The sequence below is a fragment of the Prunus dulcis genome, chromosome 6 (assembly GCF_902201215.1).
Source record: "Prunus dulcis chromosome 6, ALMONDv2, whole genome shotgun sequence".
Lineage (NCBI taxonomy): Eukaryota > Viridiplantae > Streptophyta > Magnoliopsida > Rosales > Rosaceae > Prunus > Prunus dulcis.
In genome coordinates this window covers 18,454,040-18,558,041 of record NC_047655.1, presented here as the reverse complement: position 1 = coordinate 18,558,041, position 104,002 = coordinate 18,454,040, and the positions used below count along the sequence as shown (strand labels likewise).

At 37.5% G+C, this 104,002-nt stretch overlaps 7 protein-coding genes and 2 long non-coding RNA genes across 10 annotated transcripts; 6 read left to right on the top strand and 3 right to left on the bottom strand.

Moving 5' to 3' along the window:
- Window positions 1-25,568: 25,568 nt before the first annotated feature.
- Window positions 25,569-26,042, top strand: LOC117633246. The gene is made up of 3 exons (XR_004586585.1): window positions 25,569-25,780; window positions 25,867-25,921; window positions 26,001-26,042. It is a non-coding gene; the product is annotated as an uncharacterized LOC117633246 (long non-coding RNA).
- A 3,501-nt stretch (window positions 26,043-29,543) lies between these two features.
- Window positions 29,544-32,866, bottom strand: LOC117631692. The gene is made up of 3 exons (XR_004586348.1): window positions 32,459-32,866; window positions 30,618-30,660; window positions 29,544-29,616 (listed from the first exon to the last, which is right to left on the bottom strand). It is a non-coding gene; the product is annotated as an uncharacterized LOC117631692 (long non-coding RNA).
- Window positions 32,867-33,736: 870 nt separating this feature from the next.
- Window positions 33,737-40,733, top strand: LOC117629536. Its single transcript, XM_034362045.1, has 14 exons — window positions 33,737-33,909; window positions 34,150-34,215; window positions 34,305-34,353; window positions 35,206-35,351; window positions 36,150-36,251; window positions 36,662-36,736; window positions 36,825-36,925; window positions 37,018-37,099; window positions 37,705-37,797; window positions 38,516-38,580; window positions 38,919-38,931; window positions 39,027-39,104; window positions 40,338-40,446; window positions 40,538-40,733. The coding sequence occupies exons 1-14, from the start codon at window positions 33,784-33,786 to the stop codon at window positions 40,642-40,644; spliced, it is 1,212 nt and encodes a 403-aa protein (XP_034217936.1). The 5' UTR covers window positions 33,737-33,783; the 3' UTR covers window positions 40,645-40,733.
- Window positions 40,734-41,266: 533 nt separating this feature from the next.
- LOC117631833 (F-box protein FBW2-like) lies at window positions 41,267-44,550 on the bottom strand. Of its 2 annotated transcripts, none has more exons than XM_034365152.1 (3): window positions 44,321-44,550; window positions 43,644-43,962; window positions 41,267-42,152 (listed from the first exon to the last, which is right to left on the bottom strand). In XM_034365152.1, exons 2-3 carry the CDS (start codon window positions 43,949-43,951, stop codon window positions 41,510-41,512), a joined length of 951 nt encoding a protein of 316 aa, XP_034221043.1. In that variant the 5' UTR covers window positions 43,952-43,962; window positions 44,321-44,550; the 3' UTR covers window positions 41,267-41,509. The 2 variants fall into 2 exon arrangements, with proteins under 2 accessions (XP_034221043.1, XP_034221042.1); XM_034365151.1 differs by having other exon boundaries at window positions 43,644-43,959; window positions 44,321-44,547.
- Window positions 44,551-51,422: 6,872 nt separating this feature from the next.
- Window positions 51,423-52,399, top strand: LOC117632000 (EPIDERMAL PATTERNING FACTOR-like protein 1). Its single transcript, XM_034365359.1, has 2 exons — window positions 51,423-51,799; window positions 51,920-52,399. Exons 1-2 carry the CDS (start codon window positions 51,677-51,679, stop codon window positions 52,172-52,174), a joined length of 378 nt encoding a protein of 125 aa, XP_034221250.1. The 5' UTR covers window positions 51,423-51,676; the 3' UTR covers window positions 52,175-52,399.
- Window positions 52,400-56,790: 4,391 nt separating this feature from the next.
- On the top strand, window positions 56,791-59,843 carry LOC117631543 (haloacid dehalogenase-like hydrolase domain-containing protein At4g39970). Its single transcript, XM_034364771.1, has 11 exons — window positions 56,791-57,249; window positions 57,356-57,449; window positions 57,742-57,786; window positions 57,884-57,934; window positions 58,164-58,238; window positions 58,339-58,372; window positions 58,759-58,814; window positions 58,899-58,958; window positions 59,221-59,280; window positions 59,413-59,459; window positions 59,543-59,843. Exons 1-11 carry the CDS (start codon window positions 56,900-56,902, stop codon window positions 59,589-59,591), a joined length of 921 nt encoding a protein of 306 aa, XP_034220662.1. The 5' UTR covers window positions 56,791-56,899; the 3' UTR covers window positions 59,592-59,843.
- Window positions 59,844-61,756: 1,913 nt separating this feature from the next.
- Window positions 61,757-63,633, bottom strand: LOC117631824 (linamarin synthase 2-like). Its single transcript, XM_034365139.1, has 2 exons — window positions 63,095-63,633; window positions 61,757-62,833 (listed from the first exon to the last, which is right to left on the bottom strand). The coding sequence occupies exons 1-2, from the start codon at window positions 63,609-63,611 to the stop codon at window positions 61,902-61,904; spliced, it is 1,449 nt and encodes a 482-aa protein (XP_034221030.1). The 5' UTR covers window positions 63,612-63,633; the 3' UTR covers window positions 61,757-61,901.
- A 2,335-nt stretch (window positions 63,634-65,968) lies between these two features.
- LOC117631485 (SNW/SKI-interacting protein A) lies at window positions 65,969-68,774 on the top strand. Its single transcript, XM_034364675.1, has 2 exons — window positions 65,969-66,145; window positions 66,708-68,774. Exon 2 carries the CDS (start codon window positions 66,723-66,725, stop codon window positions 68,547-68,549), a length of 1,827 nt encoding a protein of 608 aa, XP_034220566.1. The 5' UTR covers window positions 65,969-66,145; window positions 66,708-66,722; the 3' UTR covers window positions 68,550-68,774.
- An 11,698-nt stretch (window positions 68,775-80,472) lies between these two features.
- Window positions 80,473-84,723, top strand: LOC117631885 (linamarin synthase 2-like). The gene is made up of 2 exons (XM_034365219.1): window positions 80,473-80,986; window positions 83,792-84,723. The coding sequence occupies exons 1-2, from the start codon at window positions 80,473-80,475 to the stop codon at window positions 84,718-84,720; spliced, it is 1,443 nt and encodes a 480-aa protein (XP_034221110.1). The 3' UTR covers window positions 84,721-84,723.
- Window positions 84,724-104,002: the final 19,279 nt, after the last annotated feature.

The window sequence follows — 104,002 nt, the reverse complement described above, 5'->3', positions numbered from 1 at the left end:
AGTTAGTGTAGACTTGAAATCCTTCCATTTCTTGGCAGCTGAAGCTAAAACAGATTTCTTGCCCCCTTGACCTACGACAAAAGCCATGTCAACTGCCTCCCATATCTGCTCCTTAACATCCTTGGGGATTTGGGACCATTTCTTGTCCACAAGGGGAACTCTGGAGCGAGCCAAGACACCAATGTACGACTGCATTTCAATATGTGCTTGGCCAATACCTTTCCCCATTTTATTGTACTCAACAATTGGCCTCACTTTCTGAAGCTTTTTCTTCACAACACGAGGCATTGTGCTCATACCTCGACCAGTCTTTGAATCATCAGAGATTGTTGTCTGGCTGGTTGGTTCTGTCTCAGCAGATGATGAAGCAAACTTCATCTTCTTCGAAGACTTCATCTCCTTCGAAGACTTGTCTTGAGGAGCTACAATTCCAAGCTTCTTGGAGCCAGAATCTTTAGTTTGTTGTTGAGAAACCATTTTAACTGACAAAACTGCAAGTGAAAATATTTCAGGAAAAGATTAAGAACACAAACGACGGTTATTAATAAAATACGACGTATGATATGATTTTAAACGACGCAATGAAATAATCTCAGACGTAATAAATGTTTAAAACCATTATTTATATAACGTCGTGGTATTTATGTTCACACGACGTAAATAGTAATACACCGTCGTGGTAAAACCATTATTTATATAACGTCGTGGTATTGATTTTCATACGACGTCAATAGTAATAAACCGTCGTGGTATTAACATTCACACGACGTAAAACAATAAGACAGACTGTCGTCTATATTAGATACCAACCCTAGTTTCTTTTTCTTTATATTTTATCAAATAAGGGAAAAACAAAAACCATTGTTCGGAGAAATCAAACCTGCAATTAAACAAGCAAATAAAAAAAGACTTTATTTTAAAAACAACTTTGTCAATTTTCAGACGACGGTAGAACGACTGACGAACCGTCGTGGTCTACATATTTAACCACGTAAATAAGAACTACCGTCGTCTTATTTAGTTGAGGTAGTTGTCTTCAAAGTTGGAAACTTTCCCTCTTTGTCTGTATATTTTATCAAACTTGGAAAGAAGTAAAATGATTTTGGCCAGAAAAAAGGTAAAAAGATTTTTCAAACAAAAAACGTATGAGCATGCAAAACAGTAACCAAAATAGTGAAAATGAAAGCTTACCTTTTGCGTGCAATGAAAGCAAGAGGAAAAAGATCGATCTTTTGCGTTCAGAGACGACGAAGAAGACGAGAGGAAGACGATGAGATACTCTGACAGTGCTCTGACAAGGAAAAAAGACGAAAAGTTTTCTCTGGGAGATTGAAATTTTTAATCGGGTTTGGAAACAGTGCATGTGTAAGTCAGGTAGACGAAAAGTTGCTTACATATAAAACCATTTCAAAAAAATAATACGGCGGTTACATATAACTACGTCGTTTTTAACTAAAACGACGCAATTTTTGTTTTGCGACGTGGAATCATTAATTTAACGTCGTTAGGTTTAATATAACCGACGTTGTTTTCAAGTAGACGAAAAGTTTTTTAAATTAAAAAAATAATGAAGTTTTTTTTCCCGTGACTTTTCAGTTTATTTTTCAATTACAGTGCGTTATAAATAGAGTTTTTTTTCCGGAGGAAATTTAAAATGAAGGAAATTAATATTCAGGAATATGTAAAGTTTCTTTTTTGGATGACAGATTTAAATAAAATAAGAATATAAAAACAACGACTGTTTTTGTTTTTATGTCGTCGTTTTTAGTCGTCTTAAGTAAGACTAAGACGACGTAATATATTTGTTGAGCGACGTTGATTGTACAATTTAAACGGCGGTTTTTGGTTCGGACCGCCGTTGATTTTAAAAATTTATTCTATAAATTTGTCGCTTTCATTCATTTTCGCGGTTAAAATTTAGGGTTCCAAGTTCTTCCTCTCTCAGAGACACTGTCTCTCACATCTCAAAGACAATAATTTGGATGTCTTTCTCAAAGAGAAATTGAGCTTACTCGCATCAAATCTATGTCCACAAGAAGAAGCTTGTCAACTAGCCTTCTCACTTCTTGATCAAGCCTGATAGGACACTTAGTGCTTCTGAATACTCCTTGCTTTCCATCAAAAGAGATGCAAGCCTGGCCTCCACTCGCTGTCGAAGGAAAGTTCGCTTCTCAGGGAAATCTGAAGATCAGATGTGCCTGATCCTCTGCTTGATTTTCTTTACTAAGAAGATCCGTCAGATTTGTGATAGCCTCTTCCTTTATCCGTAGAGCTTCAGAAGAAGAAGATGGGTTTCAAGAATGCGATAAAGAATAGAAATGGCTTCAGATGGCCTCTAAAGCATGAGCAATCGAATCAGTAGTTGCTGGGAGATATGATGAAGACATTGTCAATGCTTTTCTCGTCGTTTATATTAAGGTAGATTTATAATTACCGACGTAGATTATTTTGTTAAACGTCGTTAAGTTTAATACAACCGACGTGGATTTTATCAACTTCGAAATAATTGTCTCTCTGATTTCAAATCTGTGTCATCTGTTAAGATTATGATGTGGAACAGAGTTCCGTCTGGTAAGATTTCGTAACCCTTGGGATCCCAGAAAAATCTGATTATGTCGGCGGTTTTCTATATAAACCGTCGTGGTTATTTCAATTCTTGTCATTAAGTAGATCTACCGACGTAGGATAAGAAAATCAAAGAAAAAAATTGTAAACAAAAATTCTTATTAAGACGACGGTTTAAATTAAAGTTACGACGTATAAAATGAATAAATACGACGTTAAATATTTAAAGATAACGTCGTAGAACTATACGAGAATGACGTCGATATATTTATATTTTCCGTCGTTGTAAATTAATTTAATACGGCGATATTTTGTATTTTAAAGCCGTGGATTTGTTTGTAATTATACGGCGTCTTATACGAAAACCTCGTCGTGTTATTTTATGAGTAAAAACGGCGGCTTTTATTGAAATCGTCGTCTTTACTTTCTACGTCGGTCGATTCATAACTTCTGCCGTCCTTTGTTGGCTTTGATTTTACACTGCTGAAATCTGTTTCAAATAGACGTCGGTTGTTTAATTAGGTACGTCGTTGTTTTTGAACAGCCATTTGAATCTCCATTTTTAGTTGTCTAAGGTGGTATAACACGACGGTGTTTTTAGAACCGTCGTCTTTTTAAAAACGACGACGGTTTTCACTTGGACCGTCGTTGTTTTCTGGTCGTCTTTTTCACTTTTTGTAGTAGTGTGCATCAAAACTACAACAGTTTATAGTGCAAATCTAGCCAAAATTGCTTTGTATGCATGAGTTTTTAATTGACTAAACTGTTATGGCTTGTTTAATCAATACAAAAGCTCATGTAAATTGGCCTTTGATCTTTATAAAACATGCATGTGAAAAGAACTTGAAACACAGCACAAATATGAATGTGATCTAACTCCTAGTCTTTGTACAATTGATTTTAGATATAGAATTTTTGGTATTTGGTTGCTTTTAGATTCTAGATTATGCAGACATCGCTCAGATACCACATGTTAACTAGGTTGACTGCATACATAAAAAATACAAACTCCTACATACATGGATTGGCAATAAGAATTATCCGGGAAAACTAGTCCGACATTTAATAGAAACCTTCTACTCAATTCGATCCCTTCATCACTGTAATTCCAGATGGGGTATGAATGCTATGTTTGTGATGGATTGATCGAATGAGCAGGGGGCTCTATTTATATGCATCGGCTAGAGAGTTTTGCACATCAAGAAAATCTCTAGCTCTCACAACTGTATTAGCTTTAGGTCGCCCAATCCAGAATGAGATAGGATATCTTCTAACTCTAATGATTAACTTTAAACACATTTCCTTATTAGAGTAGAAGGTATGATCGGTTCCAAAACTCTTAATCCATGTCAAACTCTAAAACTTCAATCTGATCATCAGACCACACTTTGTGAGTTAAGACACAACCGAGTCTTACATAGCCAAGTGTGGTGGTTCAATGTTTGAGCAATTCGACGTGGTTCCCAGCGGTTATATTGGTTTTTAGGTTCCTAAAGGCAGCATTTAGAAGCAGTTCCCAACTGTGTAAAAAATAATAAATAAATACAAATACAAATACAAATGTTCTACAGGTCACTCAGGGAGTGGTTTCTTATTTTTCTTCCTTAATTGTTTTTTCTGCCATTATCTTTCCTTACGTTATTTTTCTACTTCCTATTCATGTTTTGTGATTAATGTTTTTTTTTCAGTGTTTCCTTGTTGGTGTTCTAGGTTAGGAAGCTTTTCTCCGTTAATCTGAGTTCAGTAGGTTTTAACTTGTGCTTGCCCATGTTTTCCACCAGTTGGAGTAGTTTTGACATTGTGGAGTGCTGCACTTTGGATGGATGGTCCTTTTGTAGATGAACTTGCCAAGGAATTAGAGTGGCAGTTTAAGACTTGTGTTTTAGTTGGTTGTGATAGTTGTACTTTTTTTACTTGGCCGGATTTTCCTTTATTTGGGGTTTTTTAAGGCAAGGTTTTTATAAGACCACACTTGTTGGATCACCGAGTTCTAATTTATGTTGAATTGTATTCTGACATTGCGTAGCTCCAGTTTGTTTTTTCTTGTTTCGTCATGATTGGTTCAGGCCACAAGTCTTTTTTACAATCACACTCTTGTTCCTGACTCTTCGGATATTTTCATCCTATCATTTGTACATTAATATGATGTTTCTATAATAAAGCATCTTTCCAACAAAAATTTAAATAAATTTGAGTACCAAAAAATGTGGGTCATTTAATATTAACCAGCATGACTTGATTAGCTAAAAAAATCCTCAAATTTTTCTTTAATTAATATTAATATAAAATAACATAGTGTTAACCTAAATTTCAAAAGTCACAAAATTTATCCCGCATCACTGCCACTGTATAACACTACCATATTGGCCGTCTTACAACGCTGCCATGTGGCGACACATTCGGTGATACTCGAGGCATATGCTTGATTTTGGTTACGGATTTGAATTCATGTATGCCCAGAAATTTGTACAACATTAATTTGTTGGAATTGACCATGAATATGGTTGATTTGGCCTTGGCTTTGAGTTTGAGCGAATGGAACTAGTCTGAAACAAGAAAATATGTTTTGGGAAGAGAGAATTGAGTTTGGGCATGGAGGCAGGTATGATTATTCTAGTTTTCTGGTGGTGCGGGTTTTGTCTGGATATATAAGTCATGTTCTCTTCCTAAGATTGTTAATCCATAGGTTTTCATATCTCTTTATACGGGTTTAGAAAACTAAAGGACTGTGATTTCTTGAGTCACTAAATTAAAGTATGTATCAAAGTATGAAAGCATGAATCCTGAACATGAACATGTTAGAGAACAAAATTATAAACATATAACAGTAAAAAATGAGATCGATGGTTGTATGGTGGAACATCTAGCGAAGCCAAGCGATGGCAGTGCTCTGGAAAGGCCAAGGGATAATGTTGTACAGTGGTGGAGTGAGATTGGTAGGGATGGTGTAGTGGTGTGAAATTAGTGGCGTTAGGGTTGGGTAAACCCTTTACTATTATTTTTTCTTTTGAAAAAAATAGTTAATAATTTTTTAATTAATTAAATCCATGTGGCACATGCCACGTCATTTGGCACTCAAATTTGATGTCCCTTGCATTGCCCCTAGTTTTTATGCCATACAGAGATGAATAACCACGGGTTACACGTATGAGGAATATCTAGTCAGTGATCGGGAGATAAAATTGATACAACAAGCAACATGTGCTATCCATGGAAAGAGAACCAATTACACGTTAGATATATAGGAAATATCTGGTTGTTAAAATATTTAGAGTTAAAGTTGAGAAGTGCTAGCTACAGCGGCTTGCCATGTAAAGACAATCAACCACAGGTTGCACACACGAGGAATATTTAATTTTATTGGCATTGGGAGTTAAAGTTGGTGAAAGTTAGGAACAGTTATAACTAGCCATGCAAAGACAGCTAACTATGTGTTACATATTTGAGGAGAAATATCTTGCTTTGAAGGCATTGAGTTAAGATTTTTATCTCAAAACGTCCCTAAAGTTCACAAAACTACCATATTGTGTCCTTTATATATACATACATACATATAAATATATATTGTCATTTGCGGTCCCCAAGGTCCATATGTGTGCTCAGTAGTCTTTGCCGTCATGTTCTGTGCAAAAGTCTGTTATGTTGATAATGTAGCACATGTGCGCCTCACATATCTAATGATATGATGTTATGTGGATTTAAATAAAAATATATATGTAAAAAATGATAAATCATTTAAAAAAAGAAAAAAGAAAAACCAAAAAAATTCACCACCTCCTCTATCGCAAGCCAAACTCTCACCCTCTTCCTCCTCCAACTCCCTAGCTGCCTCCCCCTCCATAGCTAAACCCCTCACCCAAGTCAACCGTCTCCCCTTCCAAACCCAAACTCACCATCTCACTTGACCAACCACTCATTCCAGCCACAATCCACCTCCCATGTGCCCCAGCCTACACTACCCACCTTAACCCCTCTACCCAAGCCCTTAACCAACTCAAAAATCTCCCCTTCTAGATCCAAACTTACCATTCACCTTTGTATGTACTTCTCCCAATATTCGGAATAATGGTTGAGGAATCTTGCATTAGTTTTATTTTGCTGTTGTTGATAATGTTAAATTGATAATGATTAATGAAGATTGGAGATATCTGTTTATTTTTTTCTTATTTAAAGTTTGCTATAGAAGTGGATGGGGCTGCAAATTGTTCGGTGAAGTGGGGAGTTTAGCCAGGGAAGAGGGTTGCAATGTGAATGGAGATAATAACCATATTTGATATGGACATTTCTAACATTTTCTTTGGATTTTTGACAACTCAGTGATGTGAGATGATAAGTTTGTGTTTGGAAGGGAAGAAATTCGAGTTGGGTGATGGGGGATGAAGTTTGGCAAAGGAGGAGGAGGAACCAAGGGTGGCAAAGATGAGCAGTGGGAAGAGGAGAAGAAGTTGCAAGAGGATGATGTTGTTGCAGGCCACAGGTCGCCGTTGGCCAAGCGACCAATTGCTTTTGGCCGAGAGCTCGGGATGATTTTTTTCCTCCAAAGCGACCGATCGTCACTTGACTAGGGTCGAGCGTTGTTTTGGCGGTTTGGCATATCATTATTTCATATTTTATTGGGGTTTCATAGTTCAATTTAATAGGGTTGGGTTTCATATTCCTGTTTAACTTGTAACCCAGGTCCTATGAGTTATAAATAGGATTTTAGGGCTAGGTTAAAAGTAAGAGAAAGAAACATAAGACATAATTCAAGACGAATGAATTCTTGAGCGTTTACAAGGGCATCAAAGGATTTTAGTAAGGGTGTGAGAGAAATTAAGACCCAGATTTGTAGAGGATAGAGATCTAAGGGGGTTCTTGTTGTAACTAAAGTTGTTCCTATTCTTCTAATGAAATTTCTCGAGGGGATCACCAAAGAGGATGTAGGCATGAGGCCGAACCTCTATAAATCGTTGTGTTCTTGTGTGATTGTTTTACTCTCTTCATGGTGTTTGTGTTTTATTCTCAAAGGGTTTGTGTGTGTGCCATTGCATAGTCCATCAATAACAAAGTCTTGGAGTATTTCCACACAACAAGTGGTATTAGAGCCGAGGTTCGTGGTAGGCTCTTATAGTTTTAAGAGTGTTTGTAAGTACTAATGATGACATACAACAAGCAGGCGGTGGGAAAAGGGTCCCAAACAACTACACCACAAATGGACAACATGAAGCTCGAGATGAATGCATTTATAAGGATGAAGAACTTCACGCTATGGCAAAGGAGAATGAAATATGACGTTGCCTAGCAAGGTCTAACCGTTATCTTAGTAGGTGAAGATGATAACAGACGAGAGACGTGCTTAGCGAGTTTGCTAGGAGGTCCATCAAGGTTAAGGAAGACACTGCAGAGCAAACATGGGAAAAGCTCAAATGGATGTTTGTAGGGAAGTTCCCATCAAACAAACTCTTCATGAAAGAGGAGCTGCTAAATATTCAATTGGAGGATGCTAAAAATATCACAGAGTATCTTAACACCTTTAATAGGTGAATTGTGGCCTTGCACAAGGTGGACATTGTTTATAGCACAGAGGATGAGGCATTGATGTTGTTGACATCATTGCGTCTATCCTATGACCACTTACAAAAGATGCTGATAATTGGCAAGAGTACTCTCAATTTTGAGGAAGTGGTGCAAGACTTGGTGCATCATGGATTGGCTCAAAATTTTGGAGATAGCTCTCAAGATGGGGGTCTAGTAACATGAACCATAGACTGAGGTCATACAAGCCAGTGTCAGGGCAAGAAAGGCAATATGAGGAATTCTAAATTCAAGGACAATGAAGAGTGCTTCAAGTGTGGATCTACAGACCATTGGAAGCAGGTTGATCCGATATGGAAGGAGAAGGGGAACAAGATAAAGATTGCCAGAAGTTCAAACGCATCCTATGATAAACCTTTTACTGTTATGAATGAGGAATGTAATGGGCAAGTCATTGCAAATTCTTTAGGTAAGGGTTCTACTTCAGTTTGGATTTTAGATTCCAGATGCTCTTATCATATGTGTTCAAATATGAGTGCATTTGATACATATGAGGAAATGAAGGTTAGAAAGATTTTGTTGGCAGACGAAACAAGTTGTGGGGTTTTGGGCAGGGGAATAGTGAAGATCAAGATGCAAGACGATGTTGTTTGGAGCTTTAGTGAGGTAAGGCATGTACCGGCAAGAAAAAGAGTCTGATTTCCCTTGGAGTTCTAGATACAGAATGGTATTCGTACAAGGCCGGAGAAAGAAAGCTCTTTGTCACACAAGGTTCAGTGGTGATTATGATGAAGAAGATTCAACCTAACAACTTTTATTAGCTTTTCGGGGATACAATAGCAGGTGGAGTAGAAAATTCTATCAATGAGGCATTTTGCACAACAAAAATGGCAAGAAATCTTACTGTCAAGAAGCTAGTGCAATAGAATCAAGCTATAAGTGTGCTCAAGACTAGTTGAGAAAAGTAGGTTAGTCAAGGTTGTATGACTAACAGTTTATTATCAAAGGTGTAGAAGTGGCGGTGTTGGAGGATAAGGTCCACAAGGGTGAAGTCAAGCCATGGGATGATGTGGAGAATATTTTTAGGTCGGTGGCAACCAAAAAGACACTTCTTACTAAGGTGATCATAGAAGGGACTCCAAGATGGGTGGAGCTTAGCACAAAGGTCGAATAGGACGAGCATCAACAAAAAACTTATAAAGGGCATCTACTTGAGGTGGAGCCTTCATTACAAGTGAAAGGACCCGCCCCGAATTTTTCCAAAATCCTGGGACGAACCCTTTGAAATTTCTGACATCACCCAGATGCCGGGCCCACTTACTAAAGACCGAGACTTTCTGCCGAAATTTCGGTAGAGTCTCCCCTATAAATTGGACATTTCCCAAAATTTATACCTGCATAAAAACACAATTTATATTCCCAACTGGCAGCATGCACAATATAAATTCATGCAATTTACATAAATGGCCTTCGGCCTTCCAAAAATTCTTAACCAACTACCAAACGATTCAAATACAAATTAAGACTAACATTTAGTCTGCGGCTGCACCTAATAACCTTAGGCTGCCTACGTACCCTCTTTGAGGGATCAAGCCACAAGTAGTTCTCCCATACAACCCAATTCCACACTTAGGCGATACCTCATTTCCTTTCTCTGTATTCCACATAATCTCCCCATACGCCGGTACAACCAACGCCACGTATGGGGTCTGTCAACACGCCGGATAACCTACGCCACGTGCGACCATGCCATACTATCACATATCTCCCCATACGCCGGTACAACCAACGCCACGTATGGGGTCTGTCTCAACGCCGGATAACCTACGCCACGTGAGACCTACACGTCATATCACATAACTCCCCATACGCCGGTACAACCAACGCCACGTATGGGGCCTGTCCCAACGCCGGATAACCTACGCCACCCGGGACCTCAACATTATATCACAAATCTCCCCATATGCCGGTACAACCAACGCCACGTATGGGGTCTGTCGACACGCTGGATAACCTACGCCACGTGCGACCTCAACACAATATCACAATATCTCCCCATACGCTGGTACAACCAACGCCACGTATGGGGCCTGTCTCAACGCCGGATAACCTACGCCACGTGAGACCTGACTTTCACTTGGTGGTGCTTGTAGTGAATCCAAAATCCAGGGAGGTACCTAAGGTAGTGCGTATAGCACTCCAACTAACATTCTAGACTCTGTTGTACCCTTGTACAACCATATAATTATAAGTCTATAAATATACAAATATTCTATTATTTCATAAACCCCAACAAGAGTCTAGCACCAGATAATCCCCTTAGGAAGGTGAGATTACTCCGGAAGACTCACGGTCAACCAAGGGTCAAACTACCCTAACCCTGGTCAAATGGGCCCACGGGACCTACGACCTCCAAATTCCGATCCGGAAGTTCCTATGGGTTCTAAAAAGTATAGCACACTCGTCCCGCAAGTTTGGTTCAGATCGGACGGTCGGATCGCTCACGATCGCACGATCTAACGGTTACTATAAAATATAAATTTTAAATTATTAAATCGGAACATCCGGGGCTTCGATTCACGATCCGTGAATTCCTACACGATCCTAGAATTACCCAGATTAACATATATTAAATTTGGGACCATCCGACGGTCCCAACCTATTGAACCCGAATAACGCTCAATATGCGATCGTCCGTTCGATAGTCAAACGACGTCCGAATTGAGATCCGCGAAATCCTACGCGCTCGTGACAACCTAAGGATCTCAGCGGAACGTAGCGCCACTTTTCTACAGTGCCCACGCGCCGCCGCACGCGCCGGCAGCGCGTGGGTGCCCAAAGCGATATCGCATCGCCGGAAAACCTCAACACCACGGCTCCAAATTCCTACCCTAGGTATAACACCCTATTTGGAGCCACTTTTGTTCTTGGATAACCCCCAAAAAGTGGCCGGAAGTGGCCGATTACGGCGGCCGAAGTTCGGCCGATTTTCAATTCGAAAATCGAATTGCCTACGCTACGAATCGATCAATTCCTACCCAACCATCAGCTAGAACATGCAGACCATACCTTGATCGCCAGAAATGGCGGCCGGAGGAGGGAGATCGGAGCCGGCGAAGTTTCGGGCGAAAATCACCATTTTCCGGCGGCTGGAGCGGCGGCCGATCTCGGGGGAGGGCTGGGTCGTAACGCCGAGGCCGAGCCGGTCCTTTTGGCATCGGTCCCGACCGCAGCCACGGCCGGTGGCCGGAGATACGAGGAGAGAGAGAGAGAGAGGGCCGACGGGAGAGAGAGAGAAGTCGCGAGAGAGAGAGAGAGAGAGAGAGAGAGAGAGAGAGAGAACCAGATTTTTATAAAAAATCCCATTTTGAAATATTTACGGTTGTGCCACTGGGTTTCTTTTGACCATATCTCTCTCGTTACAACTCCGATTCGAGCCCACTACGTGTCTATGAACTCGTCTCAGCACGACCTATCCAAAAATACAAGTCACGGTCCCAAACTCTCTCCGATTAAAAATATGACTAAAATACCCTTAAATAATTAAATAATTAAATACGGGTTAAATTTGGGGAAATTTGGGGTCGGGGTGTTACAACAAGCAAGGTCCGGGCCTAAGGAATCCATCAAATTGTCCCAAAAATTTAGATGGAATGACAAGGTAGATTCAACTGCATTTCAGATTGCTTTTGGGAGCATGAAATGGGATGGGTGCTTGGATGAGAATGAAGAGGTTAGTTTATGAATCCAATAGCACAGTTGGTGGCTATTAGAGATTTATAGAACAAGGGTTGGTCTGCATTTTGCGTATGGAGGCACGTGAAGAATTCAAGGTTCCAAGAAAGTAAGGAGCTTGGAGTTTGGCATAGGGGATCTTTCTTCTACAAAAAAGGTCCGAGTGGCCCAACTTTGGCATGGGTAGAGCATCACCTCACTTGAGGTGTGTTGAGGCAAAGGGTTTCTTGCCTTGGTGGAGCTCTTGGAAATTACTAGAATGGTTTCCAAGAGGTTGAAGAAGTTCTAGAGGTCAAAAATTATTCACGGCCATTTGATGGTTCGCCAAGGTAGAGATTGTTGAAGTTTGGCTCACCATATAATTCAAGAAGGAGAAAAAGGAACCAGGGGTTGCAAGGAAGAGCAACATGAAAAGGAGAAGAAGTCAAAAGAGGAAGCTGTTGTTGCAGGCGACAGTTCGCCATTGGCCAAGCAACATGTCTCTTTTGGCCGACAGATCATGATGATTTTGCTTCTCCAAAGTGATTGGTCGTCATGTGAACAATGTCATGCGTTGTTTTGGCAATTTGGCGTGTTTTGACATGATTTCCTATTGATAAGCCTATATTTTATATATATTTTATGCCTCATTTACTTATTTATTTGTTAATTTCCTTGGGTTAAATTGGTTGTTTAATTGGTTTTGTGAGATTTGTGAAGGAATTGTGGAAATAGGAGAAAGTGTGCTAAAAAGGGCAAGAAGATGAAGATTGAAGATTAATCAAGTCAAGAAGCCAAGTCATTCCTTTTGTTGCAAGGAATGTTGTCAAATTTCCTTGTTCAAGATGGTTCAAGTCTTATCAAGTCAAATAAGGAGAAATAAAGAAGACCCTATATTAGAAGGAATCCTACTTTTATAATAATTGTAATTATACCTTAGGTAGGTAGGATTTCTAGGAGTATTATAAATAGGGAGTTTCAATCATTGATCAAATGCTCCATCCCCTATAATCTACCATCAAATTCCTACATATTCATACTCATGGCCAAAATATCCAAAGGAGAATACGAAGAGAGCTTGCACAACCTTGGCATTCTACTCGGAGAATTCGGTGCCTACCATGTCTTCATCAACCATCATGATTCTCAAAAAGTCCTTCATGAACTAATTTCTTTTAATAGGGCTACGATGTAGCCTAGCTATGAATACTCAAATTCTTTGATATTGTTAATTTTATTTATCTATACATGTTGAGTGCTTGTTACCGTTCTTAATGCTTTCAAGTAATTGGCCACTAATTTTATGATTGGAAGAATTAGGTTGAGACCGGAAGGAGATTCCTAAGAAAAAGCTTCTAGTAACAAGTACCATAAATTACATAGCCGACTCGAAAGACTAGGTTATGGTTTGTGTAATTTTATTGTTTTCCACAAATATTAATGGGTTCTTAGCTATCTAAATTCATAACTAAGAATAGAGTGGGTTGATGGTAAGGAATACAACTAATATATCTCGGAAGAGAGTATTGGTGAGGTAAGGGAAAATGATTATCAACATGTTAGGTAATTAGGATTGACAATCTAGAAGGATTTGGGTGGGAATAGCTAGGTTAAATAGGTGCCCTAGTGCTTTATCATCGTTGTTTCATCTTTTACATTAGTTCCTTAATCTCAATTTATTTTACTTGCTTAATTAGATTTTAATCATCATAATTCTCTTATTGTTTAATTCAAATATAATTAGAATTAAATCACTCTAATATTTAATAAATTAACTTGATCCTTGTTGGAACAATACTCTACTTACTACTATATTAATTTGAGTGATATTGTCCACTTGCAATCAATCAAATCACTATTTTATTGGGGTTTTAGTTTCCTATTTCTAGTTAACTTGTAACCCAAGTCCTATGAGTTAATAGGACTTTTAGGGCTAGGTTAAAAGTAAGAGAAAGAGACAGAGAGAGAGATACACAAGACAAAATTCAAGACATGTGAATTCTTGAGGGCTTACAATGGCATCAAGGGCTTTGAGCAAGGGTACGAAAGAAATTAAGACTAGGGTTGGAGAAGATAGAGAGCTAAGGGAGTTCTTATTGTAACAAAAGTTGTTCATATTCTTTTAGTGAAATTTTTCGAGGAGATCACTAAAGATGACGTAGGCACAAGGCCAAACCTCTATAAATCTTTGTGTTATTTTGTGTTTGCTTTACTCTCTTCGTGGTATGTGCAACGATAAGGTCTTAGAGTATTTTTGCACGACAAGTTATTGCTGTGCCAACTGACCCAATAAAAGTCCACTACCTATCCAAACCATGCACCGATATTGTTCCTACCTTAACCGTCTAGGTCCAATGCTTAGGTTGGGTTAGACCCAATGGACCTCTAGGTGTGGGTTTTAATGTAAAAGGCCTCAGTGCATTAGGATTGGACCACCTATATTTAAATTGTAGATTATTGTTGTATTCTCCGATGTTGGACTTACATATCATGGAGCCACTTACACCAACAATCTTCACCTTGGCGAGATCCAAGCCAAGGTAACATGCCCGTTCACAACACCCACACCTTTTAGGATTGAGCCCCTACAACTCCACCTCTTCCAACAAGGATTTTCTTGAGCCTCGCTAGGGGCCCTTACTTTAGCTATGCCTAGGATTTTCTTCAGCCTTGCTCCACTATCCTACTCCACCTTTCTTCGCATGTCCATAATTTTTACTTGAGTCACGTCCTTGAACATGTCAATGGCTCCACCTTGAATCAAGTGCATATTAGATGAACCATGCTCTAATACTAATTTTGTACCAACGTGCCCAATTGGAGTCGATTACCTGTCTAAACCATGCATTGATATTGTCCCCACCTTAACCACCTAAGTCCAATCCTTGGGTTAGGTTAGGCCCAATGGACCTCTAGGTGAGGGGTTTTAACTTAAAAGCCTTAATGCAATTAGGGGTGGTCCACCTATATTGTTGTATTCTCTAATGTGAGACTTACAAACCACACCTTGTATCAAGCCGCACCTACACCAAAATTTTCATGCGTCATTTTAAATATATATACAATGAGCTTCTATTGAGGGATCCCTCAAATAAGCTTATTTGAGAGACACCCTTGTAGGGCCCGTTCCATATTGTATTTCACTAATCCATGCCATCTATTTTATAGATATTCATTCAAAGATCATCTCTACAAAAAATCACTTGAATCCAATATCATTTGACCACTCAATTAGATTATTGAAATTTTAGTACTTTCTTGAAGCACCGTGTTCATTGATTTTGTAGGACACCATTAGTATTGAAACGGTTTCCGATTAGTCTAATTTTTTGTAAGGATGATCTATGAATGTAGGCTTAAAAAATATATTGTTTGGATTGTTGAAAAAAAAAATCGTAGGACACCCTAAAGGGTGTCCCTCAAATAATTTTATTTGAGGAATCCCTCAATAGAAGGAGACTGTGTTTATATATGCATGAGGCCCACATGGTGACATGTCATCAATTTAACAGACTTTTAGACGGAATAAGATGACAATGAATACTTGTGAGCATGTACATTAACCTTGAGGACTGCGAATGACATAGAAAACATAAAAGATGCAACCTGATAATTTTGTTAACCTCAAGGTCTTTTTGTGATAAAAAGCCTTGAGTTATAGTTAAAGAGTGCTACTAGCAACACTTGCTAATAGTACAAGAAACACATGTCTTCTGTGACAAAATTATATTTTGTCACATTTATGTAAGATAACTGAGGAAAATTTTTAAATCGTCACTTAAAGGTCTTCATGGGACGTAAAAACAATTTCGCAGTCACTAACTTTCCCTGGTAGCACAGTACAAACCTAATATAAATAAGAGTGGTGCTAAACAAACACTAAAATTAATTGAGTACACCCTATCATCTAAGTACACTCTAATATTTTAATCAAAACATAAAATTAGCTATGCACATCCTATTTAACTACCAAAAATACCCCTGGTACACCCTAATACACTCTATCACACAACCCTAATACTTTGTATAAATCTTCGACATCACACATATCTATAATTAATTTCCCAATAAGCACCCATGTTCATGTTATAATTCTAAATATCGTAATAAATATTTCTCCAAGGGATCTCTACTATGACCTACCATTTTTAAGGACATAAAATTATGGATTTTTAATTCCCAGCAAAATATCTTGCTTGTCTAAAGTAGATAAACAAATTCTATGTAAAATCACTATAAAAGAACAGCTGATAGTTCCATGGCACTCGCCGCTAGTCCGAGAAAGTTACAAATTTACTAGGACCAGTTACTTCACATTTTGATGTTTCTTGGCTTCATCGACAACGTATTTTAGGATTTGAAAATATGCAATTGAGCCTCCGTCAGTGCTCGCTGGGTTGTTCGTTGTATGAAAACTTCTCTACGTTTGATTAGGATTGAATATGGTGAGTATGGTGTACTTATTAAAATTATATTTGTTTCACAATTCAATGTATCCTTTTTTGTCATTTTATATTAGGATAAATTAGTAATTCAATAAGTAGTTTGGTAATAGAGTGCACTTAGTTAATTTTAGGGTTTATTTAGTAGCACTCTATAAACAAAGCCCATGCTCATCTGCTTTTTTCTGTACATTTTGGTGGGGTTTCCTTTTTTAATGCCACGAATAAAAATTAAGCAAATATTTCATCAACCAAACAATAATGTTTTCTTTAAGTAACTTGAAAATTTGTAAGCATCAAATACTGCCTCCAAGACCCGCGGTCATAACCTTTTTTTTTTCAAGTAAACATAAAAATACAAACGACAGTCTAAATTAAAACGAGTGCTGCTATTTCCACCCACCTGTCCTATTTTCCCACCACCTTATCTTTAAACTTTTAAAGACAAATTTAACCCTATTGTAAAATGATTTAAAAGGACTCAAGGAAGAAGAAAGAAAGGAAAAAAAAAAAAAAACGCAGACTTCTCGATTCTCAAGTAACCCTATCGTTTTAAAGAGAGAAAAAAAAAAATACAAGAATACGACTCCTTGCTCATGAGAAGGTGAAGAAGGCGTTTCAGTGCTCAGAACTCAATTCTCAAATAATTTTCTTCTCTTTTCTATTCATTCAATCAAATTGTTTATGAAGAAGAAAACAACAGAACGGATGTTGAAGAAAGATTGTGGCGAAAAGGTAAGTTAATCCTATTTGAACAGAATTTTTAAGATTGCTAGGATTACTTAAAGCATTGGGAGATGAGTATTTCTTGGACTCTGATTTTTTTTAATTAAGCAAATTAAAAATCTGAAAACTTGGGGATGAATAAACAATTCGACGATTTGGTGAAGAAGGCTTTGGGGGTTAATGGGTCGTTGGTGGGGGATATTTTGAATGAAGATGTGATGAGCAAGTTTTGGTTTCAAGGGCTGGTCGACAACCTCTTTGCCCACCTTCCAACCTTTCTGGTATGCTGACCAGAAAGTTTGAAAACAATCAAACACAATTTTATAACGGTTTTGAATCATATTTCAGTAAAATAGGTTGAACTAATATTTGAGAAAGAGGGAGACTTACAGCTATTGAGAAGCGTGAGCCAAAGCAGATTGGAAGGTGGGCAAAGAGTTTGCTGGGTATGTTCAAAAATTGGAGAATGTGAGCCAACTTTTGGTTTCAAGGGCTGGTCATCTTTTGCTTGCTGAGCAGCCTTTGTCATTAAATTTAGTGATATTTTACTGCTGTATTACTACGATTTAGGCCCTGTTCTAGGGAGATATATTCTTACTATTGTTTCTTGTTTTCTTTTTTCAGGGAGATGAATATTCTAGTTGTAGTAACATGGACTTTGAACAAATAGTGGATTGTACTAGTGAATTTACCACGAAAGAGGTTAGTGTAAACACAAGAATTCAAATTTTGGTGTCTACAGTTAGGTTTGATTGAAATAAGTAATTTTTTTTTTCTTTTACACTCTTGTAAATTGATGTATAATGTGAAATTGGTGATATGCAGATATTTAACAGTAGAGAAGAATTAATACGATGGGCTCGTGAAGTTGGAAGGGCGAATGGTTTTGTTATTGTGACCTTAAGATCTGATCAAGGTGGAAAAGGAAATAAGAAGCCTAGAGTTACTTTGGGTTGTGAGAGGTATGAAGAATATAGAAAGCGAATTCCCAAAAAAGATATAAAGGATGAGGATAGAAGACATGCAGGATCGAAAAGGTGTGGATGCCCTTTTGAATTAAAGAGTAAAAAGCTAAAAGCAGATGATCATTGGTTGCTGATAGTGGTCACTGGAGTGCATAATCATATAGCAGCTGCTCATTTGGAGGGTAATTCATTTGCTGGTAGATTATCGTTTGAGGAGACATCATTGTTACTTGATATGTCAAAAAGTTTCGTGCGACCAAAGGAAATTTTGATACGCTAAAGCGAAGAGATTATCATAATTCATCCACACTTAGAATGATATATAATGCACGTCAACGTTGGAGGCTGTTGGAGAAAGCTGGAAGATCCCAAATGCAACAATTGATGAGTAAGTTATTTGAGCATAATAACATTGAGTGGCATAGGAGTTGCCCAAACACAAATATTATTTTGGACTTGTTTTGGACACACCTTACTTGTTTGGACTTGTTACGTGCATTTCCACGTATTTTGATAATGGATTGTACCTATAAGACCAATAGATATTGCATGCCATTGTTAGAAATTGTTGGAGTTATGTCTACCAATATGACATTTTGTGTTGATTTCATCTATCTTTCTTTGGAACGAGAAGATAATTATGTATGGGCCTTAAGTGTACTACGGGGATTGATGGATGATATAGCTATGCCCGATGTTATTGTCACAGATAGAGAATTGGCTTTAATGAAAGCCATTGACGCAGTGTTTGGTACAGCTAAGCATATGTTATGTAAATGACATATTAATAAGAATGTGCTAGCCAAATGCAAAGTTGAATGTGAAAGTAAGGATGATTGTAATAGGTTTTTAGTTAAATGGAATTCAATGGTTGCATCACCAACTGAAGTCGATTTCAAAAGGGAGGCGAGAAAACTACTCAATGAGTTTAGTAAGGACAGGTTTGTTGCTGCATGGATAGATAAATGCATGCATTTTGGGAATACAACTTCAAATAGGTAATGCTAATTGTATTTATTACTTTATTTGATTTATAGATTTCAATTATATTTTTTTTACTTTATTTGAATCATATTACTATATATACAAATTGTTTTAATATTACTATACTTTTACTTCAATAGGGCTGAAATTGCACATGCAAGATTAAAAAGACAACTTGGAATAAGCCAAGGAACATTTGCCACAACATGGGAAAATATACACGCTTTACTTGAGTTGCAACACACTGAAATTAAGGCTTCGTTCAAGAAAAGTTTGATAGCGGTGCCTCATGATTTTAGAAGTTCAGATTTTAAGGAACTTCGTGGTTTTGTCTCAATAAGTGCACTATATATGGTACTTGTTGAGGCTCAAAAAATCCAAAGGGCTAAGCCCAGATTAATTCTTGGCCCAACTCGGATAAGTGAACGCAAAAGAAGCTCAATCGGGATAAAAGAGAATTTGCAGGACACACCAATACAAGCTACGGGCCACGTGTCCTGCCAAGTAAGCACACGCAAAAGGGCCAAGAGCATGCCAACCCTACATAAATTCGTTCACATACTGTTAATGTATGCACTTTGTATTTTTCTTTTGGCTTCCCTTGTCAACTTTGTAATAGGATTGCTATTGTTATCAAGCTCAAGTTTAGATTGAGAATAGCTTCTCTAGGTGTTCTTAACTAACAACAATCATATGGAGGATCATGCAACTTGACAAAGGTAAACATTGTGCATTGCATAACACTGCATTACATTTTTTTCATAAGATGATGACTAGTCATCTGTTTCCTGGATGACTAGTCATCCTTGCTCTCCAGCTGGATAACAAACCTTTTTGTCCTATTCCTTTCTCTCTCTGCTGCCAGATGGGTCTCTGACATAAGGGAATATTTTGAGCTGTATAGGTCTGGCTATTTTCCCTTTTGGGCAGCCGTCTTTTGTGGTAAGAATTGTAGGAAAGAAAACTCCCTTTTTCTCTTCCGTTTTTCTTCTCTAGAAAGAACAAGATTTTTCATCTATGAGTTTTTCCATATTGATTTCATTATGAAAAAACTGCATTTGAAATATAATCTGCATCTAGCTTAAGAATAACATTCTCCCATTTATATCTAGATCAGATTCTCTACTGATTTCTTCAAGAGTATGGTTTCTTGAAGAAATTGGTTATTCTCCTTTGAATCCAAAGTTTAGTTTCTGTTTGAGTTGAGCTTGCAAGCTGGTGCCATGGGATGAATGAGCTGAAGAAGAAGCTGCCATTGCCATGAAGAACTGGGTTTCAAGCTGCACTAAGTTGGAGAAGAAGATTGCACAAAGGAGGTATAGCTCATCTTCCTAAATAGATCTAGGTTTTGCTTGAGCTTGCTTGTATTCCTTTGTAAGAATCTTTTTCTACTTAGTGGATTGCCTGGTCGGTTGATGACCCCCAGTTTTTCCCAATGGTGGGTTTCTGGGTGAACAATTTCTGATTGCATTCTTGTATTTTTCTGGGTTTGTGTTCTTGGTGGTTGACTAGTCATCGTATGAATTGTGGTTGACTAGTCATCATTATCTGCTGTCTGGTGCTTGCTTGATTATGCTGTCTTCACACACCTTCACCGTAGTTGTTGCTAGCACAGGGGATGCCTAGATTGATGGGTCCTTCTGAATGCCTAGGTTGTCACTAGTAATTCTCTAGGGCTGCAGGTACATCATGGTATGCTTTATGTGTGTGTGAAGTTTGTTGCATCCTTTTGGCTGAATATCTTTTAAGTTTACCCATTGTCACCTAAGTACCAATTTCACATACCTATTCGGAATTACTTGGCTGGATTATAGCCTATTACAGCATAATAAAACTCAAGCACAAGCGAAGGTGTCATGCAAGAAGAGCTATTATTCAAACATTAAGCTATGCCACAAGCTTAAGTGGGCCCGGGCCACAAAATTACTCGGAGCTTGCTGAGAAGGTTGTGGTGTGGATGGGTACAAGCATTCACTAGGCCCAATTAAGGGATCAAGGAATGAGAATTTTGGGCTACTTGGGAGCTCCAAAACTTGAGCCCATTCTTGGCCCAAAAACATGGGCTTGCATGAGAGAGAGAGAGAACATGACCCAACGTCTTGGGAAGAATACAGTAGCTTAGAAAAAACCAATGTTAATTAGAATGCCCAAATACTTTATTAAAAAACGCAACAGGCCAACTGCTTCCAGCAGCTTGACGAAAACAAGCTAACCAATCACTGAACAGTAGAATAACACCAACCCATGGCCTTGGAAAAAGCCCAGCCCAACATTCTATAAAATATCTAGCAGACACGTTCAGCCTTTGCCCAAAATTGTCACGGAAGCCAACACAAAAACCAAAGGAAATCGAGGCGAGCAAGAGGTTTACCCGTTGGGTAAACAACATGTCCATTCTCACCTTTTCCTTTGTTAGCTCCCATAGGAAAATCAAGAAGAAAGTTAGTGGCGCTTCACCCCCATGGAGAAAGGCCAGCCATGCCAAAACCTTGGAACCACAAAGAACTCCTTACCTATCCGTCTCGGATGAGAAAATTTCACTAAAGAAGATAAAGTGGAAAGAAGTAATGAAAGAGGAAGGAAAAGGTTAGATGAAATTAGGGCTCTTTGTGGCTATAAAAGAAGGCTTTTGATACCCAGAAAATCCATCATCCAGAGCCTGACCAAGCTTTGTCAAGTATCTGGGAATTTACTCAAGCCACCCAATCTTCTTCGTCGTTTGTTTTTCTCCTTCCCTTAAGGTAGAAATCGTTCTAATTTTCCTATGTCTTACTGCAAACTTTTGTTCTCTGTAAGAAACCCATGCTTCTCTCTCTCTCAAATTGCTAAACTTGTGAAGGCTTAGCTCCCATGCCACAAGCTCCTCAAGCTAAGCCATTAATCGATTTATCATGTTCATTTGGCTATTAGTGAAAAGAATCTAACAGTGTTTTTCTAAAGTTTCATCAGACTTTTCAAAAACTCTTTTGGGGGCTTGGTTCTTGAACTCAGGCATTTGGGGAATTTCTGTTCGTTTTCTTCCTATGGCAGCCCAAGCCCATTCGTCAGGCTGCTGGAACAAAAGACCCCTATAGTACTCAAGGAGACCAACCTAGCTAACAATTATGGTATTGACTCTGAGGCATGTGGCTGTGAGTTACGACTAACTCATGGGTTACCATGTGCTCATGAGATTGTAAAGTACAAGAAAGACGGTAAACCTATTCCACTTGAGTGCATTGACCCTCATTGGAGGCAACTTGACATGACATGTGCACTTAAAAGAAAAACTTCGGAGTGTTCCTATGATGCAGAGATGAAGTTATTTCATAGGAGTTGGATTAGTAGCGCCACAAACTACTTCACTTGTGGAACCATTTGTGAATACCAAGACTCGAGGTAGGCCAGGTAAGAAGATGGATAAATCTACTCGTCGTGATCCATCCTTATTTGAGGTTGTAGATACCTAGGTTGGATGGATGTAGTCTTAGTGGTCTTCCTCCTAAAGTGAGTGCAAAACAAAAGAGGCGACCGAAGGAGAGGGTGGGTATAATATATTTATATATTTATCATAGCAAGATGATATAATCTGCACGTCTATACTAATTTTATAACTAACTATATACATGTGTGCAGGTGTATCGCACCCCACTACATAAGCCAGTTGAGTTTGTTGATGCATTTCCACAACCATTGAGGTCGTACATCCATCATGTAAAAGATGTGGCAGCAGATGGACATTGTGGGTACAGAGCTATTGCAGCATTATTACGTTATGGTGAGGATGGATGGGTACAAGCAAGAAGAGATTTATTGAATGAGCTTGAGTCTTATTCCGTTCACTATTCAGCACTTTATGGGTCTGAAAATAGGGTCTATGAGCTAAAGCACTCATTGGCGTACTTTGGACCTGATGCAAATTTTGATCGGTGGATGACTATGCCTGACATGGGCCATATTATTGCATCATGTTATGATGTTGTACTTGTGCACCTATCTAATGTACAATGTCTAATGTTCTTACTCTTAGATCAAGACCATTGCCACTATCAGATCGTAGAGAGATCGCTATCGGATTCATCAATCGTCATTTTGTGCAGGTATTTTATAATCTGAATATAAGTTGTTTATTTTATAAATATGTCCTCATCTATATATATTTACACCTTTGTGCTGGTATTCTTGAAGCCAAGTCATCCAATTCCCCCTATAGCAACAAACTGGGACAGATACCGAGAACCATGGACTACAGAATGGGCCACCCCATACATCACTCGCATACAACAATTCATATATATTACAAGGTCTACTACTATAACTAGAGAAATAATTGCATCTGATGATGGTTGAACTTGGTCTTTTAATAAATTCAAGGGTGACACATGTGAATTGGGCGAGGACTGTTGTTTTTCCCTTATCTCTCTCATTTTCGGGCAACTCTAGTTTTCCATACTCGTTGACATTCCCATGTCTTAAGAATGGGCGTTTTATATTTTTTTATTGCAAAGTTCAATAGATTTCTGGTCCTTGGATAACTCTGGAGAAAAAGTTTATTTACAATAGTAGAAAGCTAAGAGCATAAATGTGATTTTATTTACAGAATCCATATTTACAAAAATAAAAATAAAAATTACAGCAAAAAACTGTTTTAGTTCAGTAAACATATAAGAGATAGATACAAAGATGGAGTGTGGGAGATGGAAAATAAGATAGAGCAAAAATGAGAGAGAGATGAATGGGATGTCCAAACTTGCTCTTTGATTTGCAATATTGACAACTGTATTATTCCAGATATGAAAAATAATCAAAGATCATACGTAGGTTCAATAGGGACATGAACTCCAGGTATGCCATACTGTTTTGAATTTCACAGACCGTTCCAAGCCCAAACAAAAGGTGATTAACAGCCATTTTAAGACTTTGTTACATCCCAAAAGCATGCATCCAGTGGAGTAGAGAAAGAAATCATACAATGTATGTGTGTAATGCTCTTGTTGTTGTAGAGGTGTTAAGATTGTCCGTGTAACAGGTGTGCTGTGACCCTGAGTCTCTTTTTACTTATCCCTAGTTGGATGTTTGATGGTCATCTATTTCATTACTGTACAGTGGTTAAGGCAGTTGCTACTCCAAATTCAGCAGTCGAGTTGTCACTGACTGCAGAGAATGTTGAAAGTGTATTGGATGAAATCCGACCATATCTAATTTCCGATGGGGGAAATGTTGCATTACATGAAATTGAAGGAAATGTAGTGCGCTTGAAGCTACAGGGAGCATGTAGCTCCTGTTCAAGCTCTGTTATGACAATGAGATAGAGCAAAAATGAGAGAGAGATGAATGGGATGTCAGAGAGAGAGAAGACACGAGCAGAGAGAATTAAGGAGAGAGGAAATGAGGTAAAATTAAAAAGGTATTTTAGGAATATTGCTGGGTTTTTTAAAATTTATATGGTGGGTGAAAAGATAAGGTGGGTGGAAAAATAAGACATATGGATGGAAATAACAGCACTCATTAAAAGGGGAACAAGTTATTCAAAACACAAGTCTCCCAACAATTTTTACTTGGGCATACCAATCTTTTCTAATAAGACCAAACCAATAATCTCTTATTTGTACATAAATCTTCGAATTTTGTACGGATGTGAATTGTGGTCAGAGTCTGTCTGTGGTGCATCAGCTGTACCGGTACATCTGATCACGTGAGGGGTTTTAAAAAACAAGGGAAACCTGCTGACCTGGTCAGCAGGTAAATGTTTCACGCGCTGCTCCTAATATGCACTCAGTCGATGTCTTCTTCCTCAAAGTGGAGGGGGTTCAACTTGAAATTGATAATCTTCATTACATCAAAGTCATCTTCTTCAACTCCTCTTATGTAGAAAGTTTCTTCCTTGTCTCTGCAACCTCTCTCTCTTCTTTGTCATCATTGTAGAAAACCCATATTCTAGGGTTTGGATTTTGGGGAAATTTTTTGGGTTAGCATTTTGGGTTGATAATAGGAATTGGAATTCAGTTTTTCCAGTCGCTGGTAGGTTGTTGGCACTCCTCTCATCTGCAATCGAGCCCTTGTGAAAGCATTTGGTATTAGTTCCTTGTGAAGGTAAGTTAACACTATGTTTTATGTTATTGTTAATTGAATTTCTGTGGTGATGAATTGGGGCAAGAGGGGAAGTAGGTTTCTCACATTCATGAGATGAAGTGGGTTTCTCAGTCTGAAAAGTGTCGTGAGGTGAAGTGGGTATCTCACATTCATGGTTGTTATGTTCATGCAATTGCATATCTCTATATGCAATTACTAATCGCCTGTATGCAAATCCAAGTAACTGAATGCAATTACAGGATATAGTTTTGTTTTGAAATTATGCACGTGAGGTGATTTCGTGGTAGGTAGGTAGGTTTGACTGTGTTTTTGAATTTTTTTTATGGGGAGTAAAGTGTTCCGAAAGTGTAATGTTAGGATTGGTTAAGATTTGGATTGGGATTTGAAATGAGTAAGAATGTCGGCCCAATATAGAAATGCATTGGTGGGTTGTGTGCATTATCTGTGCAATGTTATAATCGAGGGCTGATGCACTTGCAAGTAGTGTCTTGCAATTGCATATCAGTATATGCAATTACTAAGCAACTGTGTGCAAATCCAGGTCCCCGTATTTTTTTAATTAAGCAATGTGATGTTGTGGTGTTTACTGGGTTTACGGGGTTTACGGGGTTTAGGGTGTATTAGGCTTTGGATTAGTATTCAAATTCTCGGCGCTAGAGAGAATTGCATGATAGTGTTTTGTACTTGATTTGTGCAAGTTATGGAAGCTCAAAAAAGGGGATCAGCGAAAGGAAAGCGCAAGGCCGAGAGTACTGTGCAACAAACAAGAGTTGGCCGAGATGCATTTTTTAATTTCATGTAAGTTACACGTACATCTACAAATTGGAAATGTGGTTGCTTAATATTATAATGGTTTTTTTTAAAAATAAATAAATGATTTACAGGAAAAAAGAACGACATGAAATGGGGAAAGTGGCCAATGCAAAGTTGGACCATAAGGTGAGAGATGACAATGATTTGGTCAGTTTATTAATTATTTTATTAAGAAGGGTATATTAATGAGAATTTTTTATTTCAGGTACAAGAAGAGATTAGTAATAAGTGGAGGAAATTGAACACTACAGAGAAGGCAACATATGGTTCTGCCTTAGAAGGTTCAAGCGGGCAAGTAAACGGCTCAGTGAATGAGATGAGTTGTATAACTAGATGCAGCCCGGACCGATTCCATCGTACGGTGGAAAAATTGTCAAATGAGAAGCGGTTAGCAATTAATGCTATTGGGTTCGGTAATGTGTCATCTTTGTCGTGCACTCGTTTACACCGCCAATTATGCCATTTTTTGATTCAAAAGTTCAATCAATTTCTTCACCTCACAGAGGGAAGGCCAAGGATTAAAATATCAGCCATGCAAATAATATTGGGCCTTCAATTTACGGATATTTTGGGGGATATATTGTTATCGTCTTAGGTATCGAAAAAAGAAGAAGACAGATATAGGCATTGAAACACATAATTTTGGTATAAAACTTTCATAAATGTTATGTACATTATCAATGAATGTATTGAACAAATAAAACTCAAAATTTACTAATAATAAGATATACATATGATGAAATATAAGTGTTATGTAATGCGTGTTAATGAAAAGTTTGAAAATAAAATGTTGATTAGAATGAATAAACTATGCATAAATCCATAGTTTGTTTTAACATTGGATTACAATTTAGATAAGTGTCCATCTACATAAATGAAGAGCTCCAATGAGGTTCAAACAATGAGGAACAACCATCTAGATTCATACAATAGTCATACCAAGTCACGTAACCCGAGCAGTTTGTAAGCCATGTTTGAACATGGTGCCTATAGGTCTCTCTTGAGCTCCCTACTATCTCCCCATATATGAGATAGTTAAGATTAACCCAACTAGTAGGAAAAGGGCGGTCCTGAAATAGTGCAAGTGGCGCCAATGCACAGGGCCCCTGATTTTTGAGGACTCCCTAAATTTTTTTATTTTACATAATTTATATTAATATTATAACAATTGTATATATACTCCAACGTGCAACAAATTGACACAAAAATTTATTTAGTGGAGTTGGTTTCTAGTGCATATCCCTTGGTACAAGGCTCACGTGAAAAATTTTAAGAACATAATTTTAAATAGTTTTAAAAAAGAAGCACGTGAAAAATATAAGGGGACAATCCAATTAAATTAACAATAGTATATATCACACCCATACGCTTTTTCTTTAAAAAATAATAATAATAATTTCTTCGACTCAAAACAAAACAAAACAACATAAAAAATAAAAAATCATGTCTTCTTCTTTCTCATGAACTCTTATTTTTTCTTACCGAACATACCAACATTTAACTTTATCAAATGAACGCAACATACTCAACGAACACAACCCTTGCGTTCGGGTGAAAAAATAGTGCGTTTGTTTGAAAAAGAAAGTTAGTGGGGTCCATTTTCCAACGGACAACTTTACTCTACGAACACACTCCTTGCGTTCGCATGAATAAATATCCCGTTTGTTTGAAAAAGTAAGTTCATTTGGCCCATTTTTCCGGGGAACGGGCAACTTTACTCAACGAAAGCAACCCCAGCGTTTGCGTGAACAAATAACCCGTTTGTTTGAAAAAGTAAGTTAGTTGGGCCCATTTTTCAGGGGAATGGGCAACTTTACTCAACAAACGCAACCTCTACGTTTACGTGAACAAATAGCCCGTTTGTTTGAAAAATTAAGTTAGTTTGGCCCATTTTTCCGGAGAACGGGCAACTTTTCTTAACAAATGCAACCCCTACGTTCACGTGAACAAATAGCCCATTTGTTTGAAAAAGTAAGTTAGTTGGGCCCATTTTTTCAGGGAACAGACAAGTTTACTCAAAGAACGCAATCCATTGTGTTCGCATGAACAAAAAGCCAGTTTGTTTGAAAAAGTAAGTTAGTTGGGCCAATTTTTCCGGAGAAGGAGCAACTTTACTCAACGAACGCAACCCCTGCGTTTACATGAACAAATAGCCCGTTTGTTTGAAAAAGTAAGTTAGCTTGGCCACTTTTTCGGGGAACGGGGAACTTTACTCAACAAACGCAACCCCTGCATTCGCTTGAGCAAATAGCCTGTTTTCTTGAAAAAGTAAGTTAATTGGGCCCATTTTTCCGGGGAACGGACAACTTTACTCAACGAACGCAACCCATTGCGTTTGCGTGAACAAATAGCCCGTTTGTTTGAAAAAGTAAGTTAGTTTGGCCCATTTTTCTGGGGAACGAGCAAATTTACTCCACGAACGCAATCCCTACGTTCGCATGAACAAATAGCCCGTTTGTTTGAAAAAAGTAAGTTAGTTGGGCCAATTTTTCCGAGGAACGAGCAACTTTACTCAACGAACGCAACCCCTGCATTGACATGAACAAATAGCCAGTTTGTTTGAAAAAGTAAGTTAGTTTTGCCCTTTTTTTTGGGGGACATGCAACTTTACTCAACGAACACAACTCCTGCGTTGACGTGAACAAATAGCCCGTTTGTTTGAAAAAGTAAATTAGTTTGGCCCATTTTTTAGAAGAACGAGCAACTTTACTCCATGAACACAACCCCTGCGTTTACATGAACAAATAGCCCGTTTGTTTGAAAAAGTAAGTTGGTTGGATATATTTTTTCGGCGAACAGAAAACTCTCCTTAACGAACGCAGCTGTTGCGTTGGTGTGAAAAAATATCCCGTTTGTTTAAAAAAGTAAGGTGGTTGGGGCATGTTTTCGGCGAACGGGTAACTTTTCTCCAAGAACGCACGTATTGCGTTCGTTTGAACAAATACCCTGTTGGTTTAAAAAAGTAACTTTGTTGGCCTTCTTTTTTGGCGGAACGTCGAGTATTTTTAAACGAAAGCAAACCCTTACGTTCGTTTGAACAAACTTCCATTATTAAGAATAGAATAAGAGTGCTGCTAAACGAACCCTAAAATTAATTTAGTACATCCTACTATAAAAGTATATATTGAATTACTGATTTATCCTAATATAAAATGACCAAAAAAGATATATGGAATTGTGAAACAAATATAATTTTAATAAGTGCACCCCACTAACTATATTCAACCCTAATCAAAAGATTGCTTGTCCTATTGTGTTTTTAAGGAAAGATGTGGTAATTGCAAGAACTTGGAATTGCAAAAACAGTGTCAACGGTTTTAGTAGAAGCATAAATCCATATGAAAAGTCAAAGATTTATAAACACTATTAAAAAAATCAAGCTGAAAATTAACTATAAAATAATGCTACAAGTATTAGGGTGTATCAGAGAATTTTTAGTAGTTTTATAGGGCGTACTTAGTTAATTTTACATTTTAATTAAAATATTAGGGTGTACTTAGATCATAAGGTGTACTTAGATCATAAGGTGTACTCAGTTAATTTTAAGGTTCGTTTAGCAACACTCTAGAATAAATATAAAATTACTTTGGTTTCTCAAAGAGATTTTCCTTTCACAGAGAATAACGCAAAACTTAGCACCATCCCTCAGAAGACACAATCAAATAATAAAAACAGATTTATATTTCACCTAAGCAACTCATGATTTTGGCACAAAGACAAATTATCCAGTACAAATTTCCTTTATTTGTTTTTTCACATGTATCCATACTCCTTTTCAGTAACCAATGCAGTGATGTGCACCTTCCTTGCCATTTGTGCACCTACAATAGGAAAAATTGAAAAAATTAGACGCAAGAGAAATCATAAAATTACACAATCTACAAATTTGAACAGCAAGAAAGAAAAAAACAGTAATTAGAATGAACAACCAAATAATGAAATAACCTCAAAATACAACCAATCAAATTCTATGATGACAATTACCCAAATTGAAGTAAATAATAGTGCAACTAAAAAAGAAAATTATCGCTTTTCGTTTAAAATAAAATTAAAAAATTACAATCATGAAGCATGAAACTTAAACTGAATACAGAACAGGAAAGAAAAAAATTGCAACCAAATGTTCCTATTATAGGAAAAGGGACTAATATGGGCGTTCAATTGGGAAAATGGAAATATTATTAGCCTTTAAGGCTTTCTATACAAAGAGAAAACAGATATCACACAAAAACATTAACAAATTTCAAACAGCAATTGTGTACTTAAACTAACTCTTTACCCAAAAAAAAGGAAAAGCAAAGAAAAAATAGAGCTATACTAATTATTTCTCCGCTAAAAAGACAATCATATTAGTAATGTATATACCTTAAATGCTTCACAGCTTTATCTCTTAATTGTTCCCATATGAAATTTTTTGACTTCATCCATTATGCACAACAAAACAGAATAGATAGTTTAAAGAACAAAACTAATATCAACTAATGAAAACAGGAATAGTGGCTCAATTTACATTATATTGCCAAATCACATACCAAATGGATGCTTGGTAATAAACCAAAATGAAGCTATTGATATGCAAAACAGATAAATAAGTTTAAACACACAAACAAAGGCATAGTCACCCAAAGACTCAATCTTTGGGTTCAAATACTAAAACAATTTATTCATCATATAAAGATCATATAACTTGGATTAAATATCATCCAATTTGTTTCTTTCTTAGAAGATCTGCATTAGAAGGTCAGAGCGTTTGCAGTCACAAGAAAAAGGAATTTCACAGAAAGTTGAAATAGAAGTAACTGAAAGAAAGCATTTTCTTCACCTAACTGCTTCTAACCCTTCAACTCCTCTGCCAAAAGAATCCCCTGAGAAAACAAAAGAAGAACAAAAATTAAAGCCTAATCTGGACACAACTCTAAATAAATGAATTAATGAGAAAAGCAGAGATGAAGAGGAGAGCACCAAAAAACAGCAAGCAACTAAAATGAACTGCTGATTATGAATATAAAAAAGATTCTTGAAGGCAGAACCATCTAAGCTTATAATCTGTAACAGAAATTGACACATTAAATCTAACACAAATAACATGTTATCTAAAACTCAAACAAATCAATACAACACTCGAAAAGCAAAAATACCACTCGACATTCCAAATGTCATCTATAAATGGCACATAACTTGTCCCTCTCAATGTCAGTACACAATCAAAAACTGGAAGCACCGTGTTATTTGGAGTGTAACACAGCATGCGATTGGCCTGTCATGATATCCAGCTTCTTTCCAATCGGACTCTTTGTGTAAAGGACAATTGCCATTTTCTGAATAAGCACTTGATGTAATCAGAAAAATCCAACTCAAAGGTTGCAAAGATTCATGACCAATGATGTGCGATAATTGGTATAAAACTATGAATAGCACACAATAAACAACAGAAAGAAGAAACCTTGATACAATTAACATGACTATTGCAAATTCAAAAAGAAATAAATGACCAAAACTCTGCTGCACAATCATTAGAGGCTTCTTGAACAGAGACAAAACAAAGCAAGTACAAGTCCTAGCGAAGCTCTGTCATCAACCCTTCAATGAAGCAACTCGTAAGAAACTCACCACCACCATTGTCTTGAATGCCCATATGGTAGCCAAGATCAATATCAAGAAGTGCAGTGCCACCATTGCATACCCAACATGAGTGTGACATTTCAGCAAACAAATGGAGAGCATGTGGTGATATGCCAGATGTATCAACCCCAAAACCCAATTGCTTTCAAGCTTCTTGATCAAGATTCTTCAAAGACAAAAACCGAGTAATGATCTAAATTTTTGTGGACATGATGGGTTGTTTTATATAAACATGTAGGGGTAAAATCGTCCGTTCAGAATAAATTGCCCCTTCTCGTTTATGATGCTATGTATTTCGGATAATTGTGCCCGGTGATTGAAAGTACAAAATATATCTACTTATGCTAGTACAATAAAATATGATCCATTATTCTTATTTCGGTTTGCACACAGTCACTCATACATTGCATCGCCGTAGTGCAATTGCATGTGTGTTATGCAAACGCTACCCGCCTGTGAGCAAACTCCACATAGCTTAAAAACGCAAAGTTAATGAATGTATGGTGCGAAGACAAAGAAAAGTAACTAACTACTTCATTATGACCTTATGGCTATTAATACATATTAGGGTTAACCACATTATGGTTTACGAAATTGGGGATATTTTTGAATATGATTTGTACTACATGACAATTTCTATTACTAAATATTTTCGAATAATTGGTCCTTTTGTAGTATAATATGTTCGGATTATTGCCCCTTACCGTTTGTCATGCTCTGTATTTCAAATAATTGAGCCCTTCGATTTATAGTAAAAAATATTTCTAATTATGCAAGTACAAGTAAAATATGATCCATTTTTCTTATTTTCGTTTGTGCACAATCACTCTTGCATTGCATCACCAACATGCAATTGCATGCTTGCAATGCAAATGTTGCCCGACTGTTGGCAAACTCTTCAGAGCATAAACACGAAGCTAAAAACATACAATTGCATAAACTCATTACTCAAAATATATTGAACTCCTAAACTGCATGAACTCATTACCCAAAATACATTCAACTCATAAACCAGAAAAAGAGGGTTGTTTGAACTCTTACTTGATGTTTCCAAATTTTCAACGCATCCTCTTTACACTTCCTTTCTCCACCAACTCAAATGTCGTCGTTCACACAATTCCAACAAATCAAACTAAATTCCACTCAATTTGGTGACCACTACATCATGGAGGCTGGACCCATCATCAATTTCGCAACGATTACCTCTCTGCATATCAGTTTTGGGCAAGCAGAGAGAAGAGTTGAGGACCTCGCTTAGGCAGAGTCGCCAGCTTTGTCTTCAGTTTTCTCGTGACGACCTCGATTCGGTGAGCATGCTATGCTATTTGCCTTTGGAAACTTATTTTTGTTCATTTTGTTTCCATTTAAAAACAAAAAATGAAATTTTACAAAAGAAAAACATACATCCACATGCTTGAATGAGTAAGGAGTAAAACCTTAAAGATATGGAAGGCCGTTGCCAGTGCCTCTATCAGTCCACATCGCACCCTATCGCATCTTGAGCAAGCAGACAGGGAGTACCTGGAATGGAAACAAACAGCGAACGCATTAATGCATTGAATCAAAGACCGACCTACTAATTAATTCCTCAGGCATGTCGCTCTATCAAATAAAAAAAATGATCTCAGTAAACCCTAAATTTCAAAATCAACTTTGATGGGTCCTGGAAATCCCGTACCTAGCCCCATCAGATCTCTGGTCTTGGTGTTAATTACTACGCAATTTCAACGGTGAGCTCTTGAACGGATCCGATCGTGGATCAATGGCGGTCATCGAGGCGTTAAACCTCGCAAAACAAGAATCGCATTGGAGGAGCTTTTCTTCATGCCTCGTCGTCTCTCTCTCTTTCTTCACGCTCATGGGAAGTAGGGAGAGGATTTGGTGGGCAAGCAGGGAGAGCATTTGATGGGCAAGCAGAGAGAGGATTTGGGGGCGCTTATGATTTGATTTTGGCAAGCAGAGAAAAGAGCTGGAGGCTCTTACGATTCAATTTAGAGAGAAAACTTGGAGCGAGCGTCGTCTTCCACCTCCACAGCATGCGTCTAGTTCTGTTAGCCCTTATAAGAGTCACATGTGACTCAGGTGCTCAATAACAAAGGGCTGAATAGGTTATCCAGTCATTCAATCTCAACCATCCATTTTTGAAATGCAAACTCAACCCTTGGATTAGTGGCTGTACAGATACAGCCAAGGCACCACAGAATTTTCCATTTTTCAAAGCATTCTTTTAAGTTCTTTTTGTTATTTTCAAAATTTTAAAATCTTGTAATGCCAATTTTATCCTCCATTAAAAAATAAATAAAATATAAAAACAAACCGATGGTCCGCTGCCGAGAGTGGAGTGTTGAGCGCAGAGTGTGAAAGAGATGGAAGAGTTGAGGAAGCTGGAAGAGGTACAGAGAATGCTGACGTTCGTACAATCTCGAGGCATTCCAACGACCTCGTCCCCTGACGACTGTAGTTGCTTTCTTACTAAGCTCATCCTCCTCCTGGTAATCTACAACTAAGCATTATAATTGAAGTCTTACTGTCAAGAAAGTAATTTTCTTCTTAAAATTTGGTTCTAGATTTTCTTCTAATTTTAATTTGTAGAAACAACCAGAATTTTTCTGATGCAAACTGCTTTGTTTATTATGTTTTGTTTTGTTTTTTGTTTTTGTTTTTGTTTTTTTGTTTTTTTGTTTTGTTTTTTTGTTTTTTTTCTTTCTAAACTTGGAAATGCTATGCCAAAGGTACAACCATGTGGAGAACTTGACTTGGGCAAAAAGTGCAGTTTGGTTTCTGAATATATGCCAAAGGTGAGCATTGTATCATTAGCTGATTATCTGATTTTGTTCAATTCAATGTCAATAGAAATGGGTATGTGCTTATGTCACTTGTTTCACAGATTTCTGCTGCATTTCTTGATGAAGCATCCAAATGGCTTAATGGAGAAGGTAAACCAAAATAGAAGATAAAAATATGTTTTTTGTACTTCTCGCAGACGTGCATTTGAGACTAAACTGATTTCCATTTGCACGCCATACGCACATACACAGAGTAAAATCTACATTTAAAGATATTTTGTGAGCTATATTAACAGGATTTATTTAGTTTTTAATCTATGATGCTGCACAGATTACAACTGATATCATACCCACCCCGTGAATATGTTGTATGTGATGCCACACTTCCTGGCTTGACTGCTACATCATGGAATAAAGCAATTGTGTAGAACATTATACACAGATACAAATAGATTCCTTCCTTTTTCCATTTTCTTGATAGATACAAATGCTATACTTTGAATGGTTGCCTTTAGCTTCCTCAAATTCGAAGGATCGTATTATTTATTGAAGCAGTTTAAGAGGCTGGGTTCAGTAGGTGTGCATACTACTTGGTGCTGGTGTTTACACTTCCTACTACATTTATGTTTCTGGAGAAGGTGTAGTTGGGAATGGAAAGTATTGAATTGCATGCAGAGGATTACCTTTGTGCTTGTGTTGCATTCATATGAGGGTTGAGTGCTAGCAGTTTAGCATAAGAATTGCGATCTTATGTGAGATCTTTATATTCTTGATTTTCACTCCTCCTAGGTTATGTCTTCTTACTATGTTTCTGTTTTCTTCTTGATGCTCATTGTTCATTCTCTACGAGCTGATTTCCCTCACTTTGTTTGGCCTTCTGTATATATCCTGTTAACGAGGACATCACCCCTTTTACTTGATTTTGGTGTAGATTTTCTTTAAATAAACAGATACAAATAGCTTTACATATTTTTATAGCTTTGACTTTTGCTTTTTTTACAGGCTATGAAGAAAAGTCTGTTGAAAATGCTTTGCAGCTTGCCTGTAGCAATAAGCCTGAGTCTAGCTCATTGGACAATAGTTCTGAAGAAATGGCTATGGTTGGACTGGACGCAATGCAACGAGCAAATTCTACCCTTGAAGATTTTGTAAGCAGGCTTTGTTCTTGAAGATTGATTCTATATATAAGAATATGCATTATTTAATAGTTGAATATTCATGTGCATAGTACGTGTAAGAGAATGACTAGTTGCAGATTTAGTAGTAAAGCTAACATGGAAAGCTTACCGATTTGAATTATACTAAAATTTCACTTTTCTTATTAAATTTACTAGGGCATTTTGGTTGCCAATGGGAAATGCTACATATGATAGTATTGAAACGATTCTCTTATTATATTTTTCAGTTTCTGAAAGTGAAGTAATCTAACAACCTCAGGTAACCCTTTTTTATAAGAACAGTATAGTATTCTCTGAGTAGGACCTTTTGTATGAAGTTCTGTGGGAAATAGTCAATTGATACAATCCTCAAGGATGTCAGTTGCCTCAATCTTAATATATTTTACTTATGTTGTCCTTTGCATTCAATGCCTCAAGAACAGAATGACGAAATTTCTTACGTTCATCCAGTAGTTGATGAGCATATTTTACTATACCAATGTTGTTATATTGATGTTCAAAATGCTTGCAGTGGTTGTTACACTGGTCGAAAGAAACTTCAGTTCTTCCAATTAAGTAGTTTTTACATGTGCAGGTCACAAAATTTAGCTAAACCACTTAACCCTCAATTCAACATTATTTCTTGCTAATTTTTGTGTTTCAAAATTTGCATGCTATGGCTGAAACAAATACAGTTGTATGCCCACTGGCACAAATGCATCGTGAATGTGTTTCAACTATAAAGTAGTATAATCAGGTTATGGAATAATTATGAACTCATTTTTTCAGTGCAGATCTTATTTTATGTTTCATGGGATGGATATAAACAAACCACAATCAGTATTCCAATATCTACCTGTGCTTTCATTCACAGAAAGCTACATTTATCAGGTAATGATCTACACAAATGACGTCAAGTTCAGTTCTCTCTTTTTTGCGAAAGGAGAAAATGCAGCTCCCAGAACAGTTATTGAACTTGTGGGACGCCCTTGGGAAACTATTTCTATGTAGTTCCACAAGGAATCATACGCTACCTTTTTATATTTTGGAAAAAAGAACAAAGCTTTGTGAGCCTGCATTTCTTCCCGCTCGTACTTGTTAGTAAAATTTTGAAACAAAAAAGAGGGACTACGCAGTAGGCAGTGAAATTATCTTTTAAGGAATCGCAAATTTTGGTTGATTGAGAGTGCAATGGTATGATGAGCAGAGTTGTCACCAGTTGATCTCTGATTGGTGAGCTTCTATGTTATTTCTTCCCTTTTGTCTCATTCTCTTAGAAATCATGGTTCTTGTTGTTACAGCTTGATCGTTTGAATGAGAAGACATTGCATGCACCAAGCGACGAAATGAACATGTTAGAAAGAGGAAGCCAGACGGTACTGCTAAGAACTTGGGAGCAATAAACACAAAATTATTTGAACTTGGGTATTAACTTTTATGTGACCAATATCTTTTGGGCCGCAGGAAGGTCAGTGGCTAATTTCTAGGTGTACAAACATGTTTAAAAGTGACCCATTCAGACCACTGTCATGTCTACTTGAGTGTCATGGCCTTTTGACAAAAAGGTACTATCGCTTTCTGATTATATTAATTCTTGGGGGAAGATAAAGGAAATCTGAAGTTTTTGTGTTTATTTCACTTCTGTTTATGGGTTTAGGATACAAGATGAGTTTAAATCTGGAGAAGGATATTGGGCGCTGGAAAGAAAGCTTTGTTATGCACTTATAAATAAAACGGAGGTATGGTTAACATCTTGGGTTGTTACTTTTCAAATATAGCTAGTTTCAACATGTTTGTAGAAATGTTTATCAGAAATAGATTCAGAAATTATCAACGTGTAGAAAAAAATCTGTCACCTTTCCATACCGACTCTACGCGTCCCATCTGAAGATTCCAGACAGTATCACAAAACATTCATGAAAACCCAGTCACCAAACAGAAGGTTCACTGCCTGTTCAAGCACAACCTCTGTGATAAAACTCTACCCGCTTTCTTTGACTCCAGGATGACCATGAAATCCACTGCAACCTAAGCCCCACTCGCGTTCCTCAGAGTCCATCACATGACTCTCAAGCCTTTCCAAGTCCCAACCTCTTTCATATTGTTGTCATTTTTTCCTTTGTACTGCGAAAGCCACTTAATTGATATACCTACAGATTTAAATTTTCTGCTTAATTTTTACTTTCTAATTTTAAGGTATTGAAGGTATGCTAGTTATGAATTTTCTGCTTCCAGAAACTCTTTTGTAGAGTTCTTCATTCCATTCTGATGAGTTATATAGCAGTGAGGCATAGGCATGCTCAAGCCCTCTCTATTAAGAAAATGATAAAATTTGGTTTCACAGATCTCTGTTGAAGATGTTATAAAGGCAATTAATCAGAAGTCCTTCGATTATCGAGTGCTGAATCTTTTACTGTACCAGTTGAGAGGAGAAGAGGTATAGTAGTAGCTTGTTTATCTGTATCCATGTTTCTTAATGAACTGAATCTATGCTGACTTATAAATATTTTTCCTGTGTACATATCTGTTGTTTGGGTGTGTGCATATGTATGTTTATGCATGCATGTGTCTATGTATATCAATTTCATTGATTACATCTAAATTGTTAGTGAGATTTAATTAGTCTATTAAAATAATAGTAATTTTAGGCAAAAAGTATTATTAAAAAAATAGTAATAAATAGTAGTGAGATTTAATCTCAGCCATTTATAATGTGTTAATCTAATGGTCAAGAACTTGTGTCAAAACTTGTGTCAAAAATAGAGTGCCAGGGATCCGCCCCCATATATATAAATTGTTGCATGGATGCTTCTCTCCATGTCGAGGTGTAAGATCATAGAACTTGGTTTGTCTTCTAATAAATAGAAGAACGGATGTTGTCAATATGATATGATGGTGTTAGATGTTCCATTTTGAACAGTATAGCTGTTCTCATAGTATTAATATAAAATCTATTTCCTAAGAAAAGAAAAAAGGATTATAAAATCCCCTTACAGCACTCCTTGTGCCTATACTGAAATGTTGCAAAAGTATTAATTGATGTTTTCTTTGTCTATTTGAAATGAAGTGTGATGTAGCTCATCTTTTGCTTCACATGTCTTTAACAAGTATATTTCATTTGGCTAATCGTGTTCACCTTTGAAGCTGTAATAAAGGTTAATGAGTTGCATATGGAGTTTCTATCAATCTCAGAATTCCTAGTTGAGGTAGCTGATGATCTGTGAGTACTCTTCTTTCTTTCTATTTTCTATTTTTTCTTTTTTTCAGTCAAATGCTCTAATTACATAATAGAGATTTTAGTGTTTCACCTTATAGTTGTAAGTGTGTGACTTCCTTTCAATATGTTACTGCCATGTTGGTAGACTGGAATATTTTCTTGTACTAGACCGTATATTATCTTGCATTTACTATATGCCTGCGCTGCGTGAGAGGCGTCTTGAAATTTTGCATCTACCTTTATCTATTATTAGGGAACACTAATGTTATTATTTCAATTAATTTTTGTTGCAAGCACATCGTCTGTATCATTTGCCTTGAGTTGACACAATGATGTTGTAGGTTTGACTATGAGGTGAGCTCTTTAATTTGCAGAGTTTATGACTGTTGAATTCCGTCCCATTTTAGTTTTTCCGATTCTTTAGTCCAAAATATTGGCTCATCATGCAGGAAGATGTTATAGAAAATAACTTCAATATATTGCGCATGTTTGTCAGAACATATGGAGCGTGTGCCCCAACTGTGCTGGTAAGTATGCCAAGCATGTCATTTAAGCACCGTTTTATAAAGAAAAAAACCCTTTTCTTTCTTTTTTGCTTCTGTTTTCTTTAGATGGGGGATGCGGGGACAAGGCCCACGCTTGCTCGCTGATATTCGGGATTGAATTATAGTACCACTTGTGACACTAGTCCGCTTCTTGGTTTTCCATTAAATGCAATTTACTTTACCTTAATTTGAAGTATGAAGTTGCCTTAATTTGAAGTATGAAGTTCAGGATAGTTTGGTGTCCCTGGTTGTCCAGCGTACAAATTACTTAGTACAAGTATGCACTAAAAAGAAATGCAGTTTCTTTTGTTTTTGAACGGACGTTTTGCATGTTTTAGAGCATCTCCAGCTGCATCGCTACTCCCTTATCCCTAGCCATTTTAGCGAAAAAGAAGGAAAAACTACCCTCCAGCAGAGTCGCTACCTCTCTCGCCATTTTGGAGATCGCTATTTTGGCTCGCTACATGTAGTGAGGGGGAGAGAGAAATTCAGGCTCACCAACTGAAAGGTGCGCAAGAGAGAGAGAGGGGGAGAGAGAGAGAGAGAGAGAGAGAGAGAAGAAGAAGAAAGGTTCGGTGGGTTTGAGACAATTAGCTTTTGGGTTCTTTTTTTTTTTTTTTTTTTTTAAATGAATTTAAAATAATAAAATATTTGAGGTTAGCTAAAATAGAGAGCATTGCTGGAGAAACCAACTTTTAAGTGGTTAGCTATTTTAGCTAGAATTTAGGTAATATTTGGAGAGTCTCCTGGAGATGCTCTTACACATTCTACTCAGAGACATCCAATGTAGCAGGTAGTAACTAACGGAATTTGTGATTTGGAGCAAACAGAAATAAACCATATGTCAAGGAACAGCAGCCTTAAATCTATAAGCCTTAACTCTGGTAGACTGAGATAACGATACATCGGTTTGATACAGTGGTTCCTTGAGACAATATAATTGCTGTGTTGTCAATGAAATACAAGCTTTATGAGTTGTTAGATATAAGAAATATGATAGCTTCCACTTACATATATTGTTGGTATTATCTGTCATGATGTTAAATTCCTAGAACAGTGGAATTTCATCAATTTGAAAAAAAAAAAAAAAAAAGACTGCAAAAAAAAAAACCTTTGCAGTCTTTTTTTTTTTTTCTTTTTTTTTTCATCAGTTTGATTTTTGATAAATATGTATGAACTCTAATAAGTAATACCCACCAATTTTTACCGCTTCAGGCAAAATACATAGCTGAGGCTGAAGAGAAGTATAACAATTTACTGAAAATGCTGGATCCTCAGCTGTCCTTGAATTACCGGAGAAGATGCGAAGAAGCAACTAAGGAAGGTAAGTTTGCCACCCTTACAGCATGTGAAACTGGATCCTCTTTTCTTTCACCCCAGGTTCTGCTGATGTTTATGGAATTTGAAATTTTTAGGAGGGAATATGTCTGCACATCCTCTTGGAACATGGAGTATACCACCTCTAATACTAGATGAGGAATTTTATCGATCCAGTCTGTTAGATTCGAAGACGCAGTTGTAACCTTGGATTTAAACAGTTGGGGTTTGGTTCGGTGTCAATGGAACAGGATTTTCTCTGTTTTGTTATAAAAATTTTGCTTCCTCGTTTCATTGTTTTTCTGTTTCCTCCCCTACTTTGATTCTGCTACCAGCGATCTCCCGCACAACTAAATTTTCTTCTGCTCACGTGGTTTTCTGAGTTGTAGATATTTGAAAAAAAATGCTTGACATAATACCGTCTCAAAGCCTCAATACATGTTTTTCTGAGTTCTTTTATATATAAGAACATGCTTTTCTGAATTGATATTTGAACAAAAAAAATACAAGCTGTTAGCTGGTGACCACACTTGTGTTTGAATAATTCAAAAGAATTGAGGCTTATAGCTGTAATCGGTGGACCACTAATTTTGAAAGGAAAGGGCCAACGAATAGTATTTTATCCAAAAATAAGGACCAAAAAAATGGAGATGTTTTTCTGGTAGAATAACCATTTCAGCTTAAACAGTCATCCCAGCTTATTCATGGTAGTATTTGAACTTCAATCAGGTAACCCGTGTGATTTTCAGTGCCCTTTAGATCAATGGGATGACTGCATCTTATTGTGAAATCCGAAACTCTCAACTACCCTCAATCAACTGGTATACTTTTAAAACGACATAAACAAAGCCTTTTTATTTATATGAGAAATAGATACAAAGCCTCACAAGTTTCACTTGGATTGATATGCAAACAACAGAGTACAACATGGTTATACTTATGCAGAAACACACACGCTGAAATATTAGTGGCTGCTAATTACTGGGAAAAACAACATTTCTTACACAGGGTTCAAGTAGTTTTTCACCTCTAACCTCCACTGGAAACCCCACCACACTCCAGCAGAGAATTCAAGGAGATAGGGGCCAGTCGAACCCACCATTGTCAAGATAAAAACCATCATAGAACCTCATTTCTACATCCTCCATACTTTGGTCGTCTTCCCAAGCTTCATCTAACATCTCTTCGTCAAAATCGTCATCCATTACACTGGCGACGAAGTCCCAAGCTAAGTAGCCAGAAGAAACTGAGTAGTTTGAACATTCATCCCAGCCCTCATTGTCTGAACCTGGTCCAATCACCTTCAGTCCTGAGAATTTCTTGACAAACCTTTCATCAAGCTTTACACTATAGCACCCTCGCACATCTAATAACTGGAGCTCAGGGCACTTCAAGAGTATCTGGCACACAGCTTCTGTACTAATACGGAGGTAGAGTATCTCAAGGTGATTGAGTTTTGGCATTGTGGCTGCTATTGCAAGGGCCTCGTCATCTTGAGAGACCTTGTCAAGTACCTCCCATCCGTACATACATCTCTGCAACTTTCTGAGATGTTTGCAGTGCTTTCCAATTGCCTCAAGTGCAGGACCTCCAATAGTTTTGCAGTAGCTTACATCCAAGTAAGTTAGGGTAGAGAGCCTTGCAGCAATCTGTTCCACTATCAAATCACTTATTTCACTTCTTGGCAGCCGCAATGTCCGAAGAGAATTGGCACTAGCAAACAGAATTTTTTGTCTTAGAGAAAAAAAAAAAATTTGTATCCGAAAAATAAAATATAACCAGCATGACCAAATCAACAGTTAATCTGTTTTAATCAATAAGAATAAGATAGTTAGCTGCACACACTTTCTAGTTCTCAACAAAATTTGAGACCTTATCTTTGTTTAAACAAACTTGTTATCGATCTAGAAGCTTGTAGCTCTTGAGCTTTTCAAGGTTGGCTACTAACTAACCTTATTTATAAAAGCTAGTGCTCCAATGTTTCATGTATGAGCTAGTCGTGTGTCATATAAAAGAAGTGAGGTTCTTGAGGCTTGGTGTGGTTGTGAGGTGTTCCGCGTTATGCATGCTTGGTCTTTTTGTATTTATATAGTGCATAGCATTTTGGAATAGTTAATGTTGTGGTTCAACCCACAGATTACTATCTTCCTAACGTAGCTGCATGATCATATTCCATGGTTTCACAAAAACAAGATTTACATTAGAACATTGAATTATCGTCAGATCTTGCTTTTCAATGGACAAGAGCACATTTTCTAATAACTGCAGCTTCCTGTCATTTCTGTTTCAAAAGATTTTTTGCCATTAAATTTCTGAATTTGATTTTGCAGCTAATCAATCTCGATCTAGGGCAAGATGGGTAATTACCCATGGGCCAAGTCAACTACAACTTTGAATATAACAAAGTGCAAACAATACATAATACAAATGCATACAAACAAGGATTGATATTACCACTAAAAACACACTAGCACACATACATGGGGACACCTCAACATTACATCAAAATTCAAGCACTTTTAGAAAGCCTTCTCACACAGTTGGACACTCACAACATTATACCTCACTTCTTATACATATCACACACTACTTCTCTCATACAGTACATGAATGGTGCATCAGTTCCTATATATAAATGAGGAGATTGATTATGTGTCCACCTTAGAGGCTGTGCAATCATCTAAGTTGTGGACTATTCAATATTATTCAAACATAGTTAAGGAAAATGCTAAATATACCCCAAATCTCGCAAAACCTTTTGCTCCATCACAAGCCTATATATGTGGCACATTGTGCAAGTCACTCACACTCAACCCATGCATGTATGCATACCGTGAAACTGGATGGGAAAACAAAGGTATGCCACATCACGGAATAAATAAATCTATAAAGGGTCCATTTGGATTGAATGGCTTAAAAGAAAGGAAATTGATTTGACAGGAAGACTAGATTAGTTTGCGAAGCTATAATCGCAGTAAATGTAACATATATTTGAAATGTATTTGAAATTTGAAATAACAGAGGGAATAAAGTTGAAATGAACTCAAATTATATACAACCAATGATTTAAAAACCATATGTTCTTTTCTTTTTCTTCTCATACAAATATAAACATTTATGATCACTACCATATTAAACAAATGCGGCTAATCACAAAATGGTAACTGAAAGCAGGTAATGATAATGTGATGTTGTTGCACTTACTGGTCAGCAATAAAGGAAAAACTCTGGTCATTGGGAAGGCCAGCAACGCAGAGTTTGCGGAGTGAACCCGAGCTTCTTAAAACCAGCATTTGAAGCATTCGTGTAATGGTCTCTGGCGTCCGAAATTTACTCCATTCCATAATGTCTACCTCCTGCCAGCAGTAAGGCCCAGCCACTGCTCTTCCCCATGACTTGCAGACCCTTGGGATTACAGTAAGCGTCTCTTGGAGTGGTAGTTTCCTAAATATGAGCCCAAGGGCATCAGGTATAAGCTCGTCCCAACTCCGGAACTCATTCTCCTCCTCCATTTAATTTCCTTCTTGCAAGAAAGAAAGCTACTTTGAAGAACTCGCCAAAAAACCAAATCTCTATATGCATAAAAAAGAACAAATTCGCACACACTGATAAAAGATCTGCTACGATTAGACATACCCAGCATCAAAAGACTCAGAAAAAATGTGTTTTTCACAACCCACCACCACATGACATAGAATAGACCAAATAAGAAACCAAGAAAATCCCAAAAGGCAAGTACCAATTGCATGAATGCGTCAGGATCAATTAGAAAAGATACAATTCATTAAACAATTAAGCCTAAATTTGGAAAAAAAAAAATCAATCAATCAATCAATCAGGCGAAATAGAAATGGGACCAAAAAAATAGAATAGAAGATTACCTGTTATGGGATTTCTTGGATCTGCAAAGGCGCCAGTTTATCTTTCTGTGAGGACTGAGATTATGGTTTTGTGTATGAGTGCCAGAGAGAGAGAGAGAGAAGAGGGGGGTGGGGGGGCGTGTTGTGTTCAGGGCCAGATTGAATTATGAAGCAGAGGTGAAGCTTTATCGAGTGTTTTATAAAAGCAAAAAGAAAGAAGAAAAAGGAGGAGAAGGACACTTACCAGAAAAAGGAGTGAGGGTGAGACGAGACGAGGAAAAAGAAAACGTGAAACCGAAGTTAATAATTGATACCCGACCTTTTTATTTACAATAATAAGGAGATTGTAATTTAAGTTGTTCGTAATATTTACTTGTGTATTCGAGATTTTTTGTTCGATTTTCCCTCTCTTCAATATCGTTTGTATGTTTTTTTTTTTTTAAAATTCATATGCAATAAAGTGATCTCGGAGTAGTTTCCTCTTGGCCAAGAAAACCATTATAAGCTGACATTGTTTTACCTAACATAGTTGGTACACCCAGCCCCAAGGTCTCCTCACATGGCATGCTCTTAGGACTTAAACTACCACCCTCTCTCTTCATGACACTTGTCCTTGTAACTTTGTCAATTTTCACCATTCATAGTAGGTCAAATTGGACAAATGGTCTCTCTACTTTTTGAATTGTTTGTCCTTGTAATTTTGTTCCGTTTGCACTTAGTCCAATCCGTCAACTAAGGTAATTTTTTTTCCATCTAGTTTTAGGCAAAAAGTCAGTTTTGTTTTCTGTAATTTGTCAATTTTTCCACTTTGATCTCTGTCATTTTAATTTTGGCAATTTAACCCTTATAATTTGATATCTTCGCAATTCAAGGACACATCCCAAATTATGTCAAATTTCTTCAAATTTCGTCCAAAATGCCCCAACACATCAACACTTACTTATTCTGTCACAAAATTGGACGGAAATTTGGTCGTGTCCTTGAATTGTAGGGATTTCAAACTACGAGGTTGAAATTGCTAGAATTGAAACTATATGGACTGAAGTGGAAAATCCGACAAACTACAAGAAAAAAATTTCCTTTCCAGGGACCAAAATTGATCTTTTCCCCTAGTTTTATGCACATCTTCTCATTTGAAAACCTTAAGCTTGATTTATTTGTTTTTGCTTAACCTTAGCTTTGGCGTTTAAAAAAAAATATATTATTTTGGAATTCTAAATCGATTTATGATTTTGATTTTCATGCTCATATGATGTAGTGTTGAACTTCTAGAATTTCTTAGGGTTTGATATTAAAAATTTGAGAATTGTTTGATTCAAGGTTTTAAAATTAAATTTAAAGTTATCATGAATGTTGCTTTCGCCATTTGTAAGTAAAACCCATGAATATAAACAAGTTATTTAAAAAGATTTCAAGAGTTTTAGAGAAAGGGGAAAAAAAAAACCATAGATTTCTTGACTGCCTCATATGTTGAAATAGAAACTTTTGAAATTTGATTTCTCTGACTATATTTATCAATCCTTAAAAATATTTTATTATTTGAAAGTTAATGTTACTAGTTGTGAGTATCCTCCAGATATGGATATAGCCAAGTTGACCAGAGAGAATGTACTCTCCATTTTGCATCCAAGTTCGAATCTCTCTCTCCGTAGTTTAGATTAAATTAAAGTAGAATATCGCTTGTATAAAAAGTAAAATAAAAATTATGGAGTACCCCCACTGGTGCAATTAAACAAAAGTCTTTCAACAAAGGTCAAACTAAAACCAAGAAGCCTAGTTTAGTTTCTTCACTGTGCACGTTTCCTTTTTCTTTCTTTTTTCTGCCTGGTCCAAAACGCTCGTTTTGGCAAGGAAATTTTAAAAACAAATAGGCGCAACTTGCTGCACAGTGCTGCAGAACAAACATAAAGCCTCTTTGAGGCAATACATCAAGCACATGGTGGGCGCACTAGCGAAGCTGCAGAGGGTATATTTTTTTCATCTATAATGAATTTTCTAGCCATAGAAGGTGTAGCTATACCTCCTTGCGCCTCTGTAAATCCACTAATGAGTACCTCTATAATTTTGTATGCTAAAATATAGTTTTTCGAACTCAAAGCTAAACTTGGGCATCATGTGTTTGACATGGAAAGTCTAAATTATGTTCAACTTGAAAGCCATCGCCTCATTTGTAAGATTGGACTAGTAGTGGTAACAAAATGAAACGCAAAAAATAAAACTACATGGATGAAAGTGAAATTTCAAAACTACAAGGCCGATTACTGCAATTTGGCCTTCATATCATGCTCATGCCGTGTTACCAAGTGTCTACACTATTGTGTTGCAGTACTCATATGAGCCTTGTAGACACAATGGTATATACACCTGGATGTAGGTAAGATGTACTCTTATTAAAAGATTTTTGGCTAACACTACACCACTATCCCTTTATTTCACATGATCCTTCTTTTGTATAGAATTTTTGACATAAAAGTCATGTTTGGTCACTTCAAAGTAAAGAGAAACTTATATTAATACTATAGTTTAAAGTATAAACTCGTTTTCCACTTATATTATAACTCTGTTTAAATCTAGTTTTTTTGTACATGGGCCTAAAAGAATGGGTGCCCTTTAAAGATGGCGGCAATTGGAGAGAGAAGAGCAATTTGAGCCTAAAAACTACTTCAAGGATCACACTAGGGGCTTAGGAAAATTGCAGAGCTCGAACTCTTCAAGTCAAGAGAGGATTTGACCCACTGAGGGAGCATAGTAAAGGGAAGCTTGCTTACTTAATGCTTGCATTTCAAAGGGAAGAGCTTGACCGCACGAACGGACCAAAGAATTATTTGCCCCGTCGAGGGAGCAAACAACAAGGGTAAAAGGCTTACTTGCCTCATCGAGAGAGCAAGATTTAGAGGCCGATCGAGGATCACATTTTCCACCGCTCATTTTGACCAATCACAGGTGAAAGCATATGGAGGAAGCCACAAAGCTAATTGGACGCGTGTCAGAGCACATCCAGGACTGTTGTCTCAGCCAGAGGAATACAAAGTCTATAAATGGAAGCAAAATTGAAGAAATAAGAGTCCAACACCGATCAAACAAATCAAGCTCAATGACTGCTCAATTGCACCCTTTTATCTTTTGTCATGTAGTTTGTTGATGCGAAAAAGTGGTTCGGCACGTGTTTCACCAACTTAGTGATATTATGCCTTCGGCAGGTGTCTAATTTCAGAAGGGTAAGTACCTGTAAAAGGACACGTTCGGTAAGACCTTGGGATACCGGTGTGGTACCGGCCGAAGGCTCTCCGATGCTTTAGTAAGTACGGTTTTAGTAATGTTAGCTGACAGATCAAGCGGTAGCGTACCGTTGGTTTCATCCCTTTCCTTTTGAGGATAGGGGTCTTCTTATATAGGCCTTGGGAGGCGTGCACTATACTCATATTTCCGATGTGGGACTGTAGAAGCGGATTGTGAGCATGACACGTGTCCGGTAGAGTAATGATTAAAAAGGAAACGATCGGTAGGCACCATGTCGAAAGTCATCCATGATTAATAACGATCATGTCCACGTGTTCGGAGGTCATAGGTCGTTTATTCCGGGTATAAACATAGTTCATAGTTTTTAATGTTTTTCCCTAGAAATTAATGTAACTTTTGTTAAAAGTGACTCAGGAAGGGTTCTGAGTTCTTGGGAATTCATTATTTCAATCATTCATTTCTTATATCAACAAGGTTTTCTTTGTTTGTCGTTTATAAAGTTATGAGAGCAACATTCAATTCATCCAAATTCCAAAAGATATCGTATTTTTAAGTTGTTTGACACCACTGAGCTACCGAGTCCATTGCCACCACTAAGTTACCGAGCTCGGTGAGACTATTTCACCAGACGCTCATTCCAAAGGTCTTGTAGTCGAGGCCTAAAACCTTACAGCCTAGAATCTATTCCTATCTCGGCCACTGTCGCTTGAAAGAAGTCAAGATATCAATGCATTCACCACTCACTCGGTCGTGGTGGTCTTGATACGCTGTGCACATCCACACCAAGAAGGACGTTTTTTTTTTTTTACCTAGCCTGATCGGCCCGCTTGATTATTTTATTCTGAGATAATTAACACATGGCCGAACAGATTCAAAGGCCAACAACACACGAGAATTTAATATATCGTTCCGACTTAGGTAAAACATTGCGAGCATGGTGGTGGATCATTTGGGTGACGGTTCTGTGTTCATCTCTTGCCAAAGTCATTTCTTATGCCTGCAGGTCTCTCATACATGTTACAAAGCTGGGAACAATACGACGGTAGATAGATGGTACCACATTTGAACGCCCCTGCCAAGGAACATGCATGCCAACTGACATTTACATGCATGCAGCTTTCAGACTCAGAGAGTCTCAGACTTCCATATTTATATCGAGTGGTTCCTTATACCTTTCTTCTCAAACAAATCTAACCAATTACTCAGAAATCTGGAGAAAGGTTTGGGGAGTCCCGCTTACTGTATGATTTCAAATTGAGAAGGCAGTCATCCATCTCATCACCACCGTTAATAGATGAGTGTATATATATATATATCACTGCACGATCAAATTCACAGATCTCACAAGAAGTAGCCATCTACTCCATGACACTCAAGAATGGTACTTTTTTTTTAATTGGCTCAAGAATAGTAAGTACTTGAACAATCTCTAACTTTAATTTTGTTAACCACACATGCTATTGCTATTGTTATGAATTTGTAATCAATTAGACATTAACTATGTATGTACATATAAAATTTGTAATGAAATATTGTTACACCTTTTTCTTTCAAATCATAGGAGAAGGAAGGCAATAATCAAATTCTTGATTATTCTTGATGCGAGTGTGAAAGTAAGTGTTCTACCATTGAAGTCAAAGAAATTCACGTTAGCGTCATATAAAGCAATACTTAGATTCTTTAAAAAAGAATTTCTTATTAGTATGTACTTAGTTCTTAACATGACATTTCTTTTCCAAAAACATTATAAATAAATAAAAAGAAGAAGAAACAATTCAGAGAGAGAGAGAGTTTTGAGGGTTGCAGAAGATTATGCTCTGAAAATATAGTATAGAACTGAATACTACTGATAAGAAAACTGAGTAAGAAAGTAAGAAGAAACCATATTTACTCTTTTTGATGATGATCAGCTTTAAAGGTTAACCTCAAAAACCAAAACTGCATGCCAGACATTTTCAAACCCTTTTCTTTCCCTCAATATGAAAAAGGCGTTACGTTGGGTCTCTCTCTCTCTCTCTCTCTCTCTCTCGTCTGTCTGCAACTTCACTGAATCACTGTCAATGATCTGCAGCTGGCAGCTGGCAGCGAGCTTGACTATTTGTGATCCGTAACTTAGAATCACGGCAACTAAATCAGGAAAAGTAAATAGGGGGATGGTGAAAAAAAAAACAGAGAGGAAGACCCTGGCATGGCAGAGCCACTGGATCATTCAATTCTTCACCAGCTAAAAGCCACAGAAACGTCTTGCTTTTCATGCACAATGCTTCACGAAATCTCTGTTTATTTCAATTTTGAAGATCATCTGTCAGAGATTAGAATATATTTTCTTGGAGAATAAATTTTTTTTCCGGTTACAGTTTTCTTGGTAAATTTGTTAACTTTTATTTGTCAAACATTAAATTTGACTTGTAAGCAATGGTCTCAGATTCAAAAAAAAAAAAATATATATATATATATATATATATATAGCCCTAACAAAAAAACTATAGACTACTTGCCCTTATAATTTAGACTATCATTTGTATTTTTTTTTTTAATAATTCATTAAATGAGATTAACAAAAGAAAATTGCAGTAGAGAGGCCTAATACTAAGCTAGGGTTGAATAAAACTCGACGATGTTCCCCAGTTCGACCCTCTACAATTAATGGGCCTTTTCATGTAAAAATTGCAATGACCACAGGCCCAAACAAGGACAGCAACTCAATCAAACTACAATTTAAGCCCTGACAAAATTCTGACAAAGAGAAAAGAGGCACAACCAAAAACCAGTAAAACAGTAAAACAGTAAAGAGACCCTGCCGCCAGAGGAAGTTTCCTCCACAACGACATGTGGAGGTATAGACCAACATGGAAAAAGCCATGATTGCACTGCGGTAACAGCAGCATAGTCCGAGAAACGCCAAAAGACAAAAACACCAAAGCCAAAAGTTAGAAGGCAACCTAGTTCATAAAAGGTTTGTAACTCAAATGGTTAAGTATTTCGTGTTTGAACTGGTTCGATTTAATTAAACCGTTAATCTTATAATCTTATGGTTAACAGTTTGTAGGTTCGATTTAATGAGATAAAGAGAGAAAGACAAAAAGATAGACAGATCCGATTCATTTAAACCGCTAATCTTATAATGATTCAAAATGTGTAGTGTAGCCCTACTTACATTTCCATGTGTCTTTTGTTTGTATTACCAACTCTTTTAATCTTATTCTTTTATTAGTGTGTACTTGCCTAAAAGATAAAAAAAAAAACAAGATTGGTCTAGTTTTTGTTTTCTATTTAGTTGACTAGTCAACAAGGTTGCATCATAAAGACAAATTAAATGTAAAGGGGTGGATACTATAGAGAATATGTGCTACAGACTCACCAAAAAAAAAAAAAAAACACTGCTTTCTTCCTTTTCTTTTTTGAAAGGAGGTATTCTTACTTCTTGTAAATCACAATTTGACATATATGCAAAAATAATTCTTTAAAAACACTTAAAATAAAATCTTTACACATATATATATAAACCTGTAATTGGCAGAAAAGTAAAAGCTATTACTTCCAAAAAGAGATGCAAGTATTTTCCTTAAAAAAATTTCATTCAATCTAAAAGGGAGGAACCCTATAATAAGTTATTAAAGTCATAGGTTTTGTTGAATAACATTACCTGGACAAAATCATATCAGCCCCTCACCATAGGATTACTATTACAATGGCAACTGCAGTCAAACCTCATTGACTGCTTGAATGAGGAGCGAACCAGATTCATTGGATGTTCAATGTAACCAGTAATTAATAACTCTACTGCCTCCTCTTTGATTCCTTGGTTTTTACAACAGTAAATTTGCTGCAGATAAGGCAGACTTTAGACTTGTACAACAGTAAACTTGTTTTCCTTTTTCGTATTGTTCCTTTCACTCTTCTGCTCCCCTTCTGCATCTCTCTCTCTCTCTCTCTCTCTCACAGACCACACCACCATTTATTCACCTCCTGTTCCTCCCTTCCTTTTATCCAACCCCTACACAGATTTAACCCTAAACCTCTCTCTCTCTCTCTCTCTCTCTCTCTCTTGCTTCTTGGGTCTTTACTGTTTTTTTTTTTTAATTTTCATTTTGAAGGCTTCTGTTTGAATTTGGTGGATGACTTCATGGTGACAGGATGTGCATTTTCACCACCATGAATAATCCACTTAATCTTCTCTTCAAAGCCACCAGAGCCATTATGCTTCTGCATTTTCTTCTTCTCTCTCCAGCCTCTTGTTTTAGCACTCATTCTCTCCGGGTAAGAACAAATTATTTAACCCTTCAAGTTCAACTAATCTTCAATTTACTACAAAATATATTTTCTAATTTGCTTGATTAAATTGCAAATTATGATGTTCTTGTTGTGCTCATTCTGCAGGACCTTTTATTTGAGGAGAAAACCAGGCTGGGATCCACGCCGCCCAGCTGCCACAACAAGTGCAACCAGTGCCATCCATGCATGGCGGTCCAGGTGCCTACAATACCCAGCCACGATCGGGTCGAACCGGACATGACCCGATCCTTCCCAATGATGTTCTTCGACCCATCTCATCCGGGTACCAACAACAAGTACTCCAATTACAAGCCTCTGGGTTGGAAATGCCACTGTGGTGATCACTTCTTCAACCCTTGAGCTAGTTCAAGTTCCATGGGGAAATTTCATGTCAAAATGGAGCTGGGTTTCGTTTAGATTTGTAAACTACAATTGATTTGTGATTTTTCAGTTGTGATTTGGGATTTTGTAATTTTGTTTCAGGGGAGAGGGCATTAATTCTTTATAAACAAATAGGAGAAAAACTTGTATATCACGGAAATAACACTGTTTTGTTATTTTCAATAAATTTTATTTGAACGTGTGTGATAATTTTTTCACACGACGAAACATAAATATTTGAGAATAGCAAAACAATGTTATCCCATATACACGTTCTTATCCACAAACAAGCTTGTTGTCACCGTTAAATCTCTACACTTAGATATATTATATTATACAATGTACATAAATTTGTAACAAACTTCTGAATCCTGATCTTGCTTTTGGCGTGCTTTCATTTCTGCGATGAGCTTTTCCTGTCTTCTTTATTTTATTTCTTTTCTAAATTCAATTATTCTGTATTGGTCCTTATATTTGACTATGGAAAAATAATTAATTTGGCATTATTACAAATGTCACCTAGATATTTTTATATATATAAATAATAGTAAAAAATTAAATTAATTTATAAGTAAAAGGAATTCAAAATGACAAATTTCATCAAAATAATCACAAAATAAAAGAAAAATAAATGCCACCGAGCTGAAATTATGAACCACAAAATAATTGCAAGACCTGTGAACAGCTTTTATGAAATTTATTTAAAATATTATTTTTGGATTTTCCTTATCTCTTGGGGGTACATGGCCCATCACCATATATACGATACATCACTCTCTGCTCCACTGGTCCACTCTCGTATCTTTTGGTTACTGTAACAATCTCCATCAAACTGACCAAAATGCCTCAGCATTCAAGATCTGATGTGTGACAGTTGAAGGTTATTTTGGTGATTATAATAAATTTTTATTTTTTTTATTTAATTTTTTTCTGCGCCCTAGCAACTTTCTCCTGCATCTGCACAACGCAACCGTACCCTAGCTAGAGCTAGCTATGCAGAAGTTTTGATGCCAACCTTGTGGTTTGTTTGTTCCCTAAATTCTAGAATTGGAGACAATAGGCTAAAAGGCCTTGTCCAAGTCAGGTTTTCAAGCAATGCCAAACAGATTGTAGGTCAATTGACAAGGGTCAACTGACTGGCCTGCGTAAAGAGTATCCAATAATGTGGGAAATTAAGGGGGTGTTTGATATCTTATTCAAATAGGGAATTCAAAAATTTTGATTTTTCTTTTAAGAAAAGGAGTTCTTAAATATATTTTTAAGATTCAAAAACTTGTTTAGTATGCAACTTGAAAACTGTTTTCAAAGTTTAAAATTTTGAGAACTTGTGAGTTGTTAGAAAAAAACTGAAAAACAAATATTTTTTGTTTTTAATGATTGGAGTGTTTTTTAGTTGTTCTTGAGTTTGAGTTTTTAAAAATAGGACTGCCAAATAGGTTTTCTTTGTTTTGGACTCAAATTCTGTTTTTGAGTTTAAAAAGTTGAATACCAAACAGGTCCTAATGTTTTCTTTTCTTTTCTTTTTTGGCTCCACAAGAATGTCATCCATACATCGCCTTCTCAAAGATGCCTCCATGTAATGATTTTGTGAAAGTTAATGTGAATGCCTCTTGGAAGCAAGGTATGGATGTGGGTAGTGTGGGGGTCATAATTCGAAGAACCGATGGGTCTTTTCTGGCAAGTTTCTCAGGCCTAACCAATGCATCCTCCTCAATTGATGCTGAGACTTCGTCAATATTGGAAGGCTGCAAGTTTGCTCTTCACGAGGGATTGAATAATGTGATAATCGAATTCGACTCACGTGAGGCGATTTCTAGTGTTCATGGAAGCATTGCAAGAGGGAGGTGGCAATTATACCCTCTTCTCAAAACCATTCAATAGTTCTTTAGTAATTTTCATCAATGTTATTGGTCCTGGATTCCCAGAACCGCCAACTTGGCAGCTGATCACTTGGCCAAGCTATCTTCCTCGAGGATACTCACTTTTGTCTGGGTTAACCGACCCCCATCCTCTCTGACAGACATTCTAAACAAGAATGACCTACCATGCCTACCGCCACAAAATGGTTAGACTGATGCTGGTAGGTTTGTGACGACTTAAGGCTTTTTGAAGTAGCGTCTCTTTCTTTCCAATCTGTATCCACAAGCTATGTTCACTTTTGATGTTTCATTTGCATGTAGTCCCCTGTCATTGGACTCCTGCTTGTTTATATTTGGTGCTTTGTTTGCACCCTGGTTTTATTCAAGTACCAGTTTCTCAAAACCAAACAAAAAAATGTTCATAGGTTACAAACTAGATTCATAAATACCCTTTGTGCCAAATTTAGCTAGAATAACAAGCTCAATAACACTCTAGAGCTGCAACATTGTATAGGATTTGGTAACATGACATGAACACACACAAAAAATTGAGTGTTCAAGTTGATAACAAATAAACTCGTGAAAAAAATTGTTTTATTTTATTCATTAAGCTCTTACTTCTATAATTTGTGTTGAAATTTGAGTAGGAAAAGTTAGTCCCATATTGAAAAACCACAACTTTCCTTCACTCTTTATAATAGTTGAGATCCTAAACCTCTGCGTCGTGTTATTTTTTTTGGGTCAAGGGAATGAACATTTTATTACCATAGAGAGTTACATAAAAGCCTAATACAAAAGTCAGAAAATAAAAAACAATGGCTCAACCAAACAAAATTAAAGCCCAATCCAAAATACAAATAATTTAGGCCCAAAACACAAACTCTAGAATCAAACCTTAGAAACAACAAGCATTCGCCGCCGCCACCTGATCTGCCACCAGAAGAAGAAGAAGGTTCAAGGAAACCAACAAAGGGGATCTGTAAAGCGTGGGATTGGGGAAACAAGCCATCAACATGCATCATGTTCAAGCAATCCAGGTTAAAATTGACCATTAAACTACAGAGTCCACACCTCCATATCAAGATCTTAGATATGAGGATGGGTTGTAGGGGAGAAACAACAGCATCAAACCAGTAGACAACCAAGAAAATACTAGGGAAAGAGGAGGATTTTAGGGTTTGAGTTTTCGTGGAAGGGGGAGAGAAATGGACTGATGAGGGGTGAGTGTATGAGAGAAAAATAAGGTAAGAGAGGTGTAATGGTTGAATAGTAGTGGTGGAGGAGATGTGGAGGAGATCTAGGCCTACATTTGGAAAATCAAAAGAGGTAGGGCAAACCAAAACAAACAGAAAAAAGAGAGAAAGAAAAGTCACACCAGAGGTGGCAGAGGTGCTACCTCGAAGGGCGGCGGCACAGCCACCAACTGCTCAGAAGAGGGTGGTGCGAAGAAAAAAAGTTCTAGAGAGAAGGAGAAGCCTCTCTCTCTAAAGCTCTCTCAATGGCCAGTTCGGTTTGATTGTGTGTCATGTTATTATCCATCATTTTAACAGATTGTGTTCAGGCTTGGGTTTTTCCACTTGTTAGCTTAACGAATCATGTTCATGGTTGAATCTTTCCGCTCATTAAGTTTTGCTTTAAGATGGAATAAAAAACAGACATACATTACATAAACAAATAAAAACACTGTTGTCGACACATTTATGTGATCAAATGGTATCGGGCACATAAGAAGCCCACATCCCAGAAAGAGGTCACTGCAAAAGAAAATTGATTCATAACCAATTTTAATGAAAGTTTTGTCAGGATGCGAAAAAAGAAAGGCCATATTCATTAATTTGCGAATTTGAAGACTAGAATGACAATTTTGGCTTATTATCACAAAACGTCCCTAAGGTTTACGAAACTATCAGATTGCATCCTTAATGTTTTTTTGTGTCACTTATGGTCCTCAAGGTTAGTATGTGCAATCACAAATGGTCCCTGCCGTTAGATTCTATCAAAAACTCTGTTAGTTTGCTGACGTGGCATACATATATATCACAAAACATCCATGAAGTTTACAAACTTATCACAAATGGTCCCTATGAAATTTTTTTTATTTTTTAATTTAAAATTCATAAAATTTTGGTTTTCTTTTTAAAATTATTATAAATAAAAAAATCATTTATAGAAGGACTTTAATCTTGAGGACCATTTATGAACCCTAAACCTTTAATTTTTTTCATTTTTAAATTTTATGAATTTTAAATTATTTTTTAAAAACTTCATTAGTCTGTTGATGTGGCATATATATGAAGCCAACATCTACAATAATATAGTGTCACATGTATTTAAAATTTAATATATATTTTAAAATGATTATAATTCATAAAATTTTAAAAAGAAAACAAAAACTTTATTAATTTTAAATTTTAAAAAAAATTCATAAGGACCATTTGTAATAGGTGTGTGAACCTCAAGGATGTTTTGTGATATACATATATGCCACGTCAGCAAACTAACAGAGTTTTTGACGGAACCTAACGGCAGAGACCATTTGTGATCATGCATACTAACATTGAGGACCACGAATGACAAAAAAAAAAAAAAATTAAGAATGCAATCTGATAATTTCGTAAACCTTAGAAATGTTTTGTGATAATAAGCCAACAATTTTTAAAAACTTCTGGAACCACTTGCGATAAAACTTGTTTCTTATTTACTCCGAATAGTTTTGAAAGGCGAAAAAAAGCAAAGTAAAATTTGAAGGGTTCATAACGGTCGTGCTTCACCCGCTAAAATACGACGACAGCCCAAAGCCACAGGAACCCAACCCAAACCAAACCAGAACCCAAGCCAGCCAGCCATGGCATGCACGATACCTCTCTCTCCTTCCTCCTCCTCTTCTTCTTTTCTACTCTCCCACACAACCATTTTCCGTTTCAGAAGCCCCAGACATCTTTCGACCTCCTCCTCACGAAGACGACTCTCAGTCTCAGTCTCTGCTTCGTCTTCTTCTTCTCTCCAAGCTCTGATTTTCGACTGCGACGGGGTAATCCTCGAGTCTGAGCACTTGCACCGCCAAGCTTACAACGAGGCCTTCGCGCACTTCAATGTTCGTTGCTCTTCCTCTGCCTCTCAGCCCCTCAATTGGGACCTCCACTTCTACGATCAGCTCCAGAACCAAATCGGCGGTGGAAAACCCAAAATGCGATGGTCCCTTTCTCTCTCCTCTTTTTTTCTCTTCTAGATGTTCTAAAAAGATTTAAAATTTGGGTTTTTTTTTTCCTTTAATTAAATTGGGGTTTTTGGATTATTTTAGGTACTTTAAGGAGCATGGGTGGCCGTCATCCACGATCTTCGAGAAGCCTCCGGAAGATGATGAGGGCCGGGCCAAGATCATCGATACTCTTCAGGTTTTTAATTTGCTTCTTCCGGTTGTTTGGCTTCTGAGAAAATGAAAGAAAAGTATGTCATTTTGCAAATTGAGTGTCAACGTATTTTTACCCCATTTTTAGTTGCTAAAATCTTGGCATACTATTTCGTTTTAAACTAAGTAGAAAGTTTTCAGCTTATCTTAGAAAATCACACTGTCACTGCACAGAGGTTGCAGTGCTTGAGAGATATCCTTTCTTCATCAATTTTTTGCAATCTGAAATTTTGGACATACTTTTTTCGCAGTATGTTGATCCTTTTATGGTCTTGTAGGATTGGAAAACTGAAAGGTACAAAGAAATTATCAAATCCGGAACTGTAAGGAGACATTTATACTTGCTGCATTGTTGTTTTCTGTATTTTCTTATCACTGTCAGTTATGTTGAATAGATTGTTCTGTATTCTTTTGTACTAGGTGGAACCGAGACCAGGAGTTTTAAGATTAATGGACGAGGCTAAGGCTGCTGTAAGCTAATATTACCCTTGAAAATTCAATTTCTTTTCACGGTACTTTAAGTCCACCTAATTTATATGTATTTCCTTGATCAACAGCTTAGTTTTATGGGCATCTCTTTACATCTTATGTATGGATTTCTTTATGATTTGTTTCTCTTCCACTTTGTTTAGTATCTGTTCTGTTGCATTGGAGCGCAATTTTTATGCTTGTAAGAGTGATTCTCTCTCTATTGTTGTAGGGGAAAAAGCTTGCTGTTTGCTCTGCAGCAACTAAAAGTTCAGTAATATTATGTCTTGAAAACCTTATAGGAATTGTAAGCTTTTATCTCTGACATTGTTATTACAGTTAGAATTCATGTTTACTTCTTTGTTTCTTCAACGTGCGCTCATCAATTTATTTTTACCTTATTGTAGGAGCGCTTTCAAGGTCTTGATTGCTTCCTTGCTGGTATGTTGAGTACTTTGAATTGGAACATCCTTATATAATTTGTTTTGGTTGAATCTTGCATGAGACACATTGTATCTGCTTCTGCTATGTGCATAGGAGCATTTCAATTACGCATCAGTGACATGGATTAATTTTCACTCCCTCCATTGTATGATAATTTATGGTGCATCGATGCCCAAGAGCTTCTATAAATCCCATTCTGTTTATATATAAATTTAACTGCCAGTCAAGTCTTTCCCTCCATTTCTTATTGTTATTGTTCTGGTCCTTTTCATTTGTTTTAGTATTATTAAGAATAGTTGATCGAATCAGATTGAACTGGTTTTGTTTTTTTTAAAAGAAAAATTACACGTTTTAATTCATATTTCTGTGAATTTTGTTTACAGGTGATGATGTAAAGCAAAAGAAGCCTGATCCTTCAATTTATCTTACAGCTTCCAAGGTCAGTAATCTAACGTCTTAAATCTGAACCTGAAAATGTGAATGCAGTTTTACCATCAAAACCGTTACTTGTTATGCTTTACAGAAACTCGGTATCCCAGAGAAAGATTGTTTGGTTGTGGAGGACAGTGTTATTGGGCTACAGGTAAATCTTTGTTTTTCGTTTTCTTTTTCTGTAATAATCAGTTCCTCTAAGCGTTGTATTTGAAGAGGAAGATTGGAACGTTGGAGGCCATGGAATAATATTTCATGAATCAAATTGGCTTATGATTAAACAATAGTAAGAATTACTGATGCAAAGAAAACTTCAGACAATAAATCCAATTCATCTATTTTGTCATTACCCAATAAATCCAATTAACTAAACATGGTTTACTTGTTATGAGAATGAAAATTTGTCTCTGTAGGCAGCAACAAAAGCTGGGATGTCATGTGTGATTACCTACACATCTTCAACAGCTGACCAGGTGAGGCCTCTTACCCTGTAGCTTTCTTAGATGAAGGATTTCATTGAGATGATCTACAATAGCTGGCAAATGACAACCAGATAACTGCATTATGTGATGATTGAGCCTTTTCTATTTTCTATTTTCAATTAGGATTTTAAAGATGCAATAGCAATCTATCCTGACTTAAGCAATATAAGGTATGTGTGTTCTTCACGAGCGTGTAAATTCTTTTCGTTAAACTGTTCGGTGTGCTTACATACGGTTCATACAATCCTTGCAGACTGAAAGACTTGGAATTATTACTTCAAAATGCTGTCATTGCCAATTAAGAAAGTTCTTGCACTTGGATTATTAAGGAGTGAAACCATCTGCCATTGTCTTTTTGTTGAATTTTTCATTCACAAATGGCTCCATATGATGTATTCATTAACAGCTTACATGTACACAAACATTTCTACCATAAAAAGCTAAGGCTCTCTCTCACATGGACGAATCAAATTATTGATTTGGTTACCGGTTTTTCTTCTTGTAGCAATCGTATGCCTTCTGTGACAAATTAAAAGGATGCACTCTTTTTCTTATCCATCAATCGCTTTGTGATGGATGTGATGTAGAACCAAAGCATTACTTTACAGGCAAGAGAAATGGAGAGGAGCTAGAAAATAAAGAGAATAGAAGACAAGTCTGAGCAATTTAGCTTAATCACCAGCTCTTTATAGTCACTATAAAAAATAGGCTTATTTGTTGAAATACCCCATGTAGTTTCCAAATCATCTATGTTTTCCCGCTGAAGTTTTAAATGACTCAATCTCCCCCTTGAACTTCCATTCTGTGGCCAAGGTTTACCCATTCCAAAGTTCTGCATCATCTTCTTTGGTTCTATCTCACCACCACCCCACTGTACACCCCAACCAGTAGCCGCCCACAACCACCAACATTTACCCCTGCCATGCGATATCTAGTTGTCCCACCCTTCATCGAAACCACAACCCAGACACAGCTTCCTTATGAGATCCATTCAACCAATCTAACAAATATAAAAATGAACATTGATATGAAGAAAGTGGATATGAAAAAGATTTTGGCTTTTCCAACTGGGTTTGTGGGGACAGTGGGTTGGTGGAGCAGCTTCGTTGGTAGGCTGGAATTTGGAGTGGCGGCAGTGGTTATGGAGTGGTGGGAGATTGAGATGAGCAAGGATGGATCTAAAAAAGATCTTGTCTTCTGCTCCCTTTGCAGCATTGTCTTCTCTTTTCAATTTTTCATTTTCTTCTTCTTTTACGAAGAAATGGAATGGGGAGGGGAAGGTGGTTGCTGGGGGTTGGGAGGGGTTGTTGGTTTTTTAAGTTTTTTTTTTTTTTTTTTAAAATTTAATTTATTTTCAAACATTTAAAATAATTTCTCCAAGGAAAAAAATATTTATTTTAAAACTACTCATGTCATGTCAGCGGAATTAACGATTTTCATCTTAAAACTATTGAAATGGGGCAACTTTGATCATGGAATGGAAGTTTACGGGGGGAGATTGAGTTATTTAAAACGTTAGGGGGCAAACTGAGACAATTTGGAAGCAACATAGGATATTTCAACAAATAAGCCTAAAAAATAAATGCGTGTAACAATAACATCATATGATATGCTTATGATGAATGTACACAAATTATAACAGTGTATTGAGTTTAGTGTTTAATTTTTAAAGTTTGTAATTTATATATTAATGATCGTACACTTGTTAGAGTATGGGGGATTCAAGAAATTAGGTTGGCATGTCGCCTAGTGTATAAGTTTTTATTTATGATTGATATTGGAGATATTTAGTCATATGCCCATTTTTAACACTAAAACTATAAATAAATTCTACATTATTTAATTTCTACAAAAAAACCCAAAAAATGACAGCTGATTCTATTGAATTTAAATTTGATTACTAAATTACTTTGATGCCCTATTGAGTGTTTTAGACTTTTTTATGAGGTTTTAGGGTTGGGTTGGTTTTAAGAAATCAATAGTAGTTTTGTAATTTAAAAGAAGTTAAAAGCCTTTTTGTTACGTTGTAAATGGGCTTTGGGTGTGTTTAAAAAGTCAATTTCTTATAGGGTTTTTTATTTATTTTATAATTTGAGTTCCTATATTGGATATAATAATGAATCTCCCTTGATTTTTTCTAATACTTGACTAATTTGATCCAGACGATACATATCACCCAACCTGCGACATGAGAGGAAAGTATCCACTGGATTTGTATGGTTAGAATCATTTCTTGTGATACAATTATTGAGTGAGTATCACATCATCATTATATTACTTTCTGACTATTCTTCAATACCGAGTGTGTTGTGCAGTTCTTACTGGAGAGGATCAAGCCAAGTGTGCAGGCCTCATTTTAGTTTGGAGCTCTTGACATTCAACACAGTTGTTTAATTATAAGGGATACAACAACTAGAGAAACAATCCATTAACATCTTAGATTATTTTTCTTCTTAACGATGGAAGAGATTATAAATTTCAAACCCTGCTATCCCATTACATGAAAATAAAAAACTAAAGAAACAACTGAAATCCAAACCAAAGATAGACATGAAAACAAAACAATAGTGATCCTGCATGAAAATAAGATAAACCCTCATTTTACAAGTCATTCACCATCCATATTGAAGATCCTTAATCAATCTGTCAAAATTATTGTACGATGATCCTCCAACATCAGTCGCTTCTACAGCTTTTTTCTTCCACTGCTTAGCCTTTTCCCTCATCTTCATCCCCTTTTCCCCGTCCAGCATTTCCTTAACAAGTGCTTCAATTTCATCGCGCTTCACATCGGGGCTCACCTCCATTCCAATCTCCCAATCAGTGCATGCGTATCGACAATTCGTTTGCTGCTCAGAAAAGAAAGGCCAGCAAATCACTGGCACACCTTCAGATACAGTTTCGATGATAGAATTCCAGCCAGCGTGTGTTAAAAAAGCCCCAACAGATGGATGAGCGAGCACTTGGTCCTGTGGACACCAATTGGTTATATAACCCCTATCCTTGATCACCTCAAAAAATTCATCGGATAAAATTACGAAGTCACCCTTCACCACATCAGGCCTAACAATCCACAAAAATGGGTGCCTGCTATTTGCAAGCCCCCATGCAAATTCTTTCAGATGTTCGGCTGTCATCATAGTTATGCTGCCATAATTAACATACACCACTGAATTGGGTTTCTTTTTGTCAAGCCATTCTAGGCATTTTGTGTCTTCTTTCCATAAACTTGAGGCAAGTGAATTTGTCAATTTGCTTTCAGGAAAATGGCGGCCAAGCAACTTAAGGGGGCCTATGGTGTAAATTTTAGGGGAGATGGTTGATAATACCTCTAACACTTCATGTTCAAATTCTTCAAATGTGTTGAAGATGATTGCAGAAGAGTTCAGACAGTTTTGTGTTTCGGATCTCATGAAATCAAACATCATGTCTTTGACATCAGTCACTCTAATGAAGGTAGGGATGTCCTTGAGACGAACATTCTTCATGCCTGGGATCCAATCAATTGGTGTATCCAGCGTACCGTCGTGCATAAAATTTTCATCTGACATGCAAGGTTAAGTGAAATGTGTGATTAGATATACTGTTGGTGAGGTTCGGAACAAAAAAAGAAGCACAAATTTGATTTTGTTTCCTTTAGTAAGTTATATAGTTTCAATTTTCACAATTTATCTCATATAATTTATTCAATTTTTGCGATTTAATTCATATAATTTATCAATTGTTCCAGTTCATAGGGAATATATAGCTTAAGCTCCATCAAAAATTTTGATGGAAGAAACACGTGAGTGACATAAGTACGTACCTTTGAATGGAACAATCCCTCGTTTGACAAGTTCACCATACTGCAAGTACGCCATGAAGCCACAAGCAGAGGCTGTCCAAAATTGAACCTCTGGAATGCCTAACTCCCTAGCAGCTTTGCTCCCAAAGCCCATGAGACCATCTGTAACAACGCAAGTAACTGGTGGAGTTTCAGAAGATGAGTTATTAAGTTTAATTACCAGCTCCTTAAAGGGACCTAGGCAGGTTTTCCTAGTGGAGTCACATAAAGCTGGAATATCTTGGGTTGCATCTTTGTCCGAAGGAGGCAGCCCGTCCGGTATGGTCTCAAACCGGAAGTCGGGTAGGCCCTTGATGGAGTCCGGTCCTTTAGACCGGACTAAGCGCATGTGGTTGAACTCAGTATTGACAAAGGTAATGTGGAAGTCCCTTGAGTGTAGAAGCTTGGCTAATCGCATCATGGGACTAACATGGCCTTGTGCAGGGTAAGGGACAAAAACTGCATGGAGTTTCTTGGATCCCAGTCTTGTTGAGCCCATTTCTTTACTAAATAGGCAAGACTTTAACTTGGCTCTGAAACCTAGCTTTGCTTTTATGGCATTTATAGAAAATATACGGCAACAACCTACTCTTCCAAGGGTAGATGGTATTATGGCACCCATCCTTCATAATTTGTGGTTTGTAACTACTATTCAAGCGTGCCTTTGGTAGTAGGGTAGATGTGGTAAGAGGGTAGACATATAAAAGAAAATGAGGACTTTTAATCTGGTTCTCAACTGAGAGGATTGAGTTGGTTTTAATCCTTGAACATTTTAGAACTTAATTACCATAGATAGATGTCTTTATGAATTTCCATGCTGTGTATACGACATTACAAGAATTTAGAAACACATATTAACATATATACTTGACCATGGAGTTTTATGGCAGCAAATAATGTAGTTTTTGGTTAGTATTTTATTGCTCATGTATTCTTGTTTAAGAGTCATTGAGATAAGCAGAGGATTTGTAGCTCAAGTGGTTAGAAACAGTTATTCCTCTATTCAAGAATCCTTTCTCTCTTAATATCCCTTATATCGGAAAAAGAGCTCACTGCAGTAAGATGAGAAAATTTAAGATCATTTATATTGGGAATAAGCACGTGTAGAAAGTATGTACATTATTGATGTGTCACTTTCTTTTCCAACGACACCACTATCCAAGAAATCAATGACAACCACATTTTGAGATCCCACTTCTGATTAGTATTTTAGTTCTTGTTTAAGTGCCATTGGGGTTGGGTGGGAAAGCTTTTAGATTCTTGAAGTCTCTTTTGTCTTGGTCCTTTCTATTTTTCTTCGCGGACCCATTCAGGGACAAGAGGGTTCACGTGACTCCATGAGATGGCCAAAAATGTGGCTGTGGACAGCCTGTGGAGGTCTGAGACGACCCCTCGGCGACCTCAAATGCACACAAGATGCTCGACGAAAGGCCAGAAAGGCCTGAGCGCAAAAAAAAAACAACTTCAGTAGAAGAGAAGTTGAAGCACGCAGCTGAGAAAGCGGCCTTTGCTGCAAAAAAAAAACTTTAAATATAAAATGTGGTAGGCCAGATACTGATGCAGCACTAAGCACAAAGTGATGGGCATGTAGTTGTAGCAACAAAAAACTAAAAAACTAAAAAAAACAAAAGTAGGCCAATGTCCAAGTCTTTTTTTTTTTTTTTTGGTCAAACGGACAGTTCTAAGTCTCTAATTCAAAAATATGTTCTTTTTTTTTTTTTTTTAGTGTAATTGAAAATATGTTCATTTCATTAAGCAAGCAAGCACACAAATCCACGTTTTATTGTTCCTTGATCCTTTAATTAAATTATTGCTCTAAAAAGTTGATTTATTATTATTGTTTCTAGCTTTATTATTTGTTGATGTGATTATTGAGATTTTTATTTGGAAATTACAAACGATTCGTAGGAAATAATTATTTGAAAATTTTAAAAGATAGAGAAAGAGAAAAGGAAGAAGAGATAGCTCAAAATCTTAAATTTTATATAATGAGTTGACAAACACTGCGATTATAGAAAATATATAGTAATTAATGAAAGAAGATTAAAAACACCATAATAAATTATTTATAATGATTTACTACAATATTTTACATTTTATCCATTGCATGGTAAGATAGTACCACATAAAGTTCCTATAAGGTTCAAATTAAGTTATTTACACTAACACCTCCTGAGGTTTTCAGCTTTTCACAAAATTTCTTGAGGTTTTAGAAATTACAAGAACACCCATTGAGGTTGTAATTTGTTTTCACAAAAACTCCTTTTCATTGATTTTTCATCTAAAGATTGATGATTTTGTACAAAAAACCTTCTCCAAATGACAAAGTTGGCCTTTGAGATTAGATTGCAATTCCTCAGGGGGTGTTCGAGTAATTTTTGAAACCTAAGGGGGTTTTGTGAAAACATAAGAAACCTCAAGGGGTGTTAGTATAAATAACTCTTCAAATTTTTAGCTGTCTTCATCATCTCAATATTATCGACATTATAGAGATATTATATCGATATTTTAGCTAAATGTTGTTGAAGTATGAGAGAAATTATTAAGGTCGATATTTTTCAATATTATCGATACTTATACGATATGTTCCAAAATATCCTAGACCCAAAAAAAAGATAATATCATCAATATTTCGTCAATTTTATCGATATTTTAGTCCTTATTCCTGATAAATAAAAAATTACAAAACGTGGTTGAGGTTTACAAAATTACTAAGCTCAATAAGATAAGTAAAGCCTGATAAAAGAGCAATAAAAACTTGGGCTCAAGCCCGATCACTTTGGGCCGGGCCCCTGCGGCTTGAGAACAAGGTCGGTTCGTTGGTGGCGTGATGAAAATCGGATTGGATGACAACAAAACCTTCCTCTACCTGGTGTTTTGGTTGTCGCTTATTTTTCCCTTGAGCTTTAGCCAAACCCTAAATTCTCTTCACCTGCAGATTTATCCATTTCGTACCTGAAAACGACACTTGGGTCTCTCTGCAATTCAGAACTTCTCGACGACGCATCACCACTGCACCAATCTTCTCTGTCGGTAAGTTATCTTTTCATTTTTTCTTCATTCCTCTGGTTTTGATTTTTCATCTTCTTGCCGATAGATTTTGGGTCAAATCCAACAAATTTGTTTTTTGATTTGATCTTTTATGTTGTATGCAAGAACTTTTTCGAATTTCATCTGCTCTCTTACGGTTGTTTTTGTTTTCTATATTTGATTGAATTAGATCTGCACTAATCTACTCTCCTTACGATTTATAGCATACAACAATTTTATTGAATTTTTTCCGTTGTGCGTTTTTATATGGCCAATAACTTTAATTTACGGAGAAATAGACTAGAACTGAAATGGGTTAAGTTGATTGTAAAATTTATTTGTGAAGTATGATGGCTTAGGGATGCCCAAGTAATTGAAAATCGTTTGAAGTATTTAACTCCATAGAGAGATGAAGTGAACAACTTCCTTAGGCGTGTACTCCAGAGATGCCCAAAGTCTTTTGATGTCTTTTTTTATTCTAATTTTATCGAAATCGATTAGTATTGCTTTGCTTATGTTTGTGAACCAATTAATTTGGTCATTGTTTTCCGATTTCTGTGTGCAGTTCCATAAGTAGGTTATGACCATGGCAGCTCTAAAGGAGCTTCTGCCGCCTGCACAATCAACCACAACAACTTACTATGACCACTCAAATGATCCGTGGTTCAAGCAGCGGTTCAGTTCAGCTGAGGAAGAAAAATCTTCTGTCATTAAGCCTAATCCTGTACCTCCTTACTTGAAGCGTCAAGGCTTTGTACCTAGGAAGGTAGAGGATTTTGGGGATGGGGGTGCTTTCCCTGAGATTCACATAGCTCAGTACCCTCTTGGCATGGGCAGGGACAAGTCCACAAAACTTGGAACGAAGATACTTCCAGTCACTGTTGATGCACATGGAAACATTGCGTATGATGCTATTGTTAAGCAGAATGAGAATTCAAAAAAGATTGTCTACTCTCAACATAAGGATATTGTGCCTAAAATTTTGAAAAATGAGGAAGAGGAAGAGGATGATGATGAAGAGGAGGAGCTGCAGAAAGAGATTGAAGAAACGACAGCTGAAACAAAGGCTGCACTTGAGAAGATTGTGAATGTGAGATTGAGCGCTGCGCAGCCAAAAAATGTACCCAAACAGTCGTCAGACTCGAAATTTATCAAGTATAAGCCATCACAGAAATCAGTGGCATTTAATTCTGGTGCCAAGGAGAGGATTATCAGGATGGTGGAGATGCCTGTGGATCCACTTGAGCCTCCTAAGTTCAAGCATAAGCGTGTTCCTAGGGCTTCTGGGTCCCCACCAGTGCCAGTCATGCATTCCCCTCCTCGTCCAGTGACCGTAAAAGACCAGCAGGATTGGAAGATTCCACCTTGCATTTCTAACTGGAAGAACCCGAAAGGGTACACCATCCCATTGGACAAACGTCTAGCAGCTGATGGGAGAGGCCTTCAAGATGTTCAGATTAATGATAATTTTGCAAAGCTTTCCGAGTCTTTGTATGTAGCAGAGCAGAAGGCTAGAGAAGCAGTTGCAATGAGATCTAAAGTTCAGAAGGAAATGATAATGAAGGAGAAGGAAAAGAAAGAGCAGGAACTGCGGGCATTAGCTCAAAAAGCTCGTTCTGAGAGGACAGGTGCAGCACCTCCTGCTTCTGTCCCTATGCCTTCTGATAAAACAACAATGGATACTGATATGAGAGGGGATTATGAGCGTCCAAGGGAAAAGGAGACGGATTACCCAAAGGAGACAAGGGAGGAAAGAGAAGAGAGGTTGCAGCGTGAAAAGATTCGGGAGGAGCGACGCCGAGAAAGGGAAAGGGAGAGAAGGTTGGAGGCCAAAGATGCAGCGATGGGAAAGAAGAGTAAAATTACTAGAGACAGAGATCGTGATATTAGTGAGAAAGTTGCCCTTGGCATGGCTTCTGCAGGAGCAGGAAGAGGGGGAGAGGTCATGTATGACCAGAGGCTGTTCAACCAGGAGAAAGGAATGGACTCTGGTTTTGCCACTGATGACCAGTACAATGTCTATGACAGAGGCTTGTTTACTGCTCAGCCTACACTCTCAACCCTGTACAGGCCGAAGAAGGATGCTGATGCTGATATGTATGGAGGTGCTGATGAGCAGATGGATAAGATTATGAAGACTGATCGCTTCAAACCGGACAAAGGATTTGGGGGAGCTGCTGAGAGGAGCGGTCCAAGAGATAGGCCGGTTGAGTTTGAGAAGGATGTTGAAGAAGCCGATCCATTTGGTCTGGACCAGTTCTTGACAGAGGTGAAGAAGGGTAAGAAAGCCATGGAAAAAGTTGGTACAGGAGGAACAATGAGAGCGAGTGCTGGGTCTTCAATGCGAGATGGCCATGAAGGCGGGGGCTCCAGCAGAACTCGTATTGGGTTTGAAAGGGGTCGCTAACTCTCGTCAACTTACTTGGAATTGGTCTGTACTTTCCCTTGATGTTTCTTTGGTTGCTTCCAAGGTTCATGTGTAGGTGTTAAAGTTCTCAATGGGTTATGTAATATACGATGATGATGGATGTGCCATGTTTTAATCAAATGTGTAATGTTGTTTCAGGAGCATTATTATTATTTCCTCTAAATGTTTTCCAGAGAATTTTCTATTAATTTTTTGTTTTCTCCAGCCATCTCTATTTATACGGAAATTTTAGGCTCTTTGATAACCATTTGAATTTTAGTTTTTAGTTTTTATTTTTTGTGCTAGAGCATAGAGGAAAAAGAGTGAAAATGGAAGTGAGTGATGGCAGAAATTCTCGTTGGGTCCTCGGCCTTAACAGGGGGAGATTTGGGGGTCGGGTACGAGGATCCCCAAATTGTAAAGATTTCCGTCGGGTATGGGTACCCGTGCTCGGATCTGGCCTGATATTTATATATTTATTTTCAATCAATAATCATCGATACCTTGCTTTTCTCCTTTCAAAATAAATTTTTCCCCTGGCCAGGTGGATAGTTTGATGCTAATGTTAATATCTACTCACTTTACATTGTGTTTTGTAGGATTTGCAATGAAAAAATTATCTTACAGCTACTCTCTGTAATCTTTCCCCAAATTTGACGATGCCAGTTATCTTCTTTTGTTGTAGTGTGTTGCAACCTATAGATAATTGTTTTCACTTTTGTTACTCCTCCCTCTCATCCTCTCTCTCAATCTCATCTTCACTCCATTCTCACTCTCATTTTTCTTTGTACTCTAACCCAAAAAATAAAAATGAAGTGGTTATCAAAGGACCTATGCCATCTTGATTTTTATAAGCCATTTGGTGTTTAACTCTGCCCAAATTACATTAAAAGGATATTCCAGTAATTTGCTAATAAAAGAACAAATATTTTCAAAATAATAAATAATAAAACAAAAATAATGGATGTATTTGTTAAGGACGTGTGTCTTCTAATATATGTATTAAAAAATTATTTAACCCACTAATATAACTAATGGATGGCTGAAACTAGGACTCATTAACTAATCCATATGTGACAATGATATGCAGAATTTGAATGGTATATTGAGAAGCTTCAGAGCTGGACCCGGACACTGTTGATTGGTTTTTAGTAGTCTATGTGAGCAAATTAGGACCAAGGAAAATACAAGCACCACCGGTAGTGGAACGTCTACCATCCAAGGACCCAGCCCAATCTGCATCCAAAAAATCTTGCAAAGAAAAATCAATGGAGGAACAGAATATCATGTTCATGGTGTCTTTAATATAGCGATAGATTCTTTTAACAACTTGTAAATGAGTGAAGCTGGGATTATGCATATACTGACACACTTAATTCAATGCATATGCAATGTCTGGATGAGTCAATGTCAGGTACTGGAGGCCACCCACCACGCTGTAGTATGTAGAAGGGTCAGAAATGGGATTATCTGTTGGCGTGACTTGTGGATATTGACTTATTTTCCTTACACATCAAGAATTCCTATTATAATTGTAATTGATTTACTTTAATTCCTGATTTCCTACTGCAAATAGATTTAGGAATTTATTATTTACTTGCCCATTCAGGTTTCGTTGTATTATAAATATGACCTCCTACAAGGAGAAGAATACACAGAAAATTCCCACAAACAAATATTCTCTCATAGTTTTCATATTTTAGCATGGTATCAGAGCGGCGATCTTGGAATTGCTGACTCTAGTTTCAAACCCCCGCCGCTGCTATGGGGGTTGATGATTTTTTCAACCCTCATGGAGGTAGCACCACCGACTCCTTCTCTCATTCTCCACCAACCATCGTTGAGTTGAGTGCCCAGATGGCTCCGCTCCTACAGATGCAGACTTTGACCCCGAACCCGATCCAGAATCAGGATCCTCTTTTGACGACCCCGACCCCGACCCCGACTATGACCCCGACTATGACACGACGACCCCGACCCCGACTCCGAAGACGACCCCGACCCCCACTCCGATGATGACCCCAACCCCGAATTTGTCTCTGATTCAGACCCTGATCCCGATTTCGACTCCGACTCCGGCCCCGACTCAGGCTCAGATTCCGATCCCAATTCCTACTCAACCTGTATCCTATGCATCTTCCGCTGCACAGATTATGACTTCTAGACTAACGACCCCGACACATGGACCAGATTGCGCATATTGTGGTGATCCGAGACACACTTGTGAGACTTGTTTTAAATCGCATGGCTACCCCAATTGGTGGGCTACTCTTACAGATCGAGGACAATGCAATATGACCAGTAATGGTACTGGTTATGGATTCCATACTTCCGATAAGATTGATTCCAAGAGCTGGATAATTGATTCCAGTGCAACTGATCATATGACGTTTGATCCTGATGATTTTCTGAATACTACACAACCTCGACGAACCTGTATTGCAAATGCCAATGGTGTTACTTATCCTGTGACAGGGGCTGGCACTGTTGCACTCTCATCCTCTCTCACACTGTCTAATACTTTACTTGTTCCATCTTTATCCACTAAATTGTTGTCAGTTAGTCAGCTTACTGAACAATTGAATTGTTGTGTACTCATTTACCCGAGTTTTTGTTTGCTTCAGGATATTCACACTAAGGAGATTCTTGGTCGTGGTACTAAGAGAGGGGGCTATATTATGTCGATGACTTCAGTCCCGGCATGGCTAATAGCGTGACACATCCCTTTGATAGCAAACAAAAGCAAATCTGGTTGTGGCACCGTCGATTGGGACATCCGTCTTTTAGTTATATGAAGCATCTTATACCAGATTTATTCTCAGGTTTCAAGGACTCCGACTTCACATGTGATACTTGTATTTTGGCCAAGAGTCACCGTGTGCCCTACCCGTTGAGTACGAACAAGTGTACTACTCCATTTACGTTAATTCATTCTGATGTCTGGGGACCTTCTCCTATCACTGCTCCTTCTGGTGTTCGATGGTTTGTCACATTCATCGATGATTGTACACGGATGACATGGCTTTATTTGCTGAAGAATAAAAACGAAGTGTTTTCCTGTTTTCAGTCCTTCCACAAACAGATGAAAACTCAGTTTAATGCTCAAATCCAGATTCTTCGCTCAGACAATGGTGGAGAATTTGTCAATCATGACTTTCAGACTTACTTCCAACAACATGGAATTATCCATGAGACGACTTGTCCTCAGACACCACAACAAAATGGTGTTGCTGAACGAAAGAATCGACATCTTCTTGAAACCGCCCGAGCACTTCTGATTGGCGCTCATGTTCCTCGCCATCACTGGGATGATGCTATTGTCACCGCAGTTCATCTGATCAACCGCATGCCTTCTGGTGTACTGACCTTTAAAACTCCCTTACAGGTGCTTGCACAACACAGACTCTGCCTTCTGTTTTGGTACTCACACCCCGAATCTTTGGATGTGTGGCTTTCGTTCATCTCCACAAAAATCAACGTAGCAAACTTGATCCATGTGCGCTTCGTTGTGTTTTTGTGGGTTATGCCACTCATCAGAAAGGCTACCGCTGTTATCACCCTCCTACCCAACGAACCTATGTCACTTTGGATGTGACCTTTCTGGAATCTGAGCTGTTCTTCCATGACCCATCATCCAATTCTACACTTCAGGGGGAGATACGAAGTGAAGAGCAGAATTGGAGCAACTTGGAAAATAAAGAAATTCTCCTTTGTACAGAAATGATTGATCATTCCGAGTCTGGAGCACGAGATTACTCTCTGTCGAAAAGCGACCAATCGCCCATTCATAGCGATCAATTGCCTGACCCACCTGATCCATGCGAAGATATTTCTGATCCGAGTCTCACACCTACAGACAATACAGAACAACAAGATGAAGACCCCCCTCTAACTCAACAGTACCAACAGACCAATCTCCTGAGAATATCCTTGAGGTAACTACTCCTACTAGACTTGTGCATTTAGATGATAAAACTATTGGATATCAATTACCTTTCAGGCAAAATCGTGGGAAGCCACCAAACCGTTATTCACCTGATATTGGCAAGACATCCAAGTATCCAATTGCAAATCATGTATCCACTGAGAAGCTGTCTGAACCACTCAAGGCTTTTGTGCATCAGTTGTCTGCTATCCATATTCCAACCAAGGTCTCTGAAGCATTGAAAGATCCTAAGTGGGTCCAAGCTATAAAAGAGGAGATGAAAGCCCTTGAGAAAAATCAGACTTGGACATTGGAGACTATACCCCGAGGAAAAAAGACTATCGGATGTAGATGGGTGTTTACTATAAAACACAATGCAGATGGATCTATCGAGCGATACAAGGCAAGACTTGTGGCAAAAGGGTACACACAGACCTATGGTATAGACTATGAAGAAACCTTTGCTCCAGTTGCAAAGTTAAACACCGTCAGAGTCTTATTGTCCCTTGCAGCTAATTTGGATTGGCCACTACACCAGTTTGATGTAAAGAATGCTTTTCTACATGGCGAACTCACGGAGGAGGTGTACATGGACATTCCTCCTGGATATAATACTACTCAGACTGGAACAGTTTGCAGGTTACGAAAAGCATTGTATGGATTGAAACAATCACCACGTGCATGGTTTGGACGGTTCACCATGGCAATGAAGAACAATGGTTTCAAACAGTGCAACTCAGATCATACTCTGTTCTTGAAACATCGAAAAGGGAAGGTAACAGCATTAATAATCTATGTTGATGATATGATTATTACTGGGAATGATAAACAGGAAATATCACAGCTACAAGACTATCTGGCTACGGAGTTTGAGATGAAGGATCTAGGTGGACTCAAGTATTTCTTGGGAATTGAGGTGGCTCGATCGCAGCAAGGCATATTTCTCTCTCAAAGGAAATATGTCTTAGACTTGTTGACAGACACATGAATGCTAGATTGTAAACCTGCGGACACTCCTATTGTTCAGAATCATCATCTTGGAGAATATCCGGATCAAGTTCTAACTAACAAAGAAAGATACCAAAGGTTAGTGGGAAGATTGATCTATTTGTCACATACTCGACCAGACATTGCTTATGCGGTGAGCGTTGTCAGTCAATTTATGCACTCTCCAAGTGAAGACCATATGAATGCAGTTCTTCGGATACTTAGATATTTGAAGTCTGCACCTGGAAAAGGACTTATGTTCTCAAAGCATGGTCATCTAAATATTGATGGTTATTCAGATGCAGATTGGGCAGGTAATGTAACAGATAGAAAATCCACATCGGGTTACTTCACATTCGTGGGAGGTAATTTGGTGACATGGAGAAGCAAGAAACAGAATGTAGTAGCTTTATCCAGTGCAGAAGCCGAGTTCAGAGGCATGACTAAAGGGATTTGTGAACTTCTTTGGTTAAGAAAGTTGCTTACTGAACTTGGGTATAAACCTACATCCACAATGAATCTCTTTTGTGACAACAAGGCTGCTATAGCCATTGCACAGAATCCGGTTCAGCATGATCGTACTAAACATGTTGAGGTGGATCGACACTTCATCAAACAAAAGCTTGAGGCTAAAGTGTTTTAGTTTCCTTTTGTGAAATCCGAGGATCAATTGGCGGATATTTTGACAAAGGCGATTTCCAATAAAGCATTCCACAATTCACTAGATCAGTTGGGCATTGGCGACATCTATGCACCAACGTGAGGGGGAGTGTTGGCGTGACTTGTGGATATTGACTTACTTTTCTTACACACCAAGAATTCCTATTATAATTGTAATTGATTTACTTTAATTCCTGATTTCCTACTGCAAATAGATTTAGGAATTTATTATTTACTTGCCCATTCAGGTTTCGTTGTATTATAAATATGACCTCCTACAAGGAAAAGAATACACAGAAATTTCCAACAAACAAATATTCTCTCATAGTTTTCATATTTTAGCATCACCATCCATATCAGAAAGTTTAGTTGAGGAGAGCACGGGTGTGGGACAGGATTTGCACATAACCATGTTAAACTCTTTCAACAAGTCAGCGACTTTGGGAGAGAGACAAAGTGGTGGTCGTGCGTTGAACCTCCATTCCAATAAAGAAACTCAGATCACCTAACTTTCAACTATCAAATACAGAGCATAAGTGATCAATAAAGGTAGAGATGGCTGTAACATCAGTACCTGTGACAATCAACAACGTAAACAAGAACATAGATAGTGTCATGAGATAGTGAAGAATAAACAAAGAGGCATCAGAATTGGCTGTGGGAAAATCCTTGTGTACGAAAAAAGGAATGCAATCGCTGAAACCATGCACTTGGGGCCTGTTTAAGGCCATAAAGTGCCTTATGAAGCCGACATACATATTGAGGTCGAAAGGAATCAATAAAACCCAGTGGTTGTTTCATGTACAGCTCTTCGTGCAAAACATCATTCAATAATGCATTGCGTACATCAAGCTGTTGTAAGGGCCAATTGTGTGAAATAGCTAATGCCCAAATTGTGCGGATTGTAGCTGGCTTTACAACTGGACTAAACATCTCTTCATAATCAAGATCTTCTTTTTGGTTGTACCCTTGAGCAACTAGACGTGCCTTGTGATGTTCAATCATGCCATCCACATTTCGCTTCACTTTGTACACCCACGTGCACTGTATGATATTCATGCCTTGTGTTACTGGGACCAAAGACCAAGTATCATTGCGGATTAAAGCATCATATTCGTCCTTCGTGGCTGTTTTCCAATGAGAATATTGAGAAGCTTGTTTGTAGGTGGCAAGTTCAAAAGACAAGGGATCCAGAAGACTTGCAGTAAGACTCTGTGGAAAAGGATGGGGAGAAGTTTCATAGACCTCCGAATTTAGTATGCATAGGTGAATAATCAGGACTTGTCGAAATTGTTGAGGAAGTATTTGAGAAAACTGTAGGAAGCGAAATTGGTTCATGGTGCAAAAGTCACTTGTTAAGCCATCTAAGCATATGGTGCAGAAACCTGTGACGTTTAATTTGTCTGTCTCTTGCTCCTTTGCATACCTCATTGGTCCTGAATTTGAAATCTTGCAGATCCTACCAGATGGTATCTTCGAGACTAGACAAAAAGCGTGTACGCATCATTGAAGAATTACCCAAGGACTCCTATATCTTCAAGAAAACTCCAATTTTACAATTACTCACCAATATCTGAAAGGTAGCAACATTTTACTTGACCATGAAATAAATGCTAAGATATCAGATTTTGGAATGGCTAAACTTTTCAGAAAAGATGGACTTGTAGCAAACACAAACCGGATTGTTGGAACATAATAAGTAAACTGCCTCTTTTTGGTTATTCACACACACATGATCATATCCTTTAATACTTGTTGAGGTATGCAATGCAGTGGCTATGTTCCTCCTGAATTTGTAGAAAAAAGGTATATACTCTAAAAAGTACGACGTCTACAGCTTTGGGGTTCTACTATTGCAGCAAATGATTGGTGGAAGGAGGAGCGCATGTTAATCTAGTCCGAATGAAAGCTTGCACCTCTTGCAATATGTAAGTTCCATAGCTGTACATGTTTCTATCACCACTACTGGAAACTATTACTTAGATCTAAACTATATATGAAGTAACATTCAAACTATTTCAGGCATATCTATCATGGAAAAAGGACAAAGGAAGGGAATTTATTGATCAATCACTGGATGATTCTTCTTCTTCTTGTAAATTATCGAGATGCTTGCGAGTAGATCTATTATGTGTGCAGGAAAATCCGGAGGCTAGGCCTACAATGTTGGAAGTTTATTCCATGCTCAAAACTGACATTGAACCCATTCCCACTCCTAGAAAGATGGCTTTCTCAGGGCATGGAAGTATGGAAAACATATCTACACTGCAGCAAGGAAGTTGTTCAGTTAATGATGCACATATCTCCGAATTGCAACCCCGATGAAAATGCAGGCTCAGAATAGGAGACATTAGTTTTTCATTTTCAATGGTTGAGTTCTTAGGCTCAATAATGTGGGTGGTCATATACTCTATGAAGTGTACAAGATTTTAGCAACTTTGGATTCTTCATCTTGCGGCCTACATATTGTAAACATTACAATATTTTGTTAAATTAAAAATTTGCAATTCCTGTGCACAGAGAAGGGAGGGAACTGGTGATTTGGAAGTCATTTGAACATTGAACTAGTGGTTAGGCTCAGACCAAGGAGAGGATATGCCAAATTTTTTTTTTGTACGAAATTCTTTCATACAACAAAAACAAAAACTGCAGGAAAAAAAATTCATTGAGTTAAATGTTTTTCATCTTTCTTTTAAGAAAAGCCTAGAATACACGATGTTTCTATCTGAGTGAAGTCCTGACTTGGCTTGCCATTGCTTTCGTGGGCAGACAAACTTTTCCAAGAATTCACATTTCACAAAAAGTTTGACGGCCAAAGTGTTCCATTCCATGCCACATCTTCTTCAATTTAATCTAGACTTGTGGTAAATTAACAAGTCTTCCTTATGGCATATGAGTTATGATTACTTCATTTCACACACCATCCTCATCATGCTGATTTAGATCAAAGCCCACATCCAGAAATAGTATAGCCGATCGGCTATACTGGGTTTTAAATTGTTTTAAAAGAAATAGTATAGCCGCTACTCGGTTTTTAAATTTTATTTAAAGAAATAGTATAGCCGCGCGGCTATACGCGGTTTTCTCCAAACACAAATCACATCTCAACGCAATCCAAGCCTTATATGGAAAATTGAGATTGAAATTTTAAGAAAGACAACAAATTTAAACTACCATCACTGGAAAGCATCAACCACAAATGTAACTACTATTACCATCTTATGGTGATCGGGCTTCTCGGTTTTCTTGGTGAAACTAGGGATCAGCCCCCATTTCATACAGTGAACAACAACGCCGTCACCGTCTGCTCCGTCTTCTCTACGAACAACAGGTAAATTCGACCCCGGCGACGCATTGAACAGCAGGCGAAACCTAAGCACACACCAAAAAATTCGTTCCAATCAGTTTGGTTGCTAGGAAAGTAGGAGAAAAGTAAAGTTCGAATTAGAAATTAACAAAGGGAAAAAAATAGGAGAAGGAGTTTTGAGTTTGGCTCACCGGTCCATGTTAACAGTACGAATGGGCCATGGCTACTGTGGCAAGCCCAAGGGATGTCGTCGGCTCTGAGAGTACAGCGAGCCTCCCCACACATTTCCTCCAAGAAACTGAACCAGGGCGGTCAATTCAGAATCAGTATGAAATAGGCTATATTCGGTTTTACAATTTTTTTTAAAGAAATAGGCTAGCCGTGCGGCTATACTCGATTTTTTTATTTTTTTAAAAAATAAATCGCATAGCCGTTCGGCTATACTCGGAATTGGAATATGGATGGAATATAATGAAATAGCGTCGTTTTGAGGTTCCCTATGAAATGAGGCATGGAGCGGAGCCGCTACGAAGAAGTTCCGGGGGTTACAATTTTTTAAAGACATAGTATAGCCGCGCGGCTATAATCGGTTTTTTCTAATTTTTTCAAAGAAATAGTATAGCCGGACGGCTATACTTGGTTTTTATATATTTTTTTTAAAGAAATAGTATCTCCGAGCGGCTATACTCAGTTTTTCCTAATGTATAGCCGTTCAGCTATACTCGGCTTTTTAAATTGTTTTTTAAAGAACCGGATATACTCGGTTTTTCTATATTTTTTTAAAGAAATAGTATAGCCGCCCGGCTATACTTAGTTTTTTCCTAATGTTTTTTCAAAGAAATAGTATAGCCGTTCGATTATACTCGGCTTTTTAAATTGTTTTTAAAGAAATAGTATAGCCGGACGGCGATACTCGGTTTTCCCTATTTTTTTTGAAAGGAATAGTATAGCCGCTCGGCTATACTCAGTTTTTTTAATTTTTTTTAATTTATAATTTTTTTGTTTTGTCAAAGTGGGTTTCCCTCATATTATAGTACTGCCACTATTAACACTACTCGGCACCAAGGCCGTGAACTGTGCTTCCAAAATGCTCTCCCTCGCAAAACGACTCAAGAATTCACCTTCATGCTTCCACGTGGCTCTATACCATTGGCTGTGTGGGTATTACATATGTGCCACATCATCAATTTAACAGAAAATTTGACGGAAGCAAACGACAATGACCATTTTGATATATATATATATATATATATATGTGGAGGCTAACTTGAAGGATCATTAGTGTCTAAAAAAAAAAAATATTAAGGATGAAATGTGATAATTTCACAAACCTGGGAATCATTTATGATAAATAAATAAAAAGCCCAACAATAAAGGGTGTGTGGATTTGAACTCAGCACAAGCTATAGGGATTTTATCACCACACTGTAGGGACGCAATTAACTTGAATAGGTTGAAATGTCATAAACTTGAATAGGTTGAAAATGAATCCATAGGCCCACCTTGAGAATCCATTTATTGAACTTTTCAATGACTAAACAAACACAAACATTGTAAGATAGTGAGAACAAAATATACAACTTTTAAGTCCAGCTTACTTGGAGTTACAGATGAGGATGATCCATAAATCAGCAACAATCAGTGCTTTAAGAAGACCAAAACAGAGAACAATCTCTCAAACAACTCTTCTAATGTTGCCGGGGTCATTCATTTCTTGAAAGCTAGTGGCATAAAAAAGAAAATGACACATGAGCTCTATACATGCACCGGTTCCATTGGAAGGGATATAGAAGTGACACACGCAAGAAAATTTCACATGAGTACAGGTATGATTAATTAGCTGATCGGGACCCTGGCTTTTGTGCAGGAGAGAAGAAAAATAGAAAGAAGATGAAGACAGGAGAGTTTATCTCAATTTCTTTGGAGTTTTTCTTTTAAATTAAATTTTAGTGGTGCTCCCAGTCTCCCACATTATAAGGATGCAACATGTTGTAACATCTGGCCGATATTTGAAGCAAACAGATCCCCTTTTGCACAAACAGCAGTGCATAAGTCCAAAATTTGATGAACTAGTTGAGTGATGATGTGTTGTAACAGCACATAGGATATGTACTTGTTATATAATTTGCATTGAGTTTGTAAGACAACACAACATATAATTTGGTGTTACCTTCACGTGTCAAGATTCTACTTGGATTTTTTAAAGACCAAATAATGAATCTACTTGGATTTTTTATGTATAGAAAATCAGATATAAAACAACAACTTGTAGGTCCATTAACTATCTTTCCACGTCAGCAAAGGACTTGTAGGTTTTTGGATATATACAACGAGGTGTCCACAAACTCGAATGATGGGACTAATCTTCGCTAAGAGTTCGACTTGCCTCTAACCATAAAATGTTCTCAATTGGTTTCGAATCCTTGCCAGTTAGGTAATACGCAGTCCGCGAGCTGAAAGTGGCAGTTTGCCAACCGCACCACACATTGTGGTTAAAGAACTTGTAGGTTAAGTGGTTAAGAGTTTTACTTGTAAAAAAAATAAAAAATAAACTATATTTACATGTCAACAAATTTACCATAGCCAATATTTATAGTTCTTATTTCTCAAAATCTTAGACCCGTTTGATAACCATTTCAATTTTAATTTTTAGTTTTCAATTCTTATGTGTGAAATGACCTCACGTATCTATGGTGCCTTATTTTGAAAGACTAGACGATTGCTTTGTTCTTAAATTTTCCAGCAAACAGTAAAACAATTAATTATATAAGAAGGTGAAAGATTATGCCAGTGATTAGCATATTGACAATATAAAAACAAATGAGAAATTGTCTCCGGATGCACATAGGACATAAATTTGAAGTATTAGTGAAATGGGCAATTTTATTGTTAGTAAACAATAATTTTAATTTTAATTTTAACAAAAGTGACTCCAATGTCACAATCAAGTGCCGAAGAGGCAAGGCTTGGCACAGTTCCTATAAATGGCATAAGAGCAAAGTTGGCTTTCACCACACAGGTCTTGCTTATATTGGTAAAGAGAGATGGGTTCAGTACGAGAAGCAACCAAAAAACTACACGCAGTTTGTGTCCCTTTCCCAGCTCAAGGCCATGTTAGCCCCGTGATGCAATTAGCCAAGCTTCTTCACTCAAGGGGCTTCCACATAACCTTTGTCAACACAGAGTTTAACCACAGGCGCCTAATCCGGTCCAAAGGCCCGGACTCCGTCAAGGGCTTGCCCGACTTCCAGTTCGAGACCATACCGGATGGGCTGCCTCCTTCGGATAAGGATGCAACCCAAGATGTTCCAGCCATATGCGACTCCACCAGGAAAACCTGTCTAGGTCCATTCAAAGAGCTGGTCACTAAGATCAACTCCTCATCTCAAGTGCCACAAGTTACTTGTATAGTTGCAGATGGTATCACGGGATTTGGGAGGCAAGCTGCTCAGCAGTTAGGCATTCCGGAGGTCCAGTTTTGGACTGCCTCTGCTTGTGGCTTCTTGGGTTACTTGCAATACAGTGAGCTCGTCAAGCGAGGCATTGTTCCATTCAAAGGTATATTTCCGTTGCATATTTATTTTAGGCTTATGAACATTTTTATGTACAGGTTGAAACATTCAATCCCACGATAATATTCCAAGCACATATTCCTTGGAGTGATAAATTTTTTAGGCTTATTATCACAAAACGTCCCTAAGGTTTACGAAACTATCAAATTGCATTCTTAATGTTTTTTTTTTTTATTTTTTTATTTATCATTCGTGGTCCTCAAAGTTAGCATGCATGATCACAAATGGTCCCTGCCGTTAGGTTCCATCAAAAACTCCGTTAGTTTGCTGACGTGGCATATATGTATATCACAAAACATCCTTGAGGTTCACACACCTATCACAAATGGTCCTTACGAAATTTTTTTAATTTAAAAATTCATAAAATTTTTGTTTTCTTTTTAAAATTTTATGAATTATAATTATTTTAAAATATATATTAAATTTTAAATACATGTGACACTATATTATTGTAGATGTGGGCTCCATATATATGCCACATCAACAAACTAATGAAGTTTTAAAAAAATAATTTAAAATTCATAAAATTTAAAAATGAAAAAAAAAAACTAAAGGTTTAGGGTTCATAAATGGTCCTCAAGATTAAAATCCTTATATAAATTGTTTTTTCATTTATAAATAATTTTAAAAAGAAAACCAAAATTTTATGAATTTTAAATTTTAAAAAAAAATTCGTAAGGACCATTTGTGAAAGTGTGTAAACCTCAGGGATGTTTTGTGATATATATGTATGTCACAATAGCAAACTAACAGAGTTTTTGACAGAACCTAACGTCAGGGACCATTTGTGATTGCACATACTAACCTTGAGAACCATAAATAACACAAAAAAAAATACTAAAGATGCAATCTGATAATTTCGTAAACCTCAGGGATGTTTTGTGATAATAAGTCAATTTTTTATGAGGCTTGAGGTAGACCAAATGATACACTTGCATATTTTTTCAACTCTTGCTTTTCTTTTTTTTGCTTTGACTTTCTTTTTCTTGGTTGAGCTGCGGTGTTGTCCTTCTATCCTTTTGACTCTTTTGTATCCTTTTGTTCCTTCTAGATATTTGAAAACTAGATATCTCTTCTTTAAAAAATGGAAAAAAGTTCCATTAGATTAATAACATTACGTATCTTTTCTTATATTTTAATTTTGAAAATCTATAAGCATGTTGAAAATCATTCACTGTTAATTTTGTATGCATGATAACATAGACATAATTTCTTCGTTTAATATAAAAATACATATTTTTGTTTTTTTTATATACAAAGCAATATTGATGAATGGGAAATCAAATATAGGAGCTAGAATGCAAAGTAAATACTCTTAACCACTTGCAAAATACATAATTATTTTATTTGGAAAGTTAGGTCCAATTCTCCTAACTAAATAGGCTTATTATCACAAAACATCCCTGAGGTTTACGAAACTATCAGATTGCATCCTTAATGTTTTTTTGTGTCACTTATGGTCCTCAAAGTTAGTATGTACAATCACAAATGGTCCCTGACGTTAGGGTCTGTCAAAAACTCTGTTAGTTTGCTATCGTGGCATACATATATATCACAAAACATCCCTGAGGTTTACACACTTATCACAAATGGTCCTTACGAATTTTTTTTAAAAAAATTTAAAATTCATAAAATTTTGGTTTTCTTTTTAAAATTATTTATAAATGAAAAAAAAATTTATAGAAGGATTTTAATCTTGAGGACCATTTATGAACCCTAAACTTTTAGTTTTTTTTTCATTTTTAAATTTTATGAATTTTAAATTATTTTTAAAAACTTCATTAGTTTGTTGATGTGGCATATATATGGAGCCCACATCTACAATAATATAGTGTCACATGTATTTAAAATTTAATATATATTTTAAAATAATTATAATTCATAAATTTTAAAAAGAAAACAAAAATTTTATGAATTTTAAATTAAAAAAATTTCGTAAGGACCATTTGTGATAGGTGTGTGAACCTTAAGGATGTTTTGTGATATACATATATGCCACGTCAGCAAACTAACGGAGTTTTTGACGGAACCTAACGGCAGGGACCATTTGTGATCATACATGCTAACTTTGAGGACCACGAATGACAAAAAAAAAACATTAAGGATGCAATCTGATAGTTTCGTAAACTTTAGGGACGTTTTGTGATAATAAGCCAACTAAATAATGATACCGTATTATGTAGAAAAGTTAACCCAATCATAAGAAATTTTGTTATTAAATGGGTGAGTGCGAATTTATAGTTTAGATTATAAAGTAATTAATAGGTATGCACTTATTATAATATCACCTGATTAACATAGTGATTATATAAATAAATTTCTCAGAATGAGGAAGTGCGTATTGCACTTGCACCCGTGTCAAACAAGACAGAATAATAATAATAAACAAGAGAAACAAACCAGGGTGCATTTCTCTCTTCTTCTTTTTTAAACGGGACAAACAAGACTGAAAAAGGGAAAGAAAAAAAAAATTTCAGCAAACTAAAACATCTAATGACCATTTATTGTGGAGGATTTGCATTTTGTACATGGATGTATTGTAAATGCTCACTCTCGCTGACTCGTTAGGTGGAATCTCTGTGAGAAAACAAGTGCCGAAAACAATGTAGTTAGATAGACCTAGCTACAATCTTTCCTGTTATTGTATTTTGATCGAAGGATCAATATAAATCTAATGACCATTTGGTTTAGTGACACGGAGTTTCGTGTAATATTTGAGATCAAGTATACTCTTGTAATGTGACTATAAAGTATGATCACACATATTGTTCACCTTCCATGCATATTTCAGATGAGACTTTCCTGCATGATGGTACACTGGATACACCAATTGATTGGGTCCCAGGCATGAAAAATGCTCGGCTCAGGGACATCCCCAGCTTCATCAGAGTCACAGATGTCAACGACATAATGTTCGATTTCTTGGGATCCGAAGCACGAAACTGTTTGAAGTCTTCTGCAATCATCTTCAACACATATGATGTATTTGAACATGAAGTCTTAGAGGTAATATCGACCATGTTCCCTAACATCTACACCATTGGCCCCCTTAAGTTGCTTGAGAGGCATTTGCCTGAAACCGAAACCAAATTGGTCGAGTCTCTTAGCTCAAACTTATGGAAAGAAGACATAGAATGTTTGAAATGGCTTGATCAGAAGAAACCTAGTTCAGTTGTATACGTAAATTATGGGAGCATAACTATGATGACAGCCGAGCATCTGAAAGAATTCGCATGGGGGCTTGCAAATAGCAAGCACCCATTTTTGTGGATTGTTAGGCCTGACGTGGTAGAGGGAGACTCAGCTATTTTACCCAGTGAATTTTTTGAGGAGATTAAGGATAGGGGTTATATAGCAAGCTGGTGTCTACAGGACCAAGTGCTAGATCATCCATCCGTTGGGGCTTTTTTAACACACTGTGGCTGGAACTCTACTCTTGAAAGTGTATCCGGAGGCGTGCCTGTAATTTGCTGGCCTTTCTTTGCTGAGCAACAAACGAATTGTCGATACGCATGCACTGACTGGGAGATTGGAATGGAGGTGAGCCCCGATGTGAAGCGTGACGAAATCGAAGCACTTGTTAAGGAAATGCTGGAAGGGGAAAAGGGGATGAAGATGAGGCAAAAGGCAAGAGAATGGAAGAAAATGGCTGTAGAAGCTACTGATATTGGAGGATCATCGTACAATAATTTTGATAGATTGATTAAGTCTCTCCATTAAGGTGGATGACTGCTACAGTGAGGAACAAATATGTTTCCTTGTCAAGAACTCCCAAATATATATATATATATATATATATGTTCAAGTGCTGTAATAATGTTTATGTTTTATTTGGACGTCAGTTGTTTCTCTAGTTGTTTGTAGTCCAACTCTGTTACAGTTTCCAAGCAGACTGGGCTTCTGAATAAAATCAATATTTCCGTTCAGCCTTCTATAGTTTGTTGCAAATGCATACATATATTGATATTCGAATTACCTGTTGATTATGTATTGGGCGGATCTCTGTTTTAGATTTCGAAGCATTTCAAAAGATAATGGTAGTTTGGTATTCTATTTGAATACAATTTTTTAAACTTAAAAATAGAATTGGACTCCAAACCCCAAAATCGGTTTTTAATATTTAGAAACCTTATAAATAAATAAAAGGGTAAACTGTGAAAACCCCCATGAACTATAACGATTATCGAAATGTTCGCCTTGAATTATTTTTTCAGCCAATTTAACCATTAGACTATTTTAAATGGTCAATTTACCCCTGCCGTTAGTTTCTATGTAGTTTTACCCAATTTTCTGTCTAAACGTCACATGTTAGGCATGTGATTCACTATTTAATTAAAATTTAATTTTTCAAAGTTTAAAATAATTAAATGTTTAAAATTACAAAACTGAAAGAAGAAAAAAAAAGGGAAGGCAATCAACGTCTTCCCCAACCTCTTCCTCCCAAGACTCTGTCTTCAATCCCACATCCACAAGGGTTTTCGAGTGAATGCCAATGGTTGGTTTGTGTAAATAAACATATAAAATTAGAATCAAGATACGTTTTCATCTTCATCAACACCTACTTGTTCTTGATTGGGTCAATGGGATATAGGGATTGCATTTCAGTGTTTGGGTATTCGGAGACTGGATGATTTTTATGGGTGATTGGGTTGTTTTTATTTGATTGTTGGTGTTGGCTGTACCGCCCCCGTGCACTGGCTCAAGATGTAGACAGCGGCACTTGAGATGGATATGAGGCAGACGAACGCTGCGGCTAAGGTGACAACGGGATTGATGTGGCCGCCGGAGATGGAATCAGATTCTGAAAAGAAAGTGAAAGGGAGAAGAATAATAAAGAAAAATGAGAGAGAGAGAGAGAGAGAGAGAGAGAGAGGCAAATATTAATTTCAAGTTGTGAGCTGAAATAGCTCGATTCTCTATGGGATTTCTACTTTTGTTTTGAACTCTGATTCGATCCAGGTATTCAATCCTGCCGCTAACTCAAGTGCCCCAGCGTGAAATGGACAGATAGAATCTGAGAAAAGTGAGAGATTGAACAAGTGGCTGAGGTGAATGCTTGTTGTATCACAGCTTGTGCTTTGTATGGTACTCCGGCTCCTCTTGCTATTAAGACTATGAAATTCACTGCTGTAATTAAAAACTGTCCTGTTGTGGTATTGTTAGACTTTGGAAGTTCTCATAATTTCATCAATATTGGCATGGTTAAGAAGTTGGGTTGGAAGTTAGATCAGTCTCATATTTGTATGTCATGATAGCTGATGGTGGACAAGTTCAGAGTAAGGGTTGTTGTGCTGCGGTTCCTTTAGCCATCGGGACGTATGTATATACCTCTAATATCTTTGCTTTTCCATTGGGAGGCTGTGACATTGTGTTAGGGGTTCAGTGGTTGCGAACTCTTGGTCCAATCTTGTGGGACTTTGAGAGATTAACTATGAAGTTTTGGCATGGGAATGAGCAAATCTGTTTGTCCAGTTCTAAGCCTCAGCCTCCACAACCTATTTCTTGTCAACAGATGGACAAGTTGTTGCATTCAGGATGTTATGGTGTGATTCTCTGTGCTGTAGAATGTGAAAATATGGCCAAACCCGCAGATGATTTATCCTCACCACAACAGCATGAATTGCAAGCCTTATTGGATTCTTTTTCTGCTGTCTTTGGCACCCCAACTACACTACCTCCTGTGCGAGAACATGATCATCGGATCCCACTAATTTCTGGTTGTAAACCACCAAGCATTAGACCATATGCTTATGGACCACTTCAAAAGTCAGAAATTGAAAAGTGTGTCAAGGAGCTGCTGGACTCTGGATTTATAAGGAACAGTCATAGTCCTTTTTCTTCTCCCAGTTTTGTTGGTCAAGAAGAAGGATAGCACATGGAGAATGTGCATGGATTACAGACAGTTAAACGAGTTAACTATAAAGGATAAATATCCAATTCCACTTATTGATGATCTGTTGGATGAATTGCATGGGGCAAAGTATTTTTCCAAATTGGACTTGAGGAGTGGCTATCATCAGATCAGAGTTCATCCAGAAGATATTGAAAAAAACAGCTTTTCGGACTCACGAGGGACATTATGAATTCCTTGTTATGCCCTTCGGTTTAACAAATGCTCCTGCCACATTTCAAGGTTTGATGAATGAGATTTTCCGAAATTGTTTACGGAAGTTTGTCTTGGTATTTTTTGATGATATTCTTGTTTACAGTACTTCCTGGTCCGATCATTTGAGGCATTTACATACTGTTTTGGAAATTTTAGAGCATCATCAACTTTTTGTCAAGATGACCAAGTGTGCCTTTGGAGTTTCTACTATTGAATATTTGGGCCACATCGTCTCTAGGCAAGGAGTTTCAGCTGATCCTTCCAAATTAAATGCAGTGGCTGACTGGCCTGTACCTACTTCTGTTAAAAGTTTGAGAGGATTTTTGGGTCTCACAAGCTATTATCGAAAATTTATTCCTCACTATGGTAGGGAAAGTTTCCCTTTGACTCAGTTAACTAAGAAGGATGGATTTTTGTGGACTCCAGAGGCTACTGCTGCCTTTCACAAACTCAAGGAACTCATGTTATCTCCTAGGGTTCTCGCCTTGCCAGATTTTACAAAACCTTTTATCATTGAGAGTGATGCTTCTGGATCTGGTATAGGAGCTGTGTTACAACAGGAAGGCAGGCCTATTGCTTTTACCAGCAAGACTCTTGGTCCTCGAAACCAAGCCCTTTCCACTTACGAGAGGGAAATGATGGCAATTGTTCATGCTATCAAGAAGTGGCATCATTACTTACAAGGAAGACACTTTATCATTAAGACAGATCACCATAGTCTTAAATATTTTCTCAATCATAAGGCTCACACTCCTTTTCAGCAAAAATGGGTCACCAAGCTTTTGGGCTATGATTATGAGATACACTATAGGCAAGGGAGTGATAATAAAGCAGCTGATGCTTTGTCTAGATTTCCTATCAGTCACAGTTCTTCTACTGACCAAGTTCAAGTCTTTGCCATGGACAGCTTGCCCATTGGAACCGATGTTTCTGGGCAATATATTGAGAATTTGGCAATTACATATCCTTATCACAGTTGGATGGATGATTTACGACGGTACAATGAGGGTGATCCTTGGATTCTTAGTAAAAACCAAGAAGTTCTAACTATTGCTGGTCTTACACAATCACCTCATGCACCATCTCTTTCTACAACAAATCATTTACTCAAGTTTCACATTGACAATGGTCTCCTTAAATATAACTCCAGAATAGTCCTTAGTCCTGATTCGATTTGGAAGACCAAAGTTTTTGCTGCTCATCACTCAGTTCCAACGGCTGGTCATGCTGGGTTCTTGAAGACTTATCAAAGACTTTCCCGGAGTTTTTATTGGCCAGGTATGAAACATGATGTGCAGAAAATGGTAGCTGAATGTCACACCTGTCAACAACATAAGTATGAAACTGTGACTCCTGCTGGATTGTTGCAACCCTTGCCTATACCAGATAAGGTGTGGACTGATATCTCCATGGATTTTATTGTTGGATTACCCCCTTGCCAAGGGAAATCTGTGATTTTTGTAGTAGTTGATCGTCTGAGCAAGTATGCCCATTTCATTGCTTTATCCCATCCTTATTCAGCTGCTACCATTGCTCAGCTCTTTATGGACCATGTGTTTAAGTTACATGGTATGCCTAGCTCTATTGTTTGCGACAGGGATCCAGTATTTGTTAGTGACTTCTGGAAAGAATTCTTCAAATTGCATGATGTCGCTTTACGGATGAGCTCTGGTTATCATCCATAGACTGATGGCCAAACTGAAGTGGTTAATCGGTGTTTGGAGACCTATTTGAGGTGCTTTGCTGCTGCTCAGCCCAAAAAATGGTTGCTTTGGTTATCTTGGGCAGAATTTAGCTATAATACAGCCTATCATACATCAACCAAGTTAACCCCATTTGAAGTTGTTTATGGTCAGCCCCCACCCATGGTTACACCATATGAGCCAAGCACTACAAGATTCGCCAATGTTGACAGAAGCTTGGTTGCCAGAGACAGAATGTTGACCATGCTGAAATCTAATCTCCTTATGGCACAGAATCGAATGAAGACTCAAGCTGATAAGCATCGCTCCAAGAGGGAATTCCAGGTTGGGGATATGGTGTATTTGCGTTTGGTACCTTATCGGTTACAGTCCTTGGCTGCTCATTCTTACCACAAACTTTTGCCCAAATTTTATGGACCTTATGAGATACTGGAGAAGTTGGGACCAGTGGCTTACAAACTCCAATTGCCTACTGGTTGTAAGATCCACCCCGTATTTCATGTGTCTTGTTTGAAAAAGCATTTGGGAACTCACGTGACTCCTTCGTTAACATTACCTCGAATTACTGAATATGGTATTGTGCAAGATGAGCCACTGGCTATTTTGGAAAGGAAGTTAGTCAAACGTGGTAATGCTGCGGGGGTGGATGTCCTAGTGCATTGGAAGGGTCACACACCAGAGGATGCCACGTGGGAGGACTACCATGACCTCCAGGCCAGATTTCCAGAATTCATTGCCCAGGTTGAAGCTGCTTTCAATTCCAGATGACTCATGTTGCAATTGCTGTAGCAACTCTGTTTTTGTTCTAATAAGTTTTCAATGCTTGTAAACTTAGCTTCAAAGGGAGGGGAAATGATAGGAATTAGGAGTTGGAGCCAAAACTGTAAAACAGTTTTGGATAGTTTGTTAGCCACCTGTCAAGTGTTAGTTGGGGAATCTGTTACAATTACTGTTGTATCCCTGAAGGTGGCTTTATTATCAATTTGGGGAGCTATTGTACAAACAGTTTTGAGAAATATACAGAAACATTCTTTGGGTTCTCTCTGTTCATGGTTATTACCTAAGGTTGAAAGATAGAGTCTTATCAACCATTCCCAAGCTCCTTGATTGAGTATTCTAAAAAGAACAAAGAAATGATTTTACATTTTTTACAGGCCAAGACGAGGTCGATGAAGAGATGATCTTCGCCATGGCTGACAAGGTGGCTGTCGAACTAACGGCATGGGGTAAATTGACCATTTAAAATAGTCTGATGGTTAAATTGGCTGAAAAAATAATTTATGATAGACATTTCGACAAATGTTATAGTTCGGGGGGGATCACTAAGACGAAATGACTGGATGTATTCCAATAAAAAAAACACCAAAGGACTGGAAGGCCAACTTATAGTTATTAAAAATATAATAAAAGAAGTCATGATAACAATATTAGATCGGTTGCAGCTTTTTCCTCTTGCCAAGTGAATTTAGCAAAGGGTAAATTACTCAAATGGTCCTCAAACTTGTACACGATTTATATTTTGGTTCCGAAATTAAATTATTAGTCCAAATGGTACATAAACTCTATTTTAATCACCCATTTGATCCAATCCGTATTTTTATCATCTTGTTTTTTGTTTGCAAGTGTGTGGTCCAAGGTCAGTTTCTTTATGTTGAAAAGATACTCTGGCATTTTATTTCCTTTATGCTGGGATTGACTGCAAAGTATAGGTTTTTATGTTTGGTGTGGTCCCTTTGTTGTCTACTTCACACTTAATTCACTATTAGCATTGAGTGAAACGGTAAAAAAAAAAAAAAAATTAAAACCCTAAACCTGTAGCATTAGATAAAGGAGATGTGTGTGCAGCTAACTCTGAAATTTGATATGTACTGTTTGCAGATATATGTGACAGAGTCACTCTTGAACTACACCATGGGGGTATGTTTGAAAATGGGGTTTATAAAGGTGGTAAGGTCTGTTATTTAGATAATGTTGTTGATGACTTTCTATCATTGCTGGATTTAAGGAAGATAGGGAAAGAGTTGGGGTATACAATAGATGTTTCGAAAATTGAGCAAACTATGGAGATTAGGTATAGAAAGGCTGGAGAAAAGGATGGTAACATATTGGAGCTTATTACCTCTGATAGTAAAGTAGTTGAAATGGTTGGATGCATGCCATGTAATAGGGTTCTTGTGTTGTACTATACAGATTTGGAAAATTCAAATGGTAATGGGCTTGGGACTCAAGCATCTGCTGCATGGCCTAGTTTGGATAGTGCAGAATATAACTATGATGCAGATGTAGAAAATCATGGGAAGGGTGTCACATGGCACGCATTCAATGAACCAGGGGATGCAGATGCATATGTAGAAGTTGGAAATGAAGAGGAAAATGAGGTTGCAGCAACTGAGAATGGAGAGGAAAATAAGGCTGCAGCAACTGAGAATGGAGAGGTTGGAAATGAAGGGGAAAATGAGGAAAATGATGCACAATTTGTGGATAGTGATTATGAATTCAGTGAACAAGAAGATGAGGTGCTTGTAGCTGAGAATGTGGTAGTTGGGGGCGCAAGTGGTGAGGCCAATGCAGGTGAGAACATTGGGCCTAGTGGTGAGGCCAATGCAGGTGAGAACATTGGGCCTAGTGTTCAGGCCAATGCAGGTGAGAATGTTGAGCCTACTGTTCAGCCCCATGGACATGAGACAGTTGGGCCTACTTATGATGCTCCAGGAGAGGTTTCATCAGATGGTGCTAACACATCGGATTTGGACACAGGAAGTGATGAAGAGGATCAGGATCAGGGTAATGGTGAGGAAAAGGGCAAAAGAAAGAAAAAGAAATTGCCAAAGTTGAAGGAGTACAGGAGAAAGGTGGATTTAAGGAATCCAGAGTTTAGGATGGGAATGCGATTTGCAAACAAAAAGGTTTTGAAAGAAGCTATGGAGGAGTATGCAATTCTACATGGCAAGTTGATAAAATTCAAAAAAAATGACAAAGTGAGGCTCCAGGTAGTATGTATGGGAGGACTGAAATGTCCATTTTATTTATATGCTTCAAAGATAGATAAGAGTGAATCTACATTTGTAATCAAGACTATGAGCCTAGAACACACTTGTGGGAGGGTCGACAAGTTGAAGTATGCCTCATCCAAGTGGCTTTGCAATAGGTATTCTAAGAAACTGAAGAAAGACACAGACTTGGATGTGAAATCATTGCAAGAGGATGTTTTGGATGATTATTGTATGAATGTCACAAGACATCAAATATATAGGGCCAAAAAGAGGGCCAAACTAATGATTGAAGGGAGTTACAAAGAACAATATGCTAGGTTAAGGGATTATGCAGAGGAATTGAAGAAGGCAAACAAAGGAAGTACAGTTGTAATTAAAACTGAACAAGTGGGGGCCTAAGCTATCTTTCTAAGGATGTATGTTTGCTTGGCTGGTTGCAGGCAAGGATTTTTAGATGGATGCAGACCAGTTATTGGTCTTGATGGGTGCCATGTAAAAGGTCCTTATCCTGGCCAGATTTTGACAGCAGTTGGGGTGGATGGCAACAATGGCAGTTTCCCAATTGCTTATGCAGTTGTTGAGATCGAAAGCAAACAATCGTGGATCTGGTTTCTTAGGCTGTTGATTGAAGATCTAAAGATTACAAATGGTTTGTCATATGTGTTCATTAGCGACAAGCAAAAGGGACTCATACCTGCAATTGAGACTCTACTTCCAACTGCAGAGCACAGGATGTGTGTTAGACACTTATATAATAACTTTAGATCATCACACTCTGGTCTTGCTCTAAAACACATATTGTGGGCTGCAGCAAGAGCCACAACTATGCCTTGGTGGGAAGCAGAAATGGAAAATATGAAACAAGAGGATGAGGAAGCGTGGGAATGGCTCAGTAAGATACCTGCAAAGAATTGGAGTAGATCTCACTTTGATACACGGTTTAAGTGTGATCTGTTGTTGAACAATCTTTGTGAAAGTTTCAAATCTTTGTGAAAGTTTCAATTCAGCAATAGTAGATGCAAGAGATCAGTCCATTTTGACTTGCTTGGAGAGGATAAGAGTTCTTGTGATGCTTAGGATGGCAAATAGAAGGGCTGCATGTCAGAAATGGAAACATCCAGTTGGGCCAAGAATCTTCAAGATAATTGAGAAAAACAAGTTAGATGCCTCCACATGCATTCCTCGACTGGCTGGCTTGCAAACATATCAAGTGACCCACATGTATGGTGGAGAATTTGTTGTGGATCTTAGGGCAAGGACATGTTCTTGTCGGAGGAGGGATTTATGTGGGATACCATGTGGCCATGCAATTTCTGCAATTTTTCAAAGGGATGAAAGCCCCATTGATTATGTGGATGAATGTTACAAGCCTGCAACTTATATGAAGTCATATGGACCAATGATTTATCCCATCCCTTCAATGGATCAATGGGCTAAATCTGGGCATCCTCCAATACATCCCCCAACTGTTAGGGTACAGCCAGGAAGGCCCAAAAAAACTAGGTCCAAAGAACCTGCTGAAATTGTGGTACCACCACCACCCCCACCACATCCAATGCCTCCAAATTATGTTCAACCAAGAGACAAGCTTAGAAGACTTTTTATTAAGATCACATGTAGGAGATGTGGTCAAAGTGGCCATAATAGGGCAACTTGTGACAGACATAGCTCAAAAAAGCAACAGGTAATTATTTATTATGCAAATTTAGAGTTGTTACATGTTTTGGAAGTAATAATTATTTGTGCTCTTGCAGGCAAATGCATCTTTTGCCCAAAAAGAGGTCCACACTGAGGGAGGGGCAGTTAGAGTGAGGGGCAGAGGCCGAGGAAGAGGAATAGCCAATAAGGCTCCAGCTGTTGCAAAAGAAGTTGCTACTTCTTCACAAAGTATACGTTTTTTGGGGTATTTTTCTTCAAATATGTTGTCTCACAAATCTGCAATTTAGTTGCGAACTTATATTGGTCCTCTTTGTTTAGGTGGCAAGAGGTATAAGAGGTTGGCCAAGAAGTATGCTAAGAGATATGGGAAAAAGGTTGGATAGAGGAACAGGAAGATTTAACGAGGCTCCAGCTGTTGCAACTGAAGTTGCTACTTCTTCACAACAAAGTGTATGTTGTTTGAGGTTTATTTTTCAAATATGCTCACTTACTTTTTTGCAATATAGTTCAGAACTTATATTGGTCCTCTTTCTTTAGTTGGCAAGAGGTGTGAGAAGAGGTTTGCCAAGAACTATGGTCAGAGGTTTGGCAAGAGGTTTGGCAAGAGGGGGCACATTCAAAACGACTGCTATTAGAGGAGGAACATTCAAAAGGGCTGCTATTAGAAGAGGAACATTCAAAAGGCCTACAGAAGTTCTATCACAACCATAATCATTCACAAGGTAGGGGGAATCATATATATTTTGTGTAATTTGGGATGTGGATTTTGTTCAGGATATGCATTGTGGTTATGTAAAGGCCCTGCATTTTGGCTTACAGTACAACCAATAGGATCACAGCTTTTGGGATGTTATTTTGTGGATTTACACTCTGCCTTTTGGTTTAGGTTCTGTAATTTGAGATGTAATTTTATGGAATCACAGCTTGTGGATTAGAATTAACTCTACATATTGGTAATGGAATTGGTTTATGCTGTGCAATTTGGTTATGAAATTGGTTTTTCGCTATGGGATTGGTTTTTGGTTATGGAATTGGTATTCATTTCTAGATTTGGTGTGGTTTTTGTTATGGAATTGGTATTCATTTCTGGAATTGGTGTGGTTTTGGTTATGGAATTGTTTTACCTAAAATACTCCACAAACTATTTCATAGCTAACAAACACCACATTACATTCATAGCTAACAAACACCACATTACATTCATACCTATAATCCCATTACAAACCTAAAAGGCCATTACAGACCTAACATTCATAGCTAAATCTTTCTACTCATCACAAAAATTACAAACAAACACCATGAAAGGATCAAAGCAAACCCCAATTTCAATTGTCTCTGTCTCCTCCATTCCAATTCCTTTTTTCCTTCAATAACAACACACACTTTCTCTTCCAATTTTTTCTTCTCTACTTCCACTAATCTCAGTTGCTCATCTCTTGCTCTAATTTCTTTCTCCATACCTCTGAGTCTTCTAAGCAATCCAGGAAGCACTTCCTTTCCTCTTTGACATGTTTCATTATCCAGCCATTCAAAGAAATGATGTCTTGTTTGGCTATTCTACACATCATTTGTTACACACAATCAATCAGAGCCCAGCACGCCATTCAATTCTTCACTTAAACATAACAAAACCTTTACTCTATCTTACCCGATTTTGATCGCATGCCCCAAACCTTCTTCCCGGGTTCAGATCTGTCCATGAAGTGCGCCGTTTAACCTTTATCCCACAAAAGCAATACCAATTGGATCGAGTTGAATTTGTTGAGCTTTCAGACATCGCAGCCTTCATTGAAGAAGAAGGTGGATTCCTCGAATGACTCCTTTGTCGGTTTAAGAGCTGGCTATTCTATACGGGTTGGATGGTTTTACCCTTAAATTTGACGACAACATTGACAGAACCTAACGGTTGGATCAAATGGGCGATTAAAATAGAGTTTATGTACCATTTTGACTAATAATTTAATTTATGGACCAAAATGTAAATCGTGTACAAGTTTGAGGACCATTTGAATAATTTACCCATTTAGCAAAAGATAGTAACAGTTGGAGGAAGAACACAACCTCACGTATTTTGTGTCCCCTACGCTTCATAAGGGCATGTTAGCCCTATAATGCAATTAGCCAAGCTCCTACACTCAAAGGGCCTTTGACAACTCTCGAGTTCATCCACAGGCGCCTCATCAGGTCCCAAGGGCACCCATCATCCCTATGGGCTTACCTGGCTTTAGATTTGAGGCCATACCAGATGGGCCTTCCACCATATGACAAATATGCTACTGAAGATGTTCCTGAACTCAGTGATTCCATCAGAAAAAACTGTCTTGGTCCCTTCAAAGAGCGTCCCTTCAAAGAGCTTAAGCTTGGTGAATTGTCTGAAGTGCCCCTAGTTACTTGCATAATTTCAGATGGGGTCATGGGGTTTGGGAGCAGAGCTGCGATGGAATTGGGCATTCCAGAGGTTCAGTTTTGGACTGCCTCTGCTTGTGGCTTCGTGGGTTCTTAGACCCTTTTGTTTTCTTATTTTTATTCAAGCCCTCAATTTTAAGGGGTTCATGTAATCTTAATAAGTGTTAATTAATGAATAGATATGAAGAATTACTTGCCTTAACAAATTTGTTGAAATATGCAAAATTACTCTTTATATGACTATCAGCCCTTAATATGAATGTGTTTCAAAGAAAAACTTGGATAATCAAGATGATCCACTTGATGAGCTAATCGATTGGATCCCAGTCTCCCGAATTAAAAGGACTGCAATATGTCGTAACATCTGGCCGATATTTGAAGCAAAATGATTCTCTTTTGCACAAACAGCAGTGAGAAGCAGTCATTCTTGTGCATAAGTCCAAAATTTGATGAACTAGTTGAGTTGATGGATGATGTGATGTAACATCACATAGGATACTTGTTATATAATAATGGGTTAATTACAGTTTGGTACCCTATGATTACACCCTTAAGACATGTTAGTCCATGTCTTTTCAATTTTAACAATCACATACCCCGGTCTTTTAAATTTGTTACAATGTGGCTCCACCTTTAGGGTTTCTGTTAGATCTCTCTGTTAATTGCCTACGTGGCATTGTGGGTCCCATATTTTTAAAATTTTTTAATTTAAATTGATTAAAATATGAATAAAGTATTAAAAACCAAAAAAATTAAACAATCAAAAAAAATTCTCAAAAATTATCTCCCTCTCTCTCTCAACGAACCCAGAACCCAGCTCTCTCTCTTCTCTCTGCTCTCTACCCATGACACCACCACCTGAAAACTATACCACACCACAGCCTGCAACCACATCCCCACGAGCCCAGAAACCCAGACCCGATTTCTTCCCCCCAACCTAGATTTCGATGTCTCATTCAAATCGAAGCCTGGCGATTGTCGCTTTCCCTACTCTAATTGCCTTAAAAGTATCTTCCCCTTCCTTTCCCTATAAAACACAGTCCTCCCTCCTTCCCAATCTTCACACAATCTCATCTTCGTTTTCCCTTCTCTCTGTAAATTCCCCTTGGCTCTCAAGAGCCCCAAAGTTTGTAATTTTATCCTCATCTCTTTCGTTGCAAGAGCTTGAAAAGCTCGAATTTTTGGATCTGATTTTGTTAGATTTTATATGGGTGTTAAAGTTTTCAGTCATCAAAATTGCCTCAAAGACTCTGTCTCACCTCAAGCACTGATGAATTCCAATAGAAGCCCTAACCCTAATCAGGTCAGAACCTCCCCACAAGCCGACTGGAGTAAGCGAAGGCCGACTAGGACCAACTACAACCCACTCCCACCGGTCCAGAAACCCGCTACCCCCAAGAATGTGGTCATGGGCCAGGTCAATATCCTAAAACGCGGAGAGGAAATCCCCAAATTCGCCCCGATTCAGCCACCACCGAAGCAGAATCTCCATCCTGAAGTTCTGGATCTCGGATCCACCAGCCGAATGGGTCTTGACTCAAAAATGGTTCCAATTCCTCCGAAGCAGACCAAGCTCCCGGAGCCAAACTGGGCTTCGGGTTCTACGTCGGGTCTGGGTTTCTGGGTTCGTGGGGATGTGGTTGCAGGCTAGGGTGTGGTATATTTGCAGGTGGTGGTGTCATGGGGTAGAGAGCAGAGAGGAGAGAGAGTTGGGTTTTGGGTTTGTTGCAGAGAGAACGCAGAGAGAGAGAGAGAGAGAGAGAGAGTTTTTGAGACATTTTTTTAATTTTTTTGGTTTTTACTACTTTATTCATATTGCCTAGAATACAACCCTCACGTACTTTTGCAACAGCTGTAATTTCTGGCATTCCCACAACCATTTCTTGCTCTTGTAGTAATTTCAGACTACTCAAATTTAGATGCCCCAGTCTTCTATGCCATATTGCAGTAGAGTGACAAACACTTGCCTTGTAGGCAAGATGTATTTCAGCCTGCAATTTCATTGGAAAACTTCGATTTCCTCTCATTTGTATCCTTGCAATCAAATTGGAATAAGAACTGTCATTGTAAATCTCCATCTTGTGATCTCCAAACACAAAGTAATAGCCATGCTCTATCATCTGGCCCACACTGAGTAAGTTTTCTTTCAAACCAGGTACAACCATAACTTCTTTGATGTAGTTCTTGCCCACTTTGGTTTCAACCACAAGATTGCCCTTACCAGTAACTTCAACAAGCTGTCCAGTTCCCATTTCAACTTTTGCAGACACATTTCTGTCAATGTCAACAAGTAGATCCTCCCTTCCTGTCATATGATTGCTACATCCACTGTCCAAGTACCATACCTCATCACCTCCTTTTATACTAGCATCAGTTTTATTGCTAGCATAAAACATAGTTGGAGTAGCATCTACTTGGTTAGCATAATTGACTTGTTGTGTTGGTTTCTTACTGTAACAATCTTTGGCTATGTGCCCAAATTTGTCACAGTTGAAACACTTTGGTTTGCCCTTGAATCGACACTCTCCAAAATGTAATTTGCCACAGTGCTTGCAAGGATTTTTAGCACCATCATTTGTTTTGTTATCCCACTTCTTGCCTTTTGTTTTCCAACTCTTATTTTGCTTAGAATTTTGATCACCAGTTTTAACTGATTTGGCATCCACACTGAGACTAGCAAATGCCTTCTCAGTTTTGTTTTCAGAATGTCTGTCAGCCTTAATTCAAAACTCTTCAATGAGGCTCCTACCTCCTGTACTTCAATTACATTCAGATCTCTCGAATGCTCAATAACCGAGCAGATAGAATCATAGGCAGATGGCAAACTAATGAGCAATTTTTGAACAACCCTTTCCCTAGGCAATTCCTCCCCATAACTTCGCATTTGATTTATCAAATCAAACAGTTTAGTAATGTAAGCAGTTAATGATTCATCATCCTTCATCCTTGTATATTCAAATTCTCTTCTAAGACTTTGCAATTTAACACTTCTTACCTGCTTATCTCCATGGTATTCTTGCTGCATGATATTCCAGGCACCTTTTGATGTCTCCTCATGAGAGATTCGTGGGAATATCTCATCTGAAACTGCACCTTGAATCAATCCCAGAGCCTTAGCATCCTTCATAAGTATCATAGCAAACGAGTCTGCTCCAATACCACTTGATTCTTCTTTTTCCTTTTTCTTAGCATCAGATTCATCTGACTTCTTCAGATCTGTACTATCAAATCCCTCTATCACCAAATCCCACAGTCCATGAGATTTGAAGATGGTCTTCATCCGTATACTCCAGAAATCGTAGTTCTCACCATTGAAAACTGGTGCTCTCAATTCACCACCACTTGACCTAGCCATGTTAGACTCAGATCTCTAAAACTCAAACTGAGCTACAAACTTCGATTCCTCACAGCTCTAAAAGCCCATTGTTATTTGATCAAACCTAGCTCTGAGGCCATGTTAACATATACAGAGCATTATCTTATATATTTATTCAATCATCAGTGTAATAAGGCTTATAGAAATGCAGAGAGATTGAGAAGAAAGAGGAGAGAATTTCAGAGAGAGAGATTGGAGAAGAAGCTAGCTAAGATTGTATTAGCTCAGCTCCAATATGTCATGCATATATTGTGCTCTGACAAAACCGTTAGGAATGGAATATTCCTCATTACATCATTCAATCCTAGCCACTCATTTAACTACCCCATGAGATAGAGACAAGTGGCACAAGACTATTACATTTTCTGCTGCATACTTGGACTGTGATCCAAAGCTGCCAGAGAATAGAAACTTCTTTTGTTCTAATTACATTTCAGCAATTACACTTATAAACCAACATTAGCCAAGCTTCTTCACTCAAGGGCCTTCCACATAACCTTTGTCAACACAGAGTTCAACCACAGGCGCCTAATCCGGTCCAAAGGCCCGAACTCTGTCAAGGGCTTGCCCGACTTCCAGTTCGAGACCATACCGGATGGGCTGCCTCCTTCGGATAAGGATGCAACCCAAGATGTTCCAGCCATATGCGACTCCACCAGGAAAACCTGTCTAGGTCCATTCAAAGAGCCGGTCGCTAAGATCAACTCCTCATCTCAAGTGCCACAAGTTACTTGTATAGTTGCAGATGGTCTCACGGGATTTGGGAGGCAAGCTGCTCAGGAGTTAGGCATTCCGGAGGTCCAGTTTTGGACTGCCTCTGCTTGTAGCTTCTTGGGTTACTTGCAATACAGTGAGCTCGTCAAGCGAGGCATTGTTCCATTCAAAGGTATACTTCCTTTAATTATTACGGACCCATTTTTATTGTTAACCTTTAATATTTTAGGCTTATGAACATTTTTATGTGTGAGGTTGAATCATTCAATCCCCCGATAATATTCCAAGCACATATTCCTTGGAGTGATAAATTTTTTATGAGGCTTGAGGTAGACCAAATGATACACTTGCGTAGTTTTTCAACCATTGCTTTTTCTTGGTTGAGCTGTGGTGTTATCCTTCTATCCTTTTGACTCTTTTGTTCCTTTTAGATATTTGAAAACTAGATATCTCTTCTTTAAAAATGGAAAAAAGTTCCATTAGATTAATAACATTACGTATTTTTTTCTTATATTTTAATTTTGAGGAGAAAAATATTACCAAACTAAGAACTAGTTTTAGGATTCCTAATTTCTGTTTTAATACACATTTGCTTTTTATTAAAAAAAAGACTAATCTTTAACTTCTTTCAAGATTTTATACATATTCTACAATATAAATATTTTTAATCAATATAAATTAATTCTTTATAAGAAAAACATGTTGAAAGTCATTCACTCTTAATTTTGTATGCATGATAACATAGACATAATTTCTTTTTTTAATATAAAAATACATATTTTTGTTTTTTATAAACAAAGCGATATTGATGAAGGGGAAATCAAATATAGGAGCTAGAATGCAAAATAAATACTCTTAACCACTTGCAAAATACATAATTATTTTGTTCGGAAAGTTAGGTCCAGTTCTCCTAACTAAAAAATGACACCATATTATGTAGAATATTAGTCTATGAGTTTCGTGTAATATTTGAGATCAAACGTACTCTTGTAATGTGACCATAAAGTATGATCACACATATTGTTCACCTTCCATGCATATTTCAGATGAGACTTTCCTGCATGATGGTACACTGGATACACCAATTGATTGGATCCCAGGCATGAAAAATGCTCGGCTCAGGGACATCCCCAGCTTCATCAGAGTCACAGATGTCAATGACATAATGTTCGATTTCTTGGGATCCGAAGCACGAAACTGTTTGAAGTCTTCTGCAATCATCTTCAACACATATGATGAATTTGAACATGAAGTAGAGGTAATATCGACCATGTTCCCCAACATCTACACCATTGGCCCCCTTAAGTTGCTTGAGAGGCATTTGCCTGAAACCGAAACCAAATTGGTCGAGTCTCTTAGCTCAAACTCATGGAAAGAAGACACAGAATGTTTGAAATGGCTTGACCAGAAGAAACCTAGTTCAGTTGTGTATGTAAATTATGGGAGCATAACTACAATGACAGATCAGCATCTGAAAGAATTCGCATGGGGGCTTGCAAATAGCAAGCACCCATTTTTGTGGATTGTTAGGCCTGATGTGGTAGAGGGAGACTCAGCTATTTTACCCAATGAATTTTTTGAGGAGATTAAGGAAAGGGGTTATATAGCAAGCTGGTGTCCACAGGACCAAGTGCTAGCTCATCCGTCTATAGACAAAAAAAATTTGGTGCAATAAATTTTATTGGACAAGAAAATAATTAGGGTTCGGTGGATTAAATCGTGGGCTCCGTAATTCACCCATGCGGCGTGTGACTCATCAAAATCGGATTAGTTGTCAAAAATGACACATGGCGACATCTGACGGAGTGCATCAAACGGTTCAAAATGAAGACAAAATTAAAGGAAAGAATCTTCTGTGATTGACTTTGATTTAAATCAAATATTAATCAGGTCAATCAATTGAAGATAATCTGGTTAAATTGCCAGATTATGGGAATTGATTTAAATAAAATCAAAATCCCACAAAACAATTTTTTAAATAGGGAAAGTTATTTAGGTCAAGCATCCTACAAGAGCCTATAAATAGGAGGCCTCAAGACGAAAGAAAGGCTCAGAAAAAAACCTAGCACTCATAAGAAACAGAAAACTCTCTGTATTCTTCACCCTACTTTGGAAGAGCCACCAAGCACGACAAATACGTGCCGGTTCCTTCACCATAGAGAAACCCCAAACACCAAACAAGCTTCGTGCTACCCGTTTGATCAAGATCACGTCTCTATGACCCTTGTATCAAACACAAATTTTCTTTAAACAGTTTGAAGATCGAATCAGAGGATTCAATACAGAGATTGTAACCCTAAATTTCATTAATACAAAATAATTTTGTACACGTGTTCTTGTCTCATTTGTTGCAGGATTTTCGTGATTACACCGTCTGTTGGGGTTTTTTTAACACACACTGACTGGAACTCTACTCTTGAAAGTGTATCCGAAGGCGTGCCAGTAATTTGCTGGCCTTTCTTTGCTGATCAACACACGAATTGTCGATACGCATGCACTAACTGGGGGATTGGAATGGAAGCCCCAATGTGAAGCGCGACGAAATCGAAGTGCTTGTTAAGGAGATTCTTGAAGGAGAAAAGGGGATGAAGATGAGGCAAAAGGCAAAAGAATTGAAGAAAAAAGCTGTAGAAGCTACTGATATTGGAGGATCATCGTACAATAATTTTGATAGATTGATTAAGTCTCTCCATTAAGGTGGATGACTGCTACAGTGAGGAACAAATATGTTTCCTTGTCAAGAACTCCCAAATATATATATATATATATATATATATGTTCAAGTGCTGTAATAATGTTTATGTTTTATTTGGACGTCAGTTGTTTCTCTAGTTGTTTGTAGTCCAACTCTGTTACAGTTTTCAAGCAGACTCGGCTTCTGAATAAATTAATATTTCCGTTCAGCCTTCTATAGTTTGTTGCAAATGCATACATATATTGATATTCGAATTACCTGTTGATTATGTATTGGGCGGATCTCTGTTTTAGATTTCGAAGCATTTTAAAAACTAAGAGCTCGTTTGATATTCTATTTGAATATAATTTTTTAAACTTAAAATTCCAAACCCCAAAATCGGTTTTTAAGATTTAGAAACCTTATAAAAAAACACAAAAGCTAATGAAAATGATGAGATATGATCACTAAGACAAAATGACTGCATGTATTCCAAATATTTATAAAATAAATAAATAAATAAATAAAGACCAAAGGACTGGAAGGCGAACTTATAATTGATAAAAATATAATAAAAGAAGCCATGATAACAATATTAGATCGATTGCCGCTTTTTCCTCTTGCCAAGTAAATTTAGCAAAAGATGGTTCCAGTTGGAGGAAGAACACAACCCCATGTAGTTTGTGTCCCCTACCCTTCACAAGGGCATGTTAGCCCTATGATGCAATTAGCCAAGCTCCTACACTCAAAGGGCCTTTGACAACCCTGAGTTCAACCACAGGCGTCTCATCAGGTCTCAAGGGCACCCATCATCCCTTACGGGCTTACCTGGCTTTAGATTTGAGGCCATACCAGATGGGCTTCCACCATCTGACAAAGATGCTACCCAAGATGTTCCTGCACTCAGTGATTCCATCAGAAAAAACTGTCTTGGTCCTTTCAAAGAGCTTTTGGTTAAGCTTGGTGAATTGTCTGAAATGCCCCCAGTTACTTGCATAATTTCAGATGGGGTCACGGGGTTTGGGAGCAGAGCTGCGGTGGAATTGAGCATTCCAGAGGTTCAGTTCTGGTCCATACGATACTTTACCTTTTTCCCAAAGTCTTTGGCATATGTTCCACTTTTCTTCACTTCCATCATTTTATTTTGGTTTTAATACATAAAGAGAGATTCTAATTTATTACCAATCTGAAATCAAATCTCTACAACGTAATTAATTGTTATCAAAAGGTGTGGTAACAATTAGAAGGGGAGATGATACCAAAAGAATGGTAAAAGTGACCCAAAATAGATTTTCAGAATTAGTATAAATGTTGGATCAGTTGGGGAGGTAATACATTTTCAATGGAGCTAACTTTTGGATATGTTGTAGT

What these genes read in the sequence shown, in the direction of transcription:
- LOC117629536 (XM_034362045.1), top strand. Translation starts at nt 33,784, where the DNA reads ATGGAAGAGTTGAGGAAGCTGGAAGAGGTACAGAGAATGCTGACGTTC. An exon ending in TTTCTGAATATATGCCAAAG is followed by an intron (nt 34,216 to 34,304) that starts GTGAGCATTGTA and finishes CTTGTTTCACAG; the next exon opens with ATTTCTGCTGCATTTCTTGA. An exon ending in ATTCTACCCTTGAAGATTTT is followed by an intron (nt 35,352 to 36,149) that starts GTAAGCAGGCTT and finishes TCATTTTTTCAG; the next exon opens with TGCAGATCTTATTTTATGTT.
- LOC117631833 (XM_034365152.1), bottom strand. Translation starts at nt 43,951, where the DNA reads ATGGAGGAGGAGAATGAGTTCCGGAGTTGGGACGAGCTTATACCTGAT. An exon ending in TTTTCCTTTATTGCTGACCA is followed by an intron (nt 42,153 to 43,643) that starts GTAAGTGCAACA and finishes TCTGTTTGCTAG; the next exon opens with TGCCAATTCTCTTCGGACAT.
- LOC117632000 (XM_034365359.1), top strand. Translation starts at nt 51,677, where the DNA reads ATGTGCATTTTCACCACCATGAATAATCCACTTAATCTTCTCTTCAAA. An exon ending in TTAGCACTCATTCTCTCCGG is followed by an intron (nt 51,800 to 51,919) that starts GTAAGAACAAAT and finishes CTCATTCTGCAG; the next exon opens with GACCTTTTATTTGAGGAGAA.
- LOC117631543 (XM_034364771.1), top strand. Translation starts at nt 56,900, where the DNA reads ATGGCATGCACGATACCTCTCTCTCCTTCCTCCTCCTCTTCTTCTTTT. An exon ending in GGAAAACCCAAAATGCGATG is followed by an intron (nt 57,250 to 57,355) that starts GTCCCTTTCTCT and finishes GGATTATTTTAG; the next exon opens with GTACTTTAAGGAGCATGGGT. An exon ending in CCTGACTTAAGCAATATAAG is followed by an intron (nt 59,460 to 59,542) that starts GTATGTGTGTTC and finishes CAATCCTTGCAG; the next exon opens with ACTGAAAGACTTGGAATTAT.
- LOC117631824 (XM_034365139.1), bottom strand. Translation starts at nt 63,611, where the DNA reads ATGGGCTCAACAAGACTGGGATCCAAGAAACTCCATGCAGTTTTTGTC. An exon ending in AGGGATTGTTCCATTCAAAG is followed by an intron (nt 62,834 to 63,094) that starts GTACGTACTTAT and finishes CTTGCATGTCAG; the next exon opens with ATGAAAATTTTATGCACGAC.
- LOC117631485 (XM_034364675.1), top strand. Translation starts at nt 66,723, where the DNA reads ATGACCATGGCAGCTCTAAAGGAGCTTCTGCCGCCTGCACAATCAACC.
- LOC117631885 (XM_034365219.1), top strand. Translation starts at nt 80,473, where the DNA reads ATGGGTTCAGTACGAGAAGCAACCAAAAAACTACACGCAGTTTGTGTC. An exon ending in AGGCATTGTTCCATTCAAAG is followed by an intron (nt 80,987 to 83,791) that starts GTATATTTCCGT and finishes TGCATATTTCAG; the next exon opens with ATGAGACTTTCCTGCATGAT.